Genomic DNA, 119,928 nt, shown 5'->3' with positions numbered 1-119,928 from the left:
TAGGCCACCATGCTCGCTGAGCTCAAAGTGTGCTAAATATTGTAAATATATACCGGTAGCTAAAAAAAGAAGTGAGACTGATTTTTTTCCACTCAGCACCCTAGAATAGTAGTTGGATATTATAAAGAAAACATGAGTTTTCCAATCCAATCCAATCCACTTTATTTATATAGCACATTTTATAAACACTGTTTCCAAAGTGCTGCACAGACTAGCAAAACCATAAATAATAAGTAAATAAAGTAATGTAAATGTGTGGTGATTTGATGAGGAAAAGCAGCTACAAAACTGACTTCAAGTGTTCCAAACTTTTATTTTTGTGCTTTCATATTCAAATAGAAAAGTGAAACATCTCACTTTTGTATTAAAAGTATTATTTGTATAAATAACATTTCAACAAACCACAATGAATGATGCATTTTACAAAGCCACAAGAATATTACTGCTATTTCAACAATAAATAATTCCAAGTCTAAGTTCATCTAGTTATAGGAAACACAGCTATGCAATGTAATTACGCTGCACCATATGAAGATTCATCAAATTGAAAACAAAAACATAACCTATCAACTGTTACACAATACAAATGATGCAATCATGACAAAACACTGGGAGGGAAACGGGCTAATGTGCACTCCCAAAGAGATAAACATTTGTGTATAAGGTGCCTAAATTGCACTGTGCAAAACAAGTGTCTACTGTGTGTAGCCACCACTCACTGAAAAAGAAGCTGCCATGACAAAATGTCCTGCGTCACGCATCCAAGTTGAGCTACAATGAACACAAACAAACCTTTTACACAGCAATGAATTCAAGTCACCAGGTTTGAACGACACAACAAACATATGAGGTTAAGGTTAGCACACAAACAAGCCAGCAGAGACTAAGAGTGGATGTGAGCAAACACCAGGTGGACCATGTCTGGCTCGTGTGATGCTCGAGCCACGTCTATCGCCGTCTGACCGCTTGCGTTGGCATGCTTCAGGTTGGAGCGTGGGGCCAGGAACTCCACCACATCTCGGTGGCCCTCCCGGATGGCGATGTGGATGGGCAGGGCGCCGCCCTGGTCCGCCACGTTGACGGAGGCACCGTGCTCCACCAGAACCTGAAGCGTGTCCAGGAATCCTGTGCGGGCGGCGTCGTGGACCGGCGCAATCCCTTGCTTGTCCTGGACGTTGGGATCTGCTCCTTTTTCCAGGAGCAGATCTGCAACCTTGGAGTTTCCCATCATCATCACCTGCAGGAGAGCAAATGACACTTTGTAAAGGTCTGTCGTCTTTACTCTGATATATTAGCTTTAGGCTACACATGCAGTCAAACCGTGGTTTTTGAATGCTCCTGTTAACATAACATGTTTAGGTTCTTTTGGTAACAGTTGCACAAGTAAGAAGAAAATAACAGTTTACAAGTACACGGACTCACATTCAAAACAGTACGACTCCAGTTTATCACAGTTGATGAACTTCTTTTTAAAGTTAGAAGTAAGAATGTAAAAAAAAAAAGGCAACTCATCTCCGTATTCGATCATTAGTCAAGCTAAGGCTGAGCGTGTTGTTGTTTCTACATTGTAATAACAGTAGTTAACTTCTTTTTACGCTTATACGAATGAAAGCGTTACTTGTGATGACAACCGTTTGACCCTGGAGTGATAGTTTCAATGACAACAACAAACATGGTTAAATGAATACCCCTCTGACAGTCTCACTCAAAGGCGAGTACTATTATCTCTGTAAAGACTCAGCGCTGCTGTCATAAATAATAAATGCTTTAGGTCATTCATTCCATTCACTGTACTTTTATGTAACAGCACACCACTGTGAGTGAGGCAAAACACTTTCTGATGCAACATCACATATTACACATTCGCAACCAATTGTATGCATATTTGTCCATACACTGTCCATATTTATTCATTAAAACATCCAACATTGCATTGATTGCTTGTACATATGCAAACATGTAGCTTTTTTTTAGCCTTCATTTAAAAATATATTTAATGCTGCTTGAGTATTACTTTTTTCTCATGTTGCTCGTATGAATTGTATTTAAATGTATATACAATGTGTGTGCCTAAAGACGTTGAATATTAGCTTTAAGAACACTTCACGTGAAAATACATCGATTGTAGCTGCCTCTCAATACAACGACAGTGTAGTAAGACTCATATGTACCTGTAGTGCTGTCCTGCCAAACTCATTGACAGTATCGGGATGCAGCCTGCATTCCTCCAAGATCCTCTGCACCTCGCCGAGGTTCCCTTTAGCCGCTGCTTCCGTCAAGGCTTTAGCGGCATCCATCTGACTGAAAACCATGTTAGACTGCAATGTTCACCTCTCTTCTCTGAAGGGGGAGAGGCGGACACGTCTCAGACAAACACTGGATACGAGAGGCGACGATCGACGTCTGCCGCAGTTAGCTATACCGCAGCAGCTGTCTCGCTGTTTCCACGCTAACACCAAAATATCTATCCGACTTGAGCAACACGATTCCGCTACATTCGTCTATCTCGCTCCCTCCTCAGACGGAGCGACCGAAAGCGGCGAGATGTCAACTGAATCTTGACGGCGGTTAGCATCCAGGCTAACGGCTAACATAAAAAGAGTGAACAGATAAAAGGGGGTTTAAACTTACCTCGCTCGCTTTTTATGGGGAAGTTCACTACGTCGTCAAGCTTTCTGCGCCCTCTGTCTTCAAGGAGCGGTAATATTTAAATGAAATATGAAAAACAAATGTTTATCAACATTGGAAAAACACATTTGCGCGCTGAGCTCTACACAGCTGCGTCTCCAGTGTACAATTTACAAACACTGAAGAGGAACAGGCGTTGACCAATCACGGCTCGCCTCGAGGGTAGGTTTTTGCCATATTTAGTAAAAAAGGCGGAGCTACAGCTAGGTTACTATACTGTCACCGTGGCAACAGCAACGGTCAGCCAATGTGAACGCACTGTGAAGAAAGCGGGCCATTCAGATACGTTGATGTTTGTAGAGGACCTTCATTTACTGTATGTACAGTATGTCCTTTGGCTGCGGCTTCATACAGACTGCTTAGTCGTCAGAAATATTTCACAATGCAATACTGGAAAAATTCAATCTAAATATGTTTTGCAACCAAAAACATTACTGATGACAAATGGAATAACAATCCTGGGCTTTATTTTCAGACGCCTTGACAATTACAACAATAAAAACAACTTACAACGAAGATCAGCGGCATTAAATAGCGTAGGTGAAATTTAAAGACATTTTCTCAGTCTGGTAGTTCAAGAGAACATTTAATTCTCTTCTGGAAGTCCTGGAAGAAAGGAATACAAAGCCTCTCCTGAAGCGTTACATATTGGTCCGCAATTGGTAATCTAAAAAAAAGAGAAAGAATTCATGTTTTAAACACGATATGGGTCTCACTTGGTTAATACATATGCTATACCTATTATATGATTTAATAAAATACTGTATCCTTCACAATGTGTAACAGGCACAATGCATCGGGGTCGATCAAACCTGAATGGTCCTATCTGATCTTTTTCAGAATCTCTTATAAATATATTATAGTCATGTGAAAAAATTTGGACACCTCCTGGTGTAGCTTTTCTACTGCTGAACTGCTGCACACAAATTGGTTAAAACCTGTCAAATCATGCGACCCGACTGTGTTTCCTTTGCTATTATTTCTCAGATAAATAAAAAAAAAATCTAAACACCATGGGATGTCCTATTTTTTTCACCTGATTGTAGCTTATAAACGAATAATATGCAAAAATAGTCAATTACCTCCACTTTGGGTAATGTAGCGCACCCACGGTAGCGCTTGGTAACCACTTTTTTCAATGATCTTCATATATCGCACCTGGAAAAAAAATGTGAGTCACAACTTGTTGAGCAAATGCATACAAATCTACAGTATCAACCAACAATCAACCAAAACTTAATGTCAGCTGGAGCAGTTTCTCATCTTTCATGTGCTGCGAGCTTTATACACTTGCAGATGTAAAAGCTCAGCATAAACAATGTGTACCTGTATTCCTGAGACTGTGAAGTATGGGATTTCAAACTTGACAGTAATGGGAGGCTTCCCCTCAAGTTCATCATTCTCCACACTGGGCAGACCGAAGTGAGCCCTCATGAGAAACTCTTTACCCCCCTGTAATGATACTTTAGTCAGATTCAAAAGGAAATTACTGATATATTTTTTCTAATTTAAAAAATGGATGTATTTCTTACCTGGAAAGACTTGATGGTCCACACCACCAAGTTCTTCTCAGGTACGTATTTGGCCTGGCCTGTGCTGGTTTTGAACTTGGGTGAGTCAGCATCACTGGGGACAGGAACACTCACCTCTACATTGTTTGCAACAGACTGTTTTTTAAACTGTCCCTTCGCCTTAAGGATTAAAAAGGAGCACATGCCCGTGCATTAAAATGAAGACAGTTTTAGCAAACACGTCATGTCTGTGTGACTGCCTACCTTCACCATGATTTCAACTCTGCTGTGAGAGAACTTCTCTATGATTGATTCAATCCATATCAGGGGTTTCACCTGTGAAAGATGATAATAATTGTATTCATGAACATCAAATTTGATGGATACAATGAAAACCCTTGTCCTCATTGGGGTCACGGGTGAGCTGGAAACTATCCTATACACTCTCAACAGACTGTCTCTTCTGTTGTGCTTGGAGTCACCATACATGTTATCACCTGTTTAAATTGAAGGTAGAGTGTTTTGTTGCTTCACTAGTAACAGTGGTTAATTTCTTTTTATACTTGAGTGAAACTTAAATATAAGACTAACATCTCAGAAAAGGAAAATGCGAACACGCCTCAGCTTCTGTTACGGTTCCGGGTGACCATTTTGCGGGATCTCTGCTTGAAAGAAGCTAGATTGTTGTGTTTTAGTCTTACAAATATACCTGTAGACTATATGACATACTGTATACACTCAACAAAAACATAAATGTCACACTTTTGTTTTGCTCCCATATTTCAAGAGTTCAACTCAAAGATGTCAAACTTTTTCTATGTACACACAAGGCCGATCTCTCTCAAATATTGTTCACAAATCTGTCTAAATCTGTGTTAGTGAGCATTCATAATTCATCCACCTCACAACATGTGGATTAGACAACATGATTATTGCGCAGGTGTCCCTGAGGTTGGCCACAATAAATGGCCACTCCAATATGTGCACTTTTGGGGGGGGTTCCAAAAACCAGTCAGTATCTGGTGTGACCACCGTATATACCATACACACCAATCCAGGGCATCCCAAAGATGATCAATGGGTGACATGTTCGGTGAGTATGCCGGTCAAGACAACTGGGATGTTTTCAGCTTCCAGGAATTGTGTCCATTGTATCTCTGTGCATTCAAAATGCCATCAATAAAATGCACTTGTGTTCCCCATACTAAAACGCTGCCGTCACCATAGGACCCTCAATCCGCAACACGGGTGCATTTTATTGATGGCATTTGAATGAATGCACAGGGATACAGTACTGTGACGAGATCCCGAGGCCCTTTGTCGTGTCATTCATCCACAACTATCACCTCATATTGCAGGACGATAATGCATGGCTCCATATTGCACAATACACAGTATACAATTCCTGGAAGCTGAAAACATCACAGTTCTTGCATGGTCAGCATACTCACTGGACATGTCACCCATTGAGCATGTTTGATTTTGGAACTGATTCATATTATTTTCACTGGAAGACACTCCAAACCAACTTAAATCATAGGTCGACCAGCCTGCAGTGGGTGATACTGTACATCTGTTGTGTATATAAGGAAGTGAAAGGTACAAACATGGGTATTGATGCGGTATGACATGAGCTCAGACTCTCCATCTGGAGGAATGAAGGAGATGGTGCGGTCGTTCTCAAAGCGTGACAGACGCACACACTGGTGAAACTTCACATCTTCCATCACCACCGTCTTACCCTTGTCACCTGAAAAAAACAACAGTCACTACAGTATAAACACCAGGAAGGATTTTATCAAGATGTTAGCAGTGTACGTACGACCAGTAAGAGCGAAAAGCACTCTATCATTGAGGCCGAGTCGCAGTTCAGGCATTCCTGATAGCATGGTTTTTAGTTTGATGCTGCCCACAATGTCGCTGCTCATCACACTGCCATTTGCGTTCACCTGAATAAACAAGTAAAACATATTGAAAATGTACACAAATCTTAAAATACTACCACCCTCTAACAGCTAAATGTACACATGTAATGTATGCTTGTCCTCATTAGGGTTGTGGGGGAGCTGGAGCCTATCCTAGCTGACTTTGGGTGAGAGGCGGAGTACACCCTGGACAGGTCACCAGCATGGGAAGAAGCTAAATATACCAATGGAACATATCCAAAATGACCGTCCACTGTCTCAATCTGCTTTCGTTTCTATCTCAAGTTGACAGTATGTGTGTGCTACTGAGTGTGAATTTGAAGGCAATAACTTAAAATAGCAGCTTCCAGTATACTTCCAGGATACTCCTCTGTTGTATCACTGCTGTGAACATTAATGTAGAGGGCTTAAAAACAATGAAAATGTTTGTTTTAAGAAATGCTATCATGGCAGACAAGTTTTGTTAGTAGGGGTGTCACGATACACTCAGCTCAGGTGATGCAATACTGGGTTCACGAGACAAGACGATATTTTAACATTACTTTTAAGAAAACTACAATGACAAAATATAGGACTGGACAAACGTTTTTTAATTTAACTGAGTCACAAAACATATGTAGGTTATGTAGTATATGTAGGTTCCTCATTAAGTCCATTATGTAAGTCCCACATTAGTATTAATACAATCAATAAGAACACACTTTTATTTTTGCTCCCATTTTTCATGAGCTGAACTCAAAGATGTAAGTATAAGTATAAGTATTTTCTAAGTATACAAAAGGCCTATCTCTCTCAAATATTGTTCACAAATCTGTCTAAGTCTGTGTTAGTGAGCATTCATCATTCATGATTCATAATCTATCCACCTCACAGGTGTGGCATATCAAGATGCTGATGAAAAAGCATCCGTGCCAAGTGCCTGAGGTTGGCCACAATAAAAGGCCACTCCAAAATGTGCAGTTTAACTGTATTGGGGGTGGTCGGAAGGCCAGTCACTTCCTGCTGCTCAAATACCATGTACACTGACCCAGAGCATCTCAAAAATGCTCAGTGGGTGACATGTCGGATGAGTATGCTGGCCGTGCAAGTACCAGGATGTCCAGGAATTGCGTGCAGATCCTTGCAATATATGGTTGTGCATTATCATGCTGCAATTTGAGGTCAGGCTCTCGTCACAGTGTCTCTGTGCATTCAAAATAACATCAATATAGTAAAACGCACCTGTATTGTGGATGGAGTGACCCATGGTGGCAGTGGGGTTATGGTATGCGAAGGCGCATATGTTATGTGCAGCAAACACAGGTGCATTTTATCGATGGCATTTTGAAGATAGCGAGCATTTTTGGGATGGTCTGGATTGGTGTATACTGACTGGTTTTTGGACCCCGCCGGAAAACCACAGTTAAACTGCACATTTTGGAGTGACCGTTTATTGTGGCCAACCTAAGGCACACCAGTGCAATAATCATGCTGTCTTATCAGTATCTTGATATGCCACACCTGTGAGGTGTATAGATTATGAATCATGAATGATGAATGCTTAATAAAATAATGTATAAGCAATACATTTATATTGAATCCTACTTCACAGAAATGTACTTATCGCGGTTGGGTCTGGAACCAATTAACTGTGATCAACGAGGGATGACTGTATTTTCATAGAAATGACCCCTTTGGCTCTCATATTTTGTGCTGAGAAAATAAGTCGACCATGTATGTCGACTTAAGTTGGCACTTTTTAATAATTAATAATAATAATAATAATAATAATACGGTTGAGTGGGACTTGAGTTGTTCAGCATAGACAGGTTGGCGACATAAGTGGGACCGACTTAAGCAGGTTCCACTGTAGTACAGTGGCTGACTGGTAAAGTTACACTTGTGAACAGTACAAGAAGCCCCAGAGAAACAAAAGAAAATTAGCTTGATGAAATACAAACTTACCAGTACGTTGATGGACTCAATGACATCAATAAAGACTTCATTCTTTTTGTATTTGATGCCCTCCGACCTCCAGGAGACAGCGTTGGTCACAGTGGTGGGCACTTTGGTCTTGGCCACCTCAAGCTTGGCGCCCTCTTGAGTGATGTACCTGAAAGAAACATCATGACATGACGCCTCAGTGTCACAGTGCACGTCACATAGACATGCTGTATGGATATCTGGCCTGGCCTTACTCCTGCAGGATCTTGCTGTCAGTCGTCTGAGGAAATCCAAAGTCCATCAGCTCATCTAGCAGCTCATAGACGACCACAAAGTTGTCCTGAATGCTCTCCTCCTCCAGCTCTTTGAAATACTCTGTGAACACCTGCACAGCACAACACAACACAACTGTGCTGGATGTAATCTTCCATTGTCACGTCACTTCAGGTCTTCAATAGGCTTTAAATGCTTTGTTTCCAAAGAGAGTGGGTGCATGGAATAATGCAAAAAAGCACTCACCTCGACAATTTTGTAGAGGAATGAGTAGACAAGGGATGCATTGCAGTTCTTGTTACTAGTAGCCACCACTGTGGAGGTATCAAGTTAAGGACTTTTTGTCCAGGGCTTGTTAGTAAGTAGCACAGCTGCTATACTGACATAAAAAGGGTGTACGGCGCTTATTGAGACCTTTATTTAAATACAGAAGCGCTATCTCTTTTAACTCAAACGTAAACTTCAGCTTCATAGAAGCCATATCTTCACCGCAATCTGAAAGAGATCTACATGACCAAGTGGTTTCAGTTCCAGAAAAAGTCATAACAGCCCCCAATTTGAGGTTTATTTTCTTCAAGTAAACAAACACCACGCAATGAATTGGGGCACAGCATCTATAAGAGCGCAGGCCAGTGTGTGAGGAAATACTGTCATAATGCTTAGGTTGATCGACACTGATATTAACGTAATAGAGTAATATGTGTTTTATCCTGGGAACACCACTAAATCACAATAAGAAGCATAGAAATACTGCCTTGTCTTGAAGTGGATCTCATGAGATAATGAAGAGGTGCCTAACATTGTGGCTGGTGATGGACAGACCATCAGGCACCTTTAGGGTCTCCAGCAATTAAAGCAGGTAAAGAATACAGTACAGGTTGCTGTGTTTGATCCACATGAAGTGAACACTGCCGTGTGACATCACAGGACACAACTGTCCTTCCTCGTCATGCTGCATGAGCAAAGGCATGAAGTGGTCAATTTCCGCCATGTCCACGTCACCTTTGTAGTTCCGACATATCAGCACCTGAACAGGGAAAGAAAAGATGATTTGGTGTGATAGACAAATGCGTAGAACTTGGGAATGGTCTGTGTTGCACCCCGGGGGGGTTGGTGGGGAGCTTAGTTAAGTGAATTTATGCTCCAAAACACAGCAGCAGCCTGCTTCAAGTAGATGAGTAAATACAGTAGTTGGGCCCTTTAAACCCAAATGAAACAAGGATAGCGTCAGTATTGGATCGATACTATGTTCAGAAATGACTGTGTTGTGTTGTGTTGTGTTGTGTTGTGTTGTTCAAATATATTGCATATATTTATATAATACTATATTGTTTACCAACCTAACTTAACAACGCCACTGATTGGCCGTCATTCAATGCCTTTGGCTTTTTGCCCTCCTGTGTCCAAGGACTTATTCCCCAAATTTGTTAAAAATATAACAATATATAAATATATGCAATATATTTGAACAACACAACAAAACACACAAATACTGTACTTGTGAAAGTAAATGTACAGGGTGATTGAAAAGTAAATCCCTATTTTAAAATACTTATAATTTATTCATATGTTGTAATATTGTTCCCCATTTTTTTGTGTATGTTCCATGATGTATGGGAATTGAATCCATGTTGTTGTTTTGTTTTCAGATCGATTATTTTATTTGAAATTTGAAAGCCCTATAGAAAAATGGCTTGACGTCTTACCCCACAGGAACGTGCCCAGCTAGCGGCACGTTACGAAGTTTGGAGGTACGTTGTTCAAGTGCAAAGATGGTGGAAGACCATTAAAGAAAGACATGCTCAAGTTGACGTTAAGACGATCAAGAATTGTCATTCTCATCTCGCTACAGTATCTGTGGCTGATACTTGTATAAGTATCTAAAAATAGGGAGTTACTTCTAAATCACCCTGTAGAACCATGGTCCCCAACTATTGGGCTACGGCTCAGTACCGGACCATTGGTGGGGCCGAACCGGACCGCAGGAAGCTTTCAGGTGCAATGATAAATAAAAAAATACACTTGTAAATAACTACATACATTTTTTTGGAAATGCATATCAATTTCGGAAATAAGGGCCATTATTTTATTTAAAAAATTTATTTGAAATTTATTTAAAATACACAGTTACAAAGCCCATAGATTTGGCATTTATATGTTGTTTGTTGCAAGCGGCGACCCGTCCCACTGTTCGACGGTCCCTGAACGCACGTGCTAACTTTCTCTCATGCCGCACAGATAGACTACTACTGTTTTTCTTTCACCTCATATTTGGTCTCAAATGCTATACTTTGTGGGAATGCATAATGGTAAGTTTTGATGACCTTATTGAGTGTTATTTCATGCTAGCACACTGCCTTTTACCACACACGTCAAACGGCGATGTAATAATCTCTCGGAAAAACAAACTCCAGGCTTGTACTGGTGGATGGTGGGTCTGCATTCATTTTGTGCTTTTAATTTAATGTTATTCATGTCTTAGTTTTACACAATACATTATAAATAAGATAAATTAGATCTCTATAATGTACGAACTCCCCCCTGGTCCGCGGGAGATTTGTGGGAACACAAGCCGGTCCGTGGGTCAGAAAAGGTTGGGGACCACAGCTGTATAAGACAACTGCTAGTAACGACGTGATACTGATACTATCCTTACCACTGGTATCGATGTGACACTGATACTATCCTTGTTTCATTTCTGTTAAAGTGACCTTCTACTGTTTTTATTAATCCACTAGAAACAGGCTGCTGTTGTGTTTTGCAGCATAAATTCACTTAAAACCTGCTGACACCCCCTGGAGCCAATCATAACTTTTGCTTTTGTTTACAAATTTTGCACTATTTACTTTATTTTGCTCAAACAATTTTATGTAATAAAAGGGAATGATTTTATTATTTTGTTGCTATTATTACAATGTCTTATTGGCATATTAAATAATGTATCTTAAATTGTTCACAGATAACTTTGTTTTATTGTTTGGTTAACATCGTCCTGTGTTTTATTGTGATTATAATCATGACTAACAAGTTGAACAAAATCACAAAATCATTCGATGATGTTGAAGTAAAAAGTTTCATTATTGGCAATACCACCGCTGATATAAACCCGGAAGCACACAAACGTGCACCCAATAGCGTCGCTTGCACTTCATTAATTTTTAACTATGCGGCCGCCATTAATGTGTAACAGTCAACTCTGTAGTGCACGTACAGTACATTTTAGAATGTTTGTTCGCATCGTGTAAAACCTACATGTAAAACAGTCACTTCGAGGTACGTAAGTGATAAATTACAAATCACAACATGAAATGAGTTCCTTACCTTGCCCTTCAAGTCCAATACAAACACAGCGGAGAGAGACATCTCGCACTTAGAAGCTCGGTTGAAATGTTCAACTCGAGTCCACAAGTTATTAAATGTGTTCAAGTATAAAACAAATCCACACCAAGGCGACTCATCGGCGGTTAACTTGGACGTACCACTTCTCTTTCCTGAACGCCTTTGACGTCATCGTCTCCAGGTGAAACATTCACCAATGTAGCTCACCTGGGCCAAAGAGAAAAGGGCGTACCCCTGACGTTATCCACTAGAGGGCACTGCATCAATACACGAACCAGAAACAAGACAATTACTTGAAAAAGTGTTGACTTATCCATCCATCTAATTTCTATGCCGCTTATAGTCATTAGGGTCGCGGGGGTATTCTGGAGCCGATTCCAGCTGACTTCGGGTGAGAGGCGGGGTACTCTCTGGACTGGTCACCAGCCAATCGCAGAGAACATATAAAGTGTTGATTTAGTCAGAAAAAACATTAGTGCCCTTAGAGAGTGCTGTGTTTTTTCTAGTTCACCCCAAAGGTGGTGGAGTTGACATCAGGACTGTTCTGTCCCAGCAAACATGGTAACTGTGCTGTCTTGTTATCAGTGTACATACTATATGGTGGGAGGCAATAGCATTCTGCTATATCGATGTGTGTGAGTGTTTGCATTTGAGGAGACAGATGGCCATTTGTCTTTTCCACTATCTTACTCCTTGTGTCCACATGGGTTTGGTTCTTTCTCATTGGACGAACCTTCAATATGCTCGCATCACAAGACAAAACACTGTGCAGTTGCTACTTTCTGATAAGAAAGTATCATTGTCTAGTATCACACGAACCGTGAACAAAACAATATTCACTTTCAACAGTGGTCATTTAAAAGATAGTATGACATTTTAGCAATGTCATGCCTCTGTTCTCCTATTAAGAATGGAAGTTAAAAGTAAAAAAAAAAAGTAACAGTATAAATCGAAGAAGCAGAAGAAACTGTATTTGGGTAATAAATAAATGTTTATTATACTTGATTTATTTGATTCATAAAGCCCAGGATATTGAAACAGTGCAATAGCACTTTATTTTAAAGCAAACAACTAAATGAAATTAATTGTATAGTTCAGCATTTCAATTAAATATTTTATGCCACAGGGCATAGACAAATAACCATTCAATTTAGAGTCTCCAATTAACATAACATGCTGGGAATGTGGGAGGAAGCCAGAGTACCCAGAGAAAACGCACGGGGAGAACATGCAAAGTCCACACAGAGATGCCCAACGGAGATTCGAACCCAAATCTTCCCGATCTCTTGACTGTGTGGCCAACATGCTAACCACAAGGCCACAGTTCAGTTCTTTTCAATTCAATTCATGGAGCTGAGATTCCAGACTACAATGCCAAAACCCAGTCACTGGAGATGTCCAGCGCTGGTCCTAAGCTCTGATAAATGGGAGTGTTATGTCATGAAGGACATTCGGCATAAAAACTAAGACAAATCAAACAAGCGATTGACTTGCAAAAGACAAAAGACAAAACAACCTCTTTATTTCAGTGTACTTGAATTCTCATTAAGATGGAATAAAATGTATTCCATTTAATTTTTTAAATGATTTTTGACAAGTTGCTGTGTGCTTCCTCCTAATCTGAAGAATGAGAGGGGGTAATAAAAAAATTAATGCAGATTTCAGGATATTGAATTAGTGTAAAATTGCTATAGCTGTGGTACTGTATTTGCAAACATTTATTAGCAAAAATGAAAAAAATTATGTCTTTAATATTTTTGTAACAGTAATTTTAGGTTATTTTGCTATTTTGTTCCCATTTGTATTATTTTATTTTATTTTCATATTAAAGGTGCCGTATGTCTTCGGGTCCAAATAAAACATTTTCAAACAAAAAATGTAAAAACACCACCACTGCTTTAAAAGTACAAATTGTATAAAAAAATGTCAAACTTTTTTACAATTACAAGTTAAACTGCGTATAAATTGGCGCTCAGCCTGAGCTATCGCTGTCTGGTATTCACGTACACACACAAACGCAGTCACAGAGACGCGATGAACAATTTTCAATCATGCTGTTGTTTCGATAGGCCATGAAGTCAATGAAAGCTATCGTTAGTAGCCAAACTTTGTCAAATTTCTATCTTTAGCTGACAACAACGAAATATGTGTGCGCTTGTGTGTTCTATGTCGGACGTAGATTACCTGCTCATAACAGGAAAAGGGTCAAATATAATGCTTGCAGCACATACGGGCCCGCACGTGGCTCTGAACAACCACATAGTCAAGACCGACAACTGATGGCTTTGAAGAATTTGCTTGCTAAATATACCTTGCCAAAATCAACACATACAATCCCTGTGTCACTGTTGGAGAAGTCAGTGCAGAAGTTTATTTAGTCAAAAACTCACAGCACGGTGGATCATTGTGAAAGCAATGCTAGTGAGTCAAAGCGCCCTTTTGGGAATTGATCCAATGACAGTGACACAATGTAACAGTGACAACAGCATTTACCACCTGCTGTTGACATATAGATGCTCCTTTGTTTGCATAACCGCCGATAATGAAGTGCTTTCTTTTTACTCCAAAACATAAGTGATGGAGCTGAGCTTGTTTGGTTGCAAGGCATAAATCAAACAAGCTATTGTCACCTTTTGAAAAGAACAATTTGTGCCACTGTTAGTAACCTGACAGGGCACAGCAATCTACACTCCCACTGTTTCGTGGTCACTCCACCTACGACGCAGTGGCGTGAGACGTAGCGCCACCTTTTTTTGCAGCAAGCCCGCCAATGAGGAGGCAACGTCTGCATGCAAGTCATGAGGCGAGGATGAGGGAGGGTGTAACAGGTGCTGGTTGTCAGCTGCAACTGTGGTGAATCTGCCTATTGTCTCACGGGAAACGCACACAAGCTAATTAGGAAGTATCAAAACACACGCATGCTGTCAAATGCAACCGTGAGCTTAAATTATACACAAAATAAATTCCATGTGATTAGAATTAAAATAAATCAGATGCAAAAAATCTAATCTAATCTGTCAGTTAAAGAGTCTACTATGGAATGTGGATCCAAGTTCCAGACAGACAGCATGCCACACATGCATCAGGCTGTAGTAGCGTTTCGACGCGCAGGTTGTCTGCACACAAGTCTTAATAAAAGGCAGCTACTTGACTGTAATCATCAGGTCCATCATTCCAACATTTGGCCATGACAACCACAACAATCGATCCCCAGGTGACCTTTTGCTTAAGGATTTAAGACCACACACCTTTAAAATTTGATGTAAAAAAGTTTATAATACATGTTTCTCTTTTAAATGATGCTCCACTTGTAGGGAACATGCATGTACAGTGTATGTGTTGTGTCCTTGTTAAATGTTGCTGCTGAAGAACCAACAACATACTGACAATATTGTAAATTACTCTTTCAATGCGCAGAATCTTCAGTAGCGTCTGGAAGAACTGTGCACAGCAACAAGCTGGTGGAGCCTGCGGTACTCCTCGTTGGAGTCACACACTGGTGTGGGATGGCATTCGATTTCTCAACCAGGAGTTGCCGCATTACAAGTTTACATGCACTCATCATGGGCATGATTGTCGGATACATTCTGGGAGCTTAACAATTCATTAGAACCACTGTTGAATCACTGTTTGTGATTTTTAATAAGAAGAAGTAATTCACACGAGGTGACAATTATACAGTGCCTGACAAAAGTCTTGTCGCTTATCCAGGCCGTAGGAACAATAAATAATGTCACTTTTAGGCTGATGTATGAGAAGGCGTGCCATCCTTTGACCCCTCCTGTAATTTGGAAGGTAATAACTAAACAATGGCGTTGCATTCGCTCTGGCCCACAGCTTGCAGAAAGGATGGACAGTGGAGAAGTGGCAGAAAGTTGATTTTTCTGCTGAATTATTCATTAAACTGCATCCCAATCACCAGAAATAGTGCAAAACCCAAGATTCACCCAGAAAACAGTCAAGTTTGGTGGAGGAATATCATGGCTTGCAGTTACAGCTGGTATGGGGATAAGCAAGAGATCTGCAGAGTGGGTGGTAACATCAACAGCCTGAAGTATCAAAAAATACATGCTGCCCATTACTTCCTAAATTACAGAAGGCAAATTCTTCAGCAGGACTGCGCTCCTTGTCATACTTCACCCTCCACACCAAAGTTCCCTATCGTGAAGAAGGTCAAAATGCTCCAGGATTGGCCGGCCCAGTCAACAGACATGAAAATAATTGAGCATGTTTGGGGTTAGATGAAGGAGGCGTGTAAGGTGAAACCAAAGAATCTTGATGAAGGCTGGGAGCTTTCTTTGCCATTCCAGTTGATTTTATCAATTAGGTATTGGAGTCATTGCTGAGATGTATGGATGGAGTCCTCCAAGTTCACGGAAGTCATACACAATATGAATTATTCCTACCAAGGCACCTGACTTTATGTTCTGGTGCTTTTGTTACATGTCTGTGTCTTCAAAGGAAAATATCATTTCTACCATTATTTTGGTATGCGCCAAGAATTGTCCAAGCACAATCTGACCTTTCTGTCCTAATTAAAGGATAAAACTCAATGAAGGATACAAGGCTTTATTTAACTATAATAAGCATAATCTAGAGGCTTTTTCCTTTCATATAAACTATTTCTGGTTCTAAAAGTTATTCCAGAGATGTAGCTGCCACATGTCCCAAATGTTTACTACTTTTACATAAACACACACACATTTCAGTAGCATATTTTATTAAAAAAAAAAAGCAATTGACAGCTCAGAGCAATGGGAATAAACAAACAAGCAATGTGCTGTGCAACAAGTACACAACACTCTTCTTTCCACTCTACCGTATGTGCCTGTTATTTCACAGTGAAAACAAAGTGATACTCACAAGATGCATAACAGTGGTTGTTGTCACTAAAAAAAAAAAAAAAAAAAGACTGGTGTAACAAACAGTTTTCTCTATAAAAATGACAAAAATATTAAATAACAGCTGCACAGTGTGAAAGGTGGACTGAATAGGAGTTAGTATCAAACTTCAAGGCCAAAATTATTAATAGCCTTTTGCGTTTAAGTGATTGGGATAGCTTGTAACTGGAAATGAAACAAAAAGTGGAATAAGACTGTAAAATTTGTGTATATTTAATTATCTTTGTAAGTTTAAAAAAAAGTTGAATGTCCTACGTTATTTCTCAATAGACAGACCCAATGCTCAACATGCTAATCTAGTTTAGCTTGTTCTACAGCATGCTAGAAATCCTTTAGAATGGTGCAACATCCAGTATCCAATAAGATCAAGGATAAAAATCATTTTCAAAATTAAAAAAAGTGTAACTCCGGTACAATATATATATTTTTAATATTTATATATTTACAGCCATACCACAACAAATCAATAACCTCTCCAATATCAACTTCATAAATAAATAATCCCAATCTATAGACACTATTTCCTGATTCAAGTTCAACACAGAAAAAAGTAACAAAGTCAATGTCCTTCAAACAATCTACACTTATTTACAGCAGCAGGTGTCACATTGGACATCTTTTTTTAAAACATGTTTTTCACCTTTGTTGATATCAAGAGATTCAGCAGCTTTAAGCATTTGCAATGTAAACCACCATTCGTTACTCTCACATAGAAGCCTTCACAATGTTGCAAGACACTTTTCCTTTTTTAAACTAAGTACTTGCAGTCTTAACATTCATTAAGGTCATCAAGTCGGGGCTAAAGAGCCAGGGAGTGTTAACTATCACAGTTGCTACTCTGAGCATTAACAAGGCATTGGAGGGAAGTGAACTCCTAGCAAATGTATCGAAGGCACACGTGTATATTAGGACAGAGATCTGCGTTATCAAGTTGCTTTTGTGCAACACATCGACTTCTTCACTTTGCATACAATCATTGGACAGTCTTACATGCAGCACCAATGATTACATGTTGGTGCCAGGTAATAATAAATATGAATACGTAGCAAGTACATTCAGACATAAGCTGTGCAAGTAAAAGTATCATCTTCTGAATCTTTGGATTCTGAAGATATGTTGAGGTTTGACTTGATGGCATCCTGCGGGCATGCCCCACCCCTTTCATTCATATAATCCATAGATGTAAAGTTTGGTGCTTCTTTGGAAGATTGAAGTTGAAAAAGAAACATGGCCTTATTTTTGTGCTGGAAACCCCCCTCAAAACCTTCACTTTTACACGTTCAGGGTCAAGCCACATCAATATCCTCCATACAAAGGGTTTGTCTCTGGAAAAAAAAAAAAAAGTAAAAAGGCATTGCATTCAATGTATGCTTTATGCATGTTCGAAATCAATTAAACCATAACCATTGGATATTTTAACATTCAGTAATGGTGAGGTAGATGTTGTAAAGAGTTACCTGAGTATACACGTAGCCTTCCGGGTTGTTTCGGCATATGTGCACCTCATCCTCCGTGGCCTTCTGATAAACAGGATTGACAAAGTGGATGGTGTTTGTGTTCCTCAGTCGCCAGTGTCTCCATAGCAACACTGTACCAAACACCAGCAAGATCAGGACCACTGAAAAGAAGAAAGGACGAGAGGTTAAATGCAATGTCTGCATAAACAGGGCCATCTGAGTTGTAGAATGTTGAAAATTACCAGTTGGAATTGCAATGTAGAGAGCTGCAGGGTGGGACGACTCTGCCTCTGCAGGCACATCAATATGTCTATTGACTGAAAACATTGTTTTGGTTAGCCCTTTAGTTTCTGGAGAATCAGTCATAAAACATTGCATTTATGAGATATATAAGACGGTAGGACCGATGCTTAAGCATCTATGAGACCAGACTACTTCAGTCTGCAATAGGGATGTCCAATTATATGGGATGATAATATCGGCCGGCCAATATTGGCATAAATGAGATATTGGTTCATATCAGTCTGCAGTTATTTCCAAGTTTCACCTTTGGATTGCAATGAAAGCTCTGGTTATGCGAGCGGGGGAGTGAGGCATCTTCCTTTAATGCTTCTAATTGAATAAGCTTCGTTCATGCGTGACGTGATAGAAATCCGTACAAATGTGGAGCTTTCTAAATTGTAGGTTGCCAGCATTATTTAAATGCATTATTTGTGAATTTATTAAGACTAACCGATTTTACTTGTTGATGGAAGAATATGTTATTTTACCTGACTTTTGGTCTTGATTCTTTTTTAGGACTATTATCTGAGAAAAAAGGTTTAAAATAAATATGGCACTTTTTCTATACCTAAGATTGCATATTGCAGTATTTGTCTTATTTTGCATTTGTGAAATGCAAATGTGTTCATTCATTACACAAGATGTGACCTGACATTAGTTTGAGGGAAGAATTGTTGCCTATATCCGGATTGGTTGACATCAGTATCAGTGTTTGACAATATCGGTATATCGAATATTGTTAAAAAAGCCAGTATCTTGCATCTGTAGTCCGCGTGTATTCTTCAAATATGCTGTGGCTTGTGTTTTTGTTTATTTTCTTGATTTTGCAGTCGTTGGCCTGATTTTCCAGTCACTGTTCAATCAGTTGGCGGTCTACATGTCAGTCCTTACGCCGCCAGTTGGTCATGTACATTAACGTGTTTGCGTAAATGTGCCAAAATAAAGTACACTGGAAAAAACTGAAATGTAAGCTACATTAAATATCTGAAATCAAGGTAAAAAATATTTATTTTTGACTAACAAGATATTTTCCATGTTAGACCTCTTAAGTAAATGTGACATACTTCTTAAAATGAGCAAACTAACCAACAGAACAAGAAAATTTGACTTGCCGTAACCCAGACTAGACTTTTCTCAAATGTAAACAATGATGAGTGATAATTATACAGTATGTCATGCTGCACATCAGGATTTGATGTGTAGCGTTTTCAATGACTGCATAGACAACTCAAGCTGGAAGGCGGGACGTAAAACCCAAACCACTGCACAGGGGAAGAATACATGGCGACTGCGGTCATGAAATCCTAACACAATTTGAACAAATTTTGTCAGGAGAGAAAAAACCCAACTATTACTATCATTATTAATACAAAAAGTAGTGAATATATTGACCAAATCTAAGATCCCAAACTTAATAACACTGATTTAACATGATCCACAAGCTGTTTAAATGAGACTGTGTTGGTGGAGTTGAGCTGTACCAGAAGGCTGTAGAGAGGAGACGTTGGGCTTCAGGGCTTTAATAGTTGAGGTCTTCGTGGTTGTTTTAGCCTCTATGGTTGTAGTAACAGCCTGGTTGTTTGGATCACTATTGTTGCCTACAGCAGGAGGCGCAACAGAGTCTGATGCACAAAACAAACACAAGAGTTAGTAGTTGAAACCGGCTGGTATGTTTTACTTCATCTTCAGCTGCCTGTGCTGTGGGACTCTACCTGCCACACATTTCCTCATGTCGGGCGCCATGGTCAAGTGATCAGGGCAGGCGCAGGTGTATTTAGGAGAGTGTTGGTTGATGACAGGGGCAGGAAGGCACAAGTACTCACAGCCTCCGTTCATAGTGTTACTCCCTGTGCACCAGTTTGGACCTACAACAGAGAAATGTTTAGAAAATGTGACAAGACTAGGATCTAAACCGTGGTGACGCTCTTGTACCGCTTGGCTGCTTGAGGTTGTGGTAGAGGACAATGTCTTCAGGGTGGTCCAGGTCTCTTTCCATCTCCTTAATATCTCTTCCTGTCTTACGGCTAGCGCTCAAAACTGCCCCGTTGCTTGTGTCTGTCCAAAACACTTTGTCCTGTTTACAAGAAAAAAAGATCTTAATCACCATTTGCTTCTCTTAACGCTAACACGGGTTTAAGGCGTATGCGTGTATAATGCGTGTATATGTATAAAAGAGACACAAATTGCTCAGTAAATTACACACTCAGCAGTTAACAGCTTTGGTGGTGCTAAACCAGAGTGGCTCAGTACAATATGGCTAACTCGACAAGAAAATATATTCAAGGAGAAGTAGAAGTAGGCACATGAAGTCCCTCTGCATATTAAGGGTGAAATGTGTTGTTACGTTTTACTTAAGAGTGGTTAAGATCTTTTTACACTTGTATGACAGTAAATATAGTCAGCTGGGATAGGCTCCAACATACCCCCACGACGTTTTACGACGAAGATTAAGCGGCATAGAAAACGAATGAATGCATGACAGTAAAGATGTTTGATGCTGGTATGGAACTGACTTTGTAGCCATTGAAGACATCACTAACCTCAAAAACAGTCAGAGAGAGGGGGTGTACGAGCTTTTCTTGATTCAGAATGACAGTGTGCCTGGTCCCTCCATTCACATCTACACTGGAGAGTGTGTGCAACTTGGAGTCCACCCAGTAGAGTCGCTGGTTGACCATGTCTGTCCACGCCAAGACAGACACCAAAATTCCACTGGTTATTAAGAGTTCTTTGCACATATCTGAAATATTAAAGTAACCGATGGACATTAGATTACCAAGGGTTATTCCATTCGGCCACACAATGTTGTCCGAAACCAAGGTGATGCGGTCGGCTCCATTCAAGCCACTCCTCTCTATCCTTGCCTTTTTGCCCCAGTCAGTCCAGTACATGAAGCTACCATGAAGAAATGATGGTTAGAAGGACAGCCAGCCACTCAATGAAACTCCTACAGGGCACTCACTTGTTCAGTGGATCCACTGTAATGGCTCTTGGCTTCTGCAGGTTGTCTGTGATCAGTGTCTTCCTCTTGCTGCCATCTGTTGTTGCCACGGAAATGGAGTGCAAAGAACTGTCGGTCCAGTAGATATTGCCATGGATCCAGTCGACCGCAAGCCCTTCTGGGGCCTCGATTCCAGTGTCAATCACCACGGTGTGCTGAGATAAGTTGGCGGCCATGTCTATCTTGGAGCTGTGAGGGTGGAGAGTCACATTAGCCTATAGGGAATGTTGAGTCTTTAACTATGTCAACACATACACAGGGTTTTTTTAAATACCAATTTCCCCAATCCAGGGCAATAAAACAAACTGTCCACATTAAATCCCCTTCAATGGCTGTCTAGCATGTAACAAAACAAAGCGATGATAACATTAACTTGGCCATTTCACATTTGACAAAAGTCATTTCCAGAAAAGGCACACTGTTGCTGTTATGTGAAAAGGAGTCCTGACAATAAAGTTAACAAAAAAACTATAAACTCTAAACTTATAAGGAAGGAAATGGTGAAAAGAGAAAACTGGGAGAAAACAAAGACCTTTTCTATTGTCTATTGTTTTTGTCCCAATACACAAAAAAGGAGTTAGCATGTGGACTAAAGGCCAAAATTCATTAAAAAGTAAAAATGCAGACAACCACAATGTATCCCTCAGGCATCCTTCAGTCATTTTTGATACTGTACCCGTTGTTCAACAAAACAGGTCAGTTACAGTATAAGGTCAGCTCTACTGTGTATTTTTTTTTTAAAATTAACATCTGTACAGACGACCTCATCTTAACTGCCTTTGACCTGTGGAGGATTATTCTTTCATTCATTTTCTACCGCTTATCCTGTCAGTGTCGTGGATGAGCTGGAGCCTATCCCAGATGACTTTGGATGAGAGGAGGGGTACACCCTGGACTGGTCACTAGTCAATACAGGGCACATATAGACCACAGGGGGATTAAGCAAGAGGTTTTGACCTGTAGATTTTCTTGTGGGAAAGGTCTGACCAGAAGATAATCTTATTGGGCATGTCAATGTCTAGAGCCACTGCGTTCTTCAGCCCGTCCATTACACACACATACTCGCTGCGATCCAATGTCATCTTCCTGACCTCATGTCTGTTGGTGAAATATAGGGTGGGGGTGGTGCCTGGAGGAAGAGGCAGAACAGGAAAAGATGACTGAGTGGTCTTCAAAATAAACTGTGTGACTGCATGTTGTTTCAACCACTCACCTGACTCAGCCTTGCAGGTCTTCCTAACAGGATCCATGGCATAGCCTTCTTTACAATCACACTTGTAGGTTCCGGGCTCATTGATGCAAATCTGGCTGCAAATATCCGGCTCTGCACATTCGTCGATGTCTGCAGTGGTCAAAAAGCAGAGATAAGCATTCTTGCATTGTTTTTTTTTTTTTTTAAAGAAACACACACCACCTCTACTGTTTCCTACCCTCTCACCTTCACAGTTTTTTTTGTCCGCCTTCAGTGTGTATCCTGCAGGGCAGGAACAGCTGTAGCCGATCTTCAGATCTGTACAGCCATGGGAGCAGCCACCATTTCCACTCAAGCACTCGTTGTTGTCTGAGGAGAGTCACACAAGCACAAACATAAACATATTGTGTACAAACCACTCCGTGTCCCTGATCAAGTGGCCAGTCATGACATCTACTTTCCTAAAGTTAATTGAGACCAGCAGCGGACTCTTTACCTCAAAGTACACAAGTCACAGTCACATTTTCCACGTTATGAGCTGAAGACCCGTTATGAGTGGAAAGGGCGGGAAAAAGAATACTTACGGCACTCAGAAGCTGGTTCATCCGACCAATCTCGGCAGTCTCTTTGACTGTCGCACACCTTCGTCATGCTGATGCACTCCCCGCTGAGACACTTGAACTGAGTGGGGCCATCACAGGCATTTTCTAAGGAGAGGAGCATGAGCATGAGTCTTAAAGGAGCAGTCATTCTGGAATAAACAGGAATTTTTTGTCTGTATAAAAGAAACTAAAATTTTCATTTCTTACTGGCTGAATGTATTTACAATTATATTAAAACATGATGATTATGTTACGACTGTTAATTTGAATATAACATATCCAATAGATATTAGTCACATTAGCCATAATTGAATTATAAGTAATTACACACTTAGTCAGCATGGCATGTGTGGAAAATGCTGGGATGCCACCAGGGACTTTGGGCCCCACCAAAAAAAAATAAATAATAATTCTAATATTTTACTACAGTATATTCTAGGGCCCTTAGAATCATCACCACTTTTTCCCCTGGGAATATGTCAACCGGCATTAGCTGCTTACATATGCCACCTCAGTTGCATTAAGACTGAAACCAATTGAGGGGAATTCAAGGCAAACAAAAAAAGCAAGACGTTAATTCATAATTCTCTTAGTTAAAACAATCTGCTGTGATGCAAAGTCAGTTAATTGTTTTCTATACTGTACTGTGCTGCAAAGTATTGAGGGCATGACCCACGTATGTACAATTGGATATCGTTTACCCAAATCAGTACTTTTAAAACAATTATGGAGATTAAACAATATCCAAACCGGTACTTTAAAAATGGAAAACTTTTATCCAAAAACAATGCCTATTTACAGTATTATGGAATGCAAGTTAAACGGAAAAGCACGTTAAATATTTAATTAACATAAACATCATAACTACGTAATGAATTCACCAATATTAAATAAAATCCATAACAAACTGCCATAATTATCACAGCAAAACCAGCAGCAATACAGAACACAGGGATAGTGCAAAAATTTGCCAGATTTTACACTAATTTAAGTGATACCTTCTGCCGTTTAGGTGCCTACATTCCGCACAAATTGATATTGGTACACCATTCTGGTGGCGTGCTGTGTTGGAATGTTGATGTTCGTAATTCCGGTGTTGGTGTTCCCCACCCCTTTCCAAACGAATGAATATGAATGTGCACAGTATGCACCATAAAAGCGGTTCCAACAAAACAATTAAGTGCATTATTAATAAAGTCACCTGCTTCGCAGCCCAACTCATCGCTACCGTCTGAACAGTCGTGCACTTTGTTGCACTGACGGCTGCCATAGATACAGGCACCGTCACTACACTGGAACTCATCAAGGCGACAAGTAGGGCGAGCTGGAAAAAGACAACAATTGGATGAAATGAGGACGCAGAGAGAGAGAGAGCGAGATAGGCTTAAAATGTAACATTATGGAATTAAAAAAAAAGACAGAAAGGATCAAGAAGTGTAAAATAGCGAAGCACACTCACTGCAGTTGACTTCATCTGAGTGATCCTGGCAGTCCGAGCTGCCATCACAGCGCCAGGTGCCGTGTATGCAATCGCCATCAGCGCACTGGAATTCATTCAACGCGCAAGTCTTCTTGTCAGGCTGCTTGTCCGCACAGTTCTCTGGCCACTCATCAGATCCATCAGTGCAGTCTTTGTCACCATCGCAGCGCCACCTATCGTGTACGCACATTGAGTTGTTGCACTGAAAGTCCACTGGGCTGCACGTCGTCTTCGGGCAGAAAGCCTCATCTGAGCCATCGGGACAGTCGTTGTCACGGTCACACACATAGTTGGAGGATAGACACTGTCCCGTGGTGCAGCGGAACTGGTTGTCCGTGCACTGCTTTATTGCTGTGGTGAGGAGGCAGGGTGTAAATATTACGGTATATTCCCATTTGCAACTATTAATGTATTATACATTTTATATATCACTGCTTTAACTTACTGCAGTTTTTCTCATCTGCGCCGTTGTTGCAGTCATCTGCGCCATCACAATGCCAGCCCTGCGGTACACACTGACGCTCAGGGCCACCGCAGCTGAACTCTGTATCGCGACACATTTTGGCCGCTGGGGACCGAAACAGGAAGTATCACGTGATTTGTTATTGAGCACATTGAAAAAAGTTAAGTGAGTGCGCCAATAAACCTGCTACTGTTAAACTTATTTTACTATTTATGCCTCATCGGTGTGGTTACTCACACTCAAGTGTAATGGGAACATCATAGCCATCATAAAAAAGAACAGGTTAATGTATGAAAAAGTGTAAAGACAACACACAAAACATACCGCATGTTTCAGGTAGTTCATCGGTTCCATCACCACAGTCGTCTGTCCCGTCACAAATCCACCTGCGGGTAATGCACCTGCCGTTTGCACACTTCAGCTGACTGGAGTCGCATTCATACGCTGCGTATGAGAGTGACAAATAAAAGCTTACTGTAAAGTTAAATGATCTATGATCAAAGTAATGACATGAGCTTGTGTCAACACTAACAAAATACCCTTATGTTGATATTTACCTTTTGCAAACTAGATAAATGTTACACTGAACTTAAAATAATGTGTCAAAACCACACCTTTTGCTGAGATCTATCAACAGATTCACACAAAATGTATCATACGGTATATTGTATCCTGGACATACATTTTTTCCTTGTGTTGAAACTTTGTAGTCAGTACCTCTTAATTCAGTTAAGGCCCTAAAAGCTGCTGTCATTAAGCCTCTAATGAAGAAGAGCAGTCTTCATGCCACAGTACTGAACAACTATCGGCCCATATCAAACCTGCCATTCTTTGGAAAAGTCTTAGAAAAGGTTGTATACCAACAGCTTACCGACTTTTTTGTCTCTAACAATGTATTTGATACTTTCCAATCAGGCTTTACGCCCCACAACAGCACTGAGACAGCTCTGATCAAGGTGACAAATGATATCCATCTGAACACAGATGCAGGCAAAGCCTCACTTTTAGTTCTGCTGGACCTGAGCGCTGCCTTTGACACAGTGTGATCTTATTACAGAGGATAGAAAACTGGATGGGAATCTCTGGTACTTCTCTAAAATGGTTCAAGTCCTATCTGGAGGACAGGAAGTACTTTGTTGGAATTGGTAACTGTCTCTCAGACCAAATGGCTATGATCTGTGGGGTTCCCCAGGGGTCAATCCTGGGGCCCCAATTGTTCAATCTGTACATTTCAGTTTTATGGTGCCAAAATCTAGAAGTCTTCCAGAAGATGTGCGACAATCCTCAACTTTAGCAATGTTCAAAACCAAGCTGAAAACACTTCCATTCAACTAAGCATATGACATCTGAGTATTTTATCTGCACTCTTCATTTTAATCCTTTTTTTGTTTTATGGAACTTTATGTAATGAATTTTCATGTTCTTATGGAATGATTTTATGAAGTGATTTTACTCTTCTTTTATAAATTGTGCTCTACAAATAAACTTGCCTTGCCCTACCATTTATACAATGCAAATTGATTGCAAACTTATGGCAACTTACTGCTGCACCACGCATCTTACAAAGACCGGAGCCACATGAAAATCAAACAGCACGACACAGGAAACAGGTGACAAGATAAAAACACATAACCGGAAACAGACATAAAAGAGAAAAAACTAAACCAATAGTCCAAACTGTCAAGGGGAGGACCAGCCTTTACAAGAGTAAACATGACACAACTCACCCAACCATCCTTTCATTATTAAATTCAAATAGTGTTTAAAGAGAATCTTATTGTTTTTTTGAACAGTAACTGACATTAACTTATTTTTACACTTGCAAATCTAGAAGGCTAAAATGTTATTGTAAAAAAAATGCCTGCACAGTTATGAACAAAGGTTTTATGATGGTGACAGTTTGATACACTTTTATTTGCATTATTTCCTTTGGGAATAATTGAATTAATAGACGAAAATAGAGTACCACCAATAAAATGACACTATCACTCTAGCCAATCTCTTCCCCTGCATCAATTATCACTGTTCAAAACAGAAAACCAAACAACTGCAACTCTACTGCAGTTTGTTATCTGAGTGACAGCAACTTCCATGTTGAACTTTGAAGTAGTCCGACCCTACAAATAACTTTGGGGTAGTCAAGGTTCAGAGGTCATGGCCTAAAATAATCCCACCTATAAGCAAGCTTGCGGGTAAAACAGCACAGACCACAAACATGTACTGTATGTGCAGCAAACATGGTTCATTCATTCAGACTCTTCAAGCGAGGGAGTGGCCTTGTGCATCACCTCTGCGCTCTCACCGTGACCCAGGAGGACAAGTCAGACTGGCCCTTTAAGACAATAGCATGGGAGGAGTTGCACAATCACACCACTGGTTGCTGATTGGTCCCACAGTGGTGTTTCCTGTAGTGGCATCACTACGGTAACCCGAAAGCATAGACTTCTTAACAGAAATGGTGGATGACTAATGGCATGTCTGATTGTTTTGTAATCATTATGGCAAGAAAAAGGGCTATACAAAAAGAGTAAACCCAATTACTTGGAAAAGAAAACAAGGTACATGTAGGAGGTTGCAGCCCCTTCAGCATCCCACCCCCTCCCTGCTTATTCCCGAACCACAGCACCAGCCCACATGTGACGCAAACCCCAGACGGGAAACCTTTGAGCATTTACAGGAATAGTTTCCAAAGTAAGTGCAGCTGTTGCGTTAATGCACAACCGACACGATGAGACCACAAAATTTGCAGCCGCCCCGCTAGCGCCACTCACCCTTTGGCAAAGCATGCTTCACCACAGACCTCCACAGAGACAAGGTCATGTTTTCATTTCCCATCACTAATCTTCCATGCTGCCTCCACAAATGAGCCATAAATGATGCACAGCATCTAATGAGGACCTTGGTGGCCTCAATTGTGTCCTACGCACTTCTAGGCAACAGTATGTGATAGTTGTACCTTGAAATCTGAGTTTCAATGAATGATGACACTGACTGGCGACAAGGAGAATAGCATCTCTGTCATCACCATGGCAACCAGGGATAACTTATGTAATTGGTCTATAACAGGGGTTTTGATAGAGCGAGGCCAGACTCCCCAGATCCAGCAGCTTAAAAAAAATTTAAGTCATCTTTTTCAAACCCGCAAAGCTAACTTCAGTTATGTTTAAAAGGCAAAACAAATAGAATTTTAGTTCAGTGAGAAAGTAAAAGTCAGGGTTGAGCAGAAAACTTTACATAAATATGTTTCAGAAAATCTCTTCTTTCAGAGGAGGCCCCAGTCGTGTTATATTCTCTAGGGAAGGTTCACTGGAGCACACTTTAAACCTCCCTGCTCTATAGTGTAATATTGGTGGGCCAAGCCAATACAGTTGAACCTCGGTTAGCGTACATACCGCTTAGCGTATTTTTCAGTATAGGTAAAAAATGTATGCAAAAAATTTGCCTATGTTTGCGTACATTCCCCAATTAGCATGGAACCCGGAACCGGAAGTCACTGTCCCCCAGCTTCATCGCCCTTCTATGATGTCATCAGCGGCTGAATCTGTAGTTCTTTGCTAACTACCAGTTATGCCACAAGGATTTTCTTACTGATCAATTAATTCATGTCTTTAAGTTTTGCTCATAGAGCTGGTCTTCTGTTACTGACCATGTGTTTCTGGCTAAAAACAGTTTAAAATGCACGTAGACTAAATTTAGCAACAGGTCAAAAGAGGCATATTTTTAAATGCAGCTCTATTGTTTTGAGTTTTCAGGTTTATAAGTAAGTTCACAACTGCAGCTTAACAGCGTCTTGCTAAACCACTCTCTAAAATAATGCGTCTGTGTCTGGTTTAAATACAAGCTCCCTAATAAACGTTGCTACTGCTGCTTAACTGAAAGCAACCTACATGCTGCTGATATAAAGATGGCTGTTCTCTTTATGGATGCTATTTATACCCACACTTCCTGGCAACCATCGCTGCCATTTAAGGTCATTGTCTCAAACAGCAACAGGCTGCTATCATCCACTTTAAAGTGTATAAAAGTCATCTAGCAGCAGAAACTGATTGAATGAATATCTAAGCCCTGTCATAGTACAACAATGCTCCTGTATGAGCTCATGTCCACCCACAATGAACTTTTATGGCACAACGACGCACTACACACATTGGAGCTATACACAGCTCTGTTTGTCCACACACAGAAAATGGTTAATTAATAACCAGGATCGATTAGAATGTGATGCCTCTAGAATGGATTACAACTAGTGTTACTTGATGCATCCATAAAAAGCAGCACATCCCCTTTGTGTGTTTTTCCCTCTATCAGGCTGGCTTCCTGGAGTGACATGACTTCTAGAAATGTCCAAGTAGAGGGATTGCTACGTAAACTGAGAGCGAAACTCCAATGGGAAGTGACTCAAATGTTTACTTTACTTTACCTTTCCTGGAAAACATTACAAGAAAATCACAGTACCCACTTTCAGAAGTCAAGTTAATTCTCTGCACATTGTTTACCTTAAGGCATAGGTGTCCAAACCTTTCCAACCAAGGACTGCATACTAAAAAAATAACAGGATGTGGGAGGCCATTTTCACATTTTTCATTTTCTCAAAAAAGTTAAAACTAAAAAGTTTAACTTTCTTTTTATAAAACAACCTGCATGTCAGCTTTATTGTTATCTGCATCAAACTGTCTACTTTTTCTTCTGACACCTTTTTGCCCCCCCCCTCCCATTCCACCCCCCCCCCCCATTTTTGTCGTGTTTTAAATATTTAGAATGTACTTCAATGTAACTTCTTAAAGCATGTAAAAAAATAATAAAACCATGAGCATGAAGACCATGTGCCGCAGACCAATAAAAAAATGAACACCCCTGCCTTACTAAGGTTCCAGTTGTAGACCCTTAGTAGAACACAAAAAATAAAAAGTTAATTCCCTACAATTGAGTACCTAGCTGCATATTTTGATCCAACTCATTGGTAGTGCTCCTCTATGAGCTATGAATAAGAGATTATAGGCAGCAGACATCAAACAACCATTCACACTCACATTCACACCTATGGACAATTCATAGAATCTCCAGTGAACCGAACATTCAGGCTTTTGGGATGTGGGAGGACGCCGCAGCGCTCGGTGTAAAAGCTACAGGAGAGCAAGCAAACTCCATTCATTGATTAAAATTTGGAAAAACTCCTCTCATGTACTGGAGTTAAAGTAGTGATTTCCATGTAGGTACATCATTTCATGAGTTTTTAAAAAGTAATACTAACCAAAATCTCTGAAAGCCTCAAATATATTTCTTTTGTCTGGAATTTATATCTCAGTGTTCCATTTTATTTAATTTTTAAATATATATTTTAGTGTCCACATGACACTATCAAGCATAGATCTTAAATACTGTACATCCATGTTAAGCCCTTATGGTCCCAAATTACTGTACCAAACTTTACTCAATGATATTTACTGGCGCTATAACTGTGCATAATTTAAATTCAACTGACCTTTATGCTTTAAAGTGTAGTCATTTTTGGTTATTTTATTAAATTATATTCATTAAACACACAAGTATAATCATTTCACCATTTAAAACAAATGTGACATATCAATTGATTGAATCTTTAGACTAAATATTGCATTGATTTTTCACAGCCACAGAGAGACAAATGCGGATTTTCCCGTATTTCCATGTTCCTCAGGGGCGTATACCTTCAGGGAGGATGCCAGGTGAACGCAGGCAACTTTGCCACGCCCCCCCAAGGGCAACCCTCAACGTTGACCACGCCCACGGAGAGCCCTCAAACCCACCGTAAATATGAAGAAATGTATAAAGCTCGACTGTATCGAAGTCCAATTCGTACGTACACATCTCCAGCGTTACCATAGCGATAGTCGCATTTAGTTAAACTTGGCGAAAACAAACGAATACATAAGTTCCGCGCTGAAGCCATGCATTAACATTAAGGTCCACCGGCGGCAATATGTCTCACCTGACACAGCAGAACAACGGATGAGCATCAGCAGGCAGCAACATGTATACAGTCGCATCCACATCTTCTTCCTTCCACTGGAACAGGACAAACTACTCAGGGATGGGCGACTACACTGCGTCAGTGGGCTTCCCTTACTCAGTGAGATGGAGGTGGAGAGTTGAGAGTGAGGAGCGATGATCACGTTTGGACCATTTTGAACAAGGACTATAAAGGGGCGGGGCTATAGCAGTGGCGTGATGTTTGAAATTGGAAGACAGGGCCCTCCCGGAGCGAGGAGGAGGGCGGAGCTACCGTGATGACGCTCTTATAGTGTGTTTAGTACATCTATAGTTATGGAAAATAACGCTCAAGGGACCTTTGATTAGGTACACTTGCACGGTCTAATGAGGTCTATTAAAAATGATACCTTTACACAATTACAATAATATTACATTTTGAGCCATTATTTTGTACTTCTGATTGTGTCTAACTGCACTGCCTACACTGTTTGTAATGTTTATGCTTTCTCTGCCGCTAAATAAGTTAACCAAAATATGGTATGGTATGTTAATTTGTTTCAGACATGTGTAACATATTACATGAAGCAACATCATCATCATGTCTGAAAAGGAGTAGGAAGAAGCAGAGTTTATATTTAATCCTACCCCTTCCCATGTCTGTTGCTGATCATTCATTCACACCATAACTTTTACTTGTTGACACTTACAATACGACACTTTCTGACATTTGTCATTTACATTTTTTCCACTTGCTGTATGGAAGGATGGTGTTAAATAACAAAATCAAGAGTTAAAATAATGACACTATAAATCTTGTGCCGTAATAAGGGAATAGATAACATCGGAAAAATGCTAAATTGGGAATAAATTGTTAACAATAAATAGGAATACATTTGAATTAGTCAAACATTACATGGAAGTCATGCACCCCCTACTCCTGCACACTTAAAAACATAAACCACACAATGAAACATTTTTAATATATTATTAAATAGAATATATATTATGACATTATATTAATATATATAATAATTAATATATATATCATATTTTTCAACTGCACACCTAGGCTACTCATTTAAAATGGAGAGGGTTTTACAGGGGTAAGACAGCTCCTGGCAGGTTTGTCTTCTGTTTGGTGAATTTATGTGTATTTGTGTATTGAGTATTTAAGTGGCGACAAGCTGTGGTAAGATGTTGTGAGCTTTGATCTTTATGTTCTTTTGCCGTGCTTTGGTCTGCAACAACATGGAAAAAATCATTACAATGCAACTAATGTTGCACGTAAACATAATAATTCTAAATAATTATGACGTACAGAAATCAATACGGAAATTAATTCTATACGAGGCTTATTACTGAGCCGAATGGACATACAGTATAAGCACATATAGCATGAGATTATGCACAGAAAATGCACAGCGGCACAGAGCTAACATTAAACCTCACCTCCAAGCACAGCATTAACATTTGTGAACAAGGACGAGGTGAAAGGAAGAATAGAAAATACACGTCTGCGCAGCATCAGAGAAAGTCATACACGTAAGTCTCAAGCTGCATCACACATGGTGTGTTCAAGGACCACCAAACAAAGTGGCTGCAACGCCCGAAGAAGATTTGTGAATTTGTGTATTTGTGAAAACATTAATTTACTTACAAGTGCAAAATTGGGGGCTTTCTCACCTTGACAGTGCATCCAGTCAACAAACAAATGACAGGTTCATCCAGCTGAGAAAATGCACTCATTAGTCACAGCACAACGTAAGAAGTAAGAAGAAGACAATATAAATAATCTGTAAAAATCTTCAAGATTAAACACTTTTAATGCACAATGTTATCGTCAAACTTATTTGTTCATCTAACGCACACAAAACAATGAACAACTTCATGCTGTCACCTTTCTTCTGCATGGCTGTGGCTGTTCACATGAGGCGTTCCAGCGCATTACGTACATCTCAGTATTCAGCGCTAATGTAGTCAAGCCATTTATAATTTTTATTCACGTACACCCTACGACAAAGCGTACCACACTTTGGGAACCAAGGATGTAGACTTTGTTTCTTTCAGCTTACTCCTCTGCCTCTGCAATGCTACCTTCTTTTTTCTGCTGTTGAACTTTATGATGATGACAGGTGTGGTGTTGTTATTCCTGCCAAACATTGGGATGCATGTATCAATGTTGTTGACATCCATTGGGGCAACATCGTGTCCTACTTCGTTATCAGATGCGCAGGTATAAGATCTGCGTTACGTCAAGCCCAGTCACAATTACATACAAATCATCCAATCTACACGTCACTTGTGACGTGTAGATTTCATCATTTTGCTTCTTTAAAGAATCCACTTTTCCTTCTAACCCGTCCATTTCTTTACGAAGTGATACCTTTTCATTCTTCAAATCCTTAATGTGTTCCGTTAAGGAGTTCATGTCTTCTTGCTGTTTATCTATTTTGCTCTTCATGTCCTTCCTTATATCATTCAGCATCACAATTATCTCCTGTAGTGTACCTGGTTTCTGGCTTCCTTCCATGTCCTCCTCCTCTGTAGTTGCGAGGCCAGAAACAGAAGCAGAAGCCCTTTTTCTAGGCACTACTAACATTGGTAATCAACACCTGATTACCATTAGCAACAATTAGCTTGTGTTGTTAGCAATTGTCAGCACTCAACGTAACTTGTTTTTTGAAAGCGTTAATTCCTCACGCTAGACGGTATACAAGCTGGTGGTGTCATTAAACAGATGTGCAATTATAATTGAGATCTGTGGGCAGGAAAAATATTTCAAAACTTCTTTCGGCCCATTCACACAAGGAAATATTATTGTATAAACAGCCACCTACAAACCTATAACCACCATTATAAAAAATATTGTTAAATTACGGTGTCATTACCGTCAGGGGCGTTGTATGGGGGGAGAGTTCCAATTCCAAGAAATTTCAAAAAAATTCCAAAAAATAAAGACGCGGTGACAACAGCTGTTGAGTTTCTGGCAGCGCCGCTGATTACCATGTTTACTTCTGGGAAAAAGTATCATTTTTCATGGCAGCACAGTGGAATCATTGTTAGCACCATTTAATAAAATTGGCTCCCACACTTCTAATTTGGGGTGTTGTGCGCCAAGACTTTGGTGTATACTGTATAGCGCATTCCCATCTGAATTAATGCATATATGCATGGAAAACGTAAGGAGAAATAAAAGAGTACAGACATTTGCTCATAATGCTGCAACTTGTTGCATGCTGCATATTGTTGCTTAGTTGTCAGTACAGTATGGAAGAGGCCAAATGTTTTCATGAACACAAAATGCAACATACAGTGGCTCAAATGTTGTGTTTTACTAACTTTACGTTGGGTGCATCAAAGTCATATTCAATGCTGACACTTGTGCAAGTCATCAATAGCCTTTAATCCCACAAGTGACTCAGTGCATCAGTTTTGCAATACAATACTAATAAATGTAGCCAACAATCAATGTTTCATTCACAAATGATGCTGTGGTGATGAATAGTGTCGCCAGTATGTGTGCTCAGTGCTAGTAAAAGTGGTAGGTATTTCTGGAATGGGGAAATACTGGCTTGGTTAGATATTTCTACATGGCTTTACCCACCCACAATGATGACTCATCTCTATGGGCCATCATGTCTGTGCATGTCTATGCGATAATAGAAATATATATGCATTGTTTATGTGAGCAGTTGTTTCAGTAAGGTATGCTCTGGTGGGTTTTTTAAAATTGTTTTTACATTTCACATTTAGAGGTTAAATATATTAACAACAAGTGTGAGGTGCACTGTGCCTTCATCATTAAAATTAAGCCTTTAACACTTCGGTGACTGTAAAGAATGTTAGAGTGTACATTGCCTGTGCTGTACAGTTTTCTGATGGTGACAGTTTGACCCAGGGACAGACTATTTCTATTTCCATTACATCCTACTGTATGGCCAAAATAGTTTCCAAATCAGAACAAACGTTACAGAGCGGATTTTGTTCCACACTGTTTGTCGTAATGCTGCATTCAGAGACCCCTGTCCCCAACAGATGTTAACAGCTGGTTGTGAGCTGTTGCAGAGATCCAGTTGTTCCAGGAAACCAAATCTTTTAAACACCTACCCCATTCCTTCCCTAAATTCTTCTTCCTTCAACTGACTCACACTAAATAAACATAAATGTCAGTAAAGATTAATAAGGCTAGCTGTTTTCACAAAACTTTAGAGGCTAATGTGGAGTTATGGTGGATACAAAATTAAAAAAACAGTTCAGAACGAACTCACCCATGTGACACATATACAGCGCTGTGCTGGCTCTGTATTAGACTGCCGCTTTGTGGACAAATACAGGCATTACAAGACAAAACAAAACAAACAGTGACGGTTATGCAGCGGGTTTCTCCAACTGCCTATAGGTCGCCAACATTACAACATATTGCTAGCATTATATCCTACCTCTTCAGAAACGTCAGTTCCAGACAGTGGATGCCCTCCATGAAGCCATCTTCACCACATAGCGCAACATTCCCACTATTCTCCTGGAAACACTGGCATCAAGCATGCCCAAACCTATTTTGTTGATTAACAAGAATGGCGCAGCTACTCTATTATTGAATCCTTCCTTCAACATCAGGGGCGGTTCTAGCTTTTTTGAAAAGGGGGGTAGTGGCCGAGGCCGTAGGTCGAGGTGCTGGAAATGGAATGGGGGGTCTGGGGGCCCTCCCCCCGAAAATTTTTTAAAATTAGACCTCATTTCCTGCAATCTGGTGGTATCTGAGGCCAATTTTATGTCCTTAATTTCAAGAGTTTGTTATTTTTATCCTTGGAATATATAATTTAAGCCAAAACATTACTAATAGCGTAATGAGGGGTAAAATATCGGAATCATTATGCTGAAATCGTAATGGTTGGCATCTCTGGGTTGTCAATGTCAAAGTGTGCTGGCCGCCAGCCAGATTGACCGGCTATTCAGATAAAAACGCCGTCTATTTCCCACTGGGAAGCAATCCCTAGCAGAGTGTTTAATTACTTTCACCTCATAAACCTTCCAGCCCAATGCCCAAACTGATATCAAGGATACATACTGACCCTATGCTGCATGCCGGCAGCTCACCACCCACCGCTACACAGTGCAGCATGTACTAAGCCATACACATGTACAGCCAGCCTAGAACAGTGTAGCATCCTCCTGGCCCAAAAAGCAGACCACAAAATGGTGGTAAAAGGCAGTGTGCTCGCATGAATTAACTTCAGGTTATGTACCAACAACTTTGCTCATTAGCACTTAATAACATCATCAAAACTTACCTTTATGTATTGCCACATAGGATCAGCATTTGGGACCAAATATGAGGTGAAAGACAAATGCAAAAAAAAAAAACAAGATGGCGCCCTCCGTGGCAGACGTCTCTGTTTCACTCTCCCGTTTTTTTTCTATTTTTTTGCTATTTTGTTGTTCATGTTGGACATTCAACGTGCTGCGTTGCATTGCAGTATAGAGACAACTTTTGCAGCATAGAGACAACTTTTGAACATCGGCGGGGTTCACCATGAGCTTTCGTTCAGCCTCTCGGACTGGCTTTCTTCTGTGTCGGGAGGACGCAGCAGCCTGCGGGCCTGGTGAGCTAAATGCCCAGGAGCGTCCGAGGCGGAGGCGAGGCAGGAGGGGCGGCCTGCGTGCTAGGATAAAGGCTGTAGCGACTGGGCCACCGCTGCCGAGCCTGCTGCTGGCCAGCGTCTGCTCTCTCGAAGACAGGATGGACGAGCTGAGAGCAAGGATTGCAGCTACGGGAGATCGGAGAGTGCTGTGTGTTCGCGGAGGATTTACCGGACTCGGCGGTCCGGTTGGGGACATTTGCCGCTTGCCGGGGAGATCGGACTTCGGCGTCTTGTGGACACAGAGCCTCGGGACTGTTCTCCCCGAATGTTACCAGCATGTAGGCTTTCCCACGAGGGCAAATAGCATCCTGTACCAAGTCTACAGCAACATGAAAGGTGCTTTGAAGGCTCTTCCAAGTCCCCATTTTGAAAAAGCTAATGTCTCTTCTGTTGTTGTTGCTTGATTTATTGTTATTAATGTTTCTTCTGTTCTTATTCATTTTCTTGTGTTTTTCTTTCTTTCTTTCTGCTGGGAGAATGAACAGAACAAGAATTTCATTGCACATCAGAACTACCTGTTCTACTGTGCATATGACAATAAAACTCTTGAATCTTGAATCTACAGCATAGGAGTAAGTTAGCACACTTACCGTACAATGGTACGTTCAAGGACCGTCGAACAAAGCGGGGTGGGTCACTGCTCGGAACTATGGGATTTGTGACTGTATATTATTTTCTTTAAATAGAAGGGTGAAGAGTTCCTGGTTGTGCCATTGTGAAGGAGTGTGTGTGTGTGTGTGTGTGTGTGTGTGCGCGTGTCATCACCAAAATCCCACCAAAACTGGGCTCATGTGCGAGGTAAGTTACTGTTGGACTACACTGTTGATGGGGATGTCATACAACTTCATGTCAAAAAATGGGAACTACCCCTTTAAGGTCAGGACTTTGACCGGACCGCTCCAGGACACGTATTGTCTTCTTCTGAAGCCATTCTGTTGTTGATTTGCTTCTGTGTTTTGAATCATTGTCCTGTTGCATCCACCATTCCTCCTTTGAGCTTCAGCTGTTGTAGAGATAGCGTCGGGTTCTTCTGCAAAATATCTCGATAATGCTGTGAATTATTTTTTTCCATTGCTGATAGCAAGCTGTCCAGGCCCTGAGGAAGCAAGCACACCCATATCATGATGCTCCCTCCACCATTCTTCATGGTTGGGATAAGGTTTCATCTCCTCATCTCCAATAATGAGGCCAGCTACAGGAGCGAGGTGGGCAAACTGGCTCAGTGCTGCAAGGACAACAATCTCTTCCTCAATGTGGGGAAGACCAAAAAGATTGTTCTGAACTTTAGGAAAATACCCCTGCAGCACTCCCCACTGACCATCGATGGCGCTGTTGAGACGGTGAGCAGCACCAGGTTCCCGGGGGTGCAACATAGAGAGCATTTCACTGGCTGCATCAGTGTGGTATGGAGGCTGCACTGCAACTACTGTAGTTGTGAATATAGCGACGAAGATCATTGGTGTCCCCCTCCCACGCTGACATCTTCAACACTTCAACCGCAGAGCCATCAGCATCGCTGCTAACAGTTCCCACCCATTATCCCGCCCAAAGGTTCACTTACTATTTCCTACCTGTCCTGTGAAAGTTCACGTTATTTTCAATAAAAATATGAAAACATATTGTATGTGTGGTATTAGTTTAAGCAGACTCTGTTTGTTTATTATTACTATTTAAATGAAGATCAGACTACATTTTATAACCAGTTTATGCAGAAATATGCTGTGAGATATTCCAAACGGTTCACATACTTTTTCATCCAACTGTAATGTGTTTTATATATTTACTCTGTTATCTATCTACCTATTCAATGTTTAGTGGTAGAGGATGTACAAAGTCTCCCAGCTGTGATTTACTCTCTTCCGGCGGTCTACGTCACAAGATCCTCCACCCTCTTCCTTCTCGTCCTCCTCCTCCTCCTAGCCCCAGCCTCCATCCCTCCTCCACCCATCCATCCAACCCGTGCTCCGTGCGCCACAGCGCGGCCATGGTGGACTCTCCCGGCGAGGCCACGACGACGACGACGAGGAAGCCCTTCTCCGTGCCGGAGATCACACCTCTGGACCAGTGTGACTTCAGCAGGGCTAGGATCCGAGCGAGCGTGCGGTGGCTGCTGTGCAAGTCTTACGGATGTGCAGGTATCAGCATCCACGGGGGTTCTCTACATGCATGCATGGGTGGGTGGGTGGATGGATGGATGGGTGTGGCACTCACTATACTGTATTTTATTGTATATACTGTATAACCCACCCTGCTTTGAGATGCTTAATGTAGCGTTTTTGCTGCTTCATCCTCCATACTGAAGCTGCTCCTCCTCACATGGTCACCACATGACAAGGCTAATTACCTTTCTATAGCTATCATCATGTTCCGTCGGTGATCCCCTTATACGTGTGCACACTACGTAGGCTGCGTGGAGGTTGCCTTCAGGGCAACAAAAGACTGCTGCAAAGTGCTGCTGTGCGGCATGTAAGTGGGTCAGCCAGTGGCATTGCTCGCTGCATAATATTTGTGTCACTGTTACAAGGTGACTACTGTGTTGTTCTTTTATTGTTAGTATTATAGTCTGAACGAAGGGGTGTAAAACATATCAGTCAAGGTTCCACGCTGCATGTGTGTTGATTGGTCTTTGTGTGGTTGCTGGGTGACGTCATTTCACTGTCACTGTGCCTATGACTAATCAATCACTTTATTTAGTATCATGCTCAGTATTTTGGCCTCTAATACAAATTGGATGAAATGATTCAGCGTAATATACTTTATTTTATTTATTTGCCAGAATTTCAATGGTTAAAAGGTTAAAATTGTATGTATGTGTTGCTCTGTTTTTATATATATTATATATGCAGTAATTATCTTACTTTAGATATTTTTTTATGACGCATTTTTTTATGAAGCAACGTCGACCAAGAATTAACTGATGATGAAAAACTATGAGAATTTTTCCATTATTTACCTTAATGTATTTATACATTCAATTGCCCACTGGGTGTCTTGAATTTTAATAGAGGCTACGAGGGGAAAATAGGCCCACACATGGGACCCAACCCACATACACACACAAACTGAGCTGAGGCTTATTCAAGCACACTTGGCCGAATGAACAAATGATGACTCCAATGTCCATATGACACCAGATCTATTCAGAGATGGCTATTATATGTTGAGTAAAAGTCTTGGTCCCCGCAGCAGTAAATAGCAGGATTCAGTCTGTGCTGTTTGAGTAGGATTATGCCAAAAATTGTCAAACTAAAGGTTTTAGAGGGGTTCTGCATGGACTAATGAATTGCATTTTGATGAGAATATGCATAACGTCGAATACAGCAATCCCTCGTTTATCATCCTTGTTTATAAATGGAATATTTCTGTAGTTATGGCATAAAAAACCCGTTTACGGTCTTCTAAATACAGTTTTAACATCATTAGAGTCCTCTAGACATGAAATAACAGCCATATAGTCACGTTTACATCTGTATTACCCAATATAGTAGACATAGTCAGAGAAAATAAACCATTCAGGAGAAAACGCAAACTCTTGCTTGTGTGTGTCGCAGTAAATGTGTTCCGTGTGGAGGACACAAAGTGATGTTGGGAGCTCAGAGTTGAGTTTTATCTTGTCGTGCATTACAGCCACAATAGTAGCCTGTGTTATTATGATGATTATTATTTATTATTATGTTATTATTATTGTGCCTGTTGTGAGATAATATAAGCTTGCAATAAAACACTGTTGTTCTGCCGATCAAGTGTGGTGCTTGTCTCACCAAACAATTAAAACAATTAATGACACCTAGTGACCAATGTAGAATACTACATTCACGATTTGAATGGGTTTTCTTAATGGCTCATATTTGTATTTTAGTTCATTTAGCCATTTTTATGCTTGAAAATGCTTAATTTTAGTATGTATTAGTATGTACAGTTTGCTTAAATATGCAAATTTGTAGCTAATAATAGGCTGTATTCAACCACAAAACAGTATGATTTATTAATTAATATATGTTTGAAAAATTGTGATAGAGTCAAGCCGTGAAATTTGAAATGGGATGCGGCGAGGGACGACTGTACAGGAATTTTTATTTTTGGGTCACTATGTTTTCAATGAAACCTATTTTTTGGTCATCCTCCATTAAGCTGGATGTAGCCTACTAATTGACAAAAAACAGACACAACATTTGTTGGTTTGGTTTAAGATGGGACATACAGAGACCCCGAGGAGCAACAACAACACTGGCCAGTACAAGGTTTAAGAAGGGACATTCATAGAGAAAAGAGCAAAAACTTCAGCTAGTCCACAATTTAAGTGGGGATTTGCGCCGAGAACAAGGAGAAAATTGCATCAACATCAGCTAGTATGTGATTTAAGAGGGGACATACAGAGACAACAGCAACAACAAAATGTGCTAGTTCCTGGTGTAAAGTGGGAAGGACAGTGACAAAGAATGAACAGCAACAACAGGGAACAAAGAGCAATGCCAAAAGGCAACAACATCGGCTAGTACGTAGTTACAGTGGGGACATACTAAGAAAGCTGAACTGAGCAACAAAATAAATTGTACGATATCTGACTAAATTGTCATGAGGTCCTGTTGAGCTCCAGGAAACGCTAACATGGTCAATGTCATAGATGTTCATACATGGTGTGTCAGGGCATGATTCAGAGGCATAGATTCCTGCTTCTGCCTGTATAAGATTAGCTCAGCATTATGCTAAACAGGTTAACAGCGCCAGCTCTACTAGTCTGCTGTCGTGTCTCATTGCCTTCGTCGCTGTTGGGACACAATAATGACTGCTTTCCATTTCCATCGTTTCCATAGTGACGACCGTCCCATTTCCTGCCACTAGTGCCTGAACGTGTGAAAGAATTAAACAAAGCCAACACACTAACCGTGTGTCAGCTAAAAGTGGGACGACAACAACTCAATTATAGATTTTACTGACAGTAGTGATGATTGGAGGAGAAGTTACATAAGAGAAGATAGAAGACATCATAAGAAACTCAGAAATGCACATAGATGTTGGAGACTTCCCTGTAGTCAGCCCGACAGTACCAGCATCCTTCTGAGACTGCAGTGTCGGGAATGTGGGTCAGTGTTTCAATGCTGTCCCGCTTGCGGAACGTTGTCGCCTTCTTTGTGGAATGCATGACTTGATCCTCGCTCTTGTTCCTGAGCTGTTCATGCAGAAGACAACATTATCGTCTTGTAGGACAATAGCAAACCTCCACTGTGGCCAAATTTGCTTGTCATCATGACTACACTACGAGTATTGGGTATTGATTGGTTTTGATGATCTCTGTGTAGGTTCCCACATTTCTGCATCGTCATTGGATACCTTTTTCACATACAGTACTGTTCATGCAGTCTACCTACTGTATCAATCCCTATACGCAAAACCATTGATTGGCTGGTCTTTTTACGCGTTTACGTTCTGACTTCCTGAATATTCACTGACCCGATTTCAGTCACTGTTCATACAGTTGTGTGAAAAGTGTCTGCCCCTTCCTGATTTCTTTTTTTGCATGTTTGTCACACTTAAATGTTTCAGATCATCAAACAAATTTAAATATTAGTCAATGACAACACAACTGAACACAAAATGCAGTTTTTAAATGAAACTTTTTATTATTAAAGGAGAAGAAAAATCCAAACCTACATGGCTACATGGAAACCTACACCTACATGGAAAACGTGATTGTCCCATAAGAAAGACACTGGGCAAAAGCGGCCTGCATGGCAGAGTTCCAAGACGAAAACCACTGCTGAACAAAAAGAACATTAAGGCTCGTCTCATCTTGATGATCCTTTGGGAAAATACTCTGACAAGACAAAAGTTGAACTTTTTAGAAAATGTGTGTCCCATTGCATCTGGCGCAAAAATAACGCCGCATTTCAGAAAAAGAACATCATGCCAACAGTAAAGTATGTTGGTGGTAGTGTGATGGTGATTGGCTGTTTTGCTGCTTCGGGTCCTGGAAGACTTGCTGTGACAAATTGAACCATGAATTATACGGTCTACCAAAAAATCCTGAAGGTCATCTGTTAGTGACCTCAAGCTGAAACCAACTTGGGTTCTGCAGCAGGACAATGATCCAAAACACACCAGCAAGTCCACCTCTGAATGTCTGAAGAAAAACAAAATGAAGGCCTTGGAGTGGCCTAGTCAAGGTCTTGACCTGAATCCTATTGAGATGCTGTGGCATGCCCCTAACAAGGCGGTTATACTCAGAAAACCTCCAATGTGGCTGAAATACAACAATTCGGCAAAGATGAGCGGGTCAAAATTCCTCCACAGCGCTGTAAGAGACTCATTGTAAGTTATTGCAAATGCTTGATTGCAGTTGTTGCTGCTAAGGGTGGCCCAACCAGTTATTAGGTTTAGGGGGCAATCACTTTTTCACACAGGGTCATGTAGGGTTTTTTTTCTCCCTTAATAATAAAAAGTTTCATTTAAAAACTGCATATTGTTTTCACTTGTGTTGTCATTGACTAATATTTAAATGTGTTTGATGATCTGAAACATTTAAGTGTGACAACTTTATTTTGCCTTAAATTGAATCAAACAGACCAGCTCATATGAATATCTAATGCAATGAAACTCTACACATCACCCTGCAACAAAATTATTTTGGTACCGAAGTTGCATTAAAAGGAAACAGGACCAAATTTCACCTAAATAATAAAATGTTTGACTGTACAAACAATGAATGAACACGAGGCTTCTTTTTAAGCTAGATAAAACTGCACCGGTTTCTCTGGGAAAAAAATAAAATTAAATAATAACAATTTAATAAGTGTGTCTTTAACAGAAAAGCTGCAACAGCACACCCTCTTAAAGTTTCACATTTTCTTGTTATTGTTATAGCTGACATTGGAATTTGCCAGAATTTGTCACACAATTCCTCTTTTTGTTTACCTTTGAGTAAGGTTTCTGCAGCAGAAGCACTCTTTCACAACCCTGCTGTCAGTGAAAGATGTTTTGTTTTGCTCCAGTATGCATACAATCCTTAGTGAAGACACATTTGCACCTCGCTGTGCTATAAATTAATGTGCTATGACTCTTGTAGATTTTTCATACTGGGATCTAAGAGCTGTTATTTTCTGTGCGCTCATGTCAGACGTGGGAGGATACTTCCCCTCGAATGATGTGTGTTTTGTCAGCTTGTCGCGTCACATTTGCACTTTTGATCAGCGCTAGTTTCAGAGCATATGAGACACAGCGGTGTGGCACTGAATTCTGGAAGAATTGGTCCGTCCATTCACTTTTAAATAATAGCTTTTCTTGATCAACTTTTCTTAATTGTGAGCAAGCCATGGTTCTCATTCGAAGATTAAGCAGCATAGAAAATGGATGGATGTATGGTTCTCATTCACTCTGCAACAAATTCATTGGCTCATTTTGAGTGATGTCACCACGTTTGCTGTCATAATCATAACCATAATAACTGAAGTAATTACGCCTGGAAACTGCAGCTGTGATCAGTCCGCAAGAATGATTGTTATTATTATACTTCCTATTCACTTTTATTAGTCACAGGCCCGTAAAGGGCCATCACTGGGTCCGGATCCGGACCGAGGTCTGCTGTTTGGTGATGGCTGGTATAGCTACTGGATGTTCTACCTATCAACCATTATTTGATGCACCACTAATTAGTTGTGATTGGTTCTCTGTGTAGGTCCCGCCTTCCTGTACTGTACTTTTCAGCCAGTGTTCATATAGTCAGTGATCCGCTTTTTAATAGTCCCTCATACGTAGAGCTGGGAATCTCAGGGTACCTTACGATACGATACAAATTGTGATATGCGATGGTATGTTTGCACGAGAGTTCTGTGTTTTTCAGGTTTCCGAGGTGAAAAAAGAAAGAAGTTGTAGGAGACTTGTCGGTTACAGATGCGGGAAAATTTTACTCTCGTTTGAGCCACTTTGTGTGGATTTATTTTAGGAGCAAAATGCGAATGAAAGGGTTGAAATCCGTACACACACGTGTGCTCCCTTTTTATTTTTTCTACTCACACAATCTAGACGCATATGCGAGTGAAATGCTCCCACTGTACAGCCCGGACAGGGCGAGAGTGTATCGATAATTCATCGTAAGTTAAAACACTGCAGTAGTTCGATATAACTATATAATGTCACACGCCAACAAGTAGTCCCTCATGAGCCCTGCTCTTTTTGATGGCAAGTCCTGCCTTCCTGTAAAGTTATTGGTCGGCTTTTTAAGCCCTCATGCAATCATTGGGCGGTCTATTTATAAAGGACTACTGTATTTGCACCACATCATTAGTTTTAATGCTCCTGCCTTTTATTTAGGTCCCGCCTTCATGTATAGTAATTGGTCAGATTTGTAATAATTCCACATTAAAGTCATTGGGCAGTCCGCCTGTCAATCCCTATATGCTGCACCACTCATTGGTTTCAATTACCTGCTTTTCTGCTTAGTCCCACCTTCCTGTATACTCATCGACCCACTTTTCACTCACTGCTCAAACCACCCACCTTATCACTATATGCCACAACACAGACTGATTTTAATGGCTTGAGTTTTTGTTTACTTACTTAATGTTCCTTGTCCGTTCCCAGAGAATGTCCCAGTGGAGTTACGGGAACCTCTCTACAAGGACAGGTATGAACAAGAGCACCTCAAGCCAACCGTCTCCAAACTGCTCCTCTCCCCGGAGTTCTACTGCCGAGCACAGGCCTTGCTGGCCCAGGGGCAGGGTGCCACTGTGTCGGCATCACAGGACTCCCCGGCTGACAACTCTGCACTGCTGCAGTTCCTCACAAAGAAAGGGGTTGCCCCGAAGGTCCAGAATGTGGATGTCACTGAGGACGACCTCTGCCATGTCCCCATCAAGATGGTAGACACTTATCCCTATGTCCATCTAATTCATTAAACTCTCGTCAAACTTATTAAACAACTCTAGTGCTGTAGACAGTGGTACCTATAAAAAAGTGGACGCTAATTCTACAAACACCAAACTTTTTTCACCACAGCTCCGTCTGCTGGATCTGCTGGGTCACTGCACCATAAATGATTTGAAGCATAGATACAAAGCAGTTGTACACCACTGCAAAGTTGAGTGACAGTTTTGTGTCCCGGTTGCAGAAAGCCCACCTAGCCATGATCGACTCCCTGATGTCACTGGCTGCCAGAGAGGTGGTGAGCAGGGTCAAAATGGCGGTGGAGGCGGAGCAGATGGGCGTCGGGGCACCGTGGGAGAACGCACTACTCTTTTGGGTCAACAGGGTGAGTCAGGGTGAAAGACACAAGCATTCATCCCATGCATGGGCACAGGGGTCGGAGCCTAGCCCAGGTGACTTAACGTACATGTTGTTGGCTTTAAAGCTGAACCAGAAGCTGAGAGAGAGTACTGAGGAAGAAGAGCCGGCCAAGTCTCAGCCGTGTACTGACCAACAGCCTTCTCAGGAAACGGTAAACATGCACAAAGTCGAAGTTTAAAATGGTCCCACCATAAAGGTAGGATGTCAAGGGTGGTGACACATACATTCACACATGTTGTTTTTGCCAAGCACCCCCCCTTGTTTAGCTTCTAACATCATCATCCTCACTGTGTCTCTCCTGGGCTGGTCTCTGTCGACACACCTTGCTCTCCAGCAGGGCCCGTCCAACCGCTGGTACTGGAAGCTAGTCCCCGTAAGTGTGCTGTCGCCTGCTCATATGCAGTATGTCCTCTCAGTGTGTGCTCGCTGTGGCTGACGTTGATGGGCCTGCATATATACTATATTTGTGTGTGAGTACTGTTTGTGTGTGTCTGTGTGTCTCTTTAAATGAACTGCCTGTCATGTCAGCTGACCAAAGAGAGAGTGTTAATTTGTGTGTTGCTTGTTAATGTTTGGGACTCTGAGGCAGTGGTATTTTCTATGAAAAAGTTGGGCACAAACAATGACTAATTCACTCATAAAAACAAACGAATACTTGATTTATTAAAAAAAAATAAAAATTAATGTCATATATTAACAGAAGTTGTTGCTAGGCAGAATTCACAGACAATCATACCTCCCCATAGTTGAATGAAACAACACTGACATATTATCATAGCTACGCCCACTAGACTATTTGAATGACACAAACAGGAAGTCAGACATACTACAAGATTTTACACGAAAAAATAGGTGGAAAGTCGAAGAAGATAAAATTCAAATTCCATCACGCTATAAATGTCTTATTTTGTAATATTTTCCTATTACAGCGGTTAACTTATTTTTTATTTTACAAAATTTTACAAAATCCGAATCCATTTTTCCTATAAGAAATCATGTAAATCCAATTAATCCGTTAATTAATCAATTAATCCCAAAAATATTAACACAAAACACATTTTTATAAAGAATAATTATAGTTTTCCATGCAGAAAACAAATTGAAATACACATAAATTACAAATTAAATAGATAAATGAATATTTACCTTGACTTTTACCTTTATTGAAGACTAGCAAACAGAAATTAGTGGAAGGGGAAGGGTGAGTTCACTGTTTCATTCTAGTTTGTTACAAATTAAACTTTCAAGAGTGGATGGTTAGAGCTGTATACTTGCTCACTTGAACTCTATTCTAAACTTCGGCAGTAGCTACAATCATTATACACACTGGCCAGTCTTACTATGTGTGTCTTTGTTAAACTATTCCCCTTCCAACCTGTGTCAACTAAGGAACCTTTACAATATATTTTATTGTAACAGGCGCTACCTTTATACTGTGCTAGGACTTCTTTCTTGGATGTAATAGTGTTTGTCACATTCTTTGTAAAAGTTCTGGCACTTGCAACTTTTTTTACAACAATCTTAAACATAAAAAGCACAGATTCCTCTAACACTCAAAAATATGCAGTGCGCTTGAATGCCTCATCGGTGCAGTGGTTAAAAGGAGGAAAGAAGGGGACGGATACAGTTCTTCACCAGTCCATGTGCATTTTATGAGCAAATAAACCAGACACACATAATAAAGACAATTAAAGGATTCCCTGGCCACAATCTGTCTATAGTGTCCCAACTTTAAAGACACACTGCCCATTCTTCACAGAGATTTAGTCATCAATGCATGGCTGCTTTGTTTGGGCAAGCGACTAGTTTGTCAGGCGTACATTTTGGCCATACAATAACCGAGACCGTTTACAAAAACCGAGACAACCGAGACGAAAACGAATCCTACAAAACATCCGAAAACTTAGGTTCCACTGTAAAATGCATCTTAGAGAGAAAGGGCGCCCACTGGTGGGCCTCGAATACATGCGCCACTGCTCTGAGGACATTGGGCCTCATTCACGAAACGTTCTTATGCACAAATGTGTTCTTAAAGCCTTCTTACGAAGATTTTTGGCATTCACGAAACGTGTTCTTAACTCACAGTACTTAGATCTAAGAACAAATTCTAGGAACGCTCAGGAGGACTCTTACGCACAAGCAAAGCTTGCACTTCCAATGCGCAATCGCCCTCATGATGGATTTTGCAACCTGATCCCAAAAAATGTAGTGCAAATAAAATATCCCAACAATTATTTATCATCAAAACAACTAAAATATATATACTCCATCGATAAAATATATATTCAAATCCCAATTCATCAAAAAAAAAAAAAAAAAAATACCTGGCTGGACGTGCACTGCGCAGAGAGAGAATGTAAAGGGACCATGTAGATTTATTTGCTGAAAGCGACGAATATTTGATGTCCCGCTTCAGGCTTCAGGCTTCCCTCTCTGTTCTTGCAGGTGTGCAGGATCATCAGAATAACATCGCAATGAAACGTGGTGTGCCTATTGTGCATGTAGCACCCCCCAGATAACGACATGCGCCCCCAGCCACGTCTTGAGCCAGAGCACGAGGCTGCTGTATTAATTAGGCAGCGTCTAATCAAATGTAACCACAGAAAAAATAAATTGTCACACACAAACTATGTATTTTTACTTTATTTTTCCATCATGATTGTGTAAATATTTTCTAGAGTTTCCGAAATGGTTTGGTTTCTGATTGATGGCCCGCCTCCCGTTTCCTCCAGATCCCTCCGGTGCAGTCCAATCGTTTTTTTTAGTCTATTTTAAGTCAAAACACTTCTTTTTAACCTCTGCGGTGGCGCGTTTCTCCGTGGAAACGGCATTTATGTTTCCTGCAATGGTGCTCCATGCCGACTCTTTTTGGATGGCCTGATGACCGGTGGATACACGTGAAAATAAGGTGGTCTTGTGTTCGCTCACTCCTTGTAAAAGCACCTCTATTTCTGTACAATTGAAGTTTTTCTTTCGTTTGTTGTCCAGCTGCTCCTCAGTCTTGCCCTTGCGCGTTGCCATCTCCGCCTCCAGCTGCCTGTTGCGCACGGCACATTTTTTACCTTATATAGGAAATAATAGGCGGTGACCTATGCAAATTAGGCCTTACATGCACGTGCATCGCAGTTGGCATTCATCAACCTAAGAACACCGGTGCAAACGATTATCCCTACTTAAGAACGTGTCGTGAATGTGGCGCGGTTTCCAACCCGCGCATTCTTAAGTACACTTCTTAAGAAGACTTTTAAGAAGATGTTCGTGAATGAGGCCCATTGTGACTCTAGGGCACATGTGTCAAACTCGTGCCCTGGAGGGCGAAGACGCTGCAGGTTTTCTCTCCAACCAGTTTCTTCAGCAGGTGATTTAATTGATGAGGTCCTTCCCTCAAACTGAAGGTGTTGATCATTAAAATCACCTGCTTTCGTGACTGGATGGAAAGAAAACCTGCAGTGTCTCGGCCCTCCATAGAATGAGTTTGACACCCCTGCTCCAGGGAATCGTTTTGAGCAAAAGGAATGCTAAGAAGGAAGAAAGGAGGGGAGGGAGGTGAAACCACACCCACCTTGTTTGTCCCCCGCCTCGCCTCTCCACCACTGTCCCCTCCACCCTCCTCTTCCTCCCCCTCCCGTCGCTGTGTGACAATGTGTTACAGGGGACCCCTTTGTCATTTTTACGCTTGTGTCCCTCTTCTCTGCCATCCCCCATCCAGCATGCTATCGCTTTTTGTTTGAAGGAGTCGGGGAACAAACCGCCAGTGGTAAAGTATAACACCTCGCTCTTCTCATCCTCCACGTCTCCTGTAGCAACAACACTCCACCTCACTGACTAATCTCCACCCTAACACTAAAGCTGCATTGTGGTTTTATTTCACTGCACTGGTGCCAAATAGTCACGTTACGGGAGGCGTGACCCCCTGCCCCACGTCTAGTGCTTGATGATGACCTTTGACCTCCTCCGACACGGCTTTTTTGTTTTAGAGCCTCATGGCTGCCAGTGTGTGTGCATTTGATGCATCCTCACCTAAAACCACATTTTTTAAATTGTTTTTGTTGGCCACTGTTTATCATTTCTGCAATGCTTGGTTTTCTGGAGCTTGAGGCCGCGCCCTCCAGTTGGTGTGTGTTTATGTTGTACTGTATTTATATAGTCACATGCACTCACAACATGGCCACAACATTTGGTACACTCGTACAATCTAATGAGAGCCAGTTAAAGAGCTGTATCCAAGATTTGCATGCTAGGAAGATAATAATGCTCATTTTTGATTGACACTGTCAGGAAGGAATTAATTACCTCCACCAAGGGGGTGAGGAATTACTTGTTTAGTTGAACTTGTTGAAGTTTAATTTATTTAAGTTAAATATCCCCTTCATTTTGAATGCATTTCAAATGAGATTATTTATTTAAATTTTAAAAAATACATAAAACTTACATTACATTATTTACATAAAGTAAATAAATTTTTTTATCTATTTTAAATTTAATTTAGCTTAAATTCATGTAAAAAATTATGTAACAGTATATTATATGTGTGTGTGCGTGTGTGTACATATTTATATATTACAATTTATATATAAAAAATTGCATATAAAAATTAGATATAATATATACTTAATACCTTACCTTTAAATATTATAAAAACAAGAGTTGACCTGCTTGATCCTGCTTGTCTCAAAGATTAAGCCATGCAAGTCTAAGTACACCCGGACCTATACAGTGAAACTGCGAATGGCTCATTAAATCAGTTATGGTTACTTTGATCGCTCCACCGTTACTTGGATCCAGACCCGGGGAGGTTGTGACGAAAAATAACAATACTCTTTCGAGGCCCTGTAATTGGAATGGGTACACTTTAAATCCTTTCGCGAGGAACCATTGGAGGGGAAGTCTGGTGCCAGCAGCCGCGGTAATTCCAGCTCCAATAGCGTATCTTAAAGTTGCTCCATTTAAAAAGCTTGTAGTTGGATCTCGGGATAGAGCTGACGGTCCGCCGCGAGGCGAGCCACCGTCTGCCCCAGCCCCTGCCTCTCGGCGCCCCCTCGATGCTCCTAGCTGAGTGTCCCGCGGGGCTTGAAGCGTTTACTTTGAAAAAATTAGAGTGTTCAAAGCTGGCCCGCTCGCCTGAATACTGCAGCTTAGAATAATGGAATAGGACTCCGATTCTATTTTGTGGGTTTTTCTCACCCTGAACTGGGGCCATGATTAAGAGGGACGGCCGGGGGCATTCGTATTGTGCCGCTAGAGGTGAAATTCTTGGACCGGCCGGCGCAAGACGGACGAAAGCGAAAGCATTTGCCAAGAATATTTTCATTAATCAAGAACGAAAGTCGGAGGTTCGAAGACGATCAGATACCATCGTAGTTGCGACCATAAACGATGGCAACTAGCGATCCGGCGGTGTTATACCCATGACTCCAACCTCCTGACCTTCCCCTGTAGGACCAAGCTCCGAATCTGGGGAGATGGAGCTTTCTCCGTCGCCGCCCCCACCCTCTGGAATTCACTGCCCCAACCACTTCGTGCTTGTTCTGACCTTCCCACCTTCAATAAACGACTCAAAAAATGTATTTAATGTTACATTTTTTAAACATTGCTGCTTTGTTTTGTTTTTAGTCCTGTTTATTGTATTGTTTGTTTTTAGCTTTACATTGTTTTTATCTTCCATTGTAAAGTGTCTTTGAGCACCTTAAAAAGTGCTCTACAAATAAAGTGTATTATTCTATATAAATTATTCTATATTATGATATTATATTTTGTGTATATTATTATATAAATATATTATATTATATAAATTCATATATATATATATACATACATTTTTTCAGCTAAAATTTAAAGCATTTTAAATGTAATGTTTTACATTTTTGATATAAAGAAAAATGACTCGTTTTTATAAGAAAAATGATATAGTTATTTGACGTTTAATTACATTTTTTAAAATTTAATTTCATATTTTCATTCTTTTAAAAACCCTTACTAAAATGTTTGTATTACATGTCTATATATCTAATTTTGCCATATCTAACTTATTGTGCGGGGATAGATATGGGGAAATAACTGCAAAAGTACACTTCACTCACTAACTAGAAAAAAGATCAGTTAAGATAATACATAATGCCGCCTATAGAGACCCTCTATTCCTAAAATCACAATTATTAAAAATAGTTGACCTGGTAAACCTTCAAACAGCTCAAATTATGCATAAAGCAAACATTAACCTGCCACCCAAGAACGTAATACAATTCTTCTCATCAAGAGAGGAGAAATATGACCTCAGGAAAAAATGTAACTTAAAACACTTACACGCCCATGCAACGCTAAAAACCTTCAGCATATCAGTATGTGGAATCAAATTATGGAACAAGCAGTTGATGCTTACAAAGTATAAGGAAGAAGAATCCTGAATGCTTTGTCATATGACAGCTGCACTTTATGCAATTTCCAGCAATTTGTTCATACAGATTTACAAACCTCAACTTCATTGTAACACATTGTTGTATTGCTTTATGATTGTCTTGTGTTATTCAGAACTGGCATAGGGAACATGTTGAATAGGAAATGAACAAATGTATTAGCAATTGATGTGAAACAAAGAGGGGGTAGGACTGAATAAGCTCTGCTTCTTCCTCCTCCTTTTGGACATGTGGAATTGTGAATTGTGATATGTGATGTATTCCAAAGTGAAACATTACCATGACCATATTTATAAATCTTACATTTAATGCATTTTGAATATAATTAATTCAAGTTGAAAGTAACACATTTTACTTAATTACTTACTATGATTATTTATTTGATGTTTAAATGGCAAATTGAATTGAATGCATTTTCAAATTTGTCATAAAAAAATTTTCTATTGGGAAAAATGTAAAGAATGTCCGTCAAACGACACTGACAGTGTCAATCAAAAGTGAGCATTGTTATGTGTTTAAAGACAAACTTTTTGATACAGCGCTTGTATTGTATCCCATTAGACCGTACACGTGTACCTAATGTTGTGGCCAGCAAGTATTTTTTTGCTCTATTTTTTTGCGTTTCTTGTTGTGGCTTCACAGTCTTTATTTCTGTATCACACAAGGACACAAGTCTTTTAGTGAGTACTACCTGGGCTGTCTTCACTCTGACCTCCCTTGCTTTGTGCTTCTCCTTTAGATCCGCTACAGGAAGGACAAAGTGCAGTCTAAATTGACTCCCACCTTCCCGCTGGTCACTGCGGTCAAAGACCTGTCTAATGGCTGCGCTATAGCTGCTGTGCTGCACTACTACTGCCCTAACGTGCTGCCTCTGGAGGGTACACACACGCACTACATAATCAAATATTGATATTTTCTTCTGAACACAACAATAATGATTCCATCATTGTACCTGTTCCAGATGTTTGTCTAAAGGACACCATGTCAGTGGCTGACAGTCTTTACAACCTTCAGCTGATTAAAGATTTTTGTGAGAATAGCTTGCAGAGCTGCTGCCTTCTCCTCCTGGAGGACCTTCTCTATGCGCCACCTGTCCTGCATGTAAGCATTAGCACCTTTTCAATATATAATACTGTATATATAATTCATACCTGCAGAAGAAGCAGCAGCATCCTTAAAGCAGTTTGAAGGAAAAATGTTTTGTTTGTTTTTTTGCTCTAGGGCTCCCCCTACACTAGTCAAGTGTAATTTATATATGTTAGCACTGATGCTAGTGCTTTCACAGCATGCAACATATAACGTACAGGTGGTCCTCACGTTACGAACGAGTTACGTTCCTACGACTGTGATGTAAGTTGAGTTTTCATGTAAGTCGGAACTTATACCTAAATTAACATGATCACATGAAGGGCATATAGGGCTGTTAAATGAGTACCACCCCCAAGCCCACCCCGTAAGCTTTATAATGTATATAACTGCTTTTCTTGTCAGCTGAATATCATGAGCTTCGTAGCCGAGCTGCTGGAGTGGTTTGAAATCAAGAAACCGGATTTTGTTCGACCATTACAAGCTGTCGACCTTACAGGTGAGTTTTGGATCACCAATCCACTGCATAAAAACCGCATCAAAGAGGTTGCCTCAGCCACAACTGTCAATGCCAATGTTTTTTTAGCCGCCACTAATTAGACACCCCGGCAGTCATTTGCTTTTGTAGACCACGTACGACTATTAATTGAATAGACGTGTTAATTGGAGCATTTACGGTAGTTTCAAATAAGCTGTGCTTCCTTTGTGTCTTGCAGATGTCTCAGGTTTAGTTTTCTGTACCAGTCCAGTCAGCGGGAACAGCAACAGGTACCTGCGTCCAACCTGTACACCGTAACAGTACTGTGGTACAGTCGACCCTTGTCACTTTGTGGTTCGATCATCACGGCCTCACTTTCTTGTGATTTTTCAAAAATGAATTAATAAATGGCCGCTGTTTTGTGGTTGACCATGGCCTGTTATTAGTAAAAAATATGCATATTAAGCACATTTTACATATTATTGGCCTAAATTAAGCATTTTCAAGAGATAAAAATGACTAAATTAATTAAAATACAAACATTGCACAGTAAGATTAAAGGATGTTGATGAAGTGTAGTCTACCGCTAGGTGTCAGTAGTAACACACGCACCAGACTTGATCGTTGTCAACAACAATTATTGCAGGTTTGAATTTTTATCTCACTACAGGAACAATAATAATCATAATCATAATCGTCACCATCATAATCATAATAATAACACGGAGTACAGTTGTGGCCGTACTCCAGCTAAAACTCAACTCCCAACGTCACTTGCTGTCAACATGTCTGGAAGACATTTACTGAAACACACACAAGTCTTATTTATGTCTTAAAAGGCTTATTCTCTCTGATTATATCGAGTATATTGGGTAATATGGGTGTAATAGTGACTATAGGGGTGTTATTGTCTGTCCAGAAGGCTCCAATAATATAGAAATAAAACGTATGTATAAGGTTTCCTATGCTCTAACTACGAAAATATTATATTTATCAATAAGAAATCGTACTTTGCGGCAATCCATTTATCGCGGTCGGGTCTGTAACCAATTAACTGCGATAAACAAGGATTTACTCTATTTGTATCTGTTGTCTCACACTGTGATGTCCCGTTTCAGCGGTTCTCCCTCATTCATCTTCAAACAACCGTTTGTGCCCATCTGTTCTCCGTTATCACCAGGTAAGAAGCACACAAAAGTGTAGGGACACAATGAATTACCGTGAATTCTGGACTATTAAGCGCACCCGAATATAAGCCGCACCCACCAAATATAAAGAGAATTTTTTTTTTTACATATATAGGCCACAATTACCTATAAGCCGCAGGTGTCCATGTTGTAACATGGGATCAATGTTCCCTCAGCAAGACGTATTTCACAATGTAGCTTTCTTTTTTGTCCACCTCAGACAAAACAAGCTGAGGAACTTTCTCATCCAATTAATGATCTGAATCTTGTAGGAAACACCTAGTTTATCATTTCATTTTCCATTTCTTTTCTGTTTTTTACCATTTATTTTGTTAATTATGTATATTTTTATTTCCTTATTTCATTTCTGTTTTGCAGCAGCCTCTTATGGCACTATTTAATTCTGGAAATGTACTTGAAAGTGATGCCACATTTGCTGCATGTTTACTTTTGTCTACATAAAAAATTTAAATTAAAAAAAAAAAAAACAAGCAACTACCTTCCAGTTCCTTCGGCATCACTTGTGCAAACTCCGCGTCACACTTCCTGTATTCGGTAAGTCCGGCCATCAAAATAAAAGCATGCCAGTACCACATGCTTGGTTAAGCCACACATTCAGTCCACACTCTCATTCGAAAAAGATAAAATCTCACCCAGATTCAACTCTTGTTCTTCTTTTCTCACATACTCTGACAGCCAGTCAGCTTTTTTGCTTAAGCTTGGTGAGTGGATGTGGCACTGCACCATTAGCTATAAGCGAACCTGCAAAACAGCGGCATGTACTACGTAACGCGCTGAATGAATTGATTGGCTGCGTGAGTAAATACGCACCAACAGGATCTCATCCTTGGCTGAATAGTGTTCGTCATCGTCTTGTTATCGCTTGTTGTCACCTGTTACTCACGGATTTGCTTTGTAAAATGGTACAGAATAAATTGTTTATATAAAGTCTTTATGAATAAAGTGTTTATTTTATTTACAGTTCAGGTTGGATTTCACTTTGCTGCGCGCTGAGAACACAAGATCATTGTGCACGCACACAGTTTAGAGAGGAACGTTGCATGGGATATTTACACAGAAAGACACGCTATAAACCTTGCAATCCTACCTCCACTTGATGTTCCCAGTGTCACTCGTTATCTGCGGTGATGAGACATGAGATGCTTTTTTTCATCTGAGCTCAACAGCTGCCGCAGTCCAAGCAGTTCAAGCAGAGGCTATAGTAATTCTACACTTGATCAAACTTACTTAATGTTTGTCAGATCAAAATACAATCACTGCATAAGACTTCAATATGCACCCACTTCAGAAATTCACTACTTCCTAACTCTGCACTCTAAGCATCACGGGAACTGTGGTTCTTTTAGCCAAATTAGCCGCATCATTGTTTAAGCCACAGGGTTCAAAGTGTGTGAAAAAAGTAGTGGTTTATAGTCCGGAATTTACGATAGTCGATCAGGAATTGGACTTGTCCCGTGAATCTTAATTCCTCATTTTTCCAAGACATTTGTATGCTTCCAAATTTGTGGGAACAGTCTGGAGGCCCAAGGAGGGGTTGGTGTGTAAGAACTTGAGAAAGACTTGAGAAAGAAACCAAAATGCATGTTCACAGACTAACTTGTGATTCTCTGTCCTTCCAGAAAACAAAAGCTGGACCAAGAAACAGATCAGGTATGAAACTTGGATGTTGGTTCTGTAGTCAAGGTGCTGTTGCATTCATACTTTGCCTTAATTTTCTAAACCCCCCTACTTTGGCTTCTGTGGTCTCACCGCATTCACATCACTGCCCCACCATCACCATCACCAACACCCTCCCCCTGCAGTCGTCCTCTGTCAGCAGTGACTTTCAGCATCCCATTTGGGCTGGACAGTGATGTTGATATTGTCATGGGCAACCCAATAGATTCTGTCTTTCGCTCTGTCAGCACGGACAGCCTCAGCGCCGCCATCCCTGCAACAACGACATGCGTTCCGTACAGCCCCAGTGAGGACCTCAGCCACCTGGTCAGCGCCTCAGCACCGTCACTGCGGTCTTCCTGGGCGCCGCTGGGAGAGCTGCCCACCATCGAGGAGGCGCAACAGGTGGTCCCTGCTCCTGGCACCAAAGATCGAAAGAAAGGGAGGACTGCAGAGAAAGGTGGCAAGGGAGTGTTGGCAGCAAGGCCAGAGCCCAGATTGTGTCCAGAGGGTGCTCCTGCTGGTTTCTTCCTGCATTCCCCAGTGGAGGACAATCCTCAGCTCAGTAGCTCCGCCCCCTGCTGTTCGGGAGTCATCTACCGGCCGGTCAGTGGAGAGGCTAATGGCGGTGTGAGCAAGGAGAGGTCATCACGAGCTACTCATATGTCACGTGATGATGATTCTGTACTGCGAGATGGCAGCGTAGACTCATCGGAAGCATCTGACGACATCCCCAGAAATACCCCTGGTAATATTCGACCCAGCAAAGGTCACCACAGCGCCAGCAGCAGCCCACGCATGACAAGCTTCGCAGAGCGACGAGACAGCAGAAGAAGACACCCAGTAACCACTGGGGAGGACTTGGCCACTACCCCAACCACCCCGGGGACGCCACAGACACCCTGCACTCCAGGCCAGCAGGACAGCCTGGGTCCCAGAGGTCCTGAACCGGGCTCAGAGGCCTGGGAGCTAGGTGCTCGTCTGGAGGAAAAACGCAAAAGCATCGAAGCCCAAAAGAGACGAATTGAAGCCATCTTTGCCAAGCACAGACAAAGGCTCGGAAAAACAGCTTTTCTTAAAATAAAACGAGAGCAAGGAGAGGGCGGAGGAGAGGGATTGGAGGAGGACAATCTCACCCTGGAGGAGCGCCTCACTCAAATGGAGGAGCAGCTGAAAAAGGAGGAAGACAAGGAAAAGACAGAGAATAAAGCAGACAAGGAGAAAGCCAAGCCATCTGTCTCAAACCCACCTCGGCTAGAGAAGCAGGTCACATTCTCAATTGATAGCAAGAAAGGTCAAGAGAAAGAGAAAGGAGGAGAGGCCATCCTTGTGGAGTATAATGAAGTAGTTCAGAAACTGAGTGAAGCTTTGCAGTCCCTCCAGATGGACATGCAGAAGCTAACTGAACAGCAGCAGCAACTTCTGGGCAACCAAAGACCCAGAAACTCGTACAAAGCCACTCCAAAGTCAAAACCTAAAAGTAACTCCAAGGCACCGACCAAGAACCCTCCCCACACCCCCACAAAGACACCCCCAAGAACACCCACCAAAAGTCCTAGCATGGGCACCAGCAAAGCCTGGATGATACCCACTGGTCCCAATCCTTCCTCTGTCTCCTCACCATCCCGCCGGACTCACGCTCTTTCTGCATCAACGTCACCAAAAACAGTTATCTCCTCCTCCCTTCCTGCCCCCCGTACCAGGATCCACACCTCGTCCACGCCACGCAGTCCCAAACATCAATCACGACCCCAACCTCACCCACGACCCTCAGAGCTCAAGTTCCCCCCTCTTAATCGTGTCTTGACGCCCACTCACAATGTGGACACCCTCCCCCATCTGCGAAGAGTGTCACCCAGCAAGTGTCAAGTGCAGACCTCGTCGTCATTCCGCATTGGCGGGCCTCGAACGCCTCAGGAGTCCCCCCGGCCTGTGCCACCACCTGATGAGAGCACCTCAGACACCGGATCCAGTGAGACACCCACCCAGTTCAGCCTGGAACTCGAGCAGGAGGATATTGAGGCGACCGAAGCACAGGGGGCCTTGGCAGTGCCCATACCTCATCACCCAAGGGTTGGCAGCAGCTCTGGACCTCCCTCTGAATGCTCTTTTGAGAGCGAAACATTATCCATTTCTGCTGCGTACGCCACAGGAAGAGATGGAGGCAGGGCCGGAGGTGCAGGGATTGAGATGTCACTCTCCTCCCTCGGAGGACCACCGGGGGGCAGCGATGAGCAAACAGATGAGGGGCAGGACTTTTCTTCTGATTCCATGAGTGACCAGGTAGAATGTGCTGCAGAGCCTGCCATTGTCCTTGCTTCAGATGCCACAGAACAGCTGGATTCGGCCACAGAAGCTGGGAACTCTTCAGACCAACAAACTGAATCCAGTGAAGACCAGGCAAAAGTGTTCACTGTGGAACAACCTGGAGAAAACGAGCTTGGAGCTAAAGGAGGCATAGGATTCTTCTTTAAGGTGAGTTTTTGCCAAAATGTGGCAGTTTTTTAGCAAATCCAGTTGTAAAAACAGATGGGGGTATCTGCAGGAGGATGTGCAAAACGAAGGAGAGATGGCTCAACGCAAAGCTCTCCTTCTAGAGAGGCAGCAGAAGAGAGCAGAGGAGCTGAAGAGGAAGAGACAGTGCCAAGAACAAGAACGGGAAAAAAGGCAGGTACCCCTACAGAAACAACTCAATCAATCCAACCAAGACTAAACTATTTTTCCCTTTTCCCCCAGACCCCCATCTTCTGACAAGACTGCAGCCTCCCCTTCCCATACACCTCCTGTCGGAACCATCTCGCCTTCCCCAACCCCTCCGGCGACTCCAGCTCGCCGTGGAGATTTCACACGTGCCGAGTATGCACGCCGCCAACAGCTGAGGCTTATGGACAACCTGGACAAGGTTCTACAGCAGAAACCCACCAGTCAAGGTCGATCCCCTGTCAGGAAGACACGAGCGCGTCCTCGCAGTGTGACTAGAGAGGAGACACAGTTGTCTCTGAGCCCTGCCAAGAGAGCGACCGGTAAAGAAATGTGCACAAAATTAGATACTTGCAAAGAATTTTTTTATGACCATGATCTTGTGTTCTTCCAGCCTCCAAGATGACTAAGTCGCACTCGTCACTCAACCTGGCAGCTACAGATGGAAACAATGACGGCGACAAGAAAGTCCATAGGTGCTCATTTTATCTCTATGTTTGTCATCCTCCATGAACCAAGAAGTAGTCTGCTCACTTACAAACATTGAGAAGCTAGACAAGCATTGCAAAAACAGGTCTAGACTTTATCACGGTACTGCACATGCTCTAAGCTGTGCATCTTATAGGGTCACGTCATCTGGCAGCCGACCTGATTCACCTTCTGGATGTGTGACGCCGAGTCGGTTGGCCAAGCAGGATGGAGACTGTGAAACTGGTTCCAATGGAACCTCGCCTGCCCTGGAATACACTGGTATTTAGCATAGTAGCATGGCTTCTTATACCCACGTGGGTTTGAAATAATTCAACTAAAACAAGCTATGATGTTTGTGTTTCTGGATCAGGTCCAAAGCTCTTCAAAGAACCAAGCTTCAAGTCCAACAAGTTTATCATTCACAATGCTCTGTCTCGCTGTTGCCTGGCTGGGAAGGTCAACGAGAGCCAAAAGAACAAGATAGTGGAGGTGAATGTACGCGTACCCCACTTTAGCAACTTCGGTCATATTTAACCTCTTTTTCCTTCAACCACAGGAGATGGAGAAGAGCCCTGCCAACCACTTCCTCATCCTCTTGCGTGACTCCAGCTGCCAGTTCAGAGGTGTCTACACCACCAACCCCGACTCCCAGGAGCTTGTGCGATTGGCTGGAGTGGGACCCAGGACAATAAGCTCCGCCCAGGTAGAGTCCATGTACAAGTACAGCTCGGATCGAAAGCAGTTCAGCGCCATCCCCTCTAAGACCATGGGCATGAGTGTGGATGCCTTCACAATCCCTGGCCACCTGTGGCACGGGGGAGGGGCAGCGGGCGGAGGCGGAGGCGCAGGTGGGGGCAGCAGGAGGACAAGCCTCACCAAGAAGGCGCTCGTTTCCAAGTGATGGAATTTGCATAAAGTTGTTGTTTAGCCGGGATTTAAGCCCGCCTTATCCCTTCTTCTTCCATGGATTATCGGAGCAAGAACTTAATTGATTTCACAGGATGTCCTACACAAGTTCATTAAGTTCATTCTCTTACAACTTTTTTTAACCCACCCATCATCAACCTTCAGGGGTTGTCAGAGCAAGATCCCCATTTTGAGAGAAACAATGACGGCTGAGGCAGGTGAGGTCAAAAACGGCACGTAATTCCCCGCCCCCCCACACCTCAAGAGCCCTATTGATTTTGATTGGTGCCTGACAGTTGAGGTAACATTTTCAACTGCACCCAAGATCACTGAGAAGCAAAGATTAGGTCAGCTGGACGGATGCTGATATTCCTTGACTGAGCTTCAAACTCTGAGGTAGTTTAAACTCAAGGTGAGAACTATTGATTTCACTTGGCGTCCGCACAGATAACTCCTTCAAACCTTTAGTATTTGCTTATGTCGGATCAGGAATGGTAATAAATAAGGTTGTCATTGATGTGCATGAAAATGTCAGCATCTTTTTCATTTCCTATACAGTCATAAAACTTCAGTCAAAATGCTCATAGTCCAGCAACATGATAAGTGCACCCACTGGTTCCACAGTTCCTTCAGTAGAATGTCACTTTTATACACGCTTACAAGCTGTCAGGACGTAAATTTTGTAAAGCATCCTATTGCGAATGATGTGTCATAATGATGCAGATTGTCACTGAATGATTTACTGCGTGTGAGAACCAATATGTAGTTTCCTGGTTGCGAAATGATCCTTTTTTTTACTGTACACTATGATAACTGAAGGTTACTAATTGAGGATGTCTATCATGGTGCTCTATTTAAGAGTGCATGCGAATAAAGATGGTGCTTTAAAAACCAACATTCATGTGTGGAAACAGCTACTGTATGATCAAGTTGCAAAAAAAAACAAAAAAAGACTCGTGGGAAGGGCGTAAGATAAGCGAAAACACTGAGGTAAGTTTACTGTAATGACGTAATTTCCAGGGGGGTGGGATCGTACACTATATAGCGATCTAATTTATCTTATTATTATTATGTATTGTGTAAAACTAAGACATGAATAACATGAAAAAATTAAAAGCACAAAATGAATGCCGACCCATCATCTACCAGTTCAAACCTAGAGTTTTTCCAGAGAAAACGTGTGGTACAAGGCAGTGTGCTAGCATGAATTAACATGAGACAAATGTGCGCATTAGCACTCAATAAGTCATCAAAACTTACCTTCATGCATTCCCACATAGTATCAGCATTTGACACCAAATATGTGGTGAAAGAAAAAAGGTAAAAATACAGTAGTAGTCTATCTGTGCGGCATGAGAGAAAATTAGCACAAGCACAATGGACCTGTCAAGTGAGACGGATGTAACAGAGAGAATCCGGCCACTTTTCAAAATAAAACAAAGATAATGGAATTTTTTTTTCTTAATCTTATCTAACAAAACCACATACATATAAGCAACGACCCTGATAGGCATTTGTTACTTTTTATTGCACCTTCATCAGAACACACAACGTAGCTTTTAGTGACACAAAGATTTGATATTAGTTGACTGTGACAAGAGCCTAATAACATTTACTGCAGGATGCTGTTAATGAATTTCAACGCTACTGGCAAAACATAAAGAGAAAGACACGCCCAAATCGCAGTTAATTGAGTGGATTTGGGTTCCAATTTGGCAAACTATTCAAGCGACTGTCCTCAGAAGATAGATCACATGATTATGTAATGCAAAGAATAAAAGTAGCTAAAAAGGGACCAGAAGCTTGATTTTCATAATATACAACTGTTTCCTGTCTTTAGAATTACCTTTGATCTAATTTTGCAGCTACAGCAAGATTGACGTGTTTCTATGATGCAAAAATGATGGATCAATGCAGCGTGTTTGCTGCTATAAAGAACACAGAGCTAAACATGGTGGACAGGGTAGCATTGGAGCAAAAGTAGCATCCTCCTCTTAGACACCATCTTGTTGTTGGTTGACACTACTTCCTGTTTGTGTGTCCACCAAGACGTGCTCTGTGCCGTTCCAAAGCGCGGCGACCCCCTGGGGTTCCAGTGAGGGCGCCACAGAGTTAAGCCCAGTGGCGTTAGTGGCCAGGTCCCGGTCCACCGAAGCCTGGGCGGAGGTGGGGGGGTGACCAGATGTGGGCCGGGCCCAGAAACGGGCAGAAGACGGACTGGGAGGGGAATCAGATGGGAGGAGAGTCGGTGTGTCTGTGGGTACGTCATTGGCCGTGTCCGAGGAGTTGGATGACGACAGGTTGGTGAGGGCGGGAGAGTTGGAGAGTGAGTTCGGGATGGGGTCCGATGGGAGGTCAGCGGGTGAGTTGGGGGGCTTCCTCGGGGTGTGGGCAGGGGTCGGCTCCTGGGGGTCGGTGCAAACTGGTGCCCCCTCAGCCACATACCACACCTCATTGTGTCTGTTCAACAACTTCAAAGGACTACACATACACACACACACACAGACACACACAAATATTAGCTACTTTGCTAACTCTTTCCGAGTGACGTGTTACTGAAGTGCCCCAGTTTTAATTCTGCACAGGAAGTAGCCATAGTCAACCACAAACTAAATCATACATTTTCAAAATGTCTCCAATTGCTTCCGTTTAATACTCCATCCTCTCCGGCTATAATTACAGCATTTATGGTAACTGCTCCATTTTGCACCCTATTATACAGTATATAGTTTTAATGTCATGTAAAGTTGACATTCAGAGGTCTTTTTACTATTACTTTACAGAGTGAAAGGTTTCCATGTAGTGAAGTAGTTTCTTTATAACGTGCAATTAAATGTAAAAAAAAAAAAAGTAGTCCTTTACGGCAGTGATCCCCAACCTTTATTGACTCACGGACCGCCTTGTGTTCCCACAAATCTCCCTCGGACCGGCGGGGGTGGGGGTTGGGGTTCGTACATTATAGCAATCTAATTTATCATATCTCTTTATTACATCGCTGTTTGACGTGTGTGGTACAAGGCAGTGTGCTAGCATGAATTAACATGAGACAAATGTGCACATTAGCACTCAATAAGTCATCAAAACTTACCTTCATACATTCCCACATAGTATCAGCATTTGACATCAAATATGAGGTGAAAGAAAAATGGTAAAAATAGAGTAGTAGTCTATCTGTGCGGCATGTGAGAAAGTTAGCACAGCACAATGGACATGCGTCAAGTGAGACGGATGTAACAGAGAGAATCCAGCCACTTTTCAAAATAAAACATAATGGAAATAATTTTTTCTTTCTGTGCGGCCTGGTACCAAATGGCCCATGGCCCGGTACCAAATGGCCCCGGGGGTTGGGGATCACTGCTTTACGGTATAATAGTGTATATTCAAGTGTTCACCTGTCATAGCCCACTCCGTAGTGGTAGCTGTGGTTGTAGGGCGCTCCGACTCTCCCCAGTTCTCTAGTCAGCAGGTGAGCGTGGAGCCTGGAGGTGACCGACAGCATCCAACCTCCATAACTGCGCACGTAGACGTCCATCTCAGGCATCTCGGTGAAGTACAACTATAGCAGAGACAGATGAAAGTATGTGGTTATATGTAATGTGTTGTTGGAACAAAGTCACTTATCACTGGTAGCTGTCATGTAAAAATGGTGGAAACATGGGTTAATTATGATTCCATGGGAGTCAGAGCAGTGACCTTGTGATCAAGTCTATTTCAAGTCTGCAGAGCGAGCCAAACACACTCAACACGAGCTATCATGTTAACGATGCTAAAGCAAAAACACTGATCTTGCAACTCACTTTGTCATTGGTGGGTGCGGGCGGCTTGTCCTGATAGGCCGCAGGCAGCGGAAAGTTGAGCGTGTAGACAGCCGGCTCCCACATCTTGGTCTCCTCTGGGATTTTGACCAGGACAGGTGCGGTCATCTCCATCTGGACGCCTGCCAATGGAATCACACAACTGAATGTATTTCTAAAGCAGGGGTGTCCAAACTTTTTCCACCGAGGGCCGCATACACCGGGGGGCACTTTTACATTTTTAAACCAACCATGTGTCACGCTCTGTGTTGTCGCCTGCGTGACGGTTTATTTTCACTTTTATGCCTTACTTATGGCTTTATGCTCTTATTTTGGATTATTTCCCTTTTGGTCCGTTCTGTGTTCTGCCGTCTTTACGTTCATTATTACACGCACCTGCCGCTCATTTGGTTCCCCTTCTATTTAGTTCAGCCGCGTGCTGATTTAGTGTGTTTGTGCGTTGAATGTGTTTGTTTGGACGGCTGTTGTGTCCTTTGCTTTGTTTTTTTTGTTACACGTTCCTGCTGCAAGCTTCCTTTTTTTAGAATTAAAAAATACGTTTTAGCTGCACTAGGTCTCGACTCTGCATCCTGAGGTCATCTCTAACACATCAACATGTCACGACATGACACCATGTAGATATGCAGAGGTGTTTTTATAGTTTAAGAAAAAAAGAGCATGCATCTCAGCTTTGTTATCGGTGACAAAGCGTACTATGTCAACTTTTTCGACTTACATTACACTTTTTTTAAGCAAAATTTCATCTTTCTTTTTGAATATTATTTCTCATAATATTACTTTATACTCATACTGTTTTGACGCTATTATCATATTATAATATTTTCCTAGCCTCATTTTCCATAAAGCGCAACTTTATTCTTCATTTTGTTTGTTTCCCAAAACTACACCTTTTTTCAGCCCTATGCTTTATTATACTCTCATGTTTCGCCTTTATTCTTGTAAAATTACAACTCTTTTTTTTGCTATTGTTTTTTTTTTTAACTTTCTTATTTGATTCTATTTTTTTTTTATGTGCCAAGATCCAGTAAAAAACAGCCAGGGGCCATATATGGCCCCAGGACCGCAATTTGGACTCAGGTTTCTTCTTACCTGCTTCATTTGCTCCAGTGATGTATTGAAAAAGTCTCCTAAAGGCCATGGCGGCACCCACGCCCATGAAGTAGGCCTCAGCGTCTGTGGACACCCAGCGCGTGGGGCTGTAGTGTCGCACCTCCACACAAAACGCACCACTTTAGATGACATTATTGTAAACAACAGTACAGCAAGTGTAACATGCATCAGTCTCAGACCAACAGCTGAGTAGCGCAGCCAACATTTTAAAGCGCATGTAAAATAATGCTGATAATACTGACCACTCATGATGCTTCCAGTGCAGCTACTGCCATCTTGTGGCGTTAAAGCTGCAGTGTCACCGGTTCAAGATTACGTTTTCTTAAACCAAAAAAAATCTTACAAAGCAGTTTGGGCTGAATAGACGACTGTCTTTCTTGCTGTCGAATGGCAGTATAATGTTTGCAGATTCTAAAACTGCTGCAAACAGCAGCTTTAATACAAAACTATATTAGGAGGTTGCCTACAGCCACAGTCGTTAATGCCAATGTTTTTTGCCCCGCTGGTAATTAATTAATAATTAATCATTTGCTTTTGTAGACCACGTACCTGGCGAAAGAGACTCTACAGTTAATTGAATCGTGGCGTTAAGTGGATCATTTATGGTATAAAACAAGCCTGAATTATGAAATATAACAATTTAGTTAATACGACTTGGTGTCAGATTTATGTTCTGACAACCAGAGAAACACACACACACACACACACACACACACACACACAGGTCATTTTAAGCCTATTTTACAAGTGTCCCCTCACCTCATATTCATCTGTTCTGCAGACCATTTCAAACTGGAGACATTCCTTTGACTCTGTGCAAAAGCTGCCATTGGTGCTCGGGCTGAAAGCAGGAGAACCAGCAGAGAACTTATTGGTACTCGACAACCAACAGAACGATGGTATTTTATACAACTGACTGCATTTGTGTCTTTACTGGGGCTAAACTCATGTTGATTAACATTACTGCGTGTCTGATCTCTCTCTCTCTCCCCCCCCCCCCCCCCCCCTTCTGGTTCGAGGTGATGTCAACCACTAGCTTGTTTGCAATCAGGTGAAGTCAAGCCTAAGGAATTTAATATACATTTAATTTAATGTTGCCAAAAGGCACGTTTAGGTGAGACTGTGGAAATGTGTTAAGTAGTCTTTTGTGAACATAGCACGTTTGGGACTTGGTGCAGTCTGAACTTGCTGAGTATTGTGCTTTTTAGGGGTTTTTTGATACCAAATAACATGTTTGCTACCATATTGATACAAAATAATTGATATTTGATGCGTATATTTCAGTCAAAGAGGGGAAAAAAAACAATAATATATATTTTTACAGCAGTTTTTGGGAAGTGGGTATAAATTTATATTTAAAGGACCATTACATGTACAATTGGATGCAAACACATCAATCTCAGTGCTCTACAGCAAACTAAGATACTTAACGGATGTGATAAGTTCATTAGGCATTTATCTAAACTGTGACTACTTTAATCTACAAAAAAGTAGAGTTAAATCAAAGCACAAACATAGTTAACAGTCTTCATATTTACCCAACACTTCCTTCAGTGATCACCACCAGGGTCAACACAGCCACAGCTGAGAGGAAAGTCCTGCAAGACACAACCATACATTTGAAAGATGGTAATATATGGAAGAAAAGGTTCAATAGAGCAGTTTTAAAAGGTTTTAGTGCTCCCTTGGCAGCATGTGCAGGGCATGCACCAGTGTGTGGTGCATTGTCACTGCAGAGGAAGTGTGCTGCATCATCACCCTCATGCTCTCTCCAAAGCAAAGACGTTTTGAGGTCATGTGCAGCATCAGCATGCAAAGCAAGCCCATGTTTGCATGAAACACTCTCATAAGCTTCATATTATTCATAAAAGCTCAAAACATTTTTTTAATGTAAAATGCATATCAGCGAAATCAGTTACTGCGTGTCTGATCCTCGGTGACCGCAACTTGGCTATGACTTAGCAGAAAAGTCACCAAAATGAGCATGTCAATTGTGCATGATCATTCTTTGACGTGTCTAGCTGCCACTCACATGGTCCCTGCAGTTCCGCGTGACGTGCGTGTCCTTCCCACGGAGCGCGCCGAGCTGAGGGAGAGACAGGCTGGCTGACTGGGACTGACTGCGTTGTGTCTGCTGCACTCTGACGCAGCAACCACATCCATCCGCAACGCAGCCGGGGGGAGGGGCAGAGCCAGAGCCTAGCCGGGAAAGGGCCGTGCATGTGATCCCATAGTTAGACGGATTTAGATTTGATTTGATTAGATTGATTTAAAAAAGTAACAGATTTAAAATATACAAAGAGTCAAAGTCACTAATAACTTTTTAAAGGGGTTCTCCTGCTTACTGCAAAAGTGTTACCTTGAACCCTAATCCTAACCTTTTTCTCAACCCAAACCCTTTCCATTTTTCATGACTGCACCAAAAAATAAAAATACACTAAACAAATTGTGACTTGATCACCACCTGGTGAATTTGGGTATACAACCCTCCATCTTGGCAGTCAAATGTATTCATTCATTCAGCAAAGCATAAAAATATCTTGAATGTATTTGATTTTCTGCTAGCTAGTGTTACCAGGAAGAGAAAAAAAAAAAAACAAAACGCTGGCTTTTCCTCTGGAGAAGAACGTCAGTGACAAGAAGCACCAGCTTTAATCAGTCAAATGGGATCCATTATTGTCCACACACTCAATGCAGATCCAGTAGTTCTGAAGTTGGTAACCCATAACGTGATCGTGTTTCGAGCTGGTACGGGATCATGTCTACCAAGATTGAAGTGCAAACGGAACGCTCGTTGTATTGCAGTTACAGATTCGTTTGTTTTGATAAACGTTTCCACAATGAAAGCGCGATGCTCACCAGTCCAATTCATGGCAGCAACTGAAAAAGAAACGAAAAACAATGGCATTATAAAGAAACAAAGCAAAATGGCATTATATGAAAAAAATGGCATTATGTGTACTTCTCGAAAATAAAAACACTTTTTTGTTTCTTTACTTTATTTGCCTTTTATGTAACCTATAAATGTGTCAGATCATTTTGCCTGACACTGTACATGACTCCCTCCCACTCGGCAACCTAACATCCGCAATTACACTTCATTGGTCCTGCGACGGTGGTTATCAACTCACTTTGTCAAGTTGGGTTTTCTGCTTTGAGCTAAGTGCGCGTTCACATGAAAGGGGGCGTCTGACGTCATATTATTTTACTTCCGCTGAAAAGTGAAGCAATACCAGCCAGTGTATATTACACAAAATGCTGATCTGATGGTATCTTAGAACTGCGACTCCGGTCAGAGAGTATGGGCACGGAGAGTGTTCTCAAACAACTTTAATGAAATGAATAGGCGGGGTATATACAGTACGTGTGTGGATGTGTGTGTGTGTGTGTGGTCTGGAGAAGGGACAGATACAAATAATGGCATTAGAAACTGTGCAATACAAAATAGGTATGAAATATAATATACCATAACATAGATGAGGCATACCAACAGTTAATGATATATACATTGTATAGTATGCAATATGAAATAAGAATATAGGCTATACAATACAAAGTATGATCTGTGCATTGGAGGACATTACAACACAATACACTGCATTAGCTAACAGTGCTTTGAAAGGATCGTGGTCTCTAGAGCCCTCTAGCGGTAAAACTAAGCAATTACATTACCACCATGAATGCGTGACCAACGCGTGATCAAGAGCCTAATATGCAATTAAACTTATGCCAGAACATGTTACACACACATACATAAAAGTAAGTTACTGTATGTAATATAAACTAAGGACGCATTTAGCACGCTTTGGTGGGAAGCTACGGAGTAACAATTTTGTACAGGACAAGGAACTTACATAATCGCCATGAACGCACACAGAACAAGATGTGTCCATCACTCGTAACAAGCCCAAAGTCCCGAGACTACAGAAAAGACCATTTACCAGGAAATGACATATCGAACTATGCTAAAAAAATAAGAGCACAATAAACTACACAATAAAACGACAGCAGAACGGGGGTGGCATAAAAGACTTTCCGACAGATGTTATCTCATTGAGAACACTAAATGGCAGTGTTTTGTGGTGGCTTCTTAAATTTCCTTTTTATAATAAAACAAGTGTTTCCATGCAGCTGACTGATGCCTCAGAGGGGGTATACGTCGAAAGTGGCTCCACAAACCCAGGTTTTGTGCTCAAGGTGCAACTCGACAAAACCTCCTAATTAGTTAAACAGTGCAACAGTAGCACTTTCATAGCTGATTTTAAACTGAAAGCCTGGACATAACCTGGTCCCCGCCAGGCCATGAGCTTGGCCTAAGTTACCATGGGGATAGAGCTGCTTTAAAAGAGAGCTACCTTCGCTGAACACTCAAGTCCGGCTTTCCACTCAACACAGCTCGATAACCCACTAAACCCGCTTCGCAGAATACCACCTTAGTGTACAAGAATTTAGCATGTCCATGCTTAGGTAAACATCACAATAGTTCATAATGATAAGTAAAGAGCAGTACACCATAACACCAGCTTTATTATAAGTAAAGTCACATACATGGAAAAAACCCTCAGTGAAGTTTAAGCTGCAGTTAACCTACACTTGTATCGTCACAGGAAGGCAACACACGTGAATAGGGGAGTGTGTGTGTGTGTGTGTGTGTGTGTGTGTCGTCATACCTCAGTAGTATCATTCTCACTTTGACTTTGCACTCACATTATTCCAAAAAAACTGAACACAGTACATCAGTGTTTTTTGTTTTTTTTTTGGTGGTGGGGGAGGGGGAGATCAATATTATTTACAGTCTTCTGACCTTTCAATACCAATAAACTTGTCAATAATAATAAAATAGGCATCACATCCAAAGTAGAATGCTAAAAAAAGCTGACAAAAGCAATTATCTGTTAGATCATTTGTCAAGAGTGGTACAGCGACTCCAAAAAAAAAAAAAAAAAAAGGTGGTTTGGTCAGCTGATCTTGAGTGACCTCAGCAAGCAAAGCGCGAAGGTACAGCGGCGGTGATGGGCATTCCAACATCAACAATACTGAAATGGACCAATAAGTAAATGTAGTGAAATTTACAACCTCAAACATTTCCATCAGAAAACTATCGAGGACTGTGCAGCCTCGACCAATCAGTAGAGCCCTGAATGTTGCCTGCATTTTGATTGGCCGGGGGAAGGGAGCGAGAACCTGAGCATGTTCTAGTGATAAATTGGACCTGCACGCCCATCCCAGCACGCGCAGAAATATGAGGAAGGTCAATGCAAGAACCGTGTTAAATAGAAACGCACACCCGAAAAAGCTAAAATGATCTTTGGAGAACCTCTCATTTGTCAGTCCACCCGTCTATTGTCGGGCACATGTTTTCCAAAGACACAAAAAAGTCTGTTTGCATAGGCAGGCAGTGGGTGGGAAGGACCACGATAAACCACTGCACATTTCAAAAAAGAAAGAAAAAAAGGAGGCAGTGGCCATGGGTGGAAGGCCTTATTGGGTCCATATCCTCCGCAAATGAAGCTCTGCCCATGCTCACAAGGTGGCTTCCTTCTGGCGCTCGCGTCCATTGGACGTCTTCTTGACTTTGGAAATGCCTTCCAGTGCACCCGACTCAGTCACTCTGGAAAACATGGAACCATAAAGTCCATTAAAATAAAGTCCATAAATACACCAATTCTGATTTTAGAAAGATTTACATTTCATCCATTTCTTCATCTTCCTCATGCTGGGGCAGTTGGAGGTACGGGTTGTTGGAAGCAGGTCGGAATTTGTATCCCGTCAAGACAAAAAAGATCAGTGTGGACACTTCCACCAGGAACTGAGGACAAAGAGGAAAGTTAAGACAGACCATGTCTTTTTTTAAAACAGCCCACAACAGAAGACACTGGGGGTACCTCGTAGAACCACTGCCACTGGAAGGGCATGGTGACCTTGAGCAGGATGGCGATGATCCTTGTGAAGTAGATGTAACACACGATCTAAAGAGAAAGATGACAAGACAATTAGACACTTATACAAGATGAACACAAGTATAAGGAAGGAAGGAAGATCACCATGACATAGTAGTGGCGGAAGAGCTTGAGCTTCTCCAAATTCATGGCAGCTGGATGACAAAGTCATCAATTAGTCAGATGACGGCGAGACATGTGGCTGACTAGTTTAAGGTTCTCACCTTTTCCATCGGTGCTGGAAGCCTCTTGGAGATGACGGATGGACCTACAAGATAAGCGTTCGTTTTATTAACCTACAATATCACATAGTCCAAAGTCACAATACAAGGGCTGGGCGATAAATCGATATTTTTTAAAATATCGATATTTACTTTAAGCACGATATCAAAACCAACCATATCGTTGATACTGATATAGACTAAATTTGCACTGTATGTCCCTCATCTCTATGCAGGAGGAGGGAGGAGGGGCGGAGCAGAAGCCCGGCGGAGCTTACCGACAGCGTCTGCAGCGGATGAATTAGTCAGCAAGGAATAAGACTCAGTAATGTGTATGTACTTCTGAATTCAGAGCATTGAAAAAATCATTTTCACCACCTTAAAACTTGGCACAAACTCCAATACGAGGAATGTGTAGAGCGGCGCGTTCCTGTTGCCGTCCTCATGAAAGGAAAAGCAACATGGTGTGCCATTATAAAGCTGTCCCATCACATTCCCAAGACATGGTCCCCGTTGCAAAAGTGGAAAAAACGACTTTAAAAACCTGGTAAAAACAATGGACTCGCGATGTCCAGTGAGCTTCGCAGTCACAATTATTTATCACGACAAGCTCTACCACAAATATACAGGGCAGGTAAACAGACAGTTGCTAAGCTTGATGCACTTGACAGGTTGGTGTTCCTGGCACAAAATAAGGACATGCTTGTGTCTTCTAAAAATGGTTACCTAAAAAAAAAAATACTACTATTGTTCAATTTTAAGTATTTTTGAGTTGCTGACATTTTAAAATGTCCTCTTAAAGCAGGCACTCCTCCATATTTTGTTCTTTTGTTATTAGCTGAGGATTTGAGCATAGCTAAAGGTTTGTAATTAAAAAAAAGGCTATATTTGACTTTTTCTACATTTATTTCCAAAAGAAAATGGACTTCTTTATTTTAGAGGCTATTTTTAGATAAGATTTTTTTTTATGTTCATCTTGCATCAACAAAAATGAATGAAAATGTCAAAAAATATCCTCATGTTAAGTATTTATTTTAATTGAACAACTTGACATGCATATTTAGCTTTGATTTAGTCTAAACTCACTTTACTTAAAATATATCGGGATATAGATTGTATATCGATATTCAACCTAAAAATATCAGGATGTGAGTTTTGGTCCATATCGCACAGCCCTAAACAATACTATACGAATGCAACATGAATATAGACTTTAGAGTAGTCTGTGTACAGCTTAGTTTATAGATTCTAAAAACTGACCAGACAACAGGGAACAAGATGGCGCCACAGCAGATGAGGTCGACAAGAAAGAGAATCTCCTTCCACAGAGGGTATTCGCTGGAGCCTTCCTCCGTGGACTCAATGATGATGTAGGCCACGTTGGCCAGGACCTGCAGGGTAACACACGAGCAGGTCAGGAACAACAACAAAGACAATTCTAGTAGCTCTGTCCACACCTGCAGGGGAATGACAATCATGAAGATCTTCTTCTCCTTGTCCGACAAGATGTATTTGACAAAGGCCCAGCCGGTGCCAATCAGTGCCAGTGTGATGAACAGGAGCGCCCCCTTGAGCCTGGTAGGTACATGTGGCAAAAAGATGTAATACACAAACACACACACAGTAAAGAAGTGACAAGAGTTGAGCTCACAGGTGTGTGATGTAATACATGACAGCCCAGCCCTCGATGGGATGCCCCTCCGTGTTGATGAAGTGATAGTTGATCTGAAAGAGGAAGAGAGGCTGCAGGAGGACATTACCACACAAAGGCTATGTCCTCATCTACAGTGCATCTGGAAAGTACTTATAGCGCTTCACAGCCTTATTCCAAAATTGATCAAATTCATTGTTTTCTTTAAAAATTCTACACACAACGCCCCATAGCGGCAATGTGAAAAAAGTTTTTAGAAAATTGTTGCAAATTTATTAAAAATAAAAAAAACTGAAAAATCGTACATAAGTATTCACAGCCTTTGCTCAATACTTTGTTGATGCACCTTTTGCAGCAATTACTGTCTATGGCTATTTAAAAAAAAACAAAAAACAAAAGACTACAGTGTGAAAAAAATCTATGAAAATGCATGGAACACATGTGTTGCAAATGCGTTGTGTTCCATTTGTTTTCCAAATGTATTTCAGCAACAGAAGACCGCTAACGAAAAGGCCAATCAAAAACCCGAAGAAAGAAATTTCTAGTAAATGTCTCTTTTACACAGCATATTGTTTGGCTTTTGTAACAAACCTCTGTGAGTCAGGGCCCTAATCCAATAAAAGAACCAATAAAAGTCCATCCAATAAAAGACAAAATTAGAAAAAAAATGGGTGTGCCAAATACTTTTAAGGTAGGACTAATGATTTGAAATGCTTATAGATCAATTTGTGGTGTGACTTTTTTTTTTTTTAACTCTCAAACTCTTTTTATTCAGTGTTTTACCTTTTCCACTTATTTTACCAGCATAGAGTGTGTGCTATTTGGGTTAGTGAATAAAATGTCCATTGATTAAATGCAAAAATCCTTACATTTATTGATCCAATATATCATTGACCCATTTTGTCCAGTAATTCAGAAATGAATGTAGCTGAGCTAACTTTTCTAATGGGATGTCAGCCTCAGCACACATTGCTACAAAATCTTCAACAAACTGTAATGCCCGTGCTTGTGATTAAGGACGATGTAGTCATGGGTGTAATTCCAATTGCGTTATTAATGATATATTTTTTTACACAATTAGACAAATGGGACAAAGAGCGCTCTTATTTTGAAGGCTGCAATGTGTGTGTGTGTGTGTGTGTGCGCGTGTTGAGAATGGCAATTGACGGTTGATACCAGTGTTGGCGATTTTTGTCTCTAGATCTGGCGACATTCCAACCCCCCTTGACGACATATTTTCTCAAAAAGCAACTAGCAACAAATTTTTCCGCCGTTGTTGAGGACTTTTTTAGTATGGTGAAAGCACGTATTGTTCTGCATTTTGTGTTCTCACTGAGCAGCGGCTGGTGCTGTTGACAGGTGTATTCTGCTCAAAGGCAGTCACAAGCAATGATGTGGAGCGCTACGCATCGAGAATGTACAAATGAATTGCTATTACATATATTCACCAGTCACGAATCATGTTAATATGAGCCATAGAATAAACACAAAACTGGTATTCACTGTTCAATTGTGCTAATTTTAAAAAAGTTCTCAAAAGAACTTTGAGAGGAGCTGGCTGAGATAAAATAATAAAGTTTTATTTTGATGAAATGGACTATTTTAAATTAACAAACCAATAATCAAGTTGTAGTTCCGAACGTAATTAAGGTGTTTTTACACTTTTCTGTCTCTCCTACGAGGTTATGCTTTTTTCTACAACATTTTACATCATATGCAAATGTTACGCAAATGTGACAATGACATCATCTAGCGACTTCTAAGACATTCAATAGCTACTTTTCTTACTGAAAAGTTGGCAACAGTGGTTGATACAAGCTGGTTGCAAGAATGTGCCTCTTGTCTTTTTTTTACTCAGAACCTGCACGTCGTCAGTGACTGTTACGTCGTCCGTAACAGACGAGTTTCCTAGGTTTTTTTGCCAACGTTTCGATATGATTAGTAGTGTTTGTGCGGTCCCAAGTATAAACAACCAGCGGTTAAAGCGGCACTTCCCATGCAAGCTCCCTACAGTACACCAAGACGCAGCAGTCCGGGCACAGTGAGGGAGAACTACCGCTGTAGCGACGGAGCTGAATATCCAACGTCCAACCTGAAACTAACTTCACCACAGCACACCGCGGACATGTCTGCATGTGGGTGTTGTGTTTTCTTCTTCTTGCGGGTGGCAGGAATAGAGTGGCAACCAGCTTTGAGGCGCATTACTGCACCTACCATGTTGGAGTGCGGCTCAGAGTAACAAACGTGATACGGCAACCGGACTGGAACGATCTCGGAGCGGAAACCGATATTATCCGATCTTCAAAATGCAGCAGATCGGCAGCCGATCATGATCCTTAAGAAGAAATATTGCTACAACTGTGCAAAAGGTGAATAAATTCTGGACCGAGTCCGAGTGTTACCGCTGATGTGGATACTTTCAGGGATCTTTTTTTTTTTTTTTTTGTGCTGTGATGTGCACTCACGCTGTGGAAAACCAAAGAAGTGGACTTGGTGAAGGCCAGCGCCGCCATCAGCCAGTGGATCTTAAACACGCTGTACCTGCACATCAGAAGTACCAATAGTGATCATTGCCTGACGTGAGTGAGCCACTTGTGTGCAGTTAACGCGTGCATGTACCTGTGCTTCATGAGCGTGTAAACCCACACCATGGCAGCGGCGAAGAAAACTCCAGCCATGCCAATGTAGAGTCGAGGAAGTGGGATTTCAGCCGCCGACAGGAAGCCTCCAGGATTCTTCTCAGTCACTTCCAGCTGTGTAGGACATACTGAGGTTTTAAGAGAGCATGCATTGGGCGAGAACTGACTGCTGTGAAATTACAGTGAAGGAGTAGGACAGGTCTACGCCAGGCTCCATGTTCTGACAGTAGTAGAAGTTCAAGTTGTACAAGCCTTCAGCCAGCAAGCCCACCAGCAGGTGGAACTGTGGAGAAGGTGGAGAGAACGTTCAACTTTGGGGTGAATCAAACACAGGTGACACATGATGAAAGTGCTCTTACGTTGAAGTTGTAGGTGTCGTTAACTTTCTCCAAAGCCAACATCAGCTGTTTGGTCTTGTTGAGCTAAAGGTAAAAACATACTTTACAAGATGAACATTTATAATTACGCCCCGGCCACAATAAGAGATGCCTTTTACCTGGAATTCGGAAAGCGTATTTCCTGCCATCTGATCCTCCTTCGTCTGATCCTGCTTTGTCTGATCCACAAGCTCGCCGTCTGTTTTTGCCTTTGACTCATCTGGAAGTTTTCCAGATGTTTTATCTCCATCTTTTGAAGGCTCGATAGGCTTAGCAGGAGTGTTGGCAGGAGCCTCCCTGCTTGACCTCTGACCTGAAGCAGACAAGCGTGTAGCTTGATGTCATTTTGTGTTGCCTCAACAGAGGACCTTTTGACTGGTTTTCCAACATACAGTTGTGTTTGGTGCACTTGAGGCAAGTGCGTTTAGTTGTAAAGGCTAAGGCTAGCTGCCTTTTTTTTTTTTTAACGACAAAAGGGTATCAGTAAAGGCAAATATGAAAAGTGATAACAATAGAACCAGAAAAAGAACTTGCAACATTGAAAAGTGGCACTGCACGGGTCACTGTCCTGGCTTCTCAATACAATTTAGTGAAGTTGAAAAAAAGAACACCATGTACACCGGAATTTGTATTTTTACTCTACTGATAACTTGTTACACTTAATATACATTAGTATACAGTTAAGAATGATAGAAAGTGCAAAACAAGAAGTTTAGTTAAGACATGCAAAATTTGCTGTTTTTATTATAACGTATTTTAACACTTGCATGACAGTGTTAAATGTTTACTTAAAACATTTGCCTGTACAGTTAATAAGACTTTAAAATGGCAACAGTTTAACCCTGGAAACCCTGGAATTTCTAATCCCATTATTTCCAATGGGAAAATTATTCTAAATGCAGAACAGTTTAAGTATCCAGGATTGAATTGGGGCTGTCCTTCATTGGTGTTTACTATATTGTGTTTTCTGCTTTGATGTGTCACACTATTACTTAGCTGAAGCAACACCTCAACAACCCCAGATAACACAAAGCACACTTAAGTGAGTCAAACCACTTGGTGACATGGGACTGTACCATGCAGCGACTGCATGGGTGAAGGGGAAAGGGGGAGCCTGCCTTTCACTTTGGTCTGCACATCGTTCTTCAGTTTGGCAGTCAAAACGTTGTCTTGGTCTCCGAGGACACGCACGTTGACACTACATAGCAAAGAGCAAACACAATCATTTAATAATCCTCTCATATTGTCAAGACTCACACAAATGACTGTACACACCTGCGGTTGTGGATATCAACAAGAAAGAGGATGAGGGGTTCATTGTTGGTCACTTTAGTGAGCGTGAGGGGGCATGTCTCTGTCTCTTCAGCCTGAGGAAGTCAAAAACAGTCACATTATTGTCACAGTCCATAACAACCATGTATGTTCATTCTGCATGCAGCAACACAACAGGACCACGTTATGTTTTTTGTGGACATACCGTACTGTGTTGCAAAAACACTAGTCAAAGATTCATTATATGATAGAGAAGTGCTGGGCTGTTTTTGAGGGCCTACTGTAAAAGTAGTAGTAGGTGATCTAGCCATGTTAAAAGAGCCACCATTGTAGTACAGGCACGCGTGGCTTGTGTGTGGATAGAAGTTTGTTATTCCGTTATTCCGTATTTTAGATTAAGGTAAAAAAGGAACTATCCAGAACTTTACACAATTGGCATTGAAGATGTTGTTGCTATTCCAGTCCACAATTCCACTTGTGTAGACTGGATTTTTGGTGATTGACGGTAAAACACGCTGTGCCTGTCATTCACGCCATAATGAACTTCTCTCTGGAAAAAAAACTCCAGGCTCTCGCCGATGAGGACTCAGCATTTTGGATGTTATTTACAGGTCTTTTAATTTGATATAGTGCTTTTCTTTTTTTGTATATCTGTAAATGACAATACCCGATGACTAACATTTGCGCCCTGTGAAGCACAAAAATGATGCACTCACTGTGTAAGACAAGACTCCACTCACTCGGGACCTGGAGAGGCTGAATCCAACCTGAAAAAAAAGTATGTGTAATTGATCACATGCTTAAGTAAACATCATCGAACACGTGGTCACTTTCTACCCAGCCAAGACAAGGTGATATACAAAAGTGTTGATCAGCTAAATCGAAATTGTACTTTTGACAAGAAATATTGCTTATAAATCCAAGGAAGACGCTCTTACAGGGAAGACGCTGTAGTCGACTTGTTGCTGTGGGAGGCGCAGAGACCGCAGGTTGACGTCCAGAGTCCCATGAGCGTAAAAGCCAAAAGTGTTGAGGTGGACGAAAAAGCGAGTTTCATTCTGATGAGGAACACAAACCACTTTATATCCATAATCAGATTTGGAGTATACAAGAGCCCCGACCTGCCATTCCGCACATGACACTAATAAAGCCTCTTAATGCATAAGCTAGCTAACAAATCAAACGCCGTCTGGAGCCATGCTAGCTTCCAAGCAAACAGGGTCTCGTCTGTCTCGATCTGTCGACTTACCTTCAGGGTGAGTTTGTGTATCCTTGCCTTGCACCCGACCAAAAGAAACAGGAGTAGAAATGCAGCCCCGACACCAGCTCTGCGCGCCGCAGCCATCCCCAGAAAGAACACCGCAAAGCTCCCTCTGCTAACGCTACGGATGGACGAACCAGATGTCCGGGTCTCCACAATACGACAGGCAACGTTTAGCGATTCTAATCCGTCTAACTCACTACGATGGGCAGCTGTTTAATAGCGTATTGCTGTCAATCTAGAATAATTCGCGTAGCTCTCCTCTAATTGTGTATGTTTTCATAGCGCCAGGCTAGCAGTAGGCTGTTCGCATTTAGCATTAGCACATCTCGTTTCCTGGTTGTTGACACGGCAGCCAAACATTCAGCAAGGAACGGGAAGTGGCGTCACCGGCTTCGTCACACATTAACAAAATTAAATTAAATATACTTTAAACTGTATCACATTAAAAATATATATGTTTCGTAATACATACGGTTGATTTTTGTATAACAATAAAGCCGAGTTACTTGCTAGATTGTCGCAGTTTTGGTAACATGACATTCTTGTGTTGACAGCACCGCGTCCCCAGTTGTGTGGTGTATGCGGAATTCACAGGCGTTTGACTCGTGGAATTTACTTTACATCGTCACTGTGTTGTGTCACGTGACGTTATGGCGAAACGTTATACGTTTTTTGAAACATAAAATAACAAAGTATGCAACTTCATTGACCAAATATCGACGACTGCCTATTGAGTCATATTTATTTTTTCGGTTTTCATATGGAAAAGAAACATATTAGGTAGCTTAAATTGGGCGAGTGGTTAGCATGTTGGCCACACAGTCAGGAGATCGGGAAGACACTGTTGGATCTTAAAAATGTTCTAAGTAGAGCTCGTTGGTTAAATTCTCCGCAACTTAATAGAGGTCTCAAGGTCAACTTTGTTAAATAAATATTGATGTATTTATTTTTAGCAATGATCTTAAACTTTTGATCAGATTATGAACAGCCCACTTCACTTTAATGGTTGCAATAAATTGCTTCCTCAAAATGTTTTTTTTGTCTCACTGGCATTTCTTCTTTTTGCATTTTGAAGCTCTACTTAGAACCTCCTTAATATCCAACAGTGAAAAATGTAAATTCTTGCAATTTTTCAACTGGTCTTAAAATTTTAATCAAGAGTGTATTGCTAAATCATTGTTATAACACAAAAAAGTTTACAAAAACCTTGTGATGTCCTAAAATTCTTTGCTATTAAAAATGTGAATTTTCAACACTTCCAATATCATTGTGGTTTACAGTGATGTAGTAGAACGGCTCTTTTGACCTTTTCATGCCGCCAGTAATTCTGGGCCCCATGAAAATAATTACATTGGGCCCTCCCAAGGCAGCTGTTGTCACCACGTCTATTTTGTGGGGCCCCTGTCAGTTAGAGGCCCTTGGAATTGTCCAAACTTTTCCCCCACATACGGTGACCCCTAAAAGTTTCATCCAAATATTAGTAACACCTCCCTAATGAAATGTGTATTGTTGGAGATTGGCGTATTCAGCTACACACACACACACACACACACACACAGGGAGCTCCATGCCTTCTTGCCCAGTGTGCTGCTACACTACACACCATTATTCTTGACCCTCCCTTCCTTCCTCTCCTGATATACCAACAGAGAACGCCCATGGTGGCTTTTGAGAGGCCAAAGCAAAGGAATTGCCTGATCATCAGCTACACACACACACACCTACATAAAACCCTGAAGTCTCTCCAAAGGTCTCACACTGCCTGCATCAGACACAGTGGCTCCTGTTGTTGAGAGGTAATATTTGATGAAGGATGCACACCTCAAGGTGGGTCAGGATCACCCTGCTGCTGCTTCACCTGTTTGGCTCAGGTGAGTGCAATCATCACTACGTGGTGGGCGGGGACTGAGGACTTCCACATTAAATTAGAGATCTTGGATCACCATTGTGTGAATTTGATATAAATTAGTTCTAAAATATAATTATTTATAATTAGATATAGATAATTAGATATAGAAATACACTGAAAGACACCTGTACAACTGATTGCTTGACATAAGATACTTACTGTCATGGTGTAATAACTTAACCACATAGGAGTTGTTTTATTGAATTAATCAGGAGCGTGTCAGAATTGCCTTAATCTAAAAGGCTGTTTTATTGCCATTTGTTTGTAAGGATATTGCAAAAACAACAACAACCACAATTAAATCTGAGGATTGTGTTAAAAAACGTAAACCAAATGAAATAAAACAGGTCTGGATTGAGGATGAGAAAAAAAGAAATATTACATTTTGGTGTGTATATCCAGAACGTTTTAAAAGCATTTTCATTGTTTTCCTTTGTTCTAAATTCTATTAATATGTACAACTTAATTTATCCAAAAAATAATAATTATATAATTATTGTAGGACATTGCATTACTTTTCTTTACTTTGGTAGAAGCAGTATTTTGGTCTATTTATAATAATGACATATTATATTTAATTAGAGGCATGCAGACTCAAGTTTATTACTAATGTTTCCATTCATTGAAATTGCTGAAAATTCACATTTTCAATTCCATAAAATTACTGTAGGCAATTTTTTAAACCTAGGTAAATGTTTCAAATTTTTCAAAGTATTAATAATAATGATGTAGAGTATCAGCATTTCTTTAGTTATATTGAATCATATATTTTTTCATGATCACCATTACCTTTCTTCACTAATGAAAGCTGCTTGGCAAATTGTTGAACAGATATTTAAGTGTATGTACTGTTGGAAAAATGCAATTTGTTGTGACAAAACACACACACACACACACAAGGATAAGGAGGGTGGGGAAGGCGCTAAGGCTCCAGTGGAACAATGGTGGTAGAAAAGAGGAGCTATGAGTTCTTTGGAGTTGGGCAGGGTGTCCTTCCTTCCTCAGAGGAACACGCTGGGTGTATTCAGCCTGCAATAAAACAATGGTGCACAATAGATCAGCTAAAAACAGTCTGATTCCACCAGATGGCAAAATTCAATTGACCTTTGTCTGCATTACGCAACAATGACTCATACCGGGGGTTCATTTGCAATGGCAAAAGCAAAAATCCAGTGTTTTCTACGTTCTAATCTCAGTGTTGTTTCCCTCTTTATACCTCAGCTACCTCATCCCCTCTTTCTGTGCACACACCTGCTCCTCCTCTACCCTCACAAATTTCACCTCCCTTCCCCACATTTCTCCCGTCTGGACCGTGTCCATCCATCAGCATCCCTCCCATCAGGGAGGATTCGGCAGAACGACCCCCTTGCCCTCTCACCATGTCCCCTTCCACCCTGGTGGTCAGGTAGGGCAACACAAATCCAAATTCTGAACTTCACTTCATCCAAATATTCATTAAAAGACAAGTGAGGGATTCCTCAGTAGTGATGAAAACTGACACGACATAATACAGCCAAAACAATGGTAAGAATTTGTAATGATAGGCCATGAACTATAATGCTATACTGTATGATCATTCATTATCTTTTCATTTAAGTAATTATATTTAACATGTAGGTTTGGAGATCCAGTCAAAGCTAACTGCTCAGTGTCAAGGACAGAATTTTCTCTGCTGGGATGGGAAGTCTCACTGGTGAGAACTAATATCACTTGTATTAGCCATATACTGTGTATTATTGATTTTTAAAACAATATTTTTTTTCCTCCCATAGGGATTAATTATAATAGAAATAGTCCAGGGTTTAACATTGGCCTTCGTGTCACTTTAAATAAACAGGCTTGTTTTAAATGACCATTTTATCTTTCATATCAATCATACAAGTGTAAGTTAATCAAACAATAGATACTGTATGTGTACTACTGAGCAGCCTGGACAGAGACGTGGGTACTGCTTTTCCCATATCATATGCCCAATTCCAGTACTATGGACATCATCATCACATGTTGCCATGACTTGTACACTTCTGTGGTGTCATAAAAAAACACACGTGTAGTTAATCCTGTAGACCCTTGGTTCCCCAAGGGGGTACCCATACCCCCAGTGGTACACCAATTGTCATAGGGGGTACATGAATAAAAATGAAAAACAATTAGAGCTAAACACTCACAATTACGAGGGCACCTGAATGCCTCAAAGCATAGGGCTCACAGTGATAGCAGAAAGAAGGAAGGAGGCATGAAGTCCTTCATTGCTCTGTTCGAGTTATATGAATAAGTAAAAGCTTGATGATTATGTTGTGTATTAAGGGTGTTCGATCTTGAAGGTGTAATTTATATTGGTGTTAGGGTTAAATAAATATAGTGTATGTAGCACCAATACTTCACCTCCAAGAGAAATTCACATATTATCTATCAGTGATCATGTAAAACTTTTTTCAAAATTTGACCATGCAAAATACAAATTTTTGAACCAGAATTAGCTACTATAAAATGAATTAACCAATTAATCATGTTAAATATTTCAATTTAATGACAATTAAAAATGGTTTGTTTTTTTAAGTGTGGAGGAGTAGGGGGTGCATGGCTTCAAGTCAAGTGTCTGAAGGGGTACGCCACTGTAAAAAGTTTGGGAAGTACTGCTGTAGACTAGCCATACTCAACTGGCAGCTCAAGGGCCAACTTCGGTCCACACCGATTTCAGACTGATCTGCAAGTCTATGCCACAAAAAAATTTAAAAATCCAAGAAAACTTTTAGTGTTTTTGCCTTTTTGACTATTGTTTAAATAGACCATCTGTTGGTAGTACAATCACTCCTTTGCATTTTCTTTAAAGAAAATGTTATCATGCACTGCCTGGTTCTTGCATGCAAGCAAAGCTTCTATTATACAGAATATTCTGGACTATCTGGATACGGGCTCCAAATCCTACGCTCTCCATGTTTGTAAAATACATTTTGGGCCAAACTGTAGTAGCGTAATGCTCATACTTTTGGGAAAAAATGTCAATTTGGATTGTTTATGGATGTGAAGTTCTGCATCATCATCATCATGGTCAGGTGGCTCCTGAACCCACCATGGAGCACTATCTGGTTTGGAGTGTGGACAACATGACAGAGTGGAGCATCTCAGCAGTGTGCTATGCCGTGTCAAATCTAGATGGGTCCTGTCAGCTTCCCCTCCCTGTCATTGTTTACAGTAAGATGATTTTTTTTATTGAGTTGATTGAAAAATGTGCCACTGCAGTCCTATAGGGGACATTCATGAGTTTTACAAAGCATCTCCGTCACTTGGACCCAATGCAAGTCGACAATGACAGTGACAGTGATAAGAGGGGGGAAAAAATGATCAATTCACCAAAGGGGCCATTCTCGTTCATTGAGGTTTCATATTCTGCCCCCTACAGAGCCTCCAGACAGCGTGTCCATCAGCTTTGTCAATCACACAGGCCCGCTTTTCGAGCACCATCAGTACACACTACAGTGTACTGTACAAGATGTGGCCCCTGCTAGGAACCTCGTCGTGACCTTCTACAGGGATCAAACAAGACTGAGTCGACTGCGTTCAGCCATGATGGAGAAGACGCCCGTGACCGAAGTCTTCACACTGGATGTCCAACCCAGGCGAGAGGATGACGGGGCGCTCTACTGGTGTGAGGCTGAACTACAACTGCAGCCAGGAGGACCGCAGTGGCCTCTAACGGTCACGTCCCAAAAACTCCCTGCTGCTGTCCTCTGTAAGTGAATAACTAATATTTCCTGCACTGCAAAATTTTCAAGGTGCAGTCTGCAACTCTGAAATTAAGAGTTTTTGTCTAAATGATGACCACTTTCTTTCAAATCTGACTCCTCCCATCTTATTCAGGGTGACTGTCCCCATCACCCACTACCTAGGGCAGGGTAGGGAATTTATGGCGCACTGATTACTGTGTCCGGCTTTCAGACATTTATCATAAAATGTACTGATATTAGTTTTTATATATTTTTTCCTGCTGGCATTTTGAAGTAAAATATTACAGAAAAAACATCAGTGTTAAAAATCCATCCGCTTATCCTCACTGGGGTCGGGGGGGGAAGCCTATCCCAGCTGACTTTGCATGAGAGACGAGACCTGCACTGGTTGCTAGGCAATCGCAGGGCACATACAAACAACCTTACACACTCACATTCATGCCTATGGACAATTTAGAATCGCCACTTAACCTACAGTAACTTGCAAGTTTTTGGAATGTGGGAGGAAACTGGAGTACCCGCAGAGAACATGCAAATTCCACACAGAGAAGCCCAACAGAGATTCGAACCCATATGTTCCAGATCTCCTGACAGTGTGGCCAACATGCTAACCGTGCGGCCCAGCGTTAAAAACACCGTTCAAAATATAAAACATCCTCATGCATTTTAATCCATACATTTGCAATGCGGGTGGCCTGAGCCAATGCGAGCTCAGACCAAAACGCTAGTGGCTAATGTGGTCACCTACCTGTGTCATTGAGCGGTCAAGAAGTAAACGTCCCTCCTTTAATCAGTCAGATAGCTAATTCTGCAGAGCAAACCTTTTGACAAAGATGGCAAAAAGAAAGATGGAGTACCATGCAAAACCACAAGTTGCATAAATATTTTATTATTGGTTAGCTTCTGTATAGCATTACTAAAAACAATAAATTCGGAGACGTACAATACATGTATTGTAAATTTGTTTTGCTTAAAAATGCAAATATTTAGTGGTGTTATAAAAATATTTGTATACATTATGTGGCTTTCATGGCTCTTAGACAAAAAGGTTCCTGACCCCTGGCCAAGAGGATGCAGCAACCGAGATCAATATAATTGCATTGGTTATTACACCACGATTGTTGCTAGGCAGAATTTATAGTCAATACTGCCTCATACGCCAGGCTCACTAGGCTGTTTAAATGACAAACTAGTAGCTGATGGTTCCTGTCAAATATTTTTGGAATAATATTTACGAGCCCCTCTCGTTCCTCAGTTGGCCCGCAGCTACTCTGTCCTGCAAAGCTGCAGGTGAGAATGGGAGAAAGCCTCCACTGCGAGGTTCAAGGAAACCCCAAACCTTCGGTCATCTGGCTCAAAGACGGCCGCCTGGTGGTCCCACCCACTCACTCAATGATGGAGCATGCGGGAAAATACACTGTCTTGGCAACTGGGCTTTTTGGACAGAGGAATCTGACAGTAGAGGTGGAGGTGATCACTAGCAGAGGTATATTTAGGTTCATATTGCTTGTGGTTATGTCTCACACACACAAGTGTTTAATTTGTCACATCTTCTCTCATAGGCACTGCGAGGCTGTGTAAAAGACACTTTCTGTTTGCAACCCTGCTTCTACTGACATGGAACTTGTAAAACAATCCAAAAAGTGATTCGAGTCTAACTGCTGTTCGGACATTTGTCAGGGAGTTTTGTCATCATTTTTTGTCATTACAGCCGATGAGGGCTTTCGCTTGAGAGCGCCTGTCCAGGTACTTTTACAAACCCCCAAAATGTACAATAGTCCAGTATACGTCAAGAATGATTTCTGCATCTAAGCTTTAAAATCAAACTGGAATAAACATATTTGCTCTTACTTGACAATGCATTTTCATTTGACTTTATGATACCGACATGACCTTTGCCTCTGTATCTGACCTTAAGTATCTCAGAACAGATATTCAAAATCGGTAAGGCTCCTGCTTTGACGACAAAAAAAAAAAAAAAAAAAAAAAAAAAAAAAAAAAAAAACACCCGCAAGGCTCAAATCAAGTACAGGGCTGAAGGAGTGCGTAACAATCTGCCCTTTGACCTCAGCTGCACAAAGCTTTCTTCATTCCTTTCAAATACTCTAGATAAAGTAATTTAAAGAATTATAAAATTTAACGACTATGTTTAATAGCCTTAAAGAGCAAACTGCTCAGCCGGCACTAATACCACTGATGAGTTCAATGTAAACAACAGCATGGCAAGTGTAACATGCACGAGTTTCTCCAACATTTTAAAGAGCTAGAGCTAGATAAATCTGCTGGTTGCCTACCACTCACAATATCTTAATGTAGTTACAGGCATCTTGTGGAGTTAATAAAAATTACATCAGGAGGTTGCCTACAGCCACCACCCATCCGTTCATTTTCTAGACCACCTGTCCTCACTAGGGTCACGGCTATGCTGGAGCTTATCCCAGCTGTCTTCGGGCGAGAGGCCAAGTACAACCTGGACCGGTCACCAACTAATCACTGGGCACAGATAGACAACCCATTCACTCTCACATTCATGCGTCCAAAGACAATTATGAGTCTCCAATTAACCGAGCATTCATATTTCCGGAACGTGGGCAGCACTGGTACCACTAGGCCTCCGTGAAACCCAAGGCAACAACCGCTAATGCCAATATTTTCTAATGTGGCGTCCAGCCATTTGCTTTAGTTGATCACATACCTGGCGAGTAATTGCAAATATGAGAGAAAGACAAATGTATTCGACTCTGCAAATAAGTCTACAATGTTGGTCTAAAGCCAGTCACGCCTCTAACTAATTAATAATTATGTTAATGTTCAATGGAAAGACAAACAGCTAATAGAACATGCAATATCTTTAATATGTAAATAACTTTTAAACAAGCCTATCAGACTGCAGCTGACCCTTCCTCTCCATGGAAACAGCACCCATCTAAAAAAAAATTAGTCGTTAGGTTACAGGAAATACGTCACACATTATTGTATCGTGATGAACCTTTACCTGTCCGTGGTTATACAATTACATCATCTGAGCCCATCTGGACCTCTGGGCTGGTACTCACAGTAGGCCTCATGAAGTCTTGTAGCAGCTGAGGAAGAGCCACTTGACACAAGCCATCTTCCGGAAAGTTGACTGGGCTGCACTGAGGCGGCGGAGGGAGTGGTGGACTGCCATTGTTTGTGCTGAACGTCCAGTGCTGCAGAGAATGTTTGTATTTAGCCACTGCGGCTGCCAAGAGCTCCTGGCTGGGCACCAGAGGGCGCATATAAGCCAGCGTCTGGTCAGTGAGGATGTTCGCTGGTTCGAGGTTAAGCAGGCGCCTATCAGTCTGCGGCGGTGACAAAGAGTCTGAATCCAAGATGATCACTTCGGTATCGGCCACCGTTTTTACACAGGACGCGTTTGAAGCGTCGACCATTGTCATATAGGATGAATTTGAGGCTTCGACCACTTCATGAGGCTCTACTTTGACTGGGAGCGATCCAGTGTTTGGCACATCAGTGACTGACAGCTTCTTCTCTGATCTCGACCTCCTCATTCTGTTCAATTGCAGTATTATGCTTCACTGAGTGTTTGATTGAAGCTGCCAAATGAACACTTCATGTACTCACGGGGGTAAAGGCTGAAGGCCCAACATCTTCCTGCTCTCGCTTATCAGTACCCTGAAAACACACACACTTGAATGCAACACAGCGATGTAGACAAAAGAACAGCAGCACCACATACCTGGACTGCATCCAGCCTTTAGGCCAAAGATGTTTGATGTCATTATCTAAAAAAGTCTTGAGGTAGTCCTCCAGCTGATGACTGCCTTCACTTTTGCTTTTAAATATGTCCAGTTTTCCCTTCAGCACATTGCACAGGCCCTCCCTGCAAACAAGAGTATAATGCTAAATATTAAATATAGAAATTAAACAAAAAAAATTTTTAAATGTGCACACTCTCACCTGATCTCCTCATTCCATTTGAACAATTTCTTAGGACCTCCTCCTCTTTTCACTCCTTTGTCCTCTACATTGTTCCGCAGGCCACCTTGCTTGATGTCATTAGCCTCCTCAGTTGTCCTGACAATCAATTTAACCAGCAGCCTTTATTAAATTAGATCATAATCATGATTCTGACCATATGTGATTATAATCAAGGTACATACCTCAGTTTTAAGGTCACAATTCGTTTAATTTTCGGTACAATAAGGGAACAAATTGCGAAATGTTCCCAAACAAGAAACTTAAAATACATTTTTCAAGCTCTGGCTTCTCCTTGGCACTATCGCGAGCCACGACTGCTGCTGCCCAAAGGTTGGGCTGCACTGTTTGTTTACAGAGGAGACACTCGATGTGTTTCGTGCAGAAACTCTGTACGCTTCTGTTCCGTCCCAACAAAATCTGATTACGAATACATGTTACACTGCGAGTCTGATTTAATTCAACATTTAGAATCCCACCTTAAAGTCCTAACTTGCTGATATTCTTGATATTCTTGATTGAAACAAGCAATCTGCTCGGGCATGGCTCGCTCAATGGCCTCCTTCAGCTTCTGCACGGGATCTTCTACATTGGAAAGGTTCTCCTGTGCAAAAAACCAAAAACAAAACGCCCGTGAATTCAACACGCTTATTTTGTTATAGTGGTGTATAGGCTACTCACTGCAAGTTTGAGTTTCTTGACACGTTTCAAGAGTGTCTCCTTGCTGCAGGGAAGGAAAGACGACAGGTGTGTGTACACCCTGGAGCGCAACTGTCCGCCATGCTCACGACACTGACAATCTATACTGAATATGAAGACAGTCAACAAATGAGTAGAATCAATATACAAAATTGACTTTTAATCAAGTTGTAACAGCTCTATAAACAAGTTTGAGCGCTAAATGGAATAAAAATCAATCGCGTGCCTCACTTGATTGCTCCACTAGTGGAAAAATGTCCTAGAAGAAAAGGCTTCGCCACACATCTTTAAAAAAGCCTGGCGCACTACCAACCATCCATTAGTCAGCTACAGACGTGGTCACTGATATACAGTATACATAATGTAATTGCAATGTTAGCAGTGTAGCTCACATAGCTATGCTAGTATTGCTAATATTTGGGTCCTCCTGTCCCACTCGGTTACTTTGTTGTATGTGATATACAGCATCTATTACTTTCGACCAGTGCAGAGTGACACTGATGTCCAGACTCGGAGGTCAAACGCCCCGGTTTTCATATGATTCGGTTTTCAACACAAATTTTCGCCAAAATCTTTCGTACCCTAACATTTTGGTTGGAACATCGTTCCTTCACTCGATCGCGGTTTTTCAAACAAACAATTAATAAATGATCGCTGTTTCGTGGTTGTACCCCGCCTCTCGTCCCAAGTCAGCTGGGATAGGCTTCATCATACACCCCCCTACACGACACTACTGAGGATGCATAGGCTGCCTATTATTATTACAGCCTATTAGTAAAAAAAAAAAAAAAAAAAAAAAGCATATTTCAGCAAACTGCACAATGACTATATGGGTGTTATTTCATGTGTAGAGGGGTCTAATAATGTTAAAAATGTTAAATTAGAAGATCATTTCTATGCCATAACTACAAAAATATTCAATTTATAAAAGAAGGAATCCTACTTTGCGGAAATTAACTTATACGGTCGGTCTACACCCAATTAACAGCGATAAATGAGGGATTAGTGTAATTTCTCTATAAAATGTATTTATTAGTTATATTTTTAGGTACCTGCTATTGCAGTCGGGTCTGGAACCAATTAACCGTGACACGAGTGATTACTGGAATTATTCTCTAGAAAATTTATTTTTCTTAATATTTTTGGTATCTGGAACAGATGAATTGAATTTACATTATTTTCTACTGAAAAAATTGCTTGGGTTTTTGCATGTTTAGGTTTTTGGACCAACTTAATGTAAATACTGGATAAAGTGAACAATAGCGTTTCTTGGAGCCACACACTGTCAGAGACAGGCATTGACAAACAGCTCACACATAAAACGGCGTGTTTCCAGTAGGGTTTACAAACAACACTTTTATACCGTCTAAATTCCAGCATCATGGCTAGATTTTTGGCAACACACATACACCCTTGTGGGACCTTTAAAAAAAAAAAAAAAAAAAAAAAGTAGGGGAGACTGGGGACAGTCGCAACACTTTTTACATTACTCTCAATTACTCAGAGATTATTTAGACTAGGCACACCAAATCTTTACATAGTAAACCTACATCTGTCTGCTAAATACCCATACCTTTTAAAGATGGCTACATATAACATATCAATCACAATATTTATTTGAATAAAAAACTTCAGATGTTGCAACTGACCTCAAACCTGGGGACAGTTGCAACACCGATCAGGGACGGTTGCAACACATTAAAAAAAACATTAAATTTCACCCAAATTTTATGCTTTTTGTTTAAATAACCACAGTATACAATATTAAAGTATTTAATAAGTTTAGTTTTGTGTAAAACCTAGGCCTACTTTGAGTCAATGTGCAAATGTTACCGACGCTATAAAAACTCAATATTTCAGTTTGGGACAAAAAGAATAGAATAATTTGGAGTGCAAAAAACATTTATTAAACATGTGAACAAACAGTGAACAGTTTTAGTGAACAAAATTCTCATTGTTTTAAAACCAGTGAATATAAAGTTTGATTTTTAAGTTTTGTTAAAGGCACACAACTGCTTAAAAAATAAAACTGCAACACTCGCCTCTTCCCCAACAAATCTGCTGTCTTGTGAACTATTCCAGCAGCTTCTGAACAATTCTAGCTCACAGAAAAAAAAACAGACATCTTCTTCCTCTTCAGAGTCTGATTCTTCTCTCTTCTTTTTTTTTTTGGTTTTCTTTACACTTTTCTTTGTGGTTTGATGTTCTTGTATTTTTTTTTTTGCCTTACTATGTTCAGATTTTTAATTATTTTGTTTATCATTAGCATTCATTTCTTATTATGATTCCCTATTCTGCCCATCATGAGCAGTAAAATATATTAATTGAGCCTAGTGTGGTCTATTTTGATGTTAGCATGGGGACAGTTGCAACCGTCCCCATAGTATCAGTCACGACAAAACACCATGTGCTAACTAGCCACAGTGACATTGACAAATGTAAGCGATGTGGCTGAATAGTCAACAAAACAGTGATTCAAACCAGGTAGGTTTGGAGTAATTCATACTAAATATTAGGATAGTATGACAAAAATACAGCTTGTGAAAAAAGCTACTTTCATACCTCCAAAACAACTTTGTCTTGATAGAAGCTGGACCAGATGCGCAATATGGCCACTTTCTTCTTGGCGAGTAAGAGGGTCTAACTGAGCATGTGCAGTATGAGTGTCATCACTCCAGCATGTTACTGATTAGACAAATAAGGCTTGTTGCAACCGTCCCCAGTCTCCCAATATGGGGCCCTTAACATTTTGGTACATGTCATGCATCAGTGTGTGTGTGTGTGTGCGTGTGTGCATAGGAGGGACTCACTCCAGCAGGACAGAGTTGACTTCTGGGGTGAAGAACTTGAGTTTGGACTCATTCTCAGAGGTCTTAGCCACCTGCACAAATAAAATGTGTGCGTATATGCGTTCATACTGTTAGTTGTGGTCATTACATGTTGTGACATCATGTTCATCATCGCCAATAACACAGGTGCGCTTTACCAACATCAGTTTCTTAATGCTATCCTCCAGGAGGGGCGGGAGCCCTTCAGGCAGAGCGGCGTACTGAAGAGGAAGTGTTTGGGTCATCTTTCTGCTTGGAGGTGCATTAGAGGAAGAACAAGGCTTGTTTTGATCATCTGTTTTGGGCTGGGGTGGAGGTAGTGCTTCTGCTAAAGACTGAGTTGTTGACTGTGGTGAGGAAATCTCTTCGCCGACATCCAACAGACAGTCCAGATCGATGTCAAAGTCCACCCTGCTGGCGGCCTGGAGAAGTACATGCTCATTGGTGGATCCGATCAAATTGAGCAGTGGGTCAGTCAATCCCGAGCCCCCGCCGCCGCCCGCGTCCGCCGGGCACAGGGGCATCCTGGGAGTGCCTGGCAGGGCCACCGTGCTTTGATGAGCTCTTTCCATTTCCTGTCGCTCCAACTCCTTTTCTCGTCGAAACTTTTTGAGCATTCTGGTGACGCTCAGCGTGCCAGCCCCCTTCTTCTTTTTCTTCTTCTTCATCAGCATCATCATCTCGTCAGCTGCTACCATCTCAGACGTTTCACTGAAAGAGAATAACAGGATTGTTACACATGCCACACCTCAGGCTGTAAGAAGATGACGACTGCAACCTCTCACCTTGAATGTGCATCAGCATCGTTTTTATCCTCCAAAACTTTGTGACAGCTTTTCTTCTTTGGGTTTGACAGGTCCTCTCTGGGTTTACGTTTCTGGACATTAAAAAGGTAGTGCCGTCACAAGGCAGGCTCTTTTAAGGATGAACATACAATACACTCATTGATGAGCTCCATCTCATTTTGCCCTATGCCCTAAAAGGAGTGTCACTTTCAATAAAAAGATTGTTTTGTTGCCTACTTTGGAGGTGCCAGGGGTTTTCTCGTCATCCGCGTCAGAAGCCTCACGGAAGTGAAGTACGCCAGAGTTGACGTAGAAGCCTCCAAATTTGGTGGTGATGGAGGATGGCACAAACTCGTCGTACTGCATTGAAGAAAGCATTTGACACATTCGACAACATAATGTGCAAAGCAAAAGCGTTTTTAAACACAAAAAAAGCTAGGTTGCCTTTCATAGTATGCAAATAATATGCAAATATTTGCATTTCATAAAATGCAAATAGTGTTCAAGTACACTGTAACTGGTCACGTGACGGAGTACACCACACCTGTCAACCTTCCCGTTTTTACCTGGAAACTACCGTATTTCACTCCTTTCCCGGCCCCTCCCGTGTTAATAGTTTCCCATATTTTCCCTGTATTTTAACTTTCAGGACGGAAGACATTTTTTTGAGGATAGGTGGAAAATTCTTGTGGAAGATTGGAATTTCCCTTACTTTCCCGGAACAGTTCTTTTAGACCTATTTTATAATGCAAATGTTGACAGGTGGGGGGGTACGCCTGCACAATCTGATGATTCAATAAAAGAGATTTATTGATCTTGTATTGATCTAAACAGTACAAGTGTACCTAATGTGGTGGTGGGTGAGAATATGCAGATGTACATTTGGAAGCACTCACAGCCTCAGAGTTGTCGATGAAGGAATCTTCATCATCATAACCGTAACCGATATCAATCAAGTCCTGAACCCGATCCCGCTTTTTATTTACCGCCTACAATGAACACAAGCACAGATGAGTTATTCCATACCAAAGAAAAGAACTGTTCATAATTTCACAACATAAAATTTTGGAAAGCGGCTGCAACTCACATATTTTTCCTCCATCTTTCTGGCAATATCAGCCAACTGGTCCTTCTTCTGCTCCTCCTCTTCGAATATGGACCTAGGTTGGACTTCATCTATACTGTGGCTCTTCTAACAAAGTAAATTATAGTATGTACTTTATATTGACACTTTTGCATCCAGGTCATTTTTTCACACTTAACACGCTTACAATTAAAAATAAATTAAATGACATTTTACAAATATGACTGACCCGTCAATACTCAATGGAATCCCCTCATTTAAAATCCAAGATGACATATAAAAAAGCGGCATAAAGAATAGATGGATGGATGGATGGATGGCTGTATCAAAACTGTATTAACCGGAGGTTGCATACGAACATGCAGAACCACGTGACGTCAACATAGCCAGTCAAAGATAAAAGCTCATGAACTCCTAGTTATTTCACATTTCACACTAGGAAAAAAAAACATACCTAACATACCTTAAAAAAAAACAAAAACAAGTCGTACCTTGTTCTCCAGCAGTTGAGAGTAGCTAAACTCCGGGAAGTTGTGGTCATCAGGCTCGAACAAGGTAAGGACGAGTCGGATCGATCCCGTGTCACCCTCCGCTGATGGTCCAGAACCAGGACCAGAACCGGTGTTTTTTTTCCCGACACACGGTGCCGGCTCCGGGGGCAGAATGGTGGTTCTCGTGCTGGTGGCCGCCGAGTTAACTTGACAGGTCAAAGATGTCAGCTGTACGCGGCGAGGCTGAGCCATCTCGCTTGGAAACAGCAGCGAGGAGACCATGTGAGTTTAATTAGAGGCTAAATGGAGGCAGGTGTTTACGGAAATGACGCAATGTCCTGCAAAACATGATTGACGAACGTCAGTTATATCAGCTAAGTACATTTATGGCCATATTATTTGTCATTCAGTCATATATTATCTTAAATGAGTAGGACTTCCCTTTCAAAATGGCTGCCAATGCTGAGTCAATTGAGTCAGAACACCGGGAAATTAGCACACTGAGGTTGCTTCATACGTCACATAGTAGTCCCCTTTTATGAAGAGGATGTCATCGGAGTAATCTGATTGGGCGCTTTGTCAGTGTTATGATGTTCCATGACATCACACATGATATCACTGTTTTATCATTGCGTCTTGTGTGTAAAAGAAACTTGTTTAAGCATGGAAAATAGACGCTTATGCAGTGCCATGAGCTTCATGGATTTGAAAATCTTAAAAAACTGACATATACATATGCCTAATACATCACAGCACATCCTATCAACATCCTAGATAGCATCGCATGTGCAGTATATTTGCCCCTGATTACCTACAACCTATTTAACTCTGCTATTGCTATTTATATGTCAATATAATACTGTAACCAAGTATTTGTTTGATGACAAGAATGTGATTGAAATTGGGGTTAGACCACTGTATATAGTTATAGTGCTGGGCTCCAGACTGTGTCTAAATTTGAGACATTGTGAGTAAATTTTTCACCTACTCGCGTATGTGTGACCAGATAAAAGTACGAGTCCCGTATTGAGTTGACAAGGGACGCACTTTGGCCCTTGTAACCGTGAGAATGAAAAATAGTCAATTGACGACAGCTTGCCACAGGCTAAGCCTATCGATGCCAGTGTGTGTGATGACTCACCTTTTAGTGTCATCGCCGTTCGACTTCTGGCGTCTTTGTTTACACACTTAGTGTAGTCTCTGGCCTTTGGGCTCCAAATTTGACATTTTTACCAGAGTGACGTTTTATCTTTAAAACATACGAGCAATGTGTTTAGTTCGGAGCTTGTTTTTGTCTCACGAGGAAGCTAAAAGTGGCTATCACGTTTATGAGGTACAGTACGTGCTAATTTACTTTAAGTGTCACTTAACAAACTAACTGTCTTGTATTCATTATAATACTTATGTCTTGTCTTCTGGTGACCAGTCCAGGGTGTACCCCGCCTCTCACCCGAAGCCAGTGGGTATATGCTCCAGCATACCCCCGCGACCCTATTGAGGATAAGCAGAATAGAACAGAACAATATACTGTAACAGGAAAGATTTCTATAAGAAAAATATTTAAATTGTTATTTTATTCTGTTAATTGTGTTATTTTGAAGTAAAATTATATTATTGAACAATTCATTTCCCATGTAGTTGGCGGTGCAGTGGCGGGCGGTGCATTTTGTACCTGGGTCTTCAGTGGGTCGACCAGATTTTTTTTGCCACACACTGAGCGCCAGTGTAAAAAAACAAAACAATGATGATAGGAAATATGTGCCATAGCGAGCCTTCAGTCAGGGCCGCCCATGTAGAGCAACAGAGTCGTTAGCGATGTGCCATACAGGCATTTAGAGGGGAACTCCAACACATTCTGTAGCTGCGACCACCTTAAGATTGCTGCGATACCAACACTATAAATAACAATTTAAGTTCCCTTACCTTCAGATACATAGTCACCAATGCACCTGACTTACATTACTACTAGTAACTTAGAGTCAGTGACTCATTTTCACCTTTGATTGGGGGTGCACCGGTGCTTGTACACTGCATTCACAATTATACAATAACATAACAGTGCTCTTGAATGTTTAAGGACGTGAAAGTGAGCTTTTAGCATTTCTTCAGAATATCTTTGTGTGCACAACTATTAGGCAACTATCGGTGTGCAGAGTTATTAGGCAACTCAAAAAACAAACATTCCCATCTCACTACTTTTCATTTCTTTAAAGTCAGAATGTCAAATATTTATTTGTAAAGTTTGTGTTTGACATTTCCAAAAATAAATCAGTGACCAATTTGGCCACCCTTTTTTCCAATAACACGGAAAAGCCTTCTGTCGGTTTCTTGATTATTTGACCATCAAATTTCTGTGCAGCAGCAACCAAAGCCTACCGACACTGTTCAGAAAGGATTACCTTTTTTTCTTCACTGTAAATCGTGCGTTTTCAGGGGCCACAACTACTCAATATAGAGTTTAAGTCAGGTGAGCAACAAGGTCATGTCATTATTTTTAAGACTTGGAGTACTTGGATGCATGAGAGAGCATTGTCCTGCATAAAAATCATGGTCTTATTGAAAGATGAACACTTTTTCAATACTTTTTCACAATTAGGGTCATGGGGGTATAACGGGGTACACCCTAGATTGGGCGCCAGCCAGTCGCAGGGCACATATAGACAAACAACCATTCACACATTCATGCCTATGGACAATTTAGAGTGGCCAATGTTTTTGGAATGTGGGAGGGAACCAGAGTACCCAAGCTCATTTAATAATTCCAGCCCTTACCAGTACCCCACCTCCATCTTAACGGCGTCTGAGTTGGAGAAGAGCTCCCTGCCCATTGCTGATGCAGCCGCAGGCCTATCAAGAGTGATTCATCAGTCCATAAAACATTTGAAAAATCTGTCTTCAGATATTTCTTGGCCAAGTCATAGCCTTTCAACTTGTGTCTTGTTCAGTGGTGGTCGGGTTTCAGCCTCTTACCTTGGCCATGTCTCTGAGCACTGAACGCAATGTACCGTACTTCTGGACACTCCAGGTAGATTACAGTTCTGGAATGTGACAGCACTGGAGGATAATGGGTTCCTCGGAGCTTCACGTTTGATTTTTCTGAAATATATGGCAGTTAATTCCTCCTAAAATTTTAAGTTAGGGGCCCACTGTGCTCCTAGTTAAAAAAACAAAACAAAACACAAAGTTTTGAGCCCTGTTTAGTGTTATTCAACGCATGAATCATGCTTCCGATTGTGGCGAAACAAGGGTTATGAGATAGATTTTAACAAATAAAAGGCATGCTAGTTTTGTTGCACTAATGAGGCAGAGGACGTGTTTTTAAACAAACAGGATATTTTATTACAAAATATTCAAAATAAATACATTAAAAGTTACCACATGGAAGGGATTAATATATTTAATTAAAAATAAAGTCCACACTGACATCAACTCCATAATAAAAGCAAAATGATGGAATCAAAACAAATATATAGATTTAATAACTACAATTTAGATTTAACAACTACAACGAAAACAAACAATGGCAACTAAAACAGCGCGACCCTGCGCGCGCACACACACTCATACAATCCTTCCGGGGTAAACTTGGCCACCAGAGGCCAAAACAGTAAAAAAAAAGTCAAAAACAGCGAAGCCCAGCCAACACGATAAGTATTAAAAACACAAACCAAGCACAAGCCGGTCGTTACCATGCACGTGGCGTCGTGAACATGGACGCCGATGGAGGAGAGGGGAAGGAAGCACCTGAATTACACTCCCAGCCACAGCTCTGCGTCCTTGACGTCTCCGTGTAGAAAAAGGGGAACATCAGGCACCACACACTCCAATGGCGAAACTGTCGGCATAAAGAAATTACACAGGTGGCTGGACGCCACAAACAACTAGGACCACATACCTGTCCGCTGCAGCACCGGGAGAATGAGACAGCCTGAAGCCAACAACCCACTTTGCAATAACAGGAACTCTACGACAGTAGGGCCACCATATAAACACCTACACTTTCTAATGGTAATTGTCATATAGCAACATACCCTTATTTCCTGAGAGACCAGTTTGCGCTCGGCAGCCTGAAAGGGGGCGTACCTCAGCAGCAACAAGCAAGAGGGTGCCCTCGAGCGATTGGCTAACAATCACAGCGGCAACACTATTAGGTTGGATGACCAAGTCCATCCTGCCACACAATACAATGAGCTTTGTTTGTGCCACAACCTGCACTGCACTGTTTATGCCACAAAGTGGCGGTATAGCCAATGGAAAGGGGTTTCAAACGTACTTTTTTCTCTCCCAAATAGTCTTCTACATTTGAGCTTTACAATTTTTTTTAAAAAACGTTAAAAAACATAACTAAATAAAATGAATACAATAACTGACCTAATGCTTCAAAAGTTATTACAGATACACTATGGAACAAATAAACGCTCATTTTATTTAGTATGTTAATGTCAACCTGTAACACATTTTTTGTGAAAATAAAAAACGTACATAAAATAAAAACGAAAACATAAAAAAAATACGATAGTCAAATAAAATTTTAAAAAGTAGTTAAAATCAGATCAAATTTATATTTTTGTCCAACTAACAAAAGACAATTGCCCAGAACAAGTTGTCATAAAAATATTTTATATGACAACTTATTTGATTACATTGGACTTGTACAACGAATGCTTGATTTGATACATTTCATTAAGGTGTAGCTAATACAAACGGTGGCATTTTTTTTTTTTACATTTTAAAATACATACCAAACAAGAGCTTGAGGAATCCTACTAATTTTATTGCGACTGATTGGCAGAATATCTCCTAAACTGTCATGACTCTAACTGCTTTACATATGTTTAGTTGGGATACAATTGAAATGTGCCCTGCCATTGACTGGTGACCAATCCAAGGTGTAGCTTGCCTCTCGCCTGAAATCAGCTGTGTTAGTCTCCAGCTTACTCGTGACCCTAATGAAGACAAGCAGTACAGAAAATCGATTGCTGGATGAAAAATTAAAATGTAACTCACAAATATCAACATAGAACTTCTAATTTGAGATTAACAGTCAGCGCTGTCCTGTCGTAATGAGTTAAAGGTCTGACAGCAGTATTTTTATTAGGAATGGCTTATTTCAGAGGGGCCTTAAAGAGCACTGCAGGAAAAAAAGGCTCCCTTTCATGCAAAGCCTAATGCAGTCAGCCCTGCAGTGAATTGACTTTGACAATTACAATAACGGGATAATTGCAATCTGTCACCATATATTCTGTGTTAGCATATCACCAAAATAACCAATTCCGAGCGTGATTGACTCCACACATGTCCCCGATCTGCATAACACACACATCACCCCCATCCTTCACCACCCCTTTTTGTAATTATACATGAATTTCACGGTACAAGGCTTTTAATGCAAATAATATGGATCCTCTTTCTTCCCCTTACCCCTACTCCTCTGACCAGCATGAGGGGGATCAGATTGCAGCCAATTTTGGTTTGTCAAGCTCCCCCTCTCCCAGTATGTTAATGGGATGGAGGTTATTTGAGCTGATGACATGGGCTGGAACAGCAGCACTGCATTAAAACAATAAACATGCTGGAGACAATGAACCAAAACACACCCGAGTGGGACAAAGATGGACAGGACAGATGGACTCCATGCGGGGAGGCCTCATTGTGTGTGTGTGTGTAGTGGTCTGCCCGGTGACATGGGCCACGCCGGTGCAGGATCACAGTGGTGAAATTGGAGGACAATGCTGGGGGATAATTCAAAGCGACTGAGGGAGGCTGTGTCCCAGAGGTGCATAAATCACCCATTCGTTAAGAAAAGCAAACAGGAGCCAATATTAATTAAGCTGTTCCTCAGTGCTGGGCATTGTGTGCTTTTGTTGGCCTCCTGGAAGAGAAGGAGTTAAAATCAAAGTACAGGCCAAAGGGTGAAGACTCTTAGGGTGCTCACAACAATGACACCAATTGTCAGTGAAAGGAAATGTTCTATTTAAGAGCACATATGCACTGTTAAAGAAAGCTACTCAACAATATATACACATAGGCCACTTCATTACGCACACCTGCACCATTTAATGATATCCAATACAAGACTTACTGAATATAAAACATAATTGTTTTGATTGATACTGTCTGAAAGGAGACAGTTTAACAATATGTTTAACAGTACAAGCCCAAAAATATGTATACTCCATGGCCAAATTTAGATTTTTTGTTGCTGTTTAAAGGGTTTCTTATCTTTATCTTTTCATCTTATGACACAACTATGAGTAAACAATCTTTTGCACCATTCTAAAGTTAAGTTCTAACAAACTACTTGGCTTTCAAAATCTTGTTTTTTATTACGTGTTTTATTATGTTTACAGGGTTTGAATGTGTTTTAAACTCTTTTAACTGTGTCTTATTGTGTTTAACATAAAACCGTCCAGGGACAACAGATGGAAATTAGCCTGTGGCTAAAATCTGATATATTTACACATCATGTACAGTATATGTTCATCAATATGTACTGTCCCTATCTTAAATAAATAAAAAACATAATTTATTCTATACCAGTAAGCCTTACCTTTACAGAATATAAAAATGCTGGAACCCTCCTTTGGGGGAATAGTCCCCTGAAAAACTGAAATTCTGTACCGTAACTGAGCTGTTTTCTACTCACCTGGGACCCTGTTTACTCTCTCAACATTGGAACTAAAAAACAATTTATATTATCATTAAACATAACTAAAGTTTGCTTGGCAGGTTTGGAAAATGTGTTTTACTTTATTGTTCTCAGGCTGCTGCACCTGCCTAGACGTCAGTTAGAACATTGGATACACGTGTATACACAACTTCTGATAGTCTTTTATCATTTCCAGGCAGGAGATACTAATTTAAAAGATTAAAAAAAAATCACTTTTCATCCAAATTTGGCCAGAGTATCAATTAATGGTACCTATTATCAATAGCTACCTTAATTAAATTGGGTCCAATATCTTATTTTCCCCATTGTGTACAATGTAAATAGTTATAGTTTATAGCAAGGCATTCAAAATAATACAGCTCTAGCAAGAAAAGAATAACAGCTGTCACTATGCACATTTAAAGGTCATAAAGGCAACTCAACAAAAATATAAACACAACACTTTTGTTTTTGATTTAATGAGCTGAAGTCATATATCTAAAACATTTTCCATGTACACAAAAGGCCTATAAAATTCATCTGTGTTCAATGTCCATAACATACACCTTGCCCATACCATAACCCTACTGCCGCAATTGGCCACTGGGTCCATGACGTTGACATCAGTTGACAGCTCACCCACATGACGCCATACACGCTGTCTGCCATCTGCCCTGTACAGTGAAACCAGGATTCATGGGTGAAGCGAACATCTCTTCAAAGTGCCAGACGTTATCGAATGTGAGCATTTGCCTACAGTACTGAAGTCGGTTACGATGACAAACTGCAATCTGGTTGAGACCCTGATGAGTACGACGAGCATGCAGATGAGCTTCCTGCGACGCTTCCTGACAGTCTGTGCTGAAATTCTTTGGTTATGCGAACTGATTGTTGCAGCAGCTGTCTTGGAGGTGACGAGGCTGGATGTGGAGCTCTGGTTGACATTCCTGCAGTCATCGTGCCTATTGCACGCTCCCGCAACACAACACTTGCAACATCTGTGGCATTGTGGTGTGTGATAAAGCTGCACATTTCGGAGTGGCCTTTTATTGTGGCCAGCCCAAGGCACACCTGTGCAATAACCAAGCTGTGTACTCAGCATCTTAACATCCCGCGCCTGTGATGGATTACACTTGGATTATTACACAGGTTTAGGCAATTTGTAAACAATATTTAAGAGAAATAGGCTTTTAGAAAAAGTTTTAGATAGGCCATCTCATGCCGAGTTGAGGAGTTCAACTCATGAAAGATGCAAGCAAAAACAAAAGTGTTGCCTTTATATTTTGGTTGAGTTTAAATCATTCATGTTTTAATGGAGAAATGATGGTTGTGGAGAGGAATGATCTCACCACAAATCTTCTTCCAATTCCAAGATTCCACAGTTTTTAATGTTGTGTCCAATCGACTGCACAACTCCGGGTAAAAAAGGTATTTAAATATGCTGCCTCATTTAGAGTTTTCTTGGAACCAACTAGCAAGGAAGTTAATTTTGATGCAGATTATTTGTTGATTTGTTTACTTTTTTTTTTTTTTTTTATTAATTTTTAGTTTATCTAAATCTATTTTGTTATGCAGTTGTTTTGCAATATCTGTGCTCTTGCTGTCAGACTTGTCCAGAACATCCAGTCCACTGCATGAAAGCTTGTTAGTGGAAAAGTACTAGTAAATACTGCATGTGCTAAATTGAAATATAAATGCATGATCTCAATATTTCCTTTGCACACTAAAATCCTACAAATGATATTTTCCATGAAAGTCACTGTTCATGAATTCCTAAATGTTTAGTGCATAGACAAGACTAAAAACATGATCTACATAAAAGTAAAACATTTGTCAATCCTTTGTTTCCCTTCTAGCCGCAGTAGCCTGCAGCCTATACATTATATTTACTACCTAATACATGAACTTCAGAGGAAAATTATACAAAATCAATGTGATTTTACATGAGCAAATGACTGTTTTTGTATTATTTAGTGAAGAATGTGGGTGTTTTTCTTTTCAAGGTAACTAAATATTCATTTTAATTAAAAAATAAAAATAAAATGCAACTAGTTCACTTCCCCTGTGGTCCACTGGGGGGCGCCCTTCGCTGATCCCTGTCTGTATTGTCAGGCCTCGCTATCTTTGATTAAGGTTTTAAATTGGCTGTATTTAATGAACGCTGCCTAATTGGGCCCGGATAACAACTTTAATTGATAAGTAATTATCAGCCACCATCTTTTTAAATACATTTTTCTCTTTGTGTTTCTACAGTATACATACAGTAGCTCTCAACACTCCGCTCCACTCCCCCACCCTCCTCCCACCCCAGTGGTCTGTGTTTATGTAAACAAGCTGTGGTAAACAATTAGGCGTAAATGTGACAGATTTGCTGCTCAAGCAAACAGGGCAAAAGCACACAGTCACAGTAGGCTTATTTGGTAGTTCAAGCGCTTCAATGTCACAATACATGTACGGTTAATGCGTATCAAATATAATTTTTTACTATTACTGGACACTGACGAATTATCTCACTGAATAATGAATGTAGCTGACGTCGTTACTGAAAAACATGCCTATGCAGTGTTTATCGCAGGGGATAGGTTCACAAAATAGTCCGCAATAAGTGAAATCTGCGAAGTGGCCAACTTTACTTGTTACAGTTATTATATATGTTTGAAGGCTGTAAACCCCCTCACCATACACTTTATACACTGTTCTCAGACAGGCAAAAACATTTCTCACATTTTAAACACACTCAAAGCTAAAATTTCATTTGAATTTTAATGATCAATCTCCTAGGTTGGACACGATAAATGATTAAGTGACTCAAGCTTCACTCCTCTGACCATGCTTCGTCCTGGAGCGGTTCGGCTGTAGCATTTTCGTATCCTTGTTAAAACATATTGCGCCTGTTGTTGTCCTCCTCCTCGTCCTCCTCATTCAACCGAAGGTTCATTTAGCCGGTTAGCTTCTTCTTCTTCTATTGTTTATTGGTGGTTAGCAGGCAGCTCACACAGTTAGCTAGTTTGCTAGAGACGGCACGAAGAAGGTTGTTTGACAATAGTCTACAGCGGGGGTCACCAACGTGGTGCCCGCGGGCACCAGGTAGCCCCCCACGACCACATGAGGCGCCCGCAAGCCTGCTTTTCATTCAGTTTTTCAGTTAACAATGTGAGAACACTAGTAAGAAAAGTATTCTGAAACATAAAATGTGAGTTGTAGATACCAACATTTTGTGAATGTTTTGGTAAAACAAGCATATTTGATCTGTTTGGGTTGAAATAAGGTATGAAAATCATTTCTACAAAAATGAGTAGCTCGTGGCCATTTTCATTTTCTAAAAGTAGCTCTCGCAAGAAAAAACGCTGGTGACCCCTGGTCTACAGCCAATCAGGATGCAGAACACAGAGGGCGGGCTCTGCTGTTGTGGCTGTTGTGGTGTATTTAGCCGGCTATTGTCTACTGTGGGTTCCTAATATGCTTGTACAGGCACGTAAACACACTGAGATGAGGTGGAGCTGCATACGTCTTCAACATGAGTATACAACACCCTCTACTGGTAGCAGTAGTAAATACAATAACAGACACATACAACAGAGCACCGATAGATCGCTCTAACACACCACAAGATCGCACAACATAATGCACGCTCATACGCTATTAAAAAAAATATGCAAAATTGCACTTAAAAAATCTGCGAAACAGCAAATCTACGAAAGTTGAACTGCAATGTAGCGAGGGAACACTGTATACACAATATTGGGTACACCTGCACATTATACAAAAGCTGTATCAAAATTTGATTGGCTGTTGACTGTAGTCATCTAACAATATGTTTTACGTTATATGTATATACTGTTTAAACAATACGATTTGTGAATGGCTTAAAAAAATGCAAATAATGGACAAACCCATAACAATGCCTATTCTTGATACTATAAACTCGCACAAGGGGTGAAAACTCAAAGCCTTCTTTAGGTCAAAGGCCAAACAGGACAGGACAACCCTCTCCCCATTTACATTATCATTACAATTTCAAAACTTGTGGTACAAAACATTTTTGAGTAAGCAATTTGTTGCAAACAACCATTGAATGGAAATAACCTGTTCAAGACCACAGCCGTTAAAAACCAACATCTTGGGAAAAATGTGCATTCAATGTCATTTTCTGTCAGGTATTCACACTGGCATGATCTCTTGATGGCAAAGGCAACAAAGCTTTCTATCTTTGAATATGGTCGGGTTGTTATGCTGCATAAGCAAGGCTTCTCGCAGCGTGCCGTAGTTGCAGAGGTTGGACGCAGCAAGACAGTCATTTTAAAGTTCTTAAACAAACAATGGAACAAAAAAGTCAAGTGGTAGACCCCAAAAAAATTCACTAGCCCTGAGCCGGAGGATCCAATTGGCTGTCCGTCAAGACACGGGACGATCCTCGAGCTCAGTGAATGTTGTTTCTGTGCTGTCCAAAAACCATCAGAAGGCATCTGTGAGAGAAGGGTTTTAAGAACAAAAAGCATCTTCAAAGGCCTTGTCTCCTTCAACGCCGCAAAAGTGGCCTTTAGGAATTTGCACGAGAGCACCAAACATGGGATACTGCAAGGTGGAATAAAGTTTTATTCTCTGATGAGAAAAAATGTAACGTTAAATGTCCTGATTGCTTCCAATATTACTGGCATGACAAGGATATCCCACCTGAGATGTTTTCCACATGGCACAGTGGAGGGGGCGCCATCATGATCTGGTGTGCTTATTCCTTAAATGGAACAGTGGTGCCTCAGTTTGTGCAGGGGCGTCAAACGCCAGTTGGCTTTGTGGAGATTTTGCAGGGGGCATCCCTCATGACTGAAGGCCTTCGTCTGTGTGGTAATGACTGGCTTTTTCAACAGGACAACGCTGCAGTTCACAATGCCCGCCTGACAAAGGACTCTTTTGGACCATCCTGTGCGTTCCCAAGATCTAAATCCAACTGAGAACATTTGGGGATGGATGACAAGGGAATGCGTCTGTGTAGGCTCTCAGTCGTACAGGAGTTGTCCATCGAGGAAAAGGCTTCTTGAGACGTCATCTGTACTTCTGTGTAGAAGGTGTCGGACGTTTCGCTCCTCATCCGAAGAGCTTCGTCAGCAAACTAATAAGTGCTGGTAGCTTAGGCCTTAAATACAGTAAGAGTGGGCGGAATTGGTGTGCCAACACCCTCCTCCTATTGGTTCGTTACACTAAGCCTGGGCGGAGCAGTGGTATAATCCTATCCTGTTATTCACACCTACGATAAAAGGGAAGTGTCGCTCCCTGAATTGGGTATGAACGACTCTGATACTGGCTTGTTAGCATCTATTGTTCTGGCTCGGCCCTGCCTTCACCTCATTTGCAAGACTAAGAGCTGTGGGTTTAGGTCTCAGTAACCTGCTGAACACAGGGTCCAAATTAAACCTCAAACCACCATTCCGGTTCAATGATGGGTTCTGTTGTTTGACAAAAATAGCTTCCTTTACTCCTCTTTCAAACCATCTGTTTTCTTTGGCCAAAATCTTTACCTCGCTGTCCTGAAAAGAGTGATTGGTAGCTTTCAGGTGTAGATGTACTGCTGATTGAGGACCACTAGCATTGTCCCTGCGATGTTGATAAAGCCTTTTTTGGAGCATTTGCTTAGTTTCCCCAATGTAGTGCTCTTTGCATTCCTCATCTTTACAGTGGATGGAATAGACCACATTGCTCTGTTTCTGGTTTGGAGCCTTGTCTTTAGGATGCACTAATTTTTGTCTCAGGGTATTTACTGGTTTGAAATAGGTAGGAATTTTGTGTTGCCATAAGATCCTCTGGAGTTTTTCGGAGACCCCCGCTACATAAGGGACTACCACTCCTCTCCTTTTTGCTTCTGTGGGCTTTTGGGTTTCTTTCCCTACTCTCTTCTTTTGACATTTGTTAAAAGCCCACCGTGGGTACCCACAGGTTGAGAGCGCTCTCTGGACATGTTGTGTCTCCTTTTTCTTTCCCTCAGCACTAGTTGGTATTTGTTCCGCTCTATGTTGGAGGGTCCTAATAACCCCTAGTTTATGTTGTAGTGGATGGTTTGATTCAAAAAGCAGGTATTGGTCAGTGTGTGTGGCCTTTCTAAAGACCTCTGTAAGTAGCTGTCTGTCCTTTCCTATAATTACCTTGCAGTCTAAGAAGGCTAGTTGGTTTTCTTTAGTGTCCTCGCGAGTAAATTTGATATTGGTGTCCACCGCATTGATGTGATCTGTGAAAGACAGAATTTCTTGTTTTTTGATTATGACAAAGGTGTCATCCACGTATCTAAACCAGTGCCTTGGTTTTGTCCCTGAGAAGGATGTGAGAGCCTGTTTCTCCATCTCTTCCATGTACAGATTCGCCACTATGGGTGAGACTGGTGAGCCCATAGCACAACCATGAATTTGTCTGTAGAATTTCCCTCTAAACTGAAAATATGTGGTGTTAAGGCAAATTTCCAGTAATTGGCAGATGTGGTCAGCACTAAGTTTTGTTCTCCGATGCAGAGTTGAGTCCTCGAGCAGTCTCTTCCTCACCACCGAGACTGCTGCTGAGGTGGGGACAGATGTGAAAAGTGAAGTCACATCATAAGACACCAAAGTTTCCTCTGGCTCCAATCTGAGGTCTTTGATGCTCGCCACAAACCCTTTTGTGTTCTCTATATGATGATCAGTGTTGCCTACCAAAGGGGATAAGACTGTTTTTACATATTTCGCTACATTGTACGTGGTAGAGTCAATGCTACAGACAATGGGTCTGAGGGGAAACCCTTCCTTGTGGATTTTTGGAAGGCCATAGATACATGGTGTAGCCTCCCCAGGGTATAACCTATGATACATCTGTCTGTCAATTAGTTCTTCCTTCTCTAACTTTTGGAGACAGTGTATGATTTCTTTCTTATACCTACTGGATGGGTCCCTTTTAAGTTGCTCATATGTGTTGGCATCACTAATTAGACTTGTTATTTTTTCCTCGTAGTCCAATGTGTTGAGAACCACTGTGCATCTGCCCTTATCAGCTGGTAAGATGGTGATGCTCTCATCTTTCTGCAGAGCCGCTAATGCTTTCCTCTCCCCTAATGTGATATTGGACGGTGGTGGTTTGGCACTACTGAGAAGGGCCGATATTCTCAGACGAAGGTCCCCTGCCTCTGTTCTAGAAAGGTTATTGTTCCTGATGGCCGATTCAGCTGCTGTGATATAGTCTACTGTGGGTATCGTTTTAGGAGTCACTGAGAAGTTGAGACCCTTGGTTAATACTGCCTTCTCTGTCTCCGAGAGGCTTCTGTCTGACAGATTTTTGATCCAATTTTCTTTAGTATTGGTCTGATTCCCCCCATCCTTAGTGTTTACGACAAGCTGTGGTCGATTTTCCAATAGAAGTTTCTGGAATTTTCCCTTATGCCTTTCTTTGGTTTTGCTATGGTGCTTCATATAACCTGATTTGGTAAATTCACAAACCTCCTGATAGGTTTCGTGCGTAAGCTTGGTTTGCAATCTCTGATAGAAGGTTTCTACTTCAGACTGTTTATTTTTTATCTCTATGTTAAGTCTCCTAATTCTCAAATTCTGTATTTTTCTGATGTAGTTTTGTTGCATTTTCCTTGCCAAGTGTCCTTGCTCAAGGGACGCTTGCCTCATGCATTTGGGGATTAACCTACTCTGCCTGCATCTAAGATTAAATCTGAGGTGGTTCCTTAAATCTGCTAATTTAAGAGTGGACTTTTCTAAGCTACGTACCAGCAGAAGGATGTCTCTCCCAAAGTTGGTCGCAATGCGTCTGTGTAGGCTCTCAGTCGTACAGGAGTTGTCCATCGAGGAAAAGGCTTCTTGAGACGTCATCTGTACTTCTGTGTAGAAGGTGTCGGACGTTTCGCTCCTCATCCGAAGAGCTTCGTCAGCAAACTAATAAGTGCTGGTAGCTTAGGCCTTAAATACAGTAAGAGTGGGCGGAATTGGTGTGCCAACACCCTCCTCCTATTGGTTCGTTACACTAAGCCTGGGCGGAGCAGTGGTATAATCCTATCCTGTTATTCACACCTACGATAAAAGGGAAGTGTCGCTCCCTGAATTGGGTATGAACGACTCTGATACTGGCTTGTTAGCATCTATTGTTCTGGCTCGGCCCTGCCTTCACCTCATTTGCAAGACTAAGAGCTGTGGGTTTAGGTCTCAGTAACCTGCTGAACACAGGGTCCAAATTAAACCTCAAACCACCATTCCGGTTCAATGATGGGTTCTGTTGTTTGACAAAAATAGCTTCCTTTACTCCTCTTTCAAACCATCTGTTTTCTTTGGCCAAAATCTTTACCTCGCTGTCCTGAAAAGAGTGATTGGTAGCTTTCAGGTGTAGATGTACTGCTGATTGAGGACCACTAGCATTGTCCCTGCGATGTTGATAAAGCCTTTTTTGGAGCATTTGCTTAGTTTCCCCAATGTAGTGCTCTTTGCATTCCTCATCTTTACAGTGGATGGAATAGACCACATTGCTCTGTTTCTGGTTTGGAGCCTTGTCTTTAGGATGCACTAATTTTTGTCTCAGGGTATTTACTGGTTTGAAATAGGTAGGAATTTTGTGTTGCCATAAGATCCTCTGGAGTTTTTCGGAGACCCCCGCTACATAAGGGACTACCACTCCTCTCCTTTTTGCTTCTGTGGGCTTTTGGGTTTCTTTCCCTACTCTCTTCTTTTGACATTTGTTAAAAGCCCACCGTGGGTACCCACAGGTTGAGAGCGCTCTCTGGACATGTTGTGTCTCCTTTTTCTTTCCCTCAGCACTAGTTGGTATTTGTTCCGCTCTATGTTGGAGGGTCCTAATAACCCCTAGTTTATGTTGTAGTGGATGGTTTGATTCAAAAAGCAGGTATTGGTCAGTGTGTGTGGCCTTTCTAAAGACCTCTGTAAGTAGCTGTCTGTCCTTTCCTATAATTACCTTGCAGTCTAAGAAGGCTAGTTGGTTTTCTTTAGTGTCCTCGCGAGTAAATTTGATATTGGTGTCCACCGCATTGATGTGATCTGTGAAAGACAGAATTTCTTGTTTTTTGATTATGACAAAGGTGTCATCCACGTATCTAAACCAGTGCCTTGGTTTTGTCCCTGAGAAGGATGTGAGAGCCTGTTTCTCCATCTCTTCCATGTACAGATTCGCCACTATGGGTGAGACTGGTGAGCCCATAGCACAACCATGAATTTGTCTGTAGAATTTCCCTCTAAACTGAAAATATGTGGTGTTAAGGCAAATTTCCAGTAATTGGCAGATGTGGTCAGCACTAAGTTTTGTTCTCCGATGCAGAGTTGAGTCCTCGAGCAGTCTCTTCCTCACCACCGAGACTGCTGCTGAGGTGGGGACAGATGTGAAAAGTGAAGTCACATCATAAGACACCAAAGTTTCCTCTGGCTCCAATCTGAGGTCTTTGATGCTCGCCACAAACCCTTTTGTGTTCTCTATATGATGATCAGTGTTGCCTACCAAAGGGGATAAGACTGTTTTTACATATTTCGCTACATTGTACGTGGTAGAGTCAATGCTACAGACAATGGGTCTGAGGGGAAACCCTTCCTTGTGGATTTTTGGAAGGCCATAGATACATGGTGTAGCCTCCCCAGGGTATAACCTATGATACATCTGTCTGTCAATTAGTTCTTCCTTCTCTAACTTTTGGAGACAGTGTATGATTTCTTTCTTATACCTACTGGATGGGTCCCTTTTAAGTTGCTCATATGTGTTGGCATCACTAATTAGACTTGTTAGACTTACTGTATTTAAGGCCTAAGCTACCAGCACTTATTAGTTTGCTGACGAAGCTCTTCGGATGAGGAGCGAAACGTCCGACACCTTCTACACAGAAGTACAGATGACGTCTCAAGAAGCCTTTTCCTCGATGGACAACTCCTGTACGACTGAGAGCCTACACAGACGCATTGCGACCAACTTTGGGAGAGACATCCTTCTGCTGGTACGTAGCTTAGAAAAGTCCACTCTTAAATTAGCAGATTTAAGGAACCACCTCAGATTTAATCTTAGATGCAGGCAGAGTAGGTTAATCCCCAAATGCATGAGGCAAGCGTCCCTTGAGCAAGGACACTTGGCAAGGAAAATGCAACAAAACTACATCAGAAAAATACAGAATTTGAGAATTAGGAGACTTAACATAGAGATAAAAAATAAACAGTCTGAAGTAGAAACCTTCTATCAGAGATTGCAAACCAAGCTTACGCACGAAACCTATCAGGAGGTTTGTGAATTTACCAAATCAGGTTATATGAAGCACCATAGCAAAACCAAAGAAAGGCATAAGGGAAAATTCCAGAAACTTCTATTGGAAAATCGACCACAGCTTGTCGTAAACACTAAGGATGGGGGGAATCAGACCAATACTAAAGAAAATTGGATCAAAAATCTGTCAGACAGAAGCCTCTCGGAGACAGAGAAGGCAGTATTAACCAAGGGTCTCAACTTCTCAGTGACTCCTAAAACGATACCCACAGTAGACTATATCACAGCAGCTGAATCGGCCATCAGGAACAATAACCTTTCTAGAACAGAGGCAGGGGACCTTCGTCTGAGAATATCGGCCCTTCTCAGTAGTGCCAAACCACCACCGTCCAATATCACATTAGGGGAGAGGAAAGCATTAGCGGCTCTGCAGAAAGATGAGAGCATCACCATCTTACCAGCTGATAAGGGCAGATGCACAGTGGTTCTCAACACATTGGACTACGAGGAAAAAATAACAAGTCTAATTAGTGATGCCAACACATATGAGCAACTTAAAAGGGACCCATCCAGTAGGTATAAGAAAGAAATCATACACTGTCTCCAAAAGTTAGAGAAGGAAGAACTAATTGACAGACAGATGTATCATAGGTTATACCCTGGGGAGGCTACACCATGTATCTATGGCCTTCCAAAAATCCACAAGGAAGGGTTTCCCCTCAGACCCATTGTCTGTAGCATTGACTCTACCACGTACAATGTAGCGAAATATGTAAAAACAGTCTTATCCCCTTTGGTAGGCAACACTGATCATCATATAGAGAACACAAAAGGGTTTGTGGCGAGCATCAAAGACCTCAGATTGGAGCCAGAGGAAACTTTGGTGTCTTATGATGTGACTTCACTTTTCACATCTGTCCCCACCTCAGCAGCAGTCTCGGTGGTGAGGAAGAGACTGCTCGAGGACTCAACTCTGCATCGGAGAACAAAACTTAGTGCTGACCACATCTGCCAATTACTGGAAATTTGCCTTAACACCACATATTTTCAGTTTAGAGGGAAATTCTACAGACAAATTCATGGTTGTGCTATGGGCTCACCAGTCTCACCCATAGTGGCGAATCTGTACATGGAAGAGATGGAGAAACAGGCTCTCACATCCTTCTCAGGGACAAAACCAAGGCACTGGTTTAGATACGTGGATGACACCTTTGTCATAATCAAAAAACAAGAAATTCTGTCTTTCACAGATCACATCAATGCGGTGGACACCAATATCAAATTTACTCGCGAGGACACTAAAGAAAACCAACTAGCCTTCTTAGACTGCAAGGTAATTATAGGAAAGGACAGACAGCTACTTACAGAGGTCTTTAGAAAGGCCACACACACTGACCAATACCTGCTTTTTGAATCAAACCATCCACTACAACATAAACTAGGGGTTATTAGGACCCTCCAACATAGAGCGGAACAAATACCAACTAGTGCTGAGGGAAAGAAAAAGGAGACACAACATGTCCAGAGAGCGCTCTCAACCTGTGGGTACCCACGGTGGGCTTTTAACAAATGTCAAAAGAAGAGAGTAGGGAAAGAAACCCAAAAGCCCACAGAAGCAAAAAGGAGAGGAGTGGTAGTCCCTTATGTAGCGGGGGTCTCCGAAAAACTCCAGAGGATCTTATGGCAACACAAAATTCCTACCTATTTCAAACCAGTAAATACCCTGAGACAAAAATTAGTGCATCCTAAAGACAAGGCTCCAAACCAGAAACAGAGCAATGTGGTCTATTCCATCCACTGTAAAGATGAGGAATGCAAAGAGCACTACATTGGGGAAACTAAGCAAATGCTCCAAAAAAGGCTTTATCAACATCGCAGGGACAATGCTAGTGGTCCTCAATCAGCAGTACATCTACACCTGAAAGCTACCAATCACTCTTTTCAGGACAGCGAGGTAAAGATTTTGGCCAAAGAAAACAGATGGTTTGAAAGAGGAGTAAAGGAAGCTATTTTTGTCAAACAACAGAACCCATCATTGAACCGGAATGGTGGTTTGAGGTTTAATTTGGACCCTGTGTTCAGCAGGTTACTGAGACCTAAACCCACAGCTCTTAGTCTTGCAAATGAGGTGAAGGCAGGGCCGAGCCAGAACAATAGATGCTAACAAGCCAGTATCAGAGTCGTTCATACCCAATTCAGGGAGCGACACTTCCCTTTTATCGTAGGTGTGAATAACAGGATAGGATTATACCACTGCTCCGCCCAGGCTTAGTGTAACGAACCAATAGGAGGAGGGTGTTGGCACACCAATTCCGCCCACTCTTACTGTATTTAAGGCCTAAGCTACCAGCACTTATTAGTTTGCTGACGAAGCTCTTCGGATGAGGAGCGAAACGTCCGACACCCTCTACACAGAAGTACAGATGACGTCTCAAGAAGCCTTTTCCTCGATGACAAGGGAAGTTTACAAAAATGGATGTCATTTCCAGACAGTGGATGCCCTCTTTAAAGCCATCTTCATTACCACTAACTTCCTGGAAACACGGGCATCAAGCACGCCCAAACCCATTTTTGAAATGAATGAACAAGAATGGCACAGCTACTTATTACTGAGTAATTTTTTGAAAATTATATTTTTATTTTAGGGTTTTTTGTTTTTTTTCGAGCTATGGCCTTAAACCTTTGATCGCTAATGAACAGCCCGTTTCAGTTTAATGGTTGTTTGCAATAAACTGCTTGCTTAACAATGTTTTTGCCTTAGTCCCATTTCTTCTTTCTGCATTTTGAAGCTCTACTAAGAACCTCCTTAAGATCCAAAAGTGTAAATTCTTGCAATTTTTCAACTAGTCTTTGGCTGCACACAAGCCGCACACAGCCACTGTGACTAGTTCTCCAGCCAGTCTCATGTTTACAGACCAAAATGACATTATAACCACAAAACCACTAAACTGCCAATGCAGTGCACCGAGGACCACTTGTACCGTACTTACAAAATGTGCAGTTACACAACATCACGTCTTGTCAGAGCAACTGCGCTGCTGGAAAATATTGCATGAACTGACTTGTGAAACAGCGCCCTCTGATGGAGTCATTGCTGCAGCACTATTTCCCCCCGTAGATAGCGCCATCAAACCACTTTCAATATAAATTGAATAAGAAAAAAAATAACAATTTAAACCAGTGAAAAGAAAACCGCAAATGTGCGAGGAAGCAAATGCCAAACCGTGAATAATTAGCATCTATTATTGATCTACTAGCTAACGACAGGGGAGGAGTTTTGACGATAACTAAGATAATGGTGATCAGTGAAGCAGAAATAGAATAGTGAACTGGGATCATCTCATACTCTGACAGTACAGTATCCACAGTATACAGTACACACAAAAAGGTAAATATATTACAAACAACAAACAACAACCAAGTGTGAAATTAATTCTTCTCTGTCAATCGAAACTTTCTAACGGAAGAATTTATGACACACCTCTCATCTTGCATCATGCATGTGACCCTTAATGGTTAATTTGAGCAAATATTACAGTGTTGTATTAATAAAACAAATTACTTACTGTAATTAAAATAGAGCACAATTTGCTTTTCTGTTGTCATTTGGTTCTGTGAGATAGCAACATATTCTTTAACGTAAAAAAAAACATATACATACAGTAAATATGAACATAAATTGGTCTATCCACTCCTCCAATATATATTTTTAAAAGTGTTAATTTGCATAGAGTATTCCCCTGTGAAGGTGGAGGTTAATTAGGACTAGTTCCATATGCCTTGCGCCAAATCTGGCGCTCAAAGATGATGGGGGTGGTGGAGAGGGGGTGCAGATCCGAGTCGTTGATAACAATTAAAATGGCATTTTGGACTCTTTCAGGCATGGAATTTCATGGCATATTGAGCGTGTTTTTTCGGGGAAAGGTGATCAGTCACTTTTAAAATGAGCTGCTGCAGTTTGAAATGTGGCTCTACATTTACTTCGATTTTTGTTTTTAACCTGCACCCCGTTGCATCCCTCCAACAAGAGGTGGAATGAAGGAATAGTCAACAAGCACTATTTGCATATTCCGTCACAAGCACAATTAGACTCATAATTTGACTTGTTTCTAATTGCATAAACATAAGGAGCTGCAGAGCGTCCGCATGGAAATAGACTCTTTACTTCTCCAAATGATCAAAGCTGCCATTATGCCATTTGTGTGCAGGAAAAAACACAAGATCAATACTTGAAATCCTTTTACTTGTAATTGGAATTGCACCCACTTTCCTCGTTTGAGAGCACGTGCGCGATCAAAAAACACATCCAGCAATTAATTTAGATTAGACTCTTAATTATCAAGCCATTGGCTAAATAATGAGCAACTTCACTGAGGAGAGTTAGCTAATTAACACTCCTCTTCATCACCTTGCTATGACTAATTAAAAAATAAATGTGACTTGATTCCTTCTCTCCAGAGGCAAGTGACATATTAAGACTCTTCTAAGAAAGCTTCTTATCCTGTTTACCAACCTGCCGGGTGAGAGGTCCACTCTTTATGTTTTCCTCTGCACGTCTTTGTGGTCAAAAAATCAAATACTTACGAACCACCTAGCTCCTACTTAGGCTTGTTGACCTCTGTTTTGTTCGACTTTCAAAACAGTTTTAACCACTTTTCTTGTAAAACCACAAATAGCTAAAATAAGCGGCATAGAAAGTGGATGGATGGAAGTAATTCTAGCGACGGTTTAATGTAACAGTTCCTTTAGCCTTTTCATACCATTTCTACTCAACAGTCAAGACCTGTGTTGCCTTCTTGGTATTATTTTGCACGATCAACAAGACCTTCGACCTCGTTTCAACTCAAATTCCAAATGTGCTGTCTTGTTTCGAGCACAAACGGTAAACAGTCAAGTAGGACATCTTCCTAATAATTTTATGAAAAGAAATCGAACCACAAGCCACGTCAAAAGTTTACGCCACAATTTTGCCTCGGTTTGCGTGTATTCTCCGAGTAGCGTGCAATATGGTACGCGTCTTGTCGTGTTATTAATACATTGCGTGAGTCCGTCTGTATTTTTAATATATGTATTTTTTAAATCAGAAAATGCCCTTTCTTCTTAGCATCCTATTAGCTATCTAACAAAATGGCAACCGGAACCGAAAGTTACATCACCCGTCTATGCTGTCATCAGCGGTTAACACAAAACACGTTTTTATAGTTTTAGAATCATAGTTTTATATGCATAAAACAATTCTAAATGCATATAAATGACAAATGAAAGGGTAAAGGAACATTTAAGATGCCTTTTATCTTCATTGAAGACACCATTGATAAAGAAGGTGAGAGACATGACTTAATCAAGAAATAACTCATGACAAAACAGGACAAGTCACGTCAAGAATCACATAAAAGTAACCGTAAATGTTCATTTATCCCTTTCATTCATCATTTACATGTCATTATATGCATTTCAATTTGTTTATGCATGTCAAACTGTAACTTTAAAACTATAAAAACGTGTTTTATGTTAACATTTTTGGCTTTCTAGAACAGATTGATTGGATTTACATTATTTCTTATGGGAAAAATTGATTCGTGAGCGTCCGTTTTGGTTAGAGTCAGACCTTCTGGAACGAATTAATGACGCTATCCCAAATTTTATATATGCTGTAGTATATATAGATATATAGTCATCCCTCGTTGATCCCCGTTAACCGGTTGGTCCAGACCCGACCGCGATAAGTGAATTTACGCAAAGTGGGATTCAATATTAATAAATGGAATATTTTCATAGTTTGAACATAGAAAACCTGTTTATGACTTTCTGAATAATTTGTTTTTTTTTTACCATTATTAGAGCTCTGTAGAAATGAAATAACACCCCTATAGTCACCTTTATACTCCTATTAGTCATTGTTTACAACATATTGCTCAACTGTAATGCACAGGTTAAGGGATTAATGTAGGAACATAAGAGACGGCCGCCGCTAGCATAGCAAGCTATCGAGCTAACTAACCAGCCTCTCCAATTTACTTATTCAAAACTTCAGAAAATGTTTCAAATGGAGTGGGGAGGAAGGACAAAGTAAGAAGCCAAAACAAAGGAGTCTAGAGAGTGCTGACCTGGCATCCACGTCCGTATTATGCCCTGCACGGGTTTGACTGGTGAGCAGAATCCAGAAACTTTGCATTATAAACACGTCCTCGGCACACTGCACAGCCATTAATTACTCTAACAGACGGTCCAAAAGACCAGATTTGTCATTTTTCAAGTTCCCCAAAAACAAAGACAGGTATGTGTCATAAAAATCTTGTAGATTAATAACACTGGTTGTTGTAAATAACAGGACATTAGACAAGGTTAAAGTGTTTTTTTTTGTGTGAGACTCCCACACAATATAGCTTCAAGCTAATATGTTTCTCTGTGTGATTAGTTGAATCAATGACAAGTCAGTGAGGATGATGATTTAGATTGTAGTCCATCAAATGTATTAACAATGTCATTACCGAAATAAATGTTACATAGTTTAAACGCTTCCTGTTAAATATCAATATAATATAAGTACTTTTACATCAAATTTTTGTTGTTCCTTATGGACATGAAAAAATAACCATATTTTACATCAATTTACTGGAATGGTAATGAATGGATTAATGGAATGGTAATGAATGATGCCATGTGTGGTCCTGCCCACACTTGCAGGTTGTTTTGTTATATTGTTATTGTTTAATTATATACATACTGAATAATATATTATAATAATTATGTTGCTTGTTAAGCCTGAATAACATTGTAAGGAAGGAAAAATAGTATTTTTTACATTTATTTAAATGTATTATTATTTAATTATTTTATTAATTACAATGATTATGATTTATTATTATTTTGTATGTTGCTGTTGAAAAAGTCTAATAAAGAAGCCAAAAATTTATTTTATATTGCTGCTCAGTTTTTTATTCACTTCTTCTTTTGAATTCTTTTATTCGGTAAATAACATTCATCCATTTTATCAAAATGTATGCTCTGCGTAGAACTTTATTTTATACTCAGCTCAGAGCTAGTGAATAGATTGTACACTATTGTCCACCTAGCCGTGTCTACCTCTCTTGCGCACCATCATGGCGGACTTTCTCCTCCATAGCGTACTACCCTCTGTTCGGCCGAGTCGGCACTCCTGTTTTAACTCTAGACTCCTTGGCCAAAACCTTACCACACGGAAAGGGAGGAGAACTAGGAGGAGAAGCAGCAGCACCATGGGATGACAAAAAGTCATTAGCTATAAGAGAATAGATGACCAGCCCCTGTTAGTGGTGAGTAAAGTCCAGTTTGAATGCCTAATTCAGAACCTCGAACTTTGCTATTTTATGCCTAGCCGCCACTACATTGTGAATAAAATTAGGGATGTTCCGATCGATTGGCAACTGGTTAGTATCGGCCAATTTCCGTAAAAAAGTCGTGAGCGGCATATGCCGATAAAAGCCAATCACAAAAAACGACTGACGTGTGGCGCCAAACCTTACGTGTGTGCTGTGTCACATAGGATTGCCAACGCCAGTGTTGAGCTGACAAGGGATGCACTTAGGCCCGTACTGCTGTGAGAATCAACCTAGTCTGTAAAACCTCAATGGCTTCAGCTTGACAGCTTGACATAGGCTATGCCAAATGATGCCAGTGTGTTTGATCACTCCCTTATCGTACTTATTGCTGTTCGATCTTTGTCTACACGCTTTGCCTATCAAGGGTCTCCTAGCTCACCAGGTGATTTTGAGCAGATCACCAAAGGGTCAAAGAATATTTGCTTTATTTTTTCAGTATAACTGTTCAATTCAGACTTTCTGCCTTTACATAATGACAAATGAGCACAAAATAGCATAACGACGATGGCCACACTGTTGGGGTGGAGATCTGCTTGGCAAGTAAAGTAGTGTACAATTTAGATGTTGCCAGTCATAAACAAAACACAAATAGTTGACAGTTCTAATAGTGATGAACATTGGAGACCCCTGAAACCCGGACACTGAATGTATTCTGTTTTAAATTACGCAGGGCAGACTTCTATTAAACTCATTCAACAGCGAGCCGTTGATCCACACCAGTCACAGCTTCTGAACACCTTCCATAGTTTGTGGTCTCTATTTTGTTAACACCGTTTCCACCATTAGCTCACTTGATTACGTTGTCATTCTTCAGGATGGTACTTATTGTTTATGAGAGCTTTCAGTACATCCTGCCGAGAACAGCAATATGGACACCATCTTCTTTCTTGAATTCAACAGTGGTATTCACTCCGTTTGCAATGTTGCTGTCACTCGGAACCTCATTTGGACTCATAGCAGCTTATTTAGAGTTCGTCTCACTCACTGAAAAAATGCACGGACAGGAGTCATCAACGCAAGGGTCCATTGTTTTGGCCACCTCGTTTACCTACATGTGATGTATGTGCCGTACAGGCTGCCGTAGCTAAGGGTGA

General features: G+C 41.1%; 8 protein-coding genes and 1 long non-coding RNA gene across 22 annotated transcripts; 2 read left to right on the top strand and 7 right to left on the bottom strand.

The window, feature by feature from the left end:
• Positions 1 to 293: 293 nt before the first annotated feature.
• On the bottom strand, positions 294 to 2,807 carry LOC129183232 (cyclin-dependent kinase 4 inhibitor D-like). Of its 3 annotated transcripts, none has more exons than XM_054780248.1 (3): positions 2,632 to 2,807; positions 2,172 to 2,340; positions 294 to 1,237 (listed from the first exon to the last, which is right to left on the bottom strand). In XM_054780248.1, the coding sequence occupies exons 2-3, from the start codon at positions 2,310 to 2,312 to the stop codon at positions 884 to 886; spliced, it is 495 nt and encodes a 164-aa protein (XP_054636223.1). In that variant the 5' UTR covers positions 2,313 to 2,340; positions 2,632 to 2,807; the 3' UTR covers positions 294 to 883. The 3 variants fall into 3 exon arrangements, with proteins under 3 accessions (XP_054636223.1, XP_054636225.1, XP_054636224.1); XM_054780250.1 differs by having other exon boundaries at positions 2,172 to 2,301; XM_054780249.1 differs by lacking the exon at positions 2,632 to 2,807 and having other exon boundaries at positions 2,172 to 2,621.
• A 166-nt stretch (positions 2,808 to 2,973) lies between these two features.
• ap1m2 (adaptor related protein complex 1 subunit mu 2) lies at positions 2,974 to 11,854 on the bottom strand. Its single transcript, XM_054780247.1, has 12 exons — positions 11,642 to 11,854; positions 9,191 to 9,347; positions 8,567 to 8,634; positions 8,302 to 8,432; positions 8,069 to 8,216; positions 6,022 to 6,148; positions 5,807 to 5,949; positions 4,464 to 4,535; positions 4,221 to 4,379; positions 4,015 to 4,140; positions 3,771 to 3,846; positions 2,974 to 3,355 (listed from the first exon to the last, which is right to left on the bottom strand). Exons 1-12 carry the CDS (start codon positions 11,681 to 11,683, stop codon positions 3,330 to 3,332), a joined length of 1,275 nt encoding a protein of 424 aa, XP_054636222.1. The 5' UTR covers positions 11,684 to 11,854; the 3' UTR covers positions 2,974 to 3,329.
• Positions 11,855 to 16,373: 4,519 nt separating this feature from the next.
• On the bottom strand, positions 16,374 to 31,206 carry LOC129183076 (low-density lipoprotein receptor-like). The gene is made up of 18 exons (XM_054779911.1): positions 31,006 to 31,206; positions 25,362 to 25,481; positions 25,020 to 25,142; positions 24,554 to 24,925; positions 24,296 to 24,418; positions 23,077 to 23,199; positions 22,739 to 22,861; positions 22,514 to 22,642; positions 22,258 to 22,429; positions 21,262 to 21,489; positions 21,076 to 21,194; positions 20,840 to 20,979; positions 20,232 to 20,373; positions 20,012 to 20,164; positions 19,781 to 19,921; positions 18,260 to 18,334; positions 18,018 to 18,178; positions 16,374 to 17,885 (listed from the first exon to the last, which is right to left on the bottom strand). The coding sequence occupies exons 1-18, from the start codon at positions 31,067 to 31,069 to the stop codon at positions 17,847 to 17,849; spliced, it is 2,547 nt and encodes an 848-aa protein (XP_054635886.1). The 5' UTR covers positions 31,070 to 31,206; the 3' UTR covers positions 16,374 to 17,846.
• A 7,328-nt stretch (positions 31,207 to 38,534) lies between these two features.
• Positions 38,535 to 62,173, top strand: LOC129182472 (calmodulin-regulated spectrin-associated protein 3-like). Of its 6 annotated transcripts, none has more exons than XM_054778644.1 (19): positions 38,535 to 38,784; positions 45,227 to 45,504; positions 45,753 to 45,893; positions 45,993 to 46,079; positions 46,263 to 46,301; positions 49,638 to 49,685; positions 53,081 to 53,219; positions 53,303 to 53,442; positions 53,833 to 53,926; positions 54,144 to 54,195; positions 55,024 to 55,085; positions 56,733 to 56,763; positions 57,018 to 59,244; positions 59,315 to 59,436; positions 59,506 to 59,792; positions 59,864 to 59,945; positions 60,095 to 60,219; positions 60,311 to 60,429; positions 60,497 to 62,173. In XM_054778644.1, exons 1-19 carry the CDS (start codon positions 38,634 to 38,636, stop codon positions 60,839 to 60,841), a joined length of 4,569 nt encoding a protein of 1,522 aa, XP_054634619.1. In that variant the 5' UTR covers positions 38,535 to 38,633; the 3' UTR covers positions 60,842 to 62,173. The 6 variants fall into 6 exon arrangements, with proteins under 6 accessions (XP_054634619.1, XP_054634613.1, XP_054634614.1 ...); XM_054778638.1 differs by having other exon boundaries at positions 56,916 to 59,244; positions 60,497 to 62,172; XM_054778639.1 differs by having other exon boundaries at positions 46,266 to 46,301; positions 56,916 to 59,244; positions 60,497 to 62,170.
• Positions 62,174 to 62,333: 160 nt separating this feature from the next.
• Positions 62,334 to 69,700, bottom strand: soul5l (heme-binding protein soul5, like). Of its 2 annotated transcripts, none has more exons than XM_054778648.1 (8): positions 69,626 to 69,700; positions 67,804 to 68,651; positions 67,310 to 67,369; positions 66,531 to 66,612; positions 65,751 to 65,871; positions 64,644 to 64,783; positions 64,239 to 64,402; positions 62,334 to 63,327 (listed from the first exon to the last, which is right to left on the bottom strand). In XM_054778648.1, exons 2-8 carry the CDS (start codon positions 67,932 to 67,934, stop codon positions 62,841 to 62,843), a joined length of 1,185 nt encoding a protein of 394 aa, XP_054634623.1. In that variant the 5' UTR covers positions 67,935 to 68,651; positions 69,626 to 69,700; the 3' UTR covers positions 62,334 to 62,840. The 2 variants fall into 2 exon arrangements, with proteins under 2 accessions (XP_054634623.1, XP_054634622.1); XM_054778647.1 differs by having other exon boundaries at positions 67,804 to 67,970; positions 69,626 to 69,679.
• A 580-nt stretch (positions 69,701 to 70,280) lies between these two features.
• LOC129182473 (protein GPR108) lies at positions 70,281 to 79,536 on the bottom strand. Of its 2 annotated transcripts, none has more exons than XM_054778645.1 (18): positions 79,120 to 79,536; positions 78,809 to 78,928; positions 78,587 to 78,637; positions 77,874 to 77,965; positions 77,675 to 77,796; positions 76,718 to 76,911; positions 76,581 to 76,643; positions 76,403 to 76,504; positions 76,202 to 76,335; positions 76,048 to 76,123; positions 73,583 to 73,656; positions 73,389 to 73,506; positions 73,192 to 73,322; positions 71,935 to 71,978; positions 71,816 to 71,865; positions 71,657 to 71,740; positions 71,459 to 71,580; positions 70,281 to 71,382 (listed from the first exon to the last, which is right to left on the bottom strand). In XM_054778645.1, the coding sequence occupies exons 1-18, from the start codon at positions 79,213 to 79,215 to the stop codon at positions 71,295 to 71,297; spliced, it is 1,761 nt and encodes a 586-aa protein (XP_054634620.1). In that variant the 5' UTR covers positions 79,216 to 79,536; the 3' UTR covers positions 70,281 to 71,294. The 2 variants fall into 2 exon arrangements, with proteins under 2 accessions (XP_054634620.1, XP_054634621.1); XM_054778646.1 differs by having other exon boundaries at positions 77,717 to 77,796; positions 79,120 to 79,532.
• A 1,290-nt stretch (positions 79,537 to 80,826) lies between these two features.
• On the top strand, positions 80,827 to 86,611 carry LOC129182732 (intercellular adhesion molecule 1-like). 2 transcript variants are annotated; one of them, XM_054779185.1, is made up of 7 exons: positions 80,827 to 81,005; positions 82,265 to 82,448; positions 82,661 to 82,736; positions 84,100 to 84,238; positions 84,447 to 84,776; positions 86,027 to 86,257; positions 86,334 to 86,611. In XM_054779185.1, exons 1-7 carry the CDS (start codon positions 80,948 to 80,950, stop codon positions 86,399 to 86,401), a joined length of 1,086 nt encoding a protein of 361 aa, XP_054635160.1. In that variant the 5' UTR covers positions 80,827 to 80,947; the 3' UTR covers positions 86,402 to 86,611. The 2 variants fall into 2 exon arrangements, with proteins under 2 accessions (XP_054635160.1, XP_054635161.1); XM_054779186.1 differs by lacking the exon at positions 82,661 to 82,736.
• Positions 86,612 to 87,586: 975 nt separating this feature from the next.
• On the bottom strand, positions 87,587 to 95,161 carry ubn1 (ubinuclein 1). 4 transcript variants are annotated; one of them, XR_008570714.1, is made up of 14 exons: positions 94,619 to 95,161; positions 94,131 to 94,235; positions 93,940 to 94,032; positions 93,281 to 93,403; positions 93,044 to 93,135; positions 92,417 to 92,969; positions 92,241 to 92,311; positions 89,413 to 89,536; positions 89,211 to 89,335; positions 88,714 to 88,830; positions 88,493 to 88,636; positions 88,378 to 88,428; positions 87,767 to 87,962; positions 87,587 to 87,697 (listed from the first exon to the last, which is right to left on the bottom strand). XR_008570714.1 is itself a non-coding variant. In XM_054779473.1 (14 exons), the coding sequence occupies exons 1-13, from the start codon at positions 94,898 to 94,900 to the stop codon at positions 87,777 to 87,779; spliced, it is 2,424 nt and encodes an 807-aa protein (XP_054635448.1). In that variant the 5' UTR covers positions 94,901 to 95,161; the 3' UTR covers positions 87,587 to 87,697; positions 87,767 to 87,776. The 4 variants fall into 4 exon arrangements, 3 of the variants coding, with proteins under 3 accessions (XP_054635448.1, XP_054635449.1, XP_054635450.1); XM_054779473.1 differs by having other exon boundaries at positions 87,767 to 88,305; positions 88,378 to 88,443; XM_054779474.1 differs by having other exon boundaries at positions 87,767 to 88,305.
• Positions 95,162 to 98,001: 2,840 nt separating this feature from the next.
• LOC129183087 (uncharacterized) lies at positions 98,002 to 98,789 on the bottom strand. Its single transcript, XR_008570745.1, has 3 exons — positions 98,650 to 98,789; positions 98,514 to 98,582; positions 98,002 to 98,453 (listed from the first exon to the last, which is right to left on the bottom strand). It is a non-coding gene; the product is annotated as an uncharacterized LOC129183087 (long non-coding RNA).
• Between the last annotated feature and the right edge of the window lie 21,139 nt (positions 98,790 to 119,928).

The sequence above is a fragment of the Dunckerocampus dactyliophorus genome, chromosome 6 (genome assembly GCF_027744805.1).
Source record: "Dunckerocampus dactyliophorus isolate RoL2022-P2 chromosome 6, RoL_Ddac_1.1, whole genome shotgun sequence".
Lineage (NCBI taxonomy): Eukaryota > Metazoa > Chordata > Actinopteri > Syngnathiformes > Syngnathidae > Dunckerocampus > Dunckerocampus dactyliophorus.
Note: the sequence above shows the minus strand (reverse complement) of the source record. Positions and strands in the feature narration are given on the sequence as shown.

Excerpts from the sequence above, each read along its gene's own strand:
- LOC129183232 (XM_054780248.1), bottom strand. The coding sequence starts at position 2,312 with ATGGTTTTCAGTCAGATGGATGCCGCTAAAGCCTTGACGGAAGCAGCG. Across the intron at positions 1,238-2,171 it reads TTGGCAGGACAGCACTACAG|GTGATGATGATGGGAAACTC; the intron begins GTACATATGAGT and ends GCTCTCCTGCAG.
- ap1m2 (XM_054780247.1), bottom strand. The coding sequence starts at position 11,683 with ATGTCTCTCTCCGCTGTGTTTGTATTGGACTTGAAGGGCAAG. Across the intron at positions 8,217-8,301 it reads GACAGCAAGATCCTGCAGGA|GTACATCACTCAAGAGGGCG; the intron begins GTAAGGCCAGGC and ends TGTTTCTTTCAG. Across the intron at positions 4,141-4,220 it reads GGACCATCAAGTCTTTCCAG|GGGGGTAAAGAGTTTCTCAT; the intron begins GTAAGAAATACA and ends GTATCATTACAG.
- LOC129183076 (XM_054779911.1), bottom strand. The coding sequence starts at position 31,069 with ATGTGGATGCGACTGTATACATGTTGCTGCCTGCTGATGCTCATCCGT. Across the intron at positions 22,430-22,513 it reads GACCTGCAAGGCTGAGTCAG|GCACCACCCCCACCCTATAT; the intron begins GTGAGTGGTTGA and ends CTCTTCCTCCAG. Across the intron at positions 17,886-18,017 it reads AAGGCTACGTGTATACTCAG|AGACAAACCCTTTGTATGGA; the intron begins GTAACTCTTTAC and ends TTTTTTTTCCAG.
- LOC129182472 (XM_054778638.1), top strand. The coding sequence starts at position 38,634 with ATGGTGGACTCTCCCGGCGAGGCCACGACGACGACGACGAGGAAGCCC. Across the intron at positions 53,220-53,302 it reads TAACGTGCTGCCTCTGGAGG|ATGTTTGTCTAAAGGACACC; the intron begins GTACACACACGC and ends TACCTGTTCCAG. Across the intron at positions 54,196-55,023 it reads GTCAGCGGGAACAGCAACAG|CGGTTCTCCCTCATTCATCT; the intron begins GTACCTGCGTCC and ends GTCCCGTTTCAG.
- soul5l (XM_054778647.1), bottom strand. The coding sequence starts at position 69,664 with ATGGACACATCTTGTTCTGTGTGCGTTCATGGCGATTAT. Across the intron at positions 67,971-69,625 it reads TGTGCGTTCATGGCGATTAT|GCTCTGGCTCTGCCCCTCCC; the intron begins GTAAGTTCCTTG and ends TTTCCCGGCTAG. Across the intron at positions 64,784-65,750 it reads CACTGGAGCAAATGAAGCAG|GCGTCCAGATGGAGATGACC; the intron begins GTAAGAAGAAAC and ends TTCCATTGGCAG.
- LOC129182473 (XM_054778645.1), bottom strand. The coding sequence starts at position 79,215 with ATGGCTGCGGCGCGCAGAGCTGGTGTCGGGGCTGCATTTCTACTCCTG. Across the intron at positions 78,929-79,119 it reads TACACAAACTCACCCTGAAG|AATGAAACTCGCTTTTTCGT; the intron begins GTAAGTCGACAG and ends GTTCCTCATCAG. Across the intron at positions 77,797-77,873 it reads GTTGATATCCACAACCGCAG|TGTCAACGTGCGTGTCCTCG; the intron begins GTGTGTACAGTC and ends TTTGCTATGTAG.
- LOC129182732 (XM_054779185.1), top strand. The coding sequence starts at position 80,948 with ATGCACACCTCAAGGTGGGTCAGGATCACCCTGCTGCTGCTTCACCTG. Across the intron at positions 81,006-82,264 it reads GCTTCACCTGTTTGGCTCAG|CTACCTCATCCCCTCTTTCT; the intron begins GTGAGTGCAATC and ends TTTATACCTCAG. Across the intron at positions 84,239-84,446 it reads CCTCCCTGTCATTGTTTACA|AGCCTCCAGACAGCGTGTCC; the intron begins GTAAGATGATTT and ends TGCCCCCTACAG.
- ubn1 (XM_054779473.1), bottom strand. The coding sequence starts at position 94,900 with ATGGTCTCCTCGCTGCTGTTTCCAAGCGAGATGGCTCAGCCTCGCCGC. Across the intron at positions 94,236-94,618 it reads CTCAACTGCTGGAGAACAAG|AAGAGCCACAGTATAGATGA; the intron begins GTACGACTTGTT and ends TTACTTTGTTAG. Across the intron at positions 92,970-93,043 it reads GATGCTGATGCACATTCAAG|TGAAACGTCTGAGATGGTAG; the intron begins GTGAGAGGTTGC and ends ATTCTCTTTCAG.